General features: G+C 38.9%; 1 protein-coding gene across 1 annotated transcript; it reads right to left on the bottom strand.

Annotated features, from left to right (window-relative positions):
- Positions 1 to 14,043: 14,043 nt before the first annotated feature.
- HEPH (hephaestin) lies at positions 14,044 to 108,953 on the bottom strand. Its single transcript, XM_060137419.1, has 21 exons — positions 108,828 to 108,953; positions 101,861 to 102,063; positions 99,781 to 100,025; positions 98,600 to 98,812; positions 90,469 to 90,651; positions 89,132 to 89,386; positions 86,763 to 86,931; positions 85,459 to 85,595; positions 72,481 to 72,612; positions 69,854 to 70,065; positions 68,704 to 68,854; positions 66,117 to 66,329; positions 59,361 to 59,574; positions 57,666 to 57,805; positions 56,758 to 56,889; positions 25,150 to 25,256; positions 23,829 to 24,054; positions 21,254 to 21,393; positions 20,237 to 20,399; positions 17,328 to 17,372; positions 14,044 to 14,978 (listed from the first exon to the last, which is right to left on the bottom strand). Exons 1-21 carry the CDS (start codon positions 108,855 to 108,857, stop codon positions 14,746 to 14,748), a joined length of 3,543 nt encoding a protein of 1,180 aa, XP_059993402.1. The 5' UTR covers positions 108,858 to 108,953; the 3' UTR covers positions 14,044 to 14,745.
- Positions 108,954 to 144,179: the final 35,226 nt, after the last annotated feature.

Below are 144,179 nucleotides of genomic sequence, written 5' to 3' on the forward strand. Positions count from 1 at the left end.
CATTATGTAGTGTCCTTCTTCTTGTAATAGTGTTTATTTTAAAGTCTATTTTGTCTGATATGAGAATTGGTACTCCAGCTTTCTTTTGGTTTCCATTTGCATGGAATATCATTTTCCATCCCCTTACCTTCAGTCTGTATGTGTCTCTAGGTCTGAAGTGGGTCTCTTGTAGACAGCATATATATGGGTCTTGTTTTTGTATCCATTCAGCCAATCTGTGTCTTTTGGTGGGAGCATTTAGTCCATTTACATTTAAGGTAATTATCGATATGTATGTTCCTATTCCTATTTTCTAAATTGTTTTGGGTTCGTTATTATAGGTCGTTTCCTTCTCTTGTGTTTCTTGTCTAGAGAAGTTCCTTTAGCATTTGTTGTAAAGCTGGTTTTGTGGTGCTGAACTCTCTCAGCTTTTGCTTGCCTGTAAAGGTTTTAATTTCTCCATCAAATCTGAATGATATCCTTGCTGGGTAGAGTAGTCTTGGCTGCAGGTTTTTCTCCTTCATCACTTTCAGTATGTCCTGCCACTCCCTTCTGGCTTGCAGAGTTTCTGCTGAGAAATCAGCTGTTAACCTTATGGGGATTCCCTTGTGTGTTATTTTTCCCTTGCTGCTTTTAATATGCTTTCTTTGTATTTAATTTTTGACAGTTTGATTAAAATGTGTCTTGGCATATTTCTACTTTGATTTATCCTGTATGGGACTCTCTGTGCTTGCTGTACTTGATTAACTATTTCCTTTCCCATATTAGGGAAGTTTTCAACTATAATTTCTTCAAATATTTTCTCAGTCCCTTTCTTTTTCTCTTCTTCTTCTGAAACCCCTATAATTTGAATGTTGGTGCGTTTAGTGTTGTTCCAGCGGTCTCTGAGACTGTCCTCAGTTCTTTTCATTCTTTTTTCTTTATTCTGCTCTGCACTAGTTATTTCCACTATTTTATATTCCAGGTCACTTATCCGTTCTTCTGCTTCAGTTATTCTGCTATTGATCCCATCTAGAGTATTGTTAATTTCATTTATTGTGTTGTTCATCGTTGCTTGTTTCATCTTTATTTCTTCTAGGCCCTTGTTAAATGTTTCTTGCATTTTATCCATTCTATTTCCAAGATTTTGGATCGTCTGTACTATCATTATTCTGAATTCTTTTTCAGCTAGACTGCCTATTTCCTCTTCCTTTGTTAGGTCTGGTGCATTTTTATCTTGCTCCTTCATCTGCTGTGTGTTTTTCTGTCTTCGCATTTTGCTTTTCTTACTGTGTTTGGGGTCTCCTTTTTGCAGGCTGCAGGTTCATAGTTCCCGTTGTTTTTGATGTCTGTCTCTAGTGGCTAAGGTTGGTTCAGTGGGTTGTGTAGGCTTCCTCGTTGAGGGGACTAGTGCCTGTGTTCTGGTGGATGAGGCTGGATCTTGTCTTTCTGGTGGGCAGGTCCACGTCTGGTGGTGTGTTTTGGGGTGTCTGTGGACTTTTTATGATTTTAGGCAGCCTCTCTGTTAATGGGTGTGGTTTTGTTCTTGTTTCGCTAGTTGTTTGGAAAATGTTGTCCTGCACTGTAGCTTGCTGGTCGTTGAGTGAAGCTGGGTGCTGGTGTTAAGATGCAGGTCTCTGGGAGATTTTCGCCATTTGATATTATGTGGAGCTGGGAGGTCTCTTGTTGACCAGTGTCCTGAAGTTGGCTCTCCCACCTCAGAGGCAGAGCACTGACTCCTGGCTGGAACACCAAGAGCATTTCATCCTCACAGCTCAGAATAAAAGGGAGAAATAGTAGAGAGAATTACTAGAAGTAGGAAGAAAGAAAGAAAGGAAGGAGGGAAGGAAGGAAGGAAGAGGAGAGAAAGAAAGAAAGAAAGAAAGAAAGAAAGAAGAAAAGAAGGAAAGAAGGCAAGAAGGAAAGAAAGGAGGGAGGGAGGGAGGGAGGAAGGAAGGAAGAATGGAAGGAGGGAAGGAAGGAAAAAAGACAAAGAAAGAAGATACAGTAAAATAAAATAAAGTATAATAAATTTATTGAATTAAAAAATAAAGAGGTAAAGGGGTAAAAATCATAAATCTTGCTCTCAAATTCCACCTCCTCAGTTTGGGATGATTCATTGTCTAAAGGAGGGAAGGAAGGAAGGAAAGAAAGAAAAAAAGAAAGAAAGAAAGAAAGAAACAAAGAAACAAAGAAAGTATAATAAAGTTAATAAAATTAAAATTAATTATTAAGAAAAAAATTAAAAAAAAAACAACAATGGACGGATAGAACCTTAGGACAAATGGTGGAAGCAAAGCTATACAGACAAGATCGTACACAGAAGCATACACATATACATTCCCAAAAAGAGGAAAAGGGGAAAAAATCATAGATCTTGCTCTCAAAGTCCACCTCCTCAATTTGGGATGATTCGTTGTCTATTCATGTATTCCAAAGATGCAGGGTACATCAAGTTGACTGTGGAGCTTTAATCCGCTGTTTCTGAGGCTGCTGGGAGAGATTTCCCTTTCTCTTCCTTGTTCTCACAGCTCACAGGGGCTCAGCTTTGGATTTGGCCCTGCCTCTGCATGTAGGTCGCTGGAGGGCGTCTGTTTTTTGCTCAGACAGGATGGGGTTAAAGGAACCGCTGATTCAGGGGCTCTGGCGCACTCAGCCCGGGGGGGAGGGAGGGGCATGATGTGCGGGGCGGGCCTCGGGGGCAGAGGCTGGCGTGACATTGCACCAGCCTGAGGCCTGCCGTGCGTTGTTCCGGGGAAGTTGTCCCTGGATCCCGGGAACCTGGCAGTGGCGGGCTGCACAGGCTCCCCAGAAGAGTGGTGTGGATAGTGACCTGTGCTCGCACACAGGCCCCTTGGTGGCGGCAGCAGCAGCCTTAGCATCTCCCGCCCGTCTCTGGGGTCCGCGCTTTTAGCCGCGGCTCGTGCCCGTCTCTGGGGGTTCGCGCTTTTAGCCGCGGCTCGCGCCCGTCTCTGGAGTTCCTTTTAGCACCACTCTTAAACCCCTCTCCTCGCGCACCAGGAAAAAAAGAGGGAAGAAAAAGTCTCTTGCCTCTTTGGCAGGTGTAGACTTTTCCCCGAACTCCCTCCCGGCTAGCTGTGGTGCACTAACCCCTTCAGGCTGTGTTCAAGCTGCCAACCCCAGTCCTCTCCCTGTGCTCCGACCAAAGCTCAAGCCTCAGCTCCCAGTCCTGCCCGCCTCGGCGGGTGAGCAGACAAGCATCTCGGCCTGGTGAGTGCCGGTCGGCACCGATCCTCTGTGCAGGAATCTCCCCGCTTTGCCCTCCGCATCCCTGTTGCTGTGCTCTCCTCTGTGGCTCCGAAGCTCCCCCCTCCACCTCCCGCAGTCTCTGCCCGCAAAGGGGCTTCCTAGTGTGTGGAAACCTTTCCTGCTTCACAGCTCCCTCCCACTGGTGCAGGTGCCATCCCTATTCTTTTGTCTCTGTTTTTTCTTTGTTTTCTTTTGCCCTACCCAGGTACGTGGGGAGTTTCTTGCCTTTTGGGAGGTCTGAGGTCTTCTGCCGGCATTCAATAGGTGTTCTGTAGGAGTTGTTCCACGTGTAGATGTATTTCTGTTGTATCTTGGGGAGGAAGGTGATCTCCACGTCTTACTCTTCCGCCATCTTCCCAGCACCCCAGTGAGGGTTTTATTGTTATTATTATTTGTTATTTTATTTTTCAGTTCTTTATTTGCCATGTGGACCTTTTTAATAATGATTATTTCTTTGCCATATTTTCTAGTTTGAAAATTTGATTCAGATATTTTGAAGTGGTTTGTTGAAGCACTGTTGTGATGGCTGCTGTAAAATATGTGTCAGACAGTCCCAGTTCTGATTCTTCTCAGTGTTAGCATCTGTTGTCTTTTCTCATTCATGTTGTGATTTTCCTGGTTCCTGGTATGATGAGTGATTTTCTGTTGTATCCTGCATATTTTGGATATTGTATTATTACACTTAGAAACCTATTTCATTCTGTTTTTTAGTAAGACATCCTTTTTTTGAGGTAGTATGAGATCTGGGTTGGTTTGTATGGTTAGCTTCCTGCTTGACCTTACTGACACCAACCCAGAAAACGTGGGGTGCTGATTTACACTATGTCTTTGCAGATGGGTAGAGTGGATGCTCAGTTACTCATGTAACCCTGATGACATTTTCTTGCTGAAAGTGGGGCTCCATCTAACAGTTTCTCATTGCCTCCATGTGGAGGTGTAAGATCAGCTTCTTGTTAGGCAACACTGCCAGCAGGGAAAGGGGAAGTTGAGGACTGATTCATACTGCTTTGTTGCTACAGGACAGATGTGGAAACTCAGCTCCTTACTGGACTCTGATGATATAAGAATAGGCAAGAATGCCTCACCATGCACCTCCAGGTTTATTCATATTGCTTCCAGCTGAGCTCCATCCTCAGCTCCCCACTGGGCCCCACTGACATGGAGATGGGCATGAAGTCTAGCGGTAATTAGCTTTGACTCATATTACCTCATTAATTCATATTACTGTTGGATGGGGATACAGATCCAGCTTTCTGCTGGATCCAACTGACTCTACCTTGGCAAGGGAAACAGAACATCACCTGATTTTTCTGGGTGAGGGTAGATCAGCTCCCCACTCAGCTTCACTGACACTACCCTGGTTCAAGAATTGGAGCACTGTCTAATTCTGGTGGGAGGGAGATATAAAATCAATTGCCTGCTCCATCCCCAAAACCACCCAATGAGGGACTCAGTGTACTACTGACTTCTGCAGGTGAGGGGTTTAGAAGATCAATTTCTCGCCTGTCTCTACTGAAACTGTGGAGGTGGTGGGCATGTAATTTTCCATAGGTGTTTGGCTGGAGTAGGATGAGTATTGCTCAAAACAGTTTCTGTTGTTAGGCCACATTTTCCCCTGTCCTTTCTAGGAGAAATAATCTCTTTCTGGAGTTTTCTGTCTGTGACTGTTAGCAGTTCCAGGTTGGATTTTTCTGCAGCACCATGTCTGGTATATATAAGAGACAACAAGGGAACTCACTAACATGTTGTTCTTCAAATCTCAAATTCTCTAGGCAGCCAGGCTTTATCTTTCCACCTTTAAGAGATTTTCTATGCTTGATTTTTGGATTATATCCAGGGTATTTTAGTTGTAAGGGGTAAACCTGAGGGGAATGAGGCTCTTGCATCTTGGCAGAACTGTAAATCTCTGCAGTTATTTTTAATTCAGGTATTCATTTACTAATTCAAAAACATTTATTGGGCTTCCCTGGTGGCGCAGTGGTTGAGAGTCCATCTGCCGATGCAGGGGACACAGGTTTGTGCCCCGGTCCGGGAAGATCCCACATGCCACAGAGCGGCTGGGCCCATGAGCCATGGCTGCTGGGCCTGCACGTCCGGAGCCTGTGCTCCACAACAGGACAGGCCACAACAGTGAGAGGCCTGCATACCACAAAAAAAAAATTATTATTTACTATCTACTACACAAACTGTTAGATACTGGGGACTGGTATCGTTTCTGCTGTCATGAATAAAACATCTTAATGGGGAAGAGAAAGACAATAAATACATAAACAAATACATTAAAAATAGTATTTCAAATAGTTTTATGTGCTATGAATAAATTAAGAGAAGGTATAGGGATAGTAATTTCATTGGGGATGTGTGAATGCATATGTGGCCTTGCTAGACAAGACTTCTATGAGAATATAACATTTTAGTTTGGGTTTGAGTAACAGGAAGCTATGCCAGCTATGCCAATATCTGGAATAAGGGTGTTTCAGGCAGAGCAAACATCACCTACAAAGACCTTGAGAAGAAAATAAGCTTACCAAGTGTGAAGAATAGAAAGAAGGTCAGTGGGGTTGTAAGACTGTTGGGAAATAAGTCAATGTGATAGGCAGGAGCCAGTTGATATACAGTTTTAGAGGGCAGTGTAAGAAGTTTCAATTTTATTATAACTATGATGAGGAGTTTTAAGAATGGGAGTGATATTACCCACTCTATCTATCTTTCTATCTATCTATCTATCTATCTATCTATCTATCATCTAGCTATCTGTATATGTATTTTAACATCATTATTGGAGTATAATTGCTTTAAAATGGTGTGTTAGTTTCTGCTTTATAACAAAGTGAATCAGTTATACATATACATATGTCCCCATATCTCTTCCCACTTGCGTCTCCCTCCTTCCCACCCTCCCTTTCCCACCCCTCTAGGCGGCCACAAATCACCGAGCTGATCACCCTGTGCTATGCGGCTGCTCCCCACTAGCTATTTTATGTTTGGTAGTGTATATATGTCCATGCCACTCTCTGACTTGGTCCCAGCTTACCCTTAGCCTTCCCCGTATCCTCAAGTCCATTCTCTAGAAGTTCTGAGTCTTTTTTCCCGTCTTGCCCCTAGGCTCTTCATGACCATATATATATATATATATATATATATATATATATATATATATATATATATATATATATATATATGGTCTACAATCTACAGATTCAGTGCAATCCCTATCAAATTACCACTGGCATTTTTCTCATTTTATTTATCCTCTATGGGACTCTGTACTTCCTGGACTTTATTACTTATTTCCTTTCCCATATTAGGCAAATTTTTAAATATAATCTCTTCAAATATTTCTCAGTTCCTTTCTTTTTCTCTTCTTCTTCTGGAAGCCCTATAGTTCAAATGTTGGTGCATTTAATGTTGTCCCTGGAGGTCTCTGAGACTGTCCTCAATTCTGTTCTTTCTTTTTTCTTTATTCTGCTCTGCAGTAGTTATTTCCACTATTTTATCTTCCAGGTCACTCATCCGTTCTGCTGCCTTATTTATTCTGCTATTTACCCTTTCTAGAGAATTTTTAATTTCAGTTGTTGTGTTTTTCGTCACTGTTTGTTTGCTCTTTAGTTCTTCTAGGTCCGTGTTAAACGTTTCTTGTATTTTCTCTATTCTATTTCCAAGATTTTTGATCATCTTTACTATCATTATGCTGAATTGCTTTTCAGGTAGACTGCCTACTTCCTCTTCATTTGTTAGGTCTGGATGGTTTTTGCCTTGCTCCTTCATCTGTTGTGTGTTTCTCTGTCTTCTCATTTTGCTTAACTTACTGGGTTTGGTGTCTCCTTTTCGCAGGCTGCATGTTCGTAGTTCCCATTTTTTTTTGTTGTCTGTCCCCAGTGCCTAAGGTTGGTTCAGTGGGTTCTGTAGGATCCCTGGTGGAGGGGACTAGTGCCTGTTTTCTGGTGGTGGAGGCTGGATCTTGTCTTTCTTGTGGGCAGGTCCACTTCTGGTGTTGTGTTTTGTGGTGTCTGTTGCCTTATTATAATTTTAGGCAGCCTCACTTCTAATGGATGGTGTTGTGTTCCTGTCTTGCTAGTTGTTTGGCCTAGGGTGTCCAGCACTGTAGCTTGCTGGTCGTTGAGTGGAACTGGGTCTTGATGTTGAGATTGAGATCTCTGGGAGATTTTTGCCGTTTGAAAATCCATGCAGCTGGGATGTCTGTTGTGGACCAGTGTTCTGAAGTTGGCTCTCCCACCTCAGAGGCACAGCCCTGATGCCTGGTTGGAGCACCAAGAGCCTGTCATCCACACAGCTCACAATAAAAGGGACAAGAACAATAAAGAAAGGAATAAGACAATAAAATAAAATAAAAGAATGTTATTAAAATAATAATTAAAAAATGTTTAAGTAATAAAAAGAGAAAGAAAGAAGAGAGCAACAAAACCAAAAGACAAATTCACCGATGATAACAAGTGCAAAAAACTATACTAAAAAAAAAACGGAGAGACAGAACCCTATGACAAATGGTAAAAGCAAAGCTATACAGACAAATTCATACACAGAAGTGTACACATACACACTCACAAAAAGAGAGAAAAGGAAAAATTATATATATATATATATATATATATATATATCATTGCTCCCAAAGTCCACCTCCTCAATTTGGGATGATTCATTGTCTATTCAGGTATTCCACAGATTCAGGGTACATCAAGTTGATTGTGGCGATTTAATCTGCTGCTCCTGTGGTTGCTGGGTGGGATTTCCCTTTCTCTCCTTTGTTTGCATAGCTCCTGGGGTTCAGCATTGGATTTGGCCCCTCCTCTGCATGTATGTCCCCTGAGGGCGTCTTTTCTTTGCTCAGACAGGTTGGGGTTAAACGATCAGCTGATTCAGGGACTCTGGCTCACTCAGGCTGGGGGTGAGGGAGTTGCACACAACGCAGGGCGAACCTGCGGCGGCAGAGGCCAGTGTGAAATTGCACCAGCCTGAAGCACGCCGTGTGTTCTCCCTGGGAAGTTGTCCCTGGATAATGGGACCTTGGCTCTGGCGGGCTACACAGGCTCTTGGGAGCGGAGGTGTGGAGAGTGACCTGTGCTTGCAGACAGGCTTCTTGGTGGCTGCAGCAGCAGCCTTAGCATCTCATTCCCGTCTCTGGGGTCCGCACTGATAGCCGCGGCTCGCACCCGTCCCTGGACCTCCTTTAAGCGGCACTCTTAATCCCCTCCCCTCATGCACCAGGAAACAAAGAGGAAAGAAAAAGTCTCTTGCCACTGTGGCAGCTCCAGACTTTTTCCCGGACTCCCTCCCAGCTAGCCGTGGCGCACTAACCCCCTTCAGGCTGTGTTCAGGTAACCAACCCTAGTCCTCTCCCTGGGATCCAACCTCCGAAGCCCGGGCCTCAACTCCCAGCCCCCGCCTGCCCCGGCGGGTGATCAGAGAAGCCTCTCTGGCTGGTGAGTGCTGGTCAGCACCGATCCGCTGTGCAGGAATCTCTCCGCTTTGCCCTCCACACCCCTGTTGCTGCACTCTCCTCCATGGCTCTGAAGCTTCCCCCCTCTGCCACACAGTCTGCACCCACAAAGGGGCTTCTCATGTGTGGAAACATTTCCTCCTTCACAGCTCTCTCCCGCTGGTGCAGGTCCTATCCCTATTCCTTTGTCTCTGTTTTTTCTTTTTTCTCTTTTGCCCTACCCAGGTACGGGGGAGTTTCTTGCCTTTTGGGAGGTCTGAGGTCTTCTGCCAGCGTTCAGTATGTATTCTATAAGAGTTGTTCCACATGTAGATGTATTTCTGATGTATTTTTGGGGAAGAAGGTGATCTCCACGTCTTACTATTCTGCCATCTTGAAGCTCCTCTCCCAATCTATGTTTTTAAAAGTTCTCACAATTTGCAGTGGAAAGGATGTGTAGTGGGAAGGCAAGGGTAAAAGTATGAACAGGGAGGAGGTTATTGCTTTTGTTGAGTTGAAAGTTGATAGTGGCCTGTACTTGGCTGGGGGTGTACAAATGTTAAAAATAGATTGATTTTGGATACATTTTGAATATACTACTGGTAGAAATTATGGTTGAATTGGAAGTTAGGGGTGAGGGAAAGGGAGGGCTGAAGGATGACTCTTACGTTTCCATCTTGAATAGCTTAACAGATGGTGATACCATTTGCTGAAATGGGCTAGAATGGAGGAGCAGCACATTTAGTGGGAAAAAGCAATATTTCTCCATTAGACATATTAAAATATGAATTTCCTTTTCTACATCCTAAAGACACAATACATTCTCAAGCTCCCTGCTGTCATATATGCTGTTAGTCTGGCATAGAATGTTTTTTCACCTATCTACCAAGTTTCTCCTCATCCTTCAAGGTTCAGCTGAAGTATACTCTCTTTGTTATTCCTCCTGATCCCTCCCAGTTATCTGGTTCTTCCATCTGCTTTCAGAGCACTTTACTTATAACTGTCTTCTGTACTGGAAAATGAGCTTGAACAGTTTATCCCTGTATCCTTAGTGTCTAACATAATGTCTGAATTTTATTTTTTAATTGTAACATGAGACTGGATGTAGGTATGGACAAGACGGCTGACTAGGTAGACCCTGAACTCACCTCCTCCCATGGGCACAATGAAACTGCAACTATTCAAAGAGCAACTATCCATGACAGCAACCTGAAGACTAGCAGAAATGACATGCTACAGCTAAAGATATAAATAAGGAATCACAAGATGAGTAGGAGAGACAGAGCTTCCGTATAGTTGAGACCCATATTCCCTGGTATATGACCACAAAGGGAGAATAATCCCAATTGCACTGGTTCTTCCCACATTGGGCTCTCCAGCCATGTGGTCCTGCACCAGTAAGATGAGCCTCCAGAACATTTGACATTGAAGGCCAATGGGGCTTTTTGGAGAGACAGAAGACTGTGGGAAACAGAGACTCCACCCTTAAAAGGCACACACAAAATTTAACATGCTCTGAGACTCAGAGCAGAATCAGTAATTTAAAAGAAACCTGGGTCAGACCTGCTTACTGATTTTGGAGAACCTCCTGGAGAGGCAGGAGGCAATTGAAACTCACCCTGGGGACACAGACACTGGCCGTAGCCATTTGTGGGAGCTCATCCCACCAAAAGTACACTGGTGCTGGTAAGCACCATTGTTGCTTATTAGTGCTGGAACCTGGCCCCACCCATCAGCCATTTGGCACCAGTTCTGGGATGCTCCATGTCAGTCAGCTAGCAGAGCAGGGACACAGCCCTACTCACCAGCAGGCCAGCTTCTGTAGGACCCCCCACCCCGAGACCCAAGCCCTCCCGGGATTGGACCCGCCCACCAGAGGATCCAGAAACCAACCCCACCCACTAGTGGATCGTTACTAACCCTGGAACCCAGCATCGCCCACCAGGGCATGGGCAAGAGCCCCAGGATCCCCTGAGCCTAGTTCCTACCCACCCTTGTACTGACAACATCTCTGGGACCACCAAGGTCATGCAGCCAAAGATGCTGGGACCCAGCTCCACCCACCAGTGGGCTCTCATTAGCCCCAGGACTTCCTGGGCCCTGGCACCACCCACCAGTAGGACAACTTCAGATCCAGAAACTCTGGGTCCCATAGCCAGAGACCCTAAGACCTGGCTTTGCCATCCTGTTGGCTGGCACTAGCTCTGGCACCAGGCCTCACCCACCAGCAGGCAGACTCCAGCCCCAGGATCATCAAGGCCCTGTAGGCAGCTGTGTCAACACACAGTGTAAACACCAGCAGCCTGGCACCAGCCCCAGGATTCCCTTGTCCCTTGCCCTATCCACCTACCTATACCAACTCTAGGGTACCCAGGGTCCTGCAGAGACCCACCAGTGTGTTGGCATTAGCCCTGGGTCATCCTTGGCCCTGGAGCTGGACACCAGTGGGCCAACACCAGCTCTGGGAACCCGTGCCCCACAGCCAGGTACCCCAGGACCTAACTCTTCAAGTCAGTTGACACCCAGGACTGAGCTTCAGCTGCTTCTGTGTGAGCACCAGCCCTGGGACCACGGCAGCCTTGCATCCAGCTGTGGCAAGAACCAGCCTGTCCTCTAGCAGGCCAACACCACCCCAGGACGTCCTGGGGCCCCACCCAACAGCAGGTCGACACTTGCTCTGAGATCCCTGGCACCAGAGCCAGCCACCATGGGACCTGGCTATACGCACTGGTGGACCAGCACTAGCCCTGAGATCCCTCTGGGCTCAGTAGCCAGTCAACCTATGACATGGCCACAACCATCTGTGGCTTGGCACCAGGACCTGGAATCCCCTGACTGTGAAAGCAGCCATACCAGGACATGGTCTTGATCACCTGTGGCTCACAGCCTCTGCACAAGGCAGTGTCTGGCAACCAACTGGACAGGGGTACAGTCCCACCTACCAGTGTCCTCACAGTAATCAGCCCACCACAACAGAAGGACTCACACAGCCCACATAGAGGGAACCCAGAAAGTATACTGTCTTTTCTCATTCAAGTTGTGATTTTACTGATTCTTGGTATGATGGAACTCTGAATCATATTAAAACAATCTATTTTAGGAGGCAGTAACCCTGTTTATGTTTAGCATAAGTCCTGGCATAACTTTGTGTTCCAATGGCAATGTAACTTTCAGAGACTTTGCTGTGCTCTTCAGTTTTGCTTGGTCTCTCTGGTGTCACTGAGGTTCCTGTTGACCTCTGCCAGAACCATTATTGTCTCTGGGTAGGAAAAGGGATTCTCCAGCTTACAGGCACAAAGAGTGCTTCTTGGGCTGCAGCTTACTATGTTGGGATTCTCCTTGCAGTTGCTTCCTAATGTCTAACTGGGGGAGGAGAGTCTCTGGTCAACAGAGATGAAGAGCAGCTTCCATGGTTACTTGATGTAAGCAAGGCTCCTCCCCAGTCCCTCGTTCCAGAGTCCCAGGCCCACCTGGGCTGTCCCTAGGACTCCTTTTTGACTTTGGGCTGCATTCTTCTAGGTTAGGTGTTAGGAAGATGATTTGTTGCTATGTTTCTCTATTCTTCTTCAGGCTGCCTTCCTCTTCTCTATCTTTTTGAGCCCTTCTATTGTTGTCTTTTTTTTATTATTTCCAAGGTTTATTTATCTCCAGAGAGAGGTGAACCTATGGCATCTCATCTAAACTGGAAGTCCAATTTATGTTTTTCAAACATCACTTTTCTGCATGGAGAATCAATTGTCGGAGGCTGGAGTGAATGTAAGGTTATAAGCAGGAGGCTACCACACAAATCCTGGTAACAGATGGTTGTGCTTTAGTCTGGGGTGGTAGCAATGAAGATAGAAACAGATGAATAAATTAAAGATATTTTGGAGGAAAAGCAAACAAGGCTTACTTTGCGATTTCTGACTTGAGCAATTGAATGGATGGAAGTGCCACTTAATTGTCAAAAACATCTCCTACATCCCCACAGGGAGAACACCCACTACAAAAATGCATACTTTTCTGTAATACATGGGCTTGAGCTTACATTCCCCAATCAGGAGCAGAGTTACACATTCAGAAAAAACGTATCCCCATCCCACCTACTTCTCCTTGTCTCAGATTCGTGACTGAGACCACCTTCCATTTGCATACAGATTACAATAATTGAGTAGAGTCCCCAGAGTGCACTGAGTTTTCAATAACCTTCACATTAACAATACACCAACAGAGTTCTGCTGTTAAGTGCATTGATTATGCAATGGTTTAAATACTCTCATTTGATTTTATCACTAAAAATCCAAATCTTCTCCCTACTCCACACCCTGTTATGTTTCTGAGACTTCCAGTAAAGCTCTCCACAGAGCCATTGACCACAGTAAACCAAGATGAATGATGGGCTCTGGCCTGTGTTTTACCCTCCAACTTTCAACATTATTTAGCACCTGAACACCAGCTTTGTGGGTTTCTACAGTTAATCTGCAAAGTGTTGCTAACTAGGCAGACAGTTTTGCTGGAAAGACAGGAAAAGGAAAGTTGGATTCAATATGGGTAACAAATGATGGAGATTAGTGGAGTTTCCATGATATAGAAGGATGAAGCAGGTATTTGGAGTCGAATAGAGGAAGGCTTGAATCCCTACTCAATTTTTAGCTGAATGACCTGGGGTAAAATCACTTACTCTCTATAATAATTTGTTTACTAAAAGGTAAAACAAAGTATCACCCTGATAGAACTAAGGGAAGTAAAATGCAATCAGGTATTAGATGCTTTGTAAAGTGTAAAGCACTATGCATTTCAGTTATTATTTTAACTGTCCCTGATGCCTCTTCCATTTTCCACTTGCCATGTAAAATGGTATTATGGATACTATAGTAAGAATGGGCCATCTTATCCCATCCCTAATCTGTGTCTTGTCTGTGCTCTCTGACCAAGGTTTTAGAGAGGCTTGAACTTGTAAGTGACAAAGGAATATTGCTTTAAATTACCAGAGGAAGGACCCTACCCTATAAAGAGGCCCCCAAAATTGCAAGTAGACCTCTCATACCCCCAACTACCAAAAGAGCCCATTAGATCTGTGCCCACCTCTCCTTGCCCAGTGTAAAGGTTTGAGCTTAGTTTCAGCCCTTTATTTCCCTCTGGCAACTTTTCTTTGCATTCAGAATACTTTTGGCACTTATGGGTCAAAAGATGGTACCTACCACTCTGATTCTGAGGCTTCCTCTTGGGCAGCTTCTTCACTTCCAAAACACAAACCTGCAGGGTCCACAAAGGATAGGCAGACCCATTCTATGACCAACACTAGTCACCCCCACCAGTCTCGCTGAGTGCTCTCTTTTTCAATAACAGTCACAACTTCTCAGAGGCCACAGAGACAATCAGATTCACCAAGTTCACTCTTATGGTGTTCTAACAAGCACTTTAATGTGTAGGATTTTCTGACTAAAACATGGAGAGGACACTCAACATTCCCTTCAGTGCAAATGCACCAAGAACTTGGAGTACTGCCTTCCTGAGGAGCTTTTGCCTCCAAAGGTTGTAGTTGCTCATGACAACAATATTCCATCTACCCACTTAACCAAAACAGTCCACTGCCAAGAAGAATCAAAACACAAGTTGGATCTTAAAATCCCACCCCACCCATTCCCCATCAAGACTATGTTCTTAGTCCTAGTTTAGATTTGGATTATCATCACAGCTCACTTAGCCTCAGTTCAAACTGAACTTGCCTAAGTTCTGGAAAGCAGTAGAAACCTAATCAGTGAACCTTACTCTTGGTATCTACTTTGTGAGAGGAGTCAGTTTTTAGAAAGTTCCAGACCTTCCAAGTGTCAGTGGGTGATATAATATAGCTGTTGAAATTTGTGATATTAGATACTAGGGGACTCAGCCCCAGGTACCCAAGTGGAGTAAAGAAACTAAAGAAAAAGAAAGCATATCATTTCCATGTAAATAAATTAGTGAAGAAATACTCTTTTGAGTTTGATTCCCTCCTCTGCCTCTCTAAAACCCATTCCCCTTTGACAATGACAATGAGGTCAGCTGCTAGTCCATGACCTGCTGGGAGTGTGTCCCAGATGTGCAGTTCCAGGATCCAGCTGTTATTGCTTGAGAGACAGAAGCTTGAAGCTGTCATCCAGGATGGACCTCCTGTTGCGCCGTAGCTTTCTCTGCCGATGCTGGTACCACACCACACCACCAAGAGCCAGAGCAATGAGCAGGAGAGTGACACCCATGGCAATCAAGACAGAAGTCAGTATCTCGATATCTTTTACAGGGATCTGCATGCCCAGCATCCTCACATTGCTTTCTCCAATGTCTCTGGGAATTGCTACTGAAATGGAACAAGAGGCAAGTGGGAACCCTGTGATGGAGAATATTCTAAAATGTCTTATTTTATAGTCAACTCTGGGAGAGGAGAAATAAGGTCATCCAAATAGGACAGAGGAACTATCCTTAGCCCTCAAAAGATCAGCCAATGATGACAGATACGGAGGTTACAGAGAAACAGCGTAACAAAATGTCATAGCTGAGAAAATTATTAGGAAGCATTGAGGCACCAGTCCCCCCATGGAAAGAGCTAACACTCAGAGTGAGAAGGGCCTTGACATATTTCTTTAAATATATAAAAACCTGTGATGTAGAAAAAAAAAAGAATTGAATTTGGTTTGCGTGGTTCCAGAGGGTAGAACTGGGAGCAGTAAGGAGAAACTCCTGAGAAGCAGTTTGACTCAATTATCTAGCTTATCAATACTCACTTTGACCATTAGACCATGACAAGAGCCTGTCTCTGTGCTGTCTGGTCTCTCACATCTTTGCATCATTATAACACTGATGTCACATTGATCTTTCTAGGTGAAATATCTAATTTTCTTAGTTCCTGGCATACAAACTTTTGATGATCTCCAATCAGCCTATGGAATAAAGCTCAGACTCAAGTCAGACATTGCAACTCTCACGATCAGGTTCTAACTTAGCCTACTCTTATTTACTATCTTCAGGGATAGCAACTCATTCTTTGTTCTACAGAATGGGTGAGCCTCTTCAGGCTTCCAAGACTTTCTCATGCTGCTCCCATTGCCTGAACACCCTTTCTTCTTCCTCACCATTCTATCCCTAGCTTAAACATTATATGTCTCAGCAAAGCTTTCTTCAATTCAGCTGTATAACTAACAATGGTCTTTCTTTTGTGTGCCCAAAGTACCTGTACAGTTTGTACTCCCACAATTTACTTCCTTGGGCCAAGTGACCTAATCCACCCTCACTTCTGGATTTCAGTCTCCTCTTTTATAAAATGGGGATAATAACCATACTTAATTCAGTGGTTTATTGTGAGGCTTGAGTGAGTTGATATTTATAAAATATTTAACATAGCTCCTGGAAGACATCAAATGCACAATAATTGATCCGTTGTTATTATTGTTTCCCCACTTTAAAAAAATAACATAGTATCCAGCACTGCAATTATTGTCTCTGTGTCTCATTCCACTTTTAGACATGAATCTCTTGGAAAATAGTGACTATGTCTTACTTTTTTGGTGTCTCTGGCAGTTAGTATGTGTTTGATGAATGTATAACTGGATGAATCAATATTCTTACAGAACTGAGAGAAGATGAAATATAATGAGTTCAAATGGAAGCTGGGAAACATTCTGGTTTTGAGTTTACATTCTACCACTTACTTCCCTCGTGACCTTGGAAAAATCACTTTCCATCTCTCAGAAAATATTGGGCTTTAGTAGACCACCAGTTTTGAGGGGTTTTCCTCACTGTTTAACGTTTTTAACAAACAAGAGCTTATGAGGATGTATGTATGTATGCACACACTGATATGTAAAAATGCATATACAAATGTATGCACAAAATATGTATATATAAAAATATATGTGTGTATATATATATATATGTATATATATATACAAATACATATACATATATGTATGTCACTCTGCTCTCTCTGCTTCACCTTACCTCTCCCTAATCCTCCAGGACATACCCTAGTCCCCTGGTTGACTGTTTATAAGATACTTAGATCATTAGGACCTTTCCAAACAGAGCTGAAAAACCTCCAGACTAAACTGAAAATCTCTAACATCTATTCTAGCCTCTCACAACTTTATGAATCTTTCTCAGTTCAGGTACAAATGAGGTAGAGAGTGAAAGCATTATTTGAACCCAGCCTGGATAGAACAAGAAGCTCTATTTTCTGGAAGTACAGAAATGGATGGTTCTAAAGTGTCAACTATTTAGTATTCTATAGATGAAAGATTAATTACCCGGTGCAGACTGAATGGCATTTGTCCTAGTTTCACACTGTCCTTGTGGGGAATTCATATCTGTACTATAGCACCTTCATTCACAACTCAGCAAGACCTTGAATTTTATTTCCCCTCATACATTAGTAAGAGGATAAGATAGCAGCCTTCACTGAGGATGAGGCAATTTTCCTCAACTCAGGAGGTTGGGCATGGGGGTCAGAGAGAATAAACCTGCTGAGGGAAGCTTAACTGGAAGCTTAACCTTAGATTCCTGGCTTCTGAAATCTTAAATAAATCTCAGGATGTTTTCTGCTAGTATTGAGGTCCACATTTCAGCCATATGAAACTCATCTTCTAGAGGCACTGAACTTTTCCCCAAATGCACAACATATATAACTACCCAATCTGTGTATCCTTCTCCCTACCTTTTCCAGTCTCTTCAGAGATGATGGTGGTAGTGCTTAAGTGTTCTGGAGGAAAAAGAGAAAAGAAGTTAGTCCTATTATTCTTCCTACTTATCCACAGGCTTGTTGTAGGAGGTTAGCAATGGTTGGAGGACTCTCTGTGATATAGTAAGCAAAATGGAGGTGACTGGAATTAACTGTCTTGTGATCAAAGTCAGTATTGGTATGTGGATTTGATTTTGAGCAGTGACACAAAATATAAGCAAGAGCATAGTCTTAGGAGTCCAAAAGGTAAGTCACCCCTCTGCCAAAATTTACATGTTTATTGACACTTTATCCTCATTATTGCTCTTTTTGCCACCTTTTCCCAGCCTTCCTTCAGGAAGCCCCTGTTCTTTGTCAAACCTGCATCCCTACATATTCAACCTTTTTAGAATACTTCTTCCTCTTCTTGCTTTAATGAGGCTGAGCTCTTTTCTGAGAACTATACTTCCTTTATATCTTCTCAATACTGTTTTGAGATTATTTATTATTCCTCCCCTTTTTGCAAAGATCCATCTCTTTTGAGGCTTATATTACTTGGCTAAAAAATCACAACCACTTCTTGTCACTGTTACCTAGCAGTTTTCATTCATGGAAGTCTCTGGTATGTGGCTCAGTCTTTCTTGTCTTCAATTCCCATCATAAGTGTCGACCTATCCAACACTTAAGCCTCACAGTTTTTAGACCTCTTAACTCTAACAAATTTCAAATATACTCCAACTCTATCAACCACTCTTATGGTTACATTGGGCTAATTATGCAGACTTGCTCCATCTCATAAGTCTAAAATCTAACAACAGCCTCCTATTCTCTCCATGTTCTAATGCTATTTATTCTATTTCACCTGTTATTTTCTCCTCTCATGAAGACCTCTAGCTCCTGGACACTTCCATTTTTCTCACCTCACCAGTTTCATCCTGTTTTTTTCTTCCATTCCTGGCCAGGCTGGACTCCATTGTCTATCACTTCAACTACTAACTTACCAGGAATATTATAATCATTTGCTGAAACCCCAGTAACTATACTTTCATTGTATTTTTTTCTGGTATTATGATGAATGCTGGTGGAGAAACATCACACAATTGTAAAGATCAGTATTCTTTGGGTCCAACTTCAACTAAGTCCTCAGTGCTGCTTGGCAATAATTAATTTATTTCCCATCACTCAGAGTAACTTTTCCCCCACCACCCAGAGTGGTTATTTCATAACCACTTTGCCCACTCTTCTAAAGCCCCTTACACTACCATCTATCTTTCATTCTTAGTAGATGACTCTGTCTCCTCCATCACAGATGAAACACAGACCATCAGACAGAAATATCTACCTTTTTGTCAAGCCTCTCACCCAAACCTACACATTGGTCTTTTCTGTTTTCTTTCTTCTTTTAGTAGAAAAAAATGACCTTACCCCACTCTAATATTTTTTTGTAGCTCTGACTTTCATCCCCTGCTTCTTCCCTGGGAAGCCCTTTCCAACAATTAGTCTTTTATTCCCTATCTGTCTTCAACTCTTCCCTCTGGTTGGCCTGTTAGCTTATATGTGATTGGAACAATATCAAATTAGACCATAGTCTGTCAAACAAACAAAAGGTAAATAGGTAAAATTTATGGACTGGCTCATTATTATAGAGAGAGGTAAGTTATTCTTATTCATGGAAGTTCCTTGATGATATGTATTGATGCAGTCTCTTATCTATTAGATGGTCCATATTTGACATGACCCGTTACTACACATGGAGAAAATCTATTGCTTTGGATCTATAGCATCTTGATGATATATCAATTCACCACTAGAGTTTGATTCTAAGGACTGACAGGATACAACAAAGAATTATGTGTGCCTGTCTGGGTGGTAGGGAATAGTACCACAGTAGTAACTGGAAGACACATTCTAGCAGTATGTGTTACCAGAGAACAAAGTTTTCCAAAGATATAGGAAATCATAATGTACAATTATTCATCTTCCTCCCTGGGGGTAAATAGCAGAGTTGTATTTTCTACCCTGGCTTGCTAGCCCTGTTTAAATGTCTAAAGACATTTTCCCACTTTCTATTCCTGCTGACAGAATGTCAATGGCTGGGAATCCCAGAATACCTACCTCAATATAACCAGTTTTCAAAACAGCATGACTTAAAAAAAAAAAAAGAACAGGAGAAAAAATACCTCTCTGGATTCATGTGGGTCCCTAGAGTTTCTATTGAGCCTCTTGCAAGGGGGATAATGATGAGTACTGGATTCAGGTTAAGAGACTTAAGAAATGAGACTCAATGCTTTGATGACCCAAGGACACAAAATTCAACACAGCCTACTCTTCTATGTTATTGGTGGTGAACAAAGATTTATTGGTAAAGAAAATACCTTGGCTATTACGTCTCCATATAACAAATACAAGGAAAAAGTTTTTTCCATCCTTGTTAGCATCTGTCTGGGATTAGTTGTAATTGAAGGCTAATATCTCTTTCCAGCCTTAGACAATCCCCACAAAACAAACTAATTAAGGGGTGACTGTTGGAATTATATTTTTCCTTTTTATAAAAAAAGAACTCATTAATAAGATTCCTTTGAAATAGTTAATACCTCTAATAAACTCTAAAATAATAAATTTACATACAAATTAAATGTATTCAAAGGAAGCAAATCTACACTAAGCATCAATGCATACAGCCCAGCCAGGCTGAGTCAATTCATGTGAGCTCAACAAGTATCAAAGAAATTAGGAGGGGGCATGAGCAGGGGAGCAACAGGGAATGAGAAATATTGGTTGGGAGAACACTAGAAGGGGTCTGTTCTGTCTTCTTGGGATCAGAAGATGGATGCAAGTCACTTCTTGGATTATCTGGTTCTTACAGGCTAGATACAGTGCCAGAAGATATCCTAATTAGGCTTTACCTCTTTGGGACAAAACCATAAAGACAGTCTCCATGCCAGCATGGACATGGTCTGTAACATGACAGTGAAGCAGCCATGTCCCAGGGTTGCTGGTCACCATCTCCACAACCTCAAAGGTCCCTGGGAACAGATCCACCACGTCTGCCCGGTAACTCTCTCCACTCTGCAAGAGAGATTGTGGGTGAGAGAGAGAAAGTGAAGGGTAGAGATAGTCTCAGAACTTATAGGAATTAAAAGGCTTGGGTATCCACACCAGAGACATGGAATTTCAAGATTCACAGACCAGAGAACAGCTTAAAGATTCCATCTTATCCATCTCTTCTGTGAACCCACCCATACAAACTGACTCAACAGAGGAGACTCTCTTTCCTCCTACTTTTTCTTAAAGTGTCCCAAAGTAAAGTTCATTTAGTCTTTCATCAGGGGGATAAAAACTAGTATATCCATACATTTTAGCAGGCTTAAGCCTTGACCCCTAGGAAGGATCCACATATTTACTTTAGAAATGAAACTCAATTTAGTTTCTCCTCTATGCCACCACCTTTATCAGGACTTCTAAGTCTTTAAGTCCACATTAATGCCTACAACTCTGACCCCTTTTCCTAAGACAAAATTTCTTCTTCAAAACCCACATGTAGTCCCATGTAGGTCCTGAATTGAAGTTCAGGAATGGATTAAGGACTTTCAGAGATTGTGAGACACTACTCTGAAATTTCTTACTCAGGATGACTGCTTACTGGACCTCAAGTCCCTGACTGAGACCCAATTACATTTATTCCTTCAATCTCCTTATCACATAAATGAGCCATTCATTTCTTCTATATCATAGGGGAAAGCTAAGGCCTGGAGGGCAATGACTGACCTTGGGATACAAAGCCAAACTAGAATTCCCTGATCAATACTCCATGTACAAGACCTTTCTTCTTTTAACTGATTATTATCATGTTTCTTTTTATTCTCTTCTTTCTTAATGGATATCAAAGCACTCTGAGGGACTCAGCCTCTTTTCCAGCTCACCCGATAGAGAAAGCTTTCTGCATGGAAATGGACAGTGTGTAGGTCAATATCTTGTCCCATGGCCAGCATGTACCAAGCCACTCGTTCTCCTTGGTACATGGTAAGGCCCCTGAGGTTGGCATAGAGTTTTCCATTAATGGCTGTAAGAGAAGAAAACTATTTTATATCTCTCATTTTGACTTACCACTGCCACTACCCTAGAGCTAATCCCTATCATCTCTGATGATAGCAATACCCTCCTAAATTCTCTCATTTTTATTCCATTTGTCCCTCTCCAGTCTATCTTCCACATTGGTGTTACAAGAGTGGTCTTTCTAAATAACTAATATGATCATGTTATTCTGCTGCTTAAAATACTTTAATAGCTCCCTCCTGCCAAAAATATCAAGTCCATACCTCCTTAGCTCAGCCAACAAGGTCCTTCAAAATACAGCCCCAAACTACCTTCCCAAACTCATCTACCATTATCTAACATATTTATTTCAATTAAGGTGATTTTTTCACCATCCCCCCATATGGTCCCATATTCATGTTCTCTGTGTTCTTGCTTATGTTTCTGATCTTCCCTCCCAGAAATTTTCCCTACTTTTATCCATCTTTTCAAAGCCCAGTCATACCTTCACCTCTTCTAATAATACTTCCCTGATCTAGCGCCTCTCAGCACCTCTCATTGCCTGCATTCCTTTCCACAACTGAACTCCTCCAGTACTGTCTGTACCACCCTTTGGAACTCACTAGAAACTGCCTTATACATTTACCTATCTTTTAATTTGTGGAATTTTATATCCCCAACTAGGTTGTAGGTTTCTATTAGGCAGGACATAAATGTATATACTATATTCCTTGTATTCTTCAGAACACCCAGCAGACACCTGAGCCTACAATAAATGTTTAAAAAAATACCTGTCACATTCTTGGAATTTATAATGATATTAACACATGGGACTCATCATCTGCCTCTTCCCAGGCCACATCCTATGCTTTAAAAACAACAAACCACTCATCACCATGTTAATTCACACTGTCAAGACTATGCCCAGGATACACACCCCCACTTTTCATGTTCTCACAGAGGGAAGATGATTTATACTCTACATCCCAAGAGAGGAAATAATGGAAGGAACATTTATAGCCTATTTACTCTGGCCAAATTTTGTATTTGAGAGAAGGGACTAAATACGCTTAACTCAGTCTGACCATAGAAAGTGGTGCAGATGGATTTGTTATTCCATCATGGGGAAGATTTTATCCCTGTGAAGGAGGAGGGTATTGTTGTCCCTCTACGTCAATGACAGGATGAAAAATCTATCCATTGTTGGGGTAGTATTAGTAAGCCCATTTTGTTGCAGAACTAAATTCAGTTTGCAAATTAGCTTTCTCAGTAAGTTCACATTTGATCTTAAGCATCTCTGCCTCTTGCTCAATTGGTTCAGGAATCTGGAAGTGAGAGAAAGGGTATTATTCGTTTGCCCTCAGACACCAACATTATTTTTTTTCTCTAGTGTCAGCACTCAGAGAGTTTTCAACAAATATTTGACAGGTAGATAGATTGATACCTGAAGAGTTTGGATGAATAAACACATAAACAAAAAGATGGAAATGAGCATTATCTAAACCCCTGCACTAGCAAGATCTGTGTCCTCTTTCCATTTTGGTTTTGGGCAATTTATTTCTCTGATTTGAAAGGAGCTAAAAAAATTCATTTTGTAAAGTTTGTGAATCACTGGATTCAATGTGAATCACTCATATTTCCATCAAGGGGAAATAGCTAGAATCTGTGTGACTATGAGATACTACTTTTGAGTTCCAGTAGAGTCACTATAAAAGCTGCAACTTATCCTCAAATCAAAGAAATACTACACTAGAAGAGATAGTGAGAAATCACTTCATACATTCTGCTGCACTTAAATTCTCCCTCTTCTTTGAGATTTTCTCTATTTTTTTTAAAGATACACAAATCTCTAGAACAAAGGAAGGCTTGAGTGCACAATTTACCTCCAAAATCCATTTGAGCATCAAGAAGCTCTTATTTGTATGTAATATAACCCAGTATGCTGCTCTCTGAAGCTCTCTCTCCAATCCTTCCATCTGTAAATTGAACCTTTGTTTTAAAAATAGATTAAAAGATAAGCTGTCCTTCATTTGACTGTATTAGAATATATTGAGAAAACAGATCTCAGATCCAGAGTGGTAAGGAAATAAGATAATATTGAGAAACTAAACTCAGAATTTTTAAGTAGAGAGGCCCTAATCAGCCAGTGCACCAGGTACATTGAGGGTCATAAATGTCCATCTTGCCTTCTCTAATATGTTAAAATGTGCTAGTGTCACCACAGCAACTTTACAGAGTCAGCTTCCTGCTTTCTGGGCACTTGAACTAATGTAGACCACATTACCTATTTTATGTATGAAATATATAATACTGTAGTAGGAGACATTTCTTCTAATTTGTCCCCATTCCACTTTCCTATCCTTTCAGAAAATATGCTCCCTTGGGTTGTGATGGGCCTATCAGATACCCCCATGCAGCCAGTAGGGACTTCTTTGGAAGAGGGTTAGGTTCTTTTCTACAGACCATGCATTTTATTGCTCTCCAAGAAAGTCTCATCCTGTAGGTTAACATGGCCTGGATCCTGGGGCCCATAAGTTTCCACATTCTCTTCCAGATACCAAGACTGGTTCTCATCAAAAATCAAGAATAACAAGGCAAATTCTCGGTCCATGTCATGCCGTCCTCCATTGGGCTCTAGGATGCCCTTTCGGCAGATAGCCAAGGGTCCCACCAGGCCACTGTACATGTCCTAAGGATAGGAGGAAGAGGGAGAGAGTGAACTAGATGGAGTTGTTTCTGGGTGGTAGTGCTCTACAGAGAGACAGGCTAACATCCAAGCCCATTGTGCCCTCAGCACTTCATCATAATGTCTTGTATTTATAAGTACCTCATCTATATTATCTGAATTCATCCTCACAACAATCTTGGGACATAGGAAAGATATGCTATCTCACTTATGATTTACCTCTGCTGGACTATTCGTTGATCTCCAAACTCACCAATCATTTTCACAACACAATGCCTTTTCTCAGGCTGTTTCTTCTTCCCGTAATGCCCCCCCACCACCATATCCCTATCTTTTATCATACTGCTATTCAGCTTTCAAGGCTCAATGTATGTCTACCTATCATTATGTTGCCTTCTCCAGTTTCCCCCTCATTCATCCTCTCCTCCAAGCAGAAGTAATCACTCTCTCATGGACCCCCACAGCAGTTTCTATTAAATGGTTTTATAGAGCTGCTAATACTATGCTATATTTAAATTTTATTCTGTGTATATATATATATATAGTTATATTTTATATATTTAATGTCAACGTTATGTTTATATTCATCTGTCTCCCACAACTAGATCATACTCTTTGAAAATGGGAACTGTATCTTACATTTGTATCATCCAAAGCACCAGGTAAAATGTAGTAGGCTCTCAATAAATGATAGCTGACATCTGCCTGTGGATAGGTGGCTACATAGATAAGCCCATTTTCCAGGAAACAGAGGCAGAATGACTTGCCTAAAGTCACTTCAAAAGCAAGACAGAACAAAATTTGGGCTAGAAACCCAATCTCTTGACAACAAATTCTAGGCTTCTTGAATGATAACATACTGCCTTATATTATCCAAGAAGAAGAAATAAGGAAGAAAATCCTCAGAACTAACATGTGATGCTACCTATTCCTTTCATCCCTCCTCCTAACTACTAGAATAAGCCCAGCATTTGAGGAATTTCACCTGAACCCTGGACTTTAGTGCTGGGCTTCTTACTACATTTGTTTAATAACTTCTTTTTACTAGGCAGCCTGCCCAATTCTGAGACAACTCCAGGAAGCCAATATTGTCTTTACCTTGATGGGATCCACTGCAGAATAATAGATCCAGGAAACACAAGTAGAATCATTGGGCCCAGGGCCAGATCTCTCTGGGATGTTCCACTGGTAAGTGAGAACCTCACCTAGAAGTGGTAACAGGAGTCTCCAGTTAGACCAGATCAGAAATTTCTCCCAGTTCCCGGGTATCCCTAAGAGGCTGTGGCAGGTGAGTCCCAGGACCTTTAAGATATTTCTCCATCATTTCCATATCAGTCTTCATTTTATTTTTGTGACTTTATTCTTATCCCTCCTGGGACACCCTCAACATCTCTTCTACTGTCCGTATCTTTAAATATTCAGGTCCAATACTCTAGTAAGGCAGTTCTGCTACTATTCTCCCTTCTTATAATGACCTTCCTTCTTTGGCTCTGTTTTGGTCTCCCTATCCTGCTGCTGCCTCCTAAATGCAGCTGTTTCTTCAAGGCTCTGTCTCTAGTCCTCTTCTCCTCTTTTTCCATACTGTCTCCATGGAAGATTTAAGCCATCTTTCTGATGTCAATTAATCTGCGTGTATTGATGCCTCAAATACTTAGCCAGACTTTCCTTGTCATTAAGCTCCAATCCAAAATGGGCATAGAGAGAACGTACCTCAACATAATAAAGGCTATATATGACAAATCCACAGTAGGCATCACACTCAATGGTGAAAACCTAAAGCATTTCCTCTAAGATCAGGAACAAGACAAGGATGTCCACTCTCACCACTATTATTCATCATAGTTTTGGAAGTTCTAGCCATGGCAATCAGAGAATAAAAAGAAATAAAAGGAATACAAGTTGGAAAAGAAGAAGTAAAACTGTCACTCTTTGCAGATGACATGATACTATACATAGAGAATCCTAAAAATGCTACCAGAAAACTACTAGATCTAATCAATGAATTTGGGAAAGTTGCAGGATACAAAATTAATGCACAGAAATCTCTTGCATTCCTATACATTAATGATGAAAAATCTGAAAGAGAAATTAAGGAAACACTGCCATTTACCATTGCAACAAAAAGAATAAAATACCTAGGAATAAACCTACCTCAGGACACAAAAGAATTGTATGCAGAAAACTATAAGACACTGATGAAAGAAATTTAAGATGATAACAACAGATGGAGAGATATACCATGTTTTTTTTTGGAAGAGTCAATATTGTGCAAATGACTCTATTACCCAAAGCAATCTACAGGTTCAATGCAATCCCTATCAAATTACCAATGGCATTTTTTACAGAACTAGAACAAACAATCTTAAAATTTGTACTGAGACACAAAAGACCCCGAATAGCCAAAGCAGTCTTGAGGGAAAAAAACGGAGCTGGAGGAATCAGACTCCCTGACTTCAGACTATTTATTTGTTTGTTTGTTTGTTTGTTTGATGGGATTAACAGAAACAAACTACTTTATATAAAATAGATATGCAAAGAGGATATACTGTATAGTACAGGGAATTATAGCAATTATCTTAAAATATCTTATAATGGAGTGTAATCTGCAAAAATATTGAATCATGATGCTGTATAACTAAAATTAACATAATATTGTAAATCAACGACTGAACATTGGGGACAGAGTCAAGATGGCAGAATAGGAGGATGTGGAGTTTGCATCTCCTCACAAATACATCAAGAATACATTGGAACAATTCTCAGAGAGCACCTACTGAACACTAGTGGAGGACCTCGGACACCTAAGGGGACAAAAAAATCCCCGAGCAACCAGGTAGGATGAAGGAAAGAGGGAAGAAAAGTGGAAACAGGATGAGACCAGTGCCCCTGAGGGGTAGCTAAAGGAGAGCAGAGGTTCCTACACTCAGAAAAGCTCACTTACAGCAAGGGGAACAGTGGTGACAGAGAGGGACTTTCAGGGGATTGGGAGATTGGAGGGGAATGCAGCAACCAGTATGTGTAAGGCAGGACAGAGTAATACCTATTCACATAGTCTGTGCCACAGCCCTGCACACCCCAGCCTGAGTTGTGTGTAGGAGGGCTGGGTGCTGGAGAGTGAGGTTTGGAGAGTGGACCCAGGGAGGGGGTAGCTGTTGGTTGTGAGGAGACAGCCTGAGGCAGCAGGAGGGAAGGGCTCCATGGCCAGAAAAGTTTGCAGAGGAAGCCCAGGCCACTATGGAGATGAGATGCAATTGTTGAGTGGTGTGCAAAGAGCAGGACTGCCATTGGAATGCCCTTTCCCACCCGTTTGGCTGGCCTCCTTGGGCAACGTAAGTTGTGCATGCCTGAGCAGGCTCACCCACCCTGAAAACCAGGGTTCCCCTCACCTGCTCAGGCCTTGGCAAGCCTGCTAGGGACCCAGGCCTGAGCCCTACCCCTGCCAAAACCTCCTCTGGCCACATGGGTTCAGGTGGACCTGAGCACAACTCCCCCAAAGCATCCATGGGCTGTGTGGGTCTTGGCAGCCTGCCACCACCCCTGACAAATCTTCCTTTGTCCACGGAGGTCCTGGCAGGCTGAGCGCCACCTTTCTCCAAAGCCTCCTCCATCTGTGCCAGCCCCTGAAGCCATGCCCATGGAAGTCTGCACCCTGGCTGCAAGCATGTGTGCTCCAGGCCAGCTTCAGGAGCAGATGCTGGTGAGAGGAACACAAGCAGAGGTGGGGATGACACAGCTGGTCCAGAGACCTACCAAGAGGTCTTGGAGGAACTCCTGGGGAGGTGGGGGTTGGCTGTAGCTCACCGTGGGTGCAGGGACATTGATAGTGGAGGCATCACAGAAGTTTCCATTTTTAAATTTTTTATATTTTTATCTTTAACTTTATTTTTTAAACTTTTAAAATTATTTTATTTTATTTTATCTTTTTGCTGTTGTTCTATTTTGCTTTGTTATTTCATTTTTATTTTTTCTAAAATATTTTTTATTTTTCTAATTTTATTTTTCTTTTTATTCTTTGTTACTGTCCTGCTCTTTGTTATTTGTTGTCCCTTTCTTCCTGTTGGTTTGTTATTTTGATATTTTTGTTTAGTTTTGTTTTGCTTTGTTTATTATTTTCTTTTGTTTTTATCCTTTTTTTCTAGTTTTGATTTTTTGTGTGTGTGTCATTTTTGTGTGTTTGTCTTTTGTTCACTCAGCTTTTCTTTTAGTTTGTTTTTTGATTTTCTTTTGTTTTCAGTTTTCTGTTTGGGTTAGTTTTGTTTTTATTATTGGTTTTGGTTTGGGGGCTCTCTTGTTCATTTTGGTGTCTTCTTGTTTTTTTGCTTTCCTTGGGTTTTTTTTCGTTGTTGTTGTTTGTTTGTTGTTTTGTCTTTTGTTTATTTTGATTTTTTTTGTTGTCTTTGGTTTTATTTGTCTGTTTGTTTTCTTTTGTTTGTGTGATTGTTACTTCTTATTTTTGTTGGTTCGGTTTTGTTTTTATTATTTGCCTTGGGCTTTGTTTGTCTGCTTTTTGTTTGTTTATTTGTTTTTGTCACATTGTGCAACTTGCAGGATCTTGTTTCCCAGGCCAGGGGTTAGGCCTGAGCCCCTGTGGTGGGAGCACCAAATTCAAACTGCTGGGCTATCAGAGAACTACAGGTCCCAGGAAATATTCATCACTGTGAGGTCTCGAAGAAGTCCTCATCTCAGCACCAAGACCTGGCTCCACCTAACTGCCTGCAAGCTCCAGTGCTGGACGCCTCAGGCCAAACAACCAGCAAGAGAGGAAAACAGCTCCACACATCAACAAAAATGAGATGACAGAGAAATATGTTACAGATGAAGGAGCAAGGTAAAAACCTACAAGACCAAATAAATGAAGAGGAAATAGGCAACCTACCTGAAAAAGAATTCAGAGTAATGATAGTAAATATGATCCAAAATCTCGGAAATAGAATGGAGACAGAGAACAAGACAAGGATACCCACTCTCACCATTTCTGTTCAGCACAGTATTGGAAATCCTAGCCACAGAAATCAGGTAAGAAAAAGAAACAAAATGTATCCAAGTTAGAAGAGAAGAGGTAAAATTCTCACTATTTCTAGTTGACATAATACTCTATATAGAGAACTCTATAGTCTCCACACAAAAACTATTAGAACTAATAAAGAAATTCAGCAAGGTTGCATGGTACAAGGTTAATATACAGAAATTTGTTGCATTTCTTTACACTAACAATGAAATATCAGAAAGAGAAAGTAAAAAGTAATCCTGTTTAAAATGGTGTCAAAAAATACCTAGGAATAAACTTAACCAAGGAAGCGAAAGACCTATACACTAAAAGTTATAAAACATTGAAAACAGTAATTGGAGATAATTCAAGGAAATTGAAAGATATCCCATGCTTTTAGATTGGAAGAATTAATATTGTTAAAATGGCCATACTACCCAAAGCAATCTACAGATTTAATGCAATCCCTATCAAAACACCCATGATATTTTTCACAGAACTAGAACAAATAATCTTAAAATTTATATGGAACGAAAAAAGACCCAAAAATTGAAAAACAATCCTAATAAAAAAGAACAAAGCTATACTTCCAGACTTCAGACAATACTACAAAGCTACAGTTATCAAAACAGCATGGTATTGGCACAAAAACAGACATATGGATCGATGGAACAGAATAGAGAGTCAAGAAATAAACCCACACACCTACAGTCAATTAATCTTTAACAAAGGAATCAAGACTGTACAATGGAAAGAAAGAAGTCTCTTCAACTAGTGGTGTTGGGAAAGCCAGATGGCCACATGTAAATCAATGAAAATAGAACACTCGAACACTTCCTCATACCATATTCAAAAATTACTCAAACTGGTTTAAAGACTTAGATCTAAGACATGAAAGCATAAAACTCCTAGAAGAGAACAGAGACAAAACATTCTCTGACATAAATCATAGCAATATTTTCTTAGTTCGGTCTCCCAAGGCAAAAGTAATAAAAGCAAAAATAAACAAATGGTACCTAATAAAATCTAAAAGCTTTTGCACAGCAAAGGAAACCATCAATAAAACAATAAGACAACCTGTGGAATGGGAGGAAATATTTGCAAACAATGGAACAAACAAGAGATTAATATCCAAAATATATAAACAGTTCATACAATGCAATATTGAAAAAAGAAAGAACACAATCAAAAAATGGGCAGAAGACCCAAATAGACATTTCTCCAAAGTAGACATACAGATGGCCAACAGTCACATGAAAAGATGCTCAACATCGTTAATCATTACTGAAGTGCAAATCAAAATCACAATGAGGTATCACCACACACTGGTCAGAATGGCTACCATCAAAAAGTCTACAAACAACCAATGCTGGAGAGGGTGCAGAGAAAAGGGAACCCTTGTACACTGTTGGTGGCAATGTAAATTGGTTCTCTCTCTATGGAAAACAGTAGTTTCCTTAGAAAACTAAAAATGGAGCTACAACATGATGCTGGGCATATATTCAGAAAAGGTGAAAATTCTACTTCAAAAGATATGTTCACCCCAACGTTCATAGTAGCATTATTTATAGTAGCCAAGACATAGAAAACAGCAAATTGCCCATCACAGATGATTGGTTTAAGAAGATGTGGTATAGATATACAATGGAATATTACTCAGCCATAAAAAAGAATGAAATATTGTCATTTGGAAAAACATGGATGGACTAGAGAATATTACACTCAGTGAAGTAAGTCAGACAGAGAAAGACAAATACTATATGATGTCATTTATATGTGGAATCTAAAATATAATACAAATGAATCTATATACAAAACAGAAATAGACTCACAGATATAGAAAACAAACTTATGGTTACCAAAGGGGAAAGGGAGAGGGGAAGTGATAAATTTGGAGTATGGTATTAACAGATGCAAGCTACTGTACATAAAATAGATTATGAACAAGGGTTTACTGTATAGCACAGGGAAATATATCTATAGCTATCTATCTATATATAACTGAATCACTTTTCTGTACAATATTGTAAATCAATTATACTTCAATAAAAAAATCAGAAATAAAAAAACTAAAATCACAAGTGAATGTAGGGATATTTTACCAACCTCACAGAAATAAAAAGGATTATAAGAAAACACCAAAACAATTATATATCCACCAATTATATAACCTAGATGAAATACACAAATTCCTAGAAATATACAAATTACGTTTCAATACTATCAGTTTTTGATTTCATGTATGTTGGAGTTCTGTTGTTCAATGTGTGCATATTTAGGACAGTTTTTATTTTATTTTTGAGAATTGATCTCTTTATTATATTGTAATATCTTTCTTATCCTTGGTAGATTCCTTAGTCTAAAGTGTACTTTCCCTGACAGTAGTATTAGCCATGTTAGAGTTTACATGGTACATCTTTGTCCATTCTTTCACTTTTATCCTATTTTTGCCTTTACGTTTACAGTGAATTTATTTTATATAACATATAGTTGGGTAATCTTCTAAAATCCAGTATCACAATATACATCTGTTTTTATTGGTGTATTTATATTTGTTTAAATTTAAAATTATTATTGCTATTGTTGAAATAAAATCTATCATATTGGTAGATTTTTTTTCTATTTTTCTATTTCTTTTTGTTTTTTCCTTCTTTCTTGCTTTCTTTTGCATTAATTGAGCATTTTATGTGATTCCATTTTTTCTCTATTATTAATTCACTCTACCCCTTTAAAAATGATTTTACTTATTGCTCTAGAATTTATAACATATATTAGAATCTATCTTCAAATAATATTATATTGGTTACTATCTAGAAAGAGATCTTTGCAACTGTATATTCCCAATACATCACTTCCAATCATTGTGGCATTTTTTGTCATATATTTTATATTTGCATATACAAAAATACACTACATTGATAAAGTTTTCTTTTAGACAGTCTTTTGAGCACTAAAAATGAAAAAAAATTATCTTTATTTATTCTATTTCCAGCACTCTTTATTTCACTGTATAGTTACCACTTGCTTTCTGGTGTCATGTCAGTTCTTCCTGAAGTGCTTTCTTTAAAATTTCTTGTGATATAGATATACTAGCAATGAATTCTTATAGCCTTTTTTTCTGAGAATGTTTTTATTTTTCCTTATTAGTTTCACAGAATATATAATTCTTTATTGACAGCATTTTTATTTCAGCACTTTAAAAATGTTTCATTACTCTTTCTTGCTTTTATAGTTTCTGATGAGAAATCTGCCATAAGTTTTATCTTTGTTCCTTTGTATGTAATGTGCTTTTGTTCTATTTTTCTGGCTGTTTTCAAGATTTTTCTGATTGTCTTTGGTTTTAGTAGACTTTACATGGCATGACTAAGGGTGTTTGCAAGTGTGTGTGTGTGCATGTGTGTGTATGTGTGTGTATTTATTTGTTTGCTTTTGGTAATTATCCCCGTTGGTCTTCTCAGAGCTTCTTGATTCTGTAGTTCTATGTCTATGGTTGATTTTGGAAAAGTTTCAGCTATTATTTCTTTAAATCTTTTGCTTGTCCTATCTCTCTTTCTTCTCTTATGATTTCAATTTCATTTATGTTAGAGTGTCTGATATTATCACGCAGATCTTACATGCTTCATTCTGTTTCTTTTTCCTCTTTTTTGTCTCCTAGTGTTTCAGTTTTGGTAATTTTTACTGACCTATCTTCAAGATCAGTAGTCATTTTTGCAGTTGTGTGAAGTCTACTGAAGAGACCAGAGAAGCCTCTCTCTCTCTCTATTTTTCATTTCTAGCATTTTCATTTGATTCTCTCTTATAGTTTTTAATTTCTCCACTGAAATTATCATCCCATTTTGCATGTTTGTCACCTTTTCCATTAGGGCCTTTAACATATTAATTGTAGATATTTAAAAATTCCTGTCAGGCAGTTCCAACATCTATGTTATATTTGAATTTGGTTTGTTGTTTTCTTTGTTTCTTAGAAGTATGGGCTGTCAAGGAACAGGAAGCTGGTGTTCCCTAATCTGCAAATTTTGCTATCCTCCAAATTCTTTTTTTAAGTGAAAAGAATCTAGAAGTCAAAAGCTAAACTGTATGATTCAACTTTTATGACATTGTACAACGGAAAACCATAGGGATGTAGAACATAAGGAAAGTGGTTGACAAAAGTGGTGGGATTGGGGGAAAGGCTTGACTACAAAGAGGCAGCCTGAAGAAGTTGTTTTGGGGTAATGGAACTTTTCTGTATCTCGGTTATGGTGGTGAATACACAACTGTATGCATTTTCAAAATCCATGAAATTCTACAGTATGAGTGAATTTTGCTAAATATAAAGTTATTTTTAATTAAAAAAATTCTAAAACAGAAGTATTAGTCCTTCCCTCTGTTAGAACCATGGGTCTTGATTAGGCCATGATCTGTGTGGTCAGGCCTTAAACTCTGATGGGTAACATATTTTTCTTTGGCTGAGAGTCATGCAAATTATCAGATGATGAAGTACAACACATGTATGGCTGAACAATTAAAATATCTGGGGCCCCTAAAATATTTATATTTGAAATGATTGTCACTTATACACAGAATTCTGCTCCAAGTATGGACAAGATCCTTAGTTATTTAAAAACATGGATTAATGGACCTCATCTACAATCATGATTGCTGAATTCTGAAAGTCAGGATTTTGGTGCATCATGGAAATTTGATAAATGCCTTGATTTCCATTTTAGGCTTTTTAAAAGAGTATGATTTCAATTTAATTTCACTGTAAAATATATTCATTAATGTATAATATATACTTTCTTTAAAAAGCTAAAAAAATTCTTATAGCATGGAAAACAGATCACTTCAGTCACTGTTGAAGAAGCAATTTTTTCCCTGAGCTACTGAAGCTTTTTAATGCTGATGGGAGTGACAGTGAAGGATACAGAAGTAGCCTAAGAGTTGAACATTGGCCAAAAGAAAATGGATTGCCCGAAAAGAATTCTCAACAACTAGATCGCTTATATCTGCTGTTGGAAAACTGCTTGCAAACATCTGGCTATTAAAGCAGACACAAAAAGCGACCCTCTTTACCAGAGGGTAAAGAAGCCTCATCATCACAGGGTTCTCAGGAGGCAGTCTAAGACACAATGTAGGAATATTCTGAACACAGTTCCTTTCAGGAAAACACCAAATCTAAATCTACTTATGGGAAAATTTCCTCTGAAAAGAGACCTGAAAACTGGCTGAGTGGTTCCTTCATATTGGCAAATGAGAAAAGGATCACATCGAGGCAGTAGGAGGGGCTGAGACATGGTCTTACCATAAATCCCGCCCCAGCTCAACAATCCAGAATTAGGAGGGAACTCACACAACCGAAGCTTCTCCCTGAGGAGCAAAGTGCTCATACCTCATATCAGCACCCTCCCCCTTTAATACCTGAACCTGAAATATGAAGCTGTAAAATATCTGGCTTTTTAAACCAATGGGGCTCATGTTCATGAGATCCAAAGCGATGTAGTGAACTAAGAAATACCTTCTAAATGGCTCATATGCAGACTCACTCGCCCCAGGGCCCAGCACAGACGTAACCATTCGAAAAGCACTCAGACTTTATGTCAAAGCAATTCATTGCTAATCTTAAAGCACTGACCTGAGGAGCAGGGGCATGTTTGGATAATCTCCATGGATGAAGATGCTGGTGGACACCATTTTCACACTCTTGCTCTAAAATGCTAAAGCTGACAAGAGCTATTTTTTCTCAATGGGCGCCACCTTTACCCACCAATTGGTGGGCACCATCTCTGTGCTCCCTCTCTCTCTCTCTCTCTCTGCCTTGATAAAGCTGGCAGGCACTAAGTCTTTTTTCCCTCAGTAAGTGCCACCTTCACTGTTGCCCTCTGCTACTGTCCAGAATGCCAGTATCTCCCAGAGGGAAGCTTTTATACATGTCTGGTGCCCCAGTTTTTATATCTGGTGCCATGGTTTATGTGGCTACAGCCCAGGAGTTTCCTCTTAAATGCCTGGCTCTGGTGACTAGGGGGGGCTTGTGTTCCTGGGTCACATGGGATTGTCACAATTGGAGAGACAGTTCCTGGAAGGCTACCATCCCTGGGGTACTGCACACAGAGCAGACTGAAACAAACCCCCAGTCTTTCCTTGAAAGAGGCCTCTTTGTTTGTCCTGGAGTTTTAGCTTTGTGTGTGGAGGGGAGGGCTGTCTTCAGGTAAGATAAAGAGTTTTCCAGACAAGCAAAAATCTTAAGAAGTTCATCAGTACTAAACAAGAAAACTAGTATGGTGGATAAAAGACAAAAGTAGTTAAAATAACAATAACTACAATAATTAGTTAAGGGATATGCAAAATAAAAAGATATAAAATGTGACATCAAAAACATATAATTTGGGGGGGAAGAGTAAAAATGTAGAGTTTGAGAATGCATTCAAACATAAGTTGTTATCAACTTAAAATAGATGGTTATAAATAGAGGTTGTTATATGTGTCGTAGTAACTACAAAGGAAGACCTATAGTAAACACACAAAAGATAATGAGAAAGGAATCCAAGCATATCACTAAAGAAAGTCACCAAACCACAAAAGTGAGCATGAGAAGAAGAAACAGAGGAACTACAAAACAGCCAGAAAATAAACAAAATGGCAATAAGTACATGATAAACATAGGTTTATCATGAACACAGATGCAAAAATCCTCAACAAAATATTAGCAAACCAACATCAACAATACATTAAAAGGATCATACACCATGATAAAGTGAGATTTATTCCAGGGATGCAAGAATGGTTCAGTATCCACAAATCAGTCAACATAATTATACACCACATTAACACAATGAAAGATAAAAATCATATAATCATCTCAATAAATGCAGAAAAAGCGTTTGCAAAATTCAACATCCATTCCTGATAAAAAAAAGCTCAACAAACTGAGAAGAGATGGAATATAAGTCAACATAATAAAGGCCATATATGACAAGCCCACATATAACATCATATTCAACGATGAAAAGCTGAAAGTTTTTCCTTTATGATCAGGAACAAAACAAGGATGCCCACTCTCACAATTTTTATTCAACATAGCATTGAGTCCTACCCAGGGCAATTAGGCAAGAAGAAAAAATAAAAGGTACTCAAACTATAAAGGAAAAAGTAAAACGGCCACTATTTGAGGATAACATGATCTTATATATAGAATACTCTAAAGACGCCACCAAAAAACTTTTAGAACTAATAAACAAACTCAGCAAAGTTGCAGGACACAAAATCAACATAAAGAAATCCGTTGTGTTTCCATACACTAATAACAAACTGTCAGAAAGAAAAATTAATAAAATAATTCCCAGTTATAATTCCATCAATAAGAATAAAATACTTAGGAATAAAATTAACCAAGGAGATGAACGACCTGAAAAATAAAAACCATAAGACAGTGAGGAAAAAAATTGAAGAATACACAAATAAATGGAAAGGTCTTCACAGATTGGGAAGAATTAATATTGTTATAATGCTCATACTACCCAAAGCAATATGCAGATTTAATGCAATTGCTATAAAAATTTCAATGGCATTTTTCACAGAAATAGAACAATTCTAAAATTTGTTCAGAATCACAAAAGAATCTGAATAGCCAAAGCAATCTTAAGAAAGAAAAACAAAGCTGGAGGCATCATGCTCCCTGGTTTCAAATTATATTACACAACTACAGTAATCAAAACATTATGGTACTGGCATAAAAACAGATACATAGATCAATGAAATAGAATAGACAGCCCAGAAATAAATCCACACTTATATGGGCAATTGATCTACAACAAAGGAGACAAGAATATACAATGGTGAAAAGACAGCCTCTTCAATAAACGGTGTTGGGAGAACTGGACAGCTACATGTAAAAGAATCTAACTAAACTACTTTTCACACCATATACAAAAATAAACTCAAAATGGATATAGACTTAAATGTAAGACCTGAAACCATAAAAATCCTAGAAGAAAACATAGGTACTACACTCTTTGATGTTGGTCTTAACATTTTTTGGATCTGTTTCATCAGGCAAAAGCAACAACAAAAAAATAAGCAAATGGGACTACATAAAACTAAAAAGCTTTTGAATAAAAAACCCATTTTTTGAAAAGGCCACCTACTGAATAGGTGAATATATTTGCAAACAGTAGATCCAATAAGGGATTAATATACAACATATACAAAGAACTCATACAACTCAACATTCAGAAAAATGCACAACCTGACTAAAAAATGGGCAGAGGATCTGAATAGTCATTTTTCCAAAGAAGACATCAAAATGGCCAACAGGTACCTGAAAAGATGCTCAACATCATTAATTATTAGGGAAATGCAAATCAAAACCATGTTAGCAACTCATATCCATTAGAATGGCTATTATCAAAAAGGCAAGAAATAAGTGTTGGCAAGGATGTGGGAAAAAGGGAACCCTTGTGCATTGTTGATGGAAATGTAAATTGGTGCAGCCATATGGAAAATAGTATGGCAGTTCCTCAAAAAATTAAAAATAGAACTACCATATGATCAAGCAATTCCAATTCTGGGTGTTTATCCAGAGAAAACAAAACCCCTAATTCAAAAAGATATATGCACTCCCACATTTATTTCAGCATTATTTACAATATCCAAGACATGGGAACAACCTGAGTGTCCTTCAGTGGATAAAGTTGATGTGATATATACATGTGTGTGTATACACACACACACACACACACACACACACACACACACAATGGAATTCTATTCAGCCATAAAAAAATAAAATCCTTCCATTTGTGACAAATGAATGGACCGTTAGGGCATTATGCTAAGTGAAATAAGTCAGAAAAAGTTCAATACCATATGTTCTCACTTATATCTTAAATTAGAAAAAAACAAGCAAAAAATAAACAACAAAAAACCCAAGGTCATAGATACAGAGAGCAGATTGGTGGTTGCCAGAGGCATGGGTTAGGAGTTGGGCAAAATGGGTAAAGGCAGTCAAAAGGTACAAACTTCCAGTTGTAAAATAAATGTCATGGGGATGCAATGTAAAACATGGTGACTATAGTTTATAATACTGTATTGCATATTTGAAAGTTGTTATGAGAGTAGACGTTCAAAGTTCTCATCACAAGAAAAAAATTGTAACTATGCATGGTGACGGATATTAACTACACTTATTACGGTGATCATTTCATAATGTATACAATTATTGAATTATTATATTGTACATCTGAAATGAATATAATGTCAAATGGCAATTATACTTCAATAAAAAAGAAGCCTCATCATGCAAATCCAAGATTGCTGTTGTCATTACCGTAGATGAACAGTGTCTCTGGGAAATCTGTTGTCTGGGGCTTCAAAACAGACTTGAGGTTCTGTAATACAGTGATGGGTACCTTTCAGGAGCCTGGTGAAGCAGACCTGATGGTTGTTTTTTTCTCAAAATCCTAACTTGTGTGCATATTCAATAAGAAGTCTCGATCATATCCAGATATATCCAGTTGACCAATCTGTTACAGAGTTTTACTGAAGACAGTTTTTATGATGTTTTGTGATCAACTTTGTAAAGTGTTCTGGTTTTAACTTGCAATCTTTTTGTAATGAATTGTTCATAATATGTTGTAGCTGTACTTAACTCAGCCCATCTTTCACTTAAGATAGTTGTTTACAGACATACGTATGTGAGCATTGTTGATTTGGAGTTGACCACCTGTTAATATGTGGAAGAGATAGATGATAGTTCTTGATTCTTGTGATGAATGTCTCTATATGTTAATGATTTGTTGGTGAGCACTCAAGGTAATAGAATTGATATACATGTAATATAGCATGCTTCTGAAATACAATTTATTATTTAATCTAGATGTTTAACACTATTAGAATATAAGCTTTTCCAAGGGTGTAATTTTTCCATGTATAATTTACAGTCTCTTTAAAAAATATATATGGTGTCTGTAGAATGTGCTATGTGTATTTATAACAACTATTTATATATTGTGGTGTAAGTATTTTTAAATTACATGTTTTACATAGATATGTGGGAAAACATTTTTAAGGTGTGTGTACATTTACAACTCTAACTACATGATACTTGTTTTTATAGTAGTAAAATATTATGCTGCATTATTACTTGCATAATCCTCATTTCACCACAAGTTAACCAACACTCTAACTTATAATACAGACACTAAACTAGGATTTAATAAAGATTTTAGGTTAAAATACAAGTTGTTCATGCCAGTATTCTGAAGTAGTAAGTACAGTTTTTCAACAGTGGTGTGATTGGTCTCATAATTGGGTTAGGTTTTTCCTCTCTACTAAGAAGAAATTTACTGAATACAGGAAAATTTGTACGCCATGTGGGAGTATGTATTATAAAACCTTTAAATTTATTTGGGGAAGAGGGGGAGGTGTACAAATTCCAAGCTTATCAGAACCTATATCATTTAATATGGTTTGGGGATTAGGGCATGTCTGGTATAACCATCTTGGAAAGTGGTTTTAAAATGATCCTTCAAAGTGGTTTTAAAGTGATCCTTCTATTAAAGGTTTTAGTCATTTACATTGACTAAAATTTAAATAAATTTATCATCTTCCTCCAAAAAAGATCCATAGCAAAGGGTGAGAAAAATTAGTTGTATCCCCCTTGAGATTAGGAAAAAGCTAAAGGTTACCACCACTATCACTAATATTAGAGATCCTGGCAAACACATATGTCAAAAAGGAAATAATGAGTAGAAGGATAAAATACTCATTTTTTGCAGAATCAACAAACTACAGAATTAATAAGGAAATTCAGGAAGCCTACCAGATAAAAGATTAAATTATAAAAATCAATAGCATTTAACTACATTAGCAATAATCAATTAGAAATATAATTTAAAATTAGCAACAAAAGCAATAAAACATCTACAGATTAACTTAATTAGGCATATGTAAAACCTTAATGGGGAAAATTTCATAACACTATGAAAAAAGTGTTATGTGTCTTCACAGAGAAGACTATCTGAATAAACGGAAAGTTATTCCAACAAGTGAATAATATAAAAATGCCAATTTTCTCTAAAATAATCTATAAATTCAACACAATACAAATCAAAATCATAGTTGGATTTTGTTGTTGAACTTGATAAACTTACTCTAAAATTTATATGAAAAAATAACACACACTTCAGTCAATCTTGAACAAAGGAGGCCTATCCTCCAAATATGAAGACAAATTTCAAACTTATAATAATAAAAATAGTATGATATTTTTGCAATAACATAATAACATACAAATACAGCAGAATAAAAACTTGGAGTCAGATCTATTTATTTAAAGAAAGTAAACAATGAATGTCCATCAACAGAGGAATGGATAAAGAAGATGTGGTACCTATATACAATGGAATATTACTCAGCCATAGAAAGGAATGAAATTGGGTCATTTGTAGAGATGTGGATGGACCTAGAGAGTGCCATACAGAGTGAAGTAAGTCAGAAAGAGGAAAGCAAATATCATATAATAATATGTGATATATGCTTGCATATATGTGGAATCTAGAAAAATGGTATAGATGATATTATTTGCAAAGCAGAAATAGAGACACAGACATAGAGAACAAATGTATGGATACCAAGGGGGAAAGGGGTGGGGTGGGAGGAATTGGAAGACTGGGACTGACACATATACGTTATTGATATTATGTATAAAAAAGACAACTGATGGGAACATACAATATAGCACAGGGAACTCTATCTAATGCACTGTAGTAACCTAAATGGGAGGGAAGGCTAAAAGGGAGCGGATATCTGTATGTGTATGGCTGATTCATTTTGTTGTGCAGTGGAGGCTAACACAACGTTGTAAAGCAACCATACTCCAATAAAAATTCATAAAAAAAGAAAGTAAACTATAAAGGTGGCAAAAACAAGTAAAATGGGGAAGAGCTGAGTTGTTTAAGACATGGTATTGAGAAAACTTGCTCACTATATGGAGAAAAAAATTAAATGGATCCCTAGCTAATGGCACATAGAAAGGTAGATTCTGGCATTATTAAATATCTGAATGTGACAAAATTATAAATAGAAGATAATATAGCCCAATATCCTTGTGACCAGAGGTGGAAAGGACTTTATAAACAAAACTTAAAAAGCACAAATCATGAGGCCAAAATTTGATTACAAATGATGTTCTGTTCAACAAACAACACCATGAACAAAATGAACAGATGAATGACAAATTGGGAAAAGATACCTGCAATGTATAAAACAGACAAGGAACTAATAAGTAAAATATAGAAACTCTTGAAAATCAAAAAGAAAAATCTATCTAGAAACCCCAATCTATCTAGAAACCCCAGAATCAGAACACTTCTTACTCCTTTCACTGTATTTGGCTGGCCTGAGCTGCCATCATTTCATACCTGGATTAATCTAATTATCTCGGTCACTCTTTATTGTCTAACTCACTCCCTAAGTGATCTCATGCATATTATATCTTTAAATATCATCTACATGCTGATGACTCTTAAATTTCTATCTCGAGTTCACACCTCTTCTCTAATTTGGCTACACGTGTAGCCAAATACCTACTTGATATTTCCACATCTTAAACTTTATTTCAAACTTCTCCATTTCATTGAGTGACAACTATTTCCATTGGTCCAGACCAAAAACCTTGAAATCATCTTTTTCTGCTTTCCCCCTCCCATCTCACATCTAGACCATCAAAATATCTCATTGGATCTACCTTAAAAACCCATCCTAAATATGACCACTGCTCATCACTTCCAAGCTACCATCATCTCATCATCTCTAAACAGAATTACTGCATTGCTTCCTAGATCATCTCCCTAATTCCTCCGTTGCCTACTTATAATCTCTCCTCAACACAGCAATCGGATTGATCCTGTTAAAATGTAAGTCAGATCATGTCGCTCCTCTGCTTAAAATCTTCCAATGGTTTCCCAATCCACTCAAAGTTCCTATTATGGCCTGTAAGACCCAACATAATCTGCTTCCTGCTCTTCTTCCACTTTTAACTTTCTGACCTTTTCGCCTACCCTTCTCCCTGTGGCCTACTCAATTCCAGAATACTAGCAGTCTTGCTCTTCTTGATCAGAACGAATACACTCTTGCTTCAGGGTCCTTACCCTTGCTGTTCCTTTTTCTTGGAATTTTCTCCCCTTCCTCAAATACTCTTTTCATAGTTGTCTCCCTATCTCCTTATATCCATCAGGTCTCAAATTAAACGTCATGGCCTCAGGAAGATTTATACACTTCTCCCTCCACCCTGTCACATTATCTTCTTCTGCTTCCTTCATAGAACTTACCAAATTTTGTAAATATGTATGTATCTATTGGTTTCTCACTTACTACCTGCTTTCTCCCCTAGACTGTAAAATTTATGAAGGCAGAGGTCACATTGGTTTTACTAACCAATTTGCACTGCAATATTTATTAGTGACCCCCCAATTTTTTTTCATTAGACATTTGTATTTCTTCCTTCATAAATTTCCTGTCTATATACTCATTTTTCTTTTGCTACTCTTTAAAAAAAATAAGTTTCCTACCTGTAGTAACAATATCTTATGTGTTAAACATCTTTTTAGGGTCTCAAACTTAGAAAAATCTATCTCCACCCAGAATTCAGATATATTTTCTTTTAATTCTTTTATTTTTAAACTATTTTACCTTTAATCTGTTTGTAATTTATTTTAGCATATGGTAATAAACAGAGATCTAATTTTGTTTTTGGCAAGAGACAACTTGTCCTAAAGCCATATAGTCCTCTCTCGGTATCCATGGGGGATTGGTTCCAGGAACCACCATAGATACAAAAATCCATGCTTAAGTCTCTTATATAAATGGTACACTATTTGCATATAATCTACACACATCCTCTCATATACATTAAATCATCTCTAGATTACTTTTAATATCTAATACAATGTAAATACTATGTAAATAGTTGTAAATACAATGTAAATGCTATGTAAATAGTTCCTGGCCCATGGCAAATTAAAGTTTTGGTTTTTGAAACTTTCTGGAATTTTTTTCTGAATACAGTTGACCCATGAACAACACAGGGTTAAGGATGCCAACCTTCCACACAACTGAAAATCCACATATAAGGACTTCCCTGGTGGTGCAATGGTTAAGACTCTGTGCTCTCAATGCAGGGGGCCCAGGTTTGATCCGTCGTCAAGGAACTAGATCCCACATGCATGCTGCAAATAAGAGTATGCATGCCACAACTAAGGAGCCCGCAATCCACAACTAAGGAGCCCGCTTGCTGCAACTAAGACCTGGTGCAACCAAATAAATAAATAAATATGTTTTAAAAATTATATAAAAAATGAAAATCCACATATAACTTTATGGTTGGCTCTCCATATTCATGGTTCCTCATCTGTGGATTCAACCAACCACAGACTGGGTAGTACTTTAGTACATATTTATTGAAAAAATCTGTATATAAGAGGACCTGTGCAGTTCAAATCCATGTTGTTCAAGGATCAACTATATTTTCAGTCTGTAGTTGGTTGAATCCATGGATGTAGTTGGTTGAACCAGTGGATATGGAGGGCTGACTGTATTGATCAATTTTTCCTTTCTGCCACTGAAATGCTAGATTTTTCTAATATTAAACTTTTATATACACTCAGCATTAGAGGCAAGAGGCAAGATTTCTATGCGCTTGTGATAATATTAATACAGGACCACAAGAATGTCTGACTTTTATTAATTACTCCTCTCCTTGAGGCTTCTGAAAAACTTTAACTTAAAGTCCTAAACAAAGCTTCCTCATTCCAGCCCCTTGAAACAGATAGCTTGATCTGCAGTGCAGGCATAACACAGAAAACCAGTTATATGAGTCTTAACTCATATAACCAGTTTACCCATTTGCAGGCACAGATCAACTTACCACATGGAAGAGTGAAATAGAGAGTGCTGAGATGAGAGAAAGAGTAACCCTGCCCACTAGTAAGGCATTGTCCAACAAATATCCTGGGTTCTGACTAATCAGGTTAATAACATTTCCTTAGTGAGGAGACCTAAGGAGGGAGGTAGAAAGAAGAAATGTGGGCTAGTATTGGAATAATTGTATTCCCACAGCTGTTGACAAAGGTAGAACTTTGAGTCTGTTTCAGGGATTTTTTTGTCCTATTAATTATTTTTTAACAGTACCATGCTGCTTTAATTATTGTACCTTTATAATATGCTGTAATATTGGGTTGTGCTAGTCTTCTCTCATTAATCTTTTTTATTAAAGAGTAGTTGATTTACAATATTGTGTTAGTTTCAGGTGTACAGCATAATGATTCAGGTTTTTTTCTGATTATATTCCATTATAGGTTATCACAGATATTGAATATAAATCCCTGTGTTATGCAGTATATCTTTGTTGTTTATCTATTTTATGTATAGTAGTTTGTATCTGTTAATTCCATACTCCTAATTTGTCCCTTCTTCCTTTCCTCTCCCCTTTGGTAACCATAAGTTTGTTTTCTATGTCTGTGAGTCTGATTCTGCTTTGTATATAGACTCATTTTATATTATTGTATTATTTTTTTAATTTCCACATATAAGTGTTATCATATAGTATTTGTCTTTCTCTGTCTGACTGACTTCACTATGTATTATATTCTCTAGGTCCATTCATCTCATTCATCTTTTAAAATACTTCTTGGATCTTCTTGTCCAGGCATTCCTTATTCTTCCAAATGAACTTTATATACAATCATTTCATTTAAGTATAAAAATGTCCAATTGTGCTTTTGATTAGAACTGCTTCAAATCTATAAATTATTTAAGGTATATCACCTCCTATTAAATAATGGTATTTGCAAAGTTCCATTTTCAGCTCAATGTTATTGTCGCTTTACACACTATCTCACTAGGTGATCTCACATATGACCATGATTTCAACTATCATTTATTGTAGTTACTGGTGACTGTTAAAGCTCCACATTTTTACAGATATTTCTTCCAAATTACAAACCCATACTTGAATTGAGTACAGCCTCCTATTTTTTTTTTTTTTGCGGTATGCAGGCCTCTCACTGTTGTGGCCTCTCCCATTGTGGAGCACAAGCTCCGGACGCACAGGCTCAGCAGCCATGGCTCACGGGCCCAGCTGCTCCGCGGCATGTGGAATCTTCCCGGACCAGGGCACAAACCTGCATCCCCTGCATCGGCAGGCGGACTCTCAACCACTGCACCACCAGGGAAGCCCAACCTCCTATTCTTTTCAGTGCTCTCTTTTCCACCTGGATGTCTTACAGGTACCTTATATTCAAGACAATCAAAAAAAAAACTTAATGGGTTTCTCTGGTGACACAGTAGTTGAGAGTCCGCCTGCTGATGCAGGGGACACACGTTCGTGCCCCAGTCCAGGAAGATCCCACATGCTGTTGAGCGGCTGGGCCCGTGAGCCATGGCCGCTGAATCTACGCATCCAGAGCCTGTGCTCCACAACAGGAGAGGCCACAACAGTGAGAGGTCTGTGTACTGCAAAAAAATAATAATAAAATAAATAAATAAACTTAATATCTTCCCCCTCTAAATAAACAAACAAAAACACCCCATACTTCGTGCTTTTTTATCTTCTTTTGTGAGTGGTACCACCATCTAGGTGCTTAATCCAAAAAATCAGTTTGTAATCCTTAACTCTCTCTTATCCCCTAACACCTGTACAATCATCGTGTCCTATTGATTATCCATTAACATCCCTCAAACCCAACTAATTCTCTCAATCCTCATTTCCTACCATTTTTGTTAAAGTCATCATCATCACTTGTATGTACAACAACCTTCTAAATGTTTTCCCTGCTTCCAATGTATCTCCTTTCTCCTTTTACTCATTTATTGATGATTTTAGTACCTGGATCACCATCTTCCTTTCCACCCCAATCTCTACCACTCTTCTGAGTAACTTTGAAGTCTATATGTATGACTCATCCAACACTCTAGCCTTTCAGTCCCTTGATCTCAATTCCATTAACTTTCACTTCCACTTTACTTTAGCCCCTGGTCAAACCCCAGACCATCTCGTCACCTGAAATTGCTCTTCTTAAGTCTTAAAATCAATCCACACTCACTGTTTCTACTCCCAACTCTCCCAATTACTCTTTATTCCATTATAATCTGGCTTCTTTTCCCACCAATTTATGAAAAGCACCAGCCATTCCTCTGTTGCTATATCCAATGGGAAATTTTATGTTATCTCATTTAACCCCTCTGAGGAAGCTGAAACTGTTGACCTCTTCATTTTTGAAATGATCTTTTAAACATTTTCGATACAATCTTATCATGGTTTTTCTTCTAACATCTTGCTCACTTTTTCTCACGCTTACCTTTCAATTAGTACCTCCCTTAAAAGTTGGTTTTCCTCAGGGTATCATTCTAGGATTCCTACTGTCCCAATGAATATACTCTTCCAGGGTGACTGTGCTTATTTCTTTGCCTTCAATTACTACTTAAATGTTGATGTCTTTCACACCTATTCCTTCAGATCCTACATTTCTTTTGAGCTTTGGACCTTTATGTCTATTAGATATCTCTATTTCGTTGTCTTACAGACATCACAAATTCAAGAAATTCCAATGTGAACTCACCATCATCCATTCCTCCCCATCCCAAATCAGTTTCTGCCCATGTTCCCTATAGTGGTGAATGACATTACCATATATCTGGTTGTCCAGGCCAAAAATGTGGGAATCATTCCAGGATTTTCCTCCAAATATCTGGCTGTCATTCAAGAATCCTCCTTCTCACCTTCCATATCCAATTAATCAAATCCTGTTGATTCTACTTACTTGATCTTTTTAGAACCCATTCCTCAACATCAAATTTCTTCTTTTCTTCCACACTATCAATTTACCAATTTACCTGTATACTTACTTCTCATTTTTTAGATTAGTGGTTCTTAAGGTGTAGATCCTGATCCAGCAACATCAGAATCACCTAGGAAATTGTTTGAATAAGAAAATTCTTGAACCCTATCCCAGACCTACTGAATCAGAGGATCTGGGGATATTCCCAGAAATCTATGATTTAACAGAATTTCCAGGTGATTCTGATGCATGCTAAAGTTTGAGAACTACTGATTTAGATCTCAGCTATCACCTACTCTGGGAAACAATCCTTGACCATCCAAACTTTAGATTAGGTACCCTATTCTACACTTCCATGGCACATTTTTAAAGCCCCGATTTAACAGTTAAAACTGGGATTATAATTACTGGTTTACTTATCTATCCTATTAGCCCAAGTTTTTTTTTAGGGTATGAAAAAGTATTATTCCCCACTCTTTCTATAATTTCTAAAATTTCTCCTGCACCCAGTAAGGCTCCAGTAAGTGTTAATTTAATGAATGAATGCATGGAAGATAATGTGGTCAGGAATATGGTAACACTACATTTAGTATTAGAAGTTTAGTATATGACTGAAGTTAGGATTTAGTCTGTACTAAGAGGACAAGAACTTTATCTATGGCTGGGTTTAAGGATCAGTTTGTGGTCTGGTACAGGTCACTCTCTAGTCATGATTAGGAGCTCAGACTATAGCCAAGTTCAACTTCAGATCTAGAGAGGGTTAGAAGCTCAATCTGTACTCAGTGCTAATGACAGTATAAGGCTCCATGTGTGGCAAGTGTTGAGCATGTCTTTGATTAAACAAAAGACCTAAGGTGGTGGAAGATGGCAGAAGAGTAAGATGCGGAGATCACATTCCTGCCCACAGATATATCAGAAAAACATCTACACGTGGAACTGCTCCTATAGAACACCCACTGAATGCTATCAAAAGACTTCAGACCTCCCAAAAGGCAAGAAACTCCCCACGTACCTGGGTAGGACAAAAGAAAAAAGAAAAAACAGAGACAAAAGAATAGGGATGGTACCTGCACCAGTGGGAGGGAGCTGTGAAGGAGGAAAGGTTTCCACACACTAGGAAGCCCCATCGTGGCCAGAGACGGTGGGTGGCGGAGGGGGGAAGCTTCAGATACATGCAGGAGAGCACAGCAACAGCGGTGCAGAGGGCAAAGTGGAGAGATTCCTGCACAGAGGATTGGTGCCAACCAGCACCAGCCCGAGAGGCTTGTCTGCTCACCCGCCAGGGCAGGTGGGGGCTGGGAGCTGAGGCTCAGGCTTTGGTTGGATCGCAGGGAGAGGATGAGGGTTGGCGGTGTGAACACAGCCTGAAGAGGTTAGTGCACCACAGCTAGCCAGGAGGGAGTCCAGGAAAATGTCTGGACCTGCCAAAGAGGCAAGAGACTTTTTCTTCCCTCTTTGTTTCCTGGTGCATGAGGAGAGGGGATTAAGAGCACTGCTTAAAGGAGCTCCAGAGACGGGCGCAATCCGCGGCTAACAGTGCAGACCACAGAGACGGAGATGAGATGCTAAGGCTGCTGCTGTCACCATCAAGAAGCCTGTGAGCGAGCACAGGTCACTATCCACACCACTCCTCCCGGGAGCCTGTGTAGCACGCTACTGCCAGGGTCCCGTGATCCAGGGACAACTTCCCCAGGAGAACACACAGCACGCCTCAGGCTGTTGCAACATCATGCCAGCCTCTGCGGCCACAGGTTCGCCCCGCATCTGTACCCCTCCTTTCCACCGACCTCAGTGAGCCAGAGCCCACAAATCAGTTGCTCCTTTAACCCCTTCCTGTCTGAGGGAAGAACAGACGCCCTCAGGTGACCTACATGGAGAGGCAGGGCCAAATCCAAAGTTGAAACCCGAGAGCTGTACGAAAAAAGAAGAGAAAGGGAAATTTATCCCAGCAGCCTCAGGAGCAGCGGATTAAATCTCCACAATCAACTTGATGTACCCTGCAACTGTGGAAAACCTGATTAGACAACGAATCATCCCAAATTGAGGAGATGGACTTTGAGAGCAAGATATATTATTTTTTCCCTTTTTCCACTTTTTGTAAGGGTGTACATGTATGCTTCTCTGTGAGATTTTGTCTGCAAAACTTTGCTTTCACCATTTGTCTGAGGGTTCTGTCCATCCATTTTATTTATTCATTTTTTATTTTTTTTTAAAAATTTCTTAATAATTACTTTTTATTTTAATAACTTTATTTTATTCTATTTTATCCTCTTTCTTTCTTTCTTTCTTTCTTTCTTTCTTTCTTTCTTTCTTTCTTTCTTTCTTTCTTTCTTTCTTTCTTTCTTCTTTCTTTCTATTTTTTCTCCCTTTTCTTCTGAGCCATGTGGATGAAAGGATCTTGGTGCTCCAGCCAGGAGTCAGTGCTGTGCCTCTGAGGTGGGAGAGCCAACTTTAGGACACTGATCCACAAGAGACCTCCCAGTTTCACATAATATCAAATGGTGATAATCTCCCAGAGATCTCCATCTCAAGACCAAGACGCAGCTTCACTCAACGACCAGCAAGCTACGGTGCTGGACACCCTATGCAAAACAACTAGAAAGAAAGGAACACAACCCCACCCATAGCAGAGAGGCTGCATAAAATCATAATAAGGCCACAGATACCACAAAATACACCACCAGACGTGGACCTGCCCACCAGAAAGACAAGATCTTACCTCAGCCAAGAGAACACAGGCACTAGTCCCCTCCAACAGAAAGTCTACACAACACATTGAACAAACCTTAGCCACTGGGGACAGACACCAAAAACAATGGGAACTACGAACCTGCAGAATGAAAACAGGAGACCCCAAACACAGTGGGATAAGCAAAATGAGAGGACAGAAAAATACACAGCAGATGAAGGAGTAAGGTAAAAACCCACCAGATGTAACAAATGAAGAGGAAATAGGCAGTCTACCTGAAAAAGAATTCAGAATAATGATAGTAAAGATGATCCAAAATCTTGCAAACAGAGGTGAGAAAATGCAAGAAACATTTAACAAGGACCTAGAAGAACTAAAGAGGAAACAAGCAACGATGAACAACACAATAAATGAAATTAAAAATACTCTAGAAGGGATCAATAGCAGAATAAATGAGGCAAAAGAACAGATAAGTAACCTGGAAGATAAAATAGTAGAAATAATTACTGCAGAGGAGAATAAATGAAAAAGACTGTAAAGAACTGAGGACAGACTCAGAGACCACTAGGACAACATTAAACACACCAACATTCAAATTATAAGGTTGCCAGAAAAAGAAGAGAAAAAGAAAGGGACTGAGAAAATATTTGAAGAGATTATAGTTGAAAACTTCCCTAATATGGGAAAGGAAATAATCAAGTCCAGAAAGCACAGAGAGACCCATACAGGATAAATCCAAGGAGAAACACGCCAAGACACATACTAAGCAAATTAACAAAAATTAAATACAAAGAAAACATATTAAAAGCAGCAAAGCAAAAACAACAAATAACACACAAGGGAATCCCCATAAGGGTAACAGCTGATCTTTCAGCAGAAACTCTGCAAGCCAGAAGGGAGTGGCAGAACATACTTAAAGTGATGAAGGAGAAAAACCTACAACCAAGAATACTCTACCCAGCAATGATCTCATTCAGATTTGATGGAGAAATTAAAACACTTACAGACAAGCAAAAGCTGAGAGAGTTCAGCACCAACAAATCAGCTTTACAACAAACGCTAAAGGAACTTCTCTAGGCAAGAAACACAAGAGAAGGGAAAGGCCTACAATTACAAACACAAAACAATAATAAAATGGGAATAGGAACATATATATCAATTATTACCTTAAAGGTAAATGGATTAAATACTCACACCAAAAGACAGAGACTGGGTGAAAGGATACAAAAACAAGACCCACATATATGCTGTCTACAAGAGACCGACTTCAGACTTAGGGACACATAGAGACAGAAAGTGAGGGGATGGAAAATGATATTCCATGCAAATGGAAATCAAAAGAAAGCTGGAATAGCAATTCTCATATCAGACAAAATAGACTTTAAAAAAAGACTATTAAAAGAGATAAAGAAGGACACTACATAATGATTACGGGATCGATCCAAGGAGAAGATATAACAATTGTAAATATTAATGCACCCAACATAGGAGCACCTCAATACATAAGGCAAATACTAACAGCCATAAAAGACATTAGCATAATCATAGTAGGGGACATTAACACACCACTTTCACCAATGGACAGATCATCCAAAATGAAAATAAATAAGTAAACAAAAGCTTTAAATGATACATTAAACAAGATGGACTTAATTGATATTTACAGTACATTCCATCCAAAAACAACAGAATACATATTTTTCTCAAGTGCTCATGGAACATTCTCCAGGATAGATCATATCTTGGGTCACAAATCAAGCCTTGGTAAATTTAAGAAAATTGAAATTGTATCAATTATCTTTTCTGACTACAACACTATGAGATTAGATATATATTACAGGAAAAAATCTGTAAAAAATACAAACACAAGGAGGCTAAAAAATACACTACTTAATAACAAAGTGATCACTGAAGAAATCAAAGAGGCAATCAAAAAATACCTAGAAGCAAATAACAATGGAGACCCAACGACCCAAAACCTATGGGATGCAGCAAAAGTAGTTCTAAGAGTGAAGATTATAGCAATACAGTCCTACCTTAAGAAACAGGAAACATCTCAAATAAACAACCTAACCTTGCACCTAAAGCAATTAGAGAAAGAAGAACAGAAAAAACCAAAAGTTAGCAGAAGGAAAGAAATCATAAAGATCAGATCAGAAATAAATGAGAAAGAAATGAAGGAAACGATATCAAAAATCAATAAAACTAAAAACTGGTTCTTTGTGAAGATAAACAAAATTGATAAACCATTAGCCAGACTCATCAAGAAAAACAGGGAGAAGACTCAAAACAATAGAATTAGAAATGAAAAGGAGAAGGAACAACTGACGCTGCAGAAATACAAAGGATCATGAGAGATTACTACTAGCAACTCTATGACAATAAAATGGACAACCTGGAAGAAATGGACAAATTCTTAGATATGCACAACATGCTGAGACTGAACCCGGAAGAAATAGAAAATATGAACAGACCAATCACAAGCCCTGAAATTGAAACTGTGATTAAAAATCTTCCAACAAACAAAAGCCCAGGATCAGAGGGCTTCACAGGCGAATACTAACAAACATTTAGAGAAGAGCTAACACCTATCCTTCTCAAACTCTTCCAAAATATAGCAGAGGGAGGAACACTCCCAAACACATTCTACGAGACTACCATCACCCTGATACCAAAACCACACAAGGATGTCACAAAGAAAGAAAACTACAGGTCAATATCACTGATGAATATGGATGCAAAAATCCTCAACAAAATACTAGCAAACAGAATCCAGCAGCACATTAAAAGGATCATACAGCATGGTCAAGTGGGGTTTATTCCAGGAATGCAAGGATTCTTCAATATACACAAATCAATCAATGTGATACACCATATTAACAAAAAGAGGAGAAAAACCATATGATCATCTCAATAGATGCAGAGAAAGCTTTTGACAAAATTCAACCCCCATTTATGATAAAAGCCCTGCTTTCCTCAGGGAAAGCAGGGAAAATTTCCTCAACATAATAAAGGCCATATATGACAAACCCACAGCCAACTTCGTCCTCAATGGTGAAAAACTGAAACCATTTTCACTAAGTTCAGGAACAAGACAAGGTTGCCCACTCTCACCACTATTATTCAACATAGTTTTGGAAGTTTTAGCCACAGCTCTCAGAGGAGAAAAAGAAATAAAAGGAATTCAAAACGGAAAAGAAGAAGTAAAGCTGTCACTGTTTGAATATCACATGATAGTATACATAGAGTATCCTAAAGATGCTAGCAGAAAACTAGTAGAGCTAATCAATGAATTTGGTAAAGTAGCAGGATACAAAATTAATGCACAGAAATCTCTTGCATTCCTATACACTAATGATGAAAAATCTGAAAGTGAAATTAAGAAATCAATCCCATTTACCAATGCAACAAAAAGAATAAAATATCTAGGAATAAACCTACGTAAGGAGTCAAAATACCTGTACACAGAAAATTATAACACACTGAATAAAGAAATTAAAGATGATACAAACAGATGGAGAGATATACAATGTTCTTGGATTAGAAGAATCAATATTGTGGAAATGACTCTACTACCCAAAGCAATCTACAGATTTAATGCAATCTCTATCAAACTACCACTGGCATTTTTCACAGAACTAGAACAAAAAATTTCACAATTTACATGGGAACACAAAGAACCTGAATACCAAAGCAATCTTGAGAAAGAAAAAAAAATGGAGCTGGAGGAATCAGCCTCCCTGTCTTCAGACTATACTACAAATCTACATTCATCAAGACAGTATGGTACTGGCACAAAAACAGAAATATAGACAAATGGAACAGGGTAGAAAGCCCAGAGATAAACCCACGCACATATAGCCTCCTTATCTTTGATAAAGGATGCAAGAATATATAGTGGAGAAAAGACAGCCTCTTCAATAAGTGGTGCTGGGAAAACTGGACAGGTACATGTAAAAGTATGAAATTAGAACACTCCCTAACACCTTACACAAAAATATACTCAAAATGGATTAAAGACCTAAATGTAAGACCAGGCACTATCATAATCTTAGAGGAAAACATAGGCAGAATACTCTATGACATAAATCACAGCAAGATCCTTTTGACCCACCTCCTAGAGAAAAGAAAATAAAAACAAATATAAACAAATGAGACCTAATGCAACTTAAAACTTTTACACAGCAAAGGAAACCATAAAGAAGACCAAAAGACAACCCTCAGAATGGGATAAATATTTGCAAATGCAGTCCCTGACAAAGGATTCATCTCCAAAATGTACAAGCCGCTCATGCAGCTCAATATCAAAAATACAAACAACCCAATCCACAAATGGGCAAAAGACCTAAATAGACATTTCTCCAAAGAAGATATACAGATTGCCAACAAACACATGAAAGAATCCTCACCATCTTTAATCATTAGAGAAATGCAAATCAAAACTACAATGAGATATCATCTCACACTGGTCAGAATGGCCATCAACAAAAAAATCTAGAAACAATTAATTCTGGAGAGGGTGTGGAGAAATGGGAACACTCTTGCACTGCTGGTGGGAATGTGAATTGGTTCAGCCACTATGGAGAACAGTATGGAAGTTCCTTAAAAAACTACAAATAGAACTACCATATGACCCAGCAATCCCACTACTGGGCATATACCCTGAGAAAACCATAATTCTAAAAGAGTCATGTACCAAAATGTTCATTCCAGCTCTATTTACAATAGCCCAGAGATGGAAACAACCTAAGTGTCCATCATCAGATGAATGGATAAAGAAGATGTGGCACATATATACAATGGAATATTAGTCAGCCATGAAAAGAAACGAAATTGAGCTATTTGTAATGAGGTGGATAGACCTCGAGTCTGTCATACAGAGTGAAGTAAGTCAGAAAGAGAAAGACAAATATTGTATGCTAACATATATATATATATATGGAATTTAAGAAAAAAATATGTCATGAAGAACCTATGGGTAAGACAGGAATAAAGACACAGACCTACTAGAGAATGGACTTGAGGATATAGGGAGGGGGAAGTGTAAGCTGTGACAAAGCGAGAGAGAGGCATGGACATATATACACTACCAAACGTAAGGTATATAGCTAGTGGGAAGCAGCCGCATAGCACAGGGAGATCAGGTCGGCGCTTTGTCACCGCATGGAGGGGTGGGATAGGGAGGGTGGGAGGGAGGGAGACGCAAGAGGGAAGAGGTATGGGAACATATGTATATGTATAACTAATTCACTTTATTATAAAGCAGAAACTAACACACATTGTAAAGCAATTATACTCCAATAAAGATGTAAAAAAAAAAACAACTAAAAATAGAATTACCATACGACCCAGCAATCCCACTACTGGGCATATACCCTTAGAAAACCGTAATTCAAAAAGATTCATGGGGCTTCCCTGGTGGCGCAGTGGTTGAGAGTCCGCCTGCCGATGCAGGGTCCACGGGTTCGTGCCTCGGTCCGGGAGGATCCCGCATGTAGCGGAGCGGCTGGGCCCGTGAGCCATGGCCGCTGGCCCTGCGCGTCCGGAGCCTGTGCTCCGCAGCGGGAGGGGCCGCAGCGGTGAGAGGCCCGCGTACCGAAAAAAAAAAAAGATTCATGTACCAAAATGTTCATTGCAGCTCTATTTACAATAGCCAAGACATGGAAGCAACCTGTGTCCATCATCAGATGAATGGATAAAGAAGTTGTGGCACATATATACAATGGAATAATACTCAGCCATAAAAAGAAATGAAACTGAGCTTTTTGTAGTGAGGTAGATGGACCTCCAATCTGTCATACAGAGTGAAGTACGTTAGAAAGAGAAAAAAAATACCGTATGCTAACACATATATATGCAATCTAAGAAAAAAAATAAATAAAAAGGCCATGAAGTACCTATGGGTAAGCTGGGAATAAAGACACAGACCTACTACAGCATGTAGTTGAGGATATGGGGAGGGGGATGGTAAGCTGTGACAAAGTGAGAGCGTGGCATGGACATATATACACTACCAAACGTAAAATAGATAGCTAGTGGGAAGCAGCTGTATAGCCCAGGGAGATCAGCTCGGTGGTTTGTGACCACCTAGAGGGGTGGGATAGGGAGTATGGGGGGAGCGAGACACAAGAGGAAGAGGTATGGGAACATATGTATATGTATAACTGATTCACTTTGTTTTAAAGCAGAAACTAACACACCATTGTAAAGCAATTATACTCCAATAAAGATGTTAAAAAAAAGAATAAAAAAATAAAATTTACATACCTTAAAAAACAATGTTTTGTGTATATATATATATATATATATATACACACATATATATGTGGGGTATATATATAGTGTAATATTATTCAGCCTTAAAATGGAAGGAAACCCTGTCACAAAATACAACATGGATGAACCATGAGAACATTATGCCAAGTGAAGTTATCTAGTCAGAAAAGGTCAAGTACTGTATGATTTTACTTACATGAGCTACCTAGGTCAAATCCATAAAGACAAGAAAGTAGAATGTTGGTTGCCATGAGCTGGGGAAGGAGGAATGGCAAGTTACTATTTAATGGGTATAGAGTTTCAGTTTTGCAAGATGAAAACAGTTCTATGGCTGGATGACAGTGATGGCTGCACAACAATGTGAATGTACTTAATGCCACTGAACTGTACACTTAAAATGGTTATGATAGCAAATTTTATGTTTGTTTTGCCACAAATATTTTAAATGGAAAAAGCAGGCAGAAAATCAGTGTTATAGTGACACAATGTGAAAAAGATTCATCCCACTGCTGCTGGCTTGAAGCTGGGGGAATCGGGTGTGAGCCAAGGAATGTGGGTGACCTCTAGAAGCTGGAAAGGACAAGGAAATGGATTCTCCCCTAGATCCTCTAGAAAAAACACAGGCCCTGCCAAAACCTTGATTCTAGTCCAGGAAGACCCATGTCAGACCTCTGACCTACAGAACCAGAAGATAATAAATTTGTATTATTTTAAGCCACACACACACACACACAAGACCTTAGGTGAACAGTCTGTTCTGAGATTGAAAAAATGAGTGTTTCATAGGGACAGATTCAGATTGGGGCTTAGTTCTGGTTAATATTCCTGTTTCTGTTTGCTAAGGACATATATATATATATATATATAGTTTTTAAAGGAACAAGCCAGAGAGCTGAAACAGAGATGCTTCACGTGTTCCTTCACTAAGTGTTCCCACTCACCAGGCTCAGCAGCCAGTGGCCAGCCGGTGCTAGATTCTAGCACTCCATGGGCATGCACAGAGTAGGGCCGGCTGGCATTGTTCTTGAATACCACAGTTAGAATATCACCAACCTCTCCTCTGATAAGTGGACCTAGTATACACAAAAGAAGAAAAAGTCTCATTAGTAGAATAGTGGAACAGGGACATTAAAGACATTAAAAAAGGGATATACATAGGAGCTCCCTAGATTTAGGAGTTTGCCCGGAGAAAGGGTCCCCAAACTGAAAGTCATGACTGACTCCATTTTTAAATTCAGAAGTCCTTGAGTTGATACTGCTACCCACAGGATAAAGGTACTTCAACAAGATGATGCCTCCAATTATCCCTACTTTTCCCACTCCAACTCTGTATAACAGCCCAAGTTTCTAGATATTCAGGGCTCTGTGGAATCATTGTTGGTAAGGAGTGAGAGTTTGACACAGAGTACAGAATTGCTGGGTTCCCTTCAAGGACCAGTGGGTCCCTTCTGTGTGAAGATAAGAATGATGAAACTCATTGGCTCCTATGAAAGTGAAAAAACTACAGCAATAATTGCAAGGGTGTAAGTGTCATACTAGTTCCCTGTACCATTTTTCCTACTCTTCGATGTTCCTAAGTTCCCTTGCTTTTAGCATTGAAAAAAAAAATCATCACCCTTACAGATCCCTAGATATAGAGGCCTGGAAATACCTGGTTTAGGTTGCAGCAGAATTCATGAATTACCCCCATATGATTGCTTATTTTCATGGATGATTTATAAAATATGACCATAGTTCCACTATAAGGAAAACTGACAATGGGGAATGGAGAGGCCTTCCTGATATGACATGACCTCCCTAAGAGCATAACAGGTTTCTAGACACTAGGAGGGAAGTGGAATTCCCTTACCTAAGATTCCCAAGTGTTCCTCTGATCCAGTCCTTGGCCGTCGGACCCTGAATGTACCATCAGTGTATTCCCTGAATACAGCTTTCTTGTATCTGGAACCCAGGAGTCCATCTTTGTTGCTCAGGAAGATGTGACCATAACTAGAGGAATCCAAAGAGTGGCATCAGCACCTTGCCCTTAACCCCTCATTTTCAAGTATGGGAAATCTATGTCAGACCCAACCTCATGTCACAGGTATAAGAAGGTGAGGCCTATTCATTCTAATATCAGATTACACACTTTGGATGCATATCTGCAGTTAAAGATGGCATATTTCAATATTTATTTATATTTCCTTGTTTGCCATCATCCAGTTATGAATTTATAGTAAAATTAATCTGGTAAGAATCAGAGCCCTGAACTCTAGCTCAAGCCTTAATGATGTATTAGATGGAATTAGTCTGACAAAGAACAAGGTACAGGTGGTAGGAGAATGGAGAATACTAACTGCTTCTGTTGTTGGTGGATAAGGGGTAGGGAGAGGTAGGAAGAAAATGAAATCTTACAGATTTCTCATTATGGGATGTTTTCCTGTTTACAGAGAACTTTACTATTCATTTTATCATTTGATCGTCCCAATAGGCTGATGAGGTATGTATGTCCTAGAGGTGGAATCCAGTGATCTAGAGGTGACAGGGCTTATCTTCATTGATACTATCAGCCAGAAAGGGAGCCAGGGCTTGGATTAAAGGCTGCTCAAGTTCTTTCAACTATACCACATCACTTTAAAGATGAGTAAGCCAGAGTCCAGAAAAGGGACTTAATTTTTTCTAGCTTGCAGTACAAGTTAGCAAGAAGGCTTCAACCTTCAAAAACCAACAGAAAGATTGGCAAAGGGTAGTGAGAACACCAAAAATAAACTATAGTTGAAATTGCTAAACTGTACCATAATTTCCATTCTCCACTCCTTCCTTTTTAGTAATAGAATCACCTAGGTTTTAGCTGAGCACATGGCTGCCTAACCAGAGATTACACTTCCTGGACTTTCTTGCAGCTAGGTATGGCCATATGAATAAGTTCAGGATAATGGTGTTTCAGAGAAAGTAATGTATTACAACTTCAGGTCATTGCCTCACAGACAATGCTGCTTGCCATGGATTTAGTGTCCATTTCTTGATAGCTGGGAGTGACTACAACTGGAAGAGATGTCTTAGTTCCAGAGATGAAAGCAAGTGTTATGGGTAACTAGTTAACCTATTGGTCCCGAACTGCTCATATTTGTACTTAAGCAAGAAATAAAATTCTAACATATTTAAGCCACTCTATTTTGGCCTTTTTCTTCTATACAGCTTAGCCTCTATCTTAATGACATTTTGTCAAGGGACATCTGAGCTTGGGGACATTCAGTCCCTTGAGTAAATTCCCTATAAAGTTTAAGTCCCAATATCAGTGCTTCTGGCTAACCAGAGGAAAGGATGCCAAGACTGAGAGCATGAGGATGTGGGCAAGGTTTTACTTCAGCTCTACAGTATAACAACATAGACAAAGCACTGAGTACCAGCTTACCTGTGTTCTAGTCCTTCCTCTAGATTTGTTGGTATCTTATTAGTTGACTTCAGATAAGTGCCTCCACAGCTCAGAATTTCAGTATCCTCCATTTCAGTAAAATGGTCCAGAGTCTTTGAAAGTGTGATCACTTCTTTTCTGAAGCCTTACCTGTCCTTCTCAGACTGGTTGTGCCATTCTAGTTCCCAGCTCCTGTCAGGGCAATAGTCCCACTCCATCTCTTCTGCCATGATGTAGTAGATCCTTGCAGCTTGGTAATGTTGACGAGAGTTGGCTTGGTGGCCAGGACACTGGGAGACATTATAGATTGCCCTCATTCCTGCTTCTCTATGGCTGCCTGCCTGGCAGTAAATTTCAAATGTCCCTGAGGTAGGAACAGAGAGAAAAACCTGAATCAAAACACCCCTGTATAGTGTCTGAGGGAGTTCCTACTTCTCTCTAGGCATATTGCAGAGAGTGGGTAGTTTTAGATAAGGTTTTTCCATGCATTAGATAAAAGATTATTACAAGTTTATTGAGAGCAATGAGCACAGAGTTTAAGAGCTCTGGTGCCAAAGCTACATTGTCTGGGTTTAAAACTAAACCTGCCACTAGGATGACCAGCTCCTCCCTGTTTACCAAGGGCTTCTCTAGTTTTAGCACTGAAAGTCCCATGCCCCTGGAAACTCCTCAGTTCTGAGCAAACCGGGATGGTCAGTCACCCTATTTGACACTTATTTTCTATATAACCTTCAGGAAAATTTTAAGCCTCTGTATGTTTCAGTTTCCTCATGGTAAAGTGGGGAGCATTTTACTTAATAGGATTTTTAAAGAATTAAACACAATAATATGTAGATATTGCTTGGCACATTATAGAGTAAATGTTCAATAAGTGAAACTATAAGTAAGTAAATAAAGCCGTAATTATTATTTAAAGGAAGAAATTGACCAATTTTCTCCCTTCCTACCAAGTCTCAAAGAAATAAATGTGGGCTTATATATATATATGAATTTCTTGATCACAAGAATTCTTACATCAGAGAGCTTTGGAATGGCTTCCCCTAGGTTTTTTACAATGAAATATTTGGATATCAGTCTTAAATGTCTGAATTGTAGAGCTGCCTGGATCTAATCTCAAGATCCAGATTTCTATGTCAAGGACACATAGGCTCATAGACTATTGATCAGGAGAAACTAACTTTTTTACATTTTCCCCAGTATTACTTCCTTTACTGCTGACTGCCTATACCACCACTACAAATTCCTCCTAGCTTTTAAAGGCCTCTATGAGCTAGCTGAAAACTATTGATGCAATCCCACTTACCACTCTGTCCCAAACTCATCAGTGCTTTAACTAAATCTGTCCCTGATTGCCCCTCTCACATATCTCATTCTTATCTTGGAATTTTCACTCATGTTATTTTTACTTTTCTGGAATAGACCTGCCCATCCCCTTCCCCATAAATATCTATAAGTGTTCACTCATTCTCCAAGACCCAATTCATGCTTCATCTCTTCCAGAAAGTCCTCGCTGACTACTCTGGCCCACATTGGACTTTATCTTCTTGACCTCTCTACTCTTAAAACACTTTACATATAAATCACATGGTTAAGGACTAAGTGCTCCTCTCTTTAAAAAACAGTCCTTTCCACTAGTTTATAGACTTCTTGAAAAAATCTAATATTTTCTTTCCATATCTACTTTCTGACTTTTCAATTTCCCTTATACCCCAAATCTATTCCATCAATAAATCCTATCATCTCTTCCCTCACAGTCATCCTTCTGTTTCCACTCTCACTTCCTTAGTCAAAGCCACTATCGTCTCTCACCTGGAAAACTTCAATGGTCTCACAACTGTCTTCTCTGTTTCTCCCTCCCACCTCAAACATTCTCCAAACAAGATACAGGGTCCTCTTTAACAAATATTATCCAGAGCACATTGCTGCCTTGTTTAAATGCTCCATTCATACTCAGAATACAATTCAAGTTCCTGACTGTGGTCTATAAGGCCCTATATAATATGACTCTTGCCAACCTTTATGATTTCATATGATGTCAGGCTTCTCCTTGCTCACTACACTCCAACCATACTGGCCTTCTTTCTGACCCTTGAACAAACCACGTTTATTCCCACCTTGAGACATTTACACTTGCTTGTCCCTCTGCTCGGAATATTCTGCTCAGAGATCTTCATATAGCTCCTTCCTCCCCATTACTTAGATCTTAAATGTCACAATCTCAGAGTGGTCTTCCCTAAATAACTTCTCTAAAGCTCCAATTAGTTCATCACACCATTGTATTTTATTTCCTTCATGACATATATCATGATCTGAAATTATCTTATTATTTTATGTGTGTGTGTTTGTTGTAGATCTCCCCTGGGAGTAAGTATCATGTCTATCTTTTCACCTCTCTATCCCAGTCTTAGCACATGGAATGTGTGCAATAAATATGTGTTGAGTGAATGAATTTCTGTGCAAATGAATGACTGCATACACTGTCCAAACATCATAGCTTAGGGGTTGGTATGGAGAAGAAAGTCTGATGATCACTGGAGGGAATGGGAAAAGATAGAAGCCTTTTTGGGAGAATCATATGACCTAGGACTATCACATCATCTCATATGGACATTGTTGTCCAAGGTGATTCTTTTTTTAAAAAAAATTTATTTATTAATTTGGCTTCACCAGGTCTTAGTTGTAGCACATGGGATCTTTAGTTGCACCATGTGGGTTCTAGTTCCCTGACCAGGGATTGAACCCGGGCCCCCTGCATTGAGAGTGTTGAGTCTTAGTCACTGGACCGTGAGGGAAGTCCCCAAGTTGCTTCTTTTTCAACGCTTTTCTGCCTTTGGCATATGAGTCTCCTCCTACCTCTGTGACCAATTTTTTTCTGTCTCCTTAACCTGGTTTGTCTTCTCCCTTCTACCACTTAAATGTTGATTTTTGCTTTAAGTTTTATTTCCTATAACTTTACATGCTAAAGGACTTCAACTATGAAAATACTCAAATCTCTCTCTCTAGCCTGGACTTTTCCTCCAATGTTTATATTTCTACCCACAGCTATCTGCTGTAAAGTCCACACCACTTGGACTTCACAAGAAATGTGAAGTAATAATGTGAAGTAATAAATGTTCTCTTTGCTGCTGAGAAATCTAACATGAAGTTGGTGGAAAATAGCACATTACAAGCTCTAGCCTCTTTTTCTGCCACTTTCCCTGGATATCAAAGCTCTAGTATCAGTGGTTCTTTCGGAAAAGCTGAGGTGTATTATTCGGGACATTTTTAAGTGCAAAATCATCATTTCTATTAAAGGTAATTAATATTTGAAATTAAAATATTATTAGAATTTAAAGCAAAGCAAAAACAGGATTAAAAATGTCACCGATAAACCCACAACACTCACACTCCTAGCATTTTGCTGCATTTTTTTCTGGGAATTTATTCTTCTGTTTTGTTAAACATAATTGTAAGCATCCAGCAAACAACATGTTGAATCTCCATGGTAATGCTTTAAGTCATCTGCAAAGCTGCTTAATTGCATATTTATATTTACCAATCTTCATTGCTACTCCTTTTTCTAGAATTCCAAAGCCAGATTCTGGTTCTGGCTTTTCCATTAACTTGGAAATTTTGTCCTGTCTTTGGGGAACTACTTACAATGGCCTCTCTCAGTCTTAATCAGAGACTAAACTCTCAAGGTAGAATGAAGGAGACTTCAGATTAAAGAGATTACCTAGGAGTAAGAATCAACAGGGGTTGATGAAGAAGGGGCAAGAGGAAAAAAATTTAGAGCTGACGTTCCTAACATGAGAAAATCATTTTCCCCCCTCCAGATCTCTGTCTCTTCCACCCATTAGCAAAATAAGTGAAAGATGATCTCGAAGGGGCTGTACCAGTTCAAACATTCTATGACTCGAGGATTGTTCAGAAAGAGGAGAGTTTGAAAGGACTGGAAAATGCAAAGGTAAAAAGAGCCTGGGCTTTTTCTAATAAGAAAACTCAGAAATCTTGACCAAGATTAACCTTTTAAGCCTTTACTGTTATAAACCCATTCACTGCCTCTCTTCCCATGTTTTTAAGCCATCTACAGTCACTCTCCTTGGGCCTTAGTGTGGCACAAAAATAATTTCACTCATCCAGAGTAAGAATGAGCCCCACAGAGGCATATAAACCTGGCTGGGTAGCCTGGCTAATTTCATAGGAAGGATATTAAACCTAGGATTTGACTTTGGGACCAAGGCTAGAGAGATGGGTCTTTCTTTCTCAGAAGTTCCCCACCCTAGCACTCACTACAAGCACTTAATTCTATTGTCCCTTTCAGCCCCATTAATGGTTATTTCTAATTTGCTAACAACAACTCTTCTTGACCAAGAAAGTATCCTAGGTAGATGGGGAGAAATGAGGACCCAAGTGATGTTTTTTGTCAAGTTTTTTTCAAACCCAGTGCCAGGCTGAAATTGTTAATTTGTCAAGGAAACTTCCTTTGTTTAAGGATTTTTTTCTCAAATATGAATGGAATTTACAGAACTAAAATAAAACTTTCGTGGGAACTGCATTTAACTGACAGATTTTTCTTACCAACACTATTGCCACCTACTGCCTGGACAAAAGAATATACCTCAGGCATTGCAAAGAGAAATTACTATATTTCTGTTTTTAGTATAGATCAATGAGACAGGATAGAAACCCCAGAGATAAACCCATGCACATATGGTCACCTTATCTTTGATAAAGGAGGCAAGAATATACAATGGAGAAAAGAGAGCCTCTTCAATAAGTGGTGCTGGGAAAACTGGACAGCCACATGTAAAAGAATGAAATTAGAACACTTCCTAACACCATACACAAAAATAAACTCAAAATGGGTTAAAGACCTAAATGTAAGACTAGACACTATAAAACTCTTAGAAGAAAACAGGCAGAACACTCTATGACATAAATCACAGCAAGATCCTTTTTGACCAACCTCCTAGAGAAATGGAAATAAAAACAAAACAAAATTTAAAAAATGGGACCTAATAAACTTAAAAGCTTTTTCACAGCAAAGGAAACCATAAACAAGATGAAAAGACAACCCTCAGAATGGAAGAAAATATTTGCAAATGAAGCAACTGACAAGGGTTAATCTCCAAAATATACAAGCAGCTTATGCAGCTCAATAGCAAAAGAACAACAACCCAATCCAAAAATGGGCAGAAGACCTAAATATACATTTCTCCAAAGATATATAGATTGCCAAGAAACACATGAAAAGATGTTCAACATCACTAATTATTAGAGAAATGCAAATCAAAACTACAATGAGGTATCACCTCACACTGGTCAGATGGCCATCATCAAAAAATCTAGAAACAATAAATGCTGGAGAGGGTATGGAGTAAAGGGAACACTCTTGAACTGTTGGTGGGAATGTAAATTGATACTACCACTATGGATAACGGTATGGAGGTTTCTTAAAAAACTAAAAATAGAACTACCATACGACCCAGCAATCCCACTACTGGGTATATACCGCGTGAAAACCGTAATTCAAAAATAATCGTGTACCACAATGTTCACTGCAGCACTATTTACAATAGCCAGGACATGGAAGCAAACTAAGTGTCCATCGACAGATGAATTGATAAAGAAGATGTGGCACATATATACAATGGAATATTACTCAGCCATAAAACGAAACGAAATTGGGTTATTTGTAGTGAGGTGCATGGACCTAGATTTTGTCATACAGAGTGAAGTAAGTCATAAAGAGAAAAAAATTACCACATGCTAACGCATATATATGGAATCTAAAAAGAAAAAAAAAAGGTTCTGATTATCCTAGGGACAGGACAGGAATAAAGACACAGACGTTGAGAATCGACTTGAGGACACGGGGAGGGGGGAAGGTTAAGCTGGGACGAAGTGAGAGAGTAGCATTGACATATCTACACTACCGAGTGTAAAACAGATAGCTAGTGGGAAGCAGCTGCATAGTACAGGGAGATCAGCTCGGTGTTTTGTGACCACGTAGAGGCGTGGGAGAGAGTCTCAAGAGGGAGGGATTTTGGGGATATGTGTACACATATAGCTGACTCACTTTGTTACACAGAAGAAACTAACAGAATATTGTAACCCAATTAAACTCCAATAAAGATGCTAAAAACATAATCAAAATATACAAAAAAAGAGAAATGACTGCTACGTTATGAAATATCAGACACAGATGGAATCTGGAGAAACATTCTAGTCAAATTTCATCATGAAAGAAGGATAGGGAGAGGGAAAGGGAGGAGGAGAGGGAAGGAAGGAGGGACAGAGGAAGAAAGAGAAGAAAGGAAGAGAGGGAGAGAGGGGGAAGAATGAACAAAAAATAAAAAGAAGGAAGAAATCTAGCCACAGAGAGGGGAAGTAATTAGACAAAAATTGGACAGCAAGTTAATGAAAGAGCCTGGACTAGAAGTTCCTGTGTTCTGATTCCTAGGCTGCAAATGTTACAGCACACTTCGCCCCCCACTCCCACCAGAAGTTTGCAAAACTCCTCACAGAATATCAGAGTTAGAAGCACTTATAGGTACATCTCATGGACCTCTTTTCCAGTGCAAGAGTTAAATCTATAGAATCTCTACATGGCCAAGGGTCTATGCAACCAAGTCTACCCTCTGCCTATACAAGAATTGCCCTGATACTGGGCAGCATCCCTACTTCTCTCCTGTTGTTTCAGAAAAGAGCTTCCTCAGCTCTTTATTCTGCCTGCAACTGAGAAGAGAATCTAAATAACCAAAACATGGAGTACACATTGAGGAAGGAGAAGACACAACTGTTTTGAAAAGTTCACAAGTGCCCTCAACACGACTTTCCTTTTCTCTTCACCAGCCCCCCACCTCACCCAGTCCAATGCCCAATAAAGTTTCTCAGCCTAGGGCCAGCTGCTAAAGCACTTACCAGGGTTGTCAGGCTGCATGATGGCCATAACAAAAGTGTGAGGAAAGAGCATGGCTGCACTCTTTCTCATGCCCTGAAGCTGCACAGTGTTGCCCTGGAACGTGACCCCATGCACATCAGTCTCTGTGCCCAGGCCAACCAGGTGCCAGGCCACTGTGTCACCCTTGCACATGTCCAGCCTGGGCAAGTTAGAGAACAGAAACCCGTTAATGGCTGGAAAACAAAAACACAAGACAGGATGGGGAGGTGAGACCAGACTACTTGGGCACCAGCCAGCAGCATGGCATCAGCTCTGTACTAAGTTTTCCCACAACTTGAAATTTCTGTGTCATTCTCAACTCCTCTGCCTTCTTCCCTAAGCCACTTTAGTTCTACTTATGAAGATCTGCCTCTTGGGACGAGGGCCCTATTGTCCTTTCTGGCTTTACCTGCTGCCCCTCCTCCACCATACTTCACATCCTGGCAAAACTGAACTACTCTCCACTCCCACAACTCTTTCACACACTTACACACACACACACACACACACACACTCACACTCACACACACACACACACGTATTAATCTTTCCTATTCCCACTTTCTTGAAACTCTTCTCCCTTGGATTCTATAGCACCAAATGTCCCTGGTTCTCTTACAACTTTTCTGAATGTTCCTCCTCCATCTTATACTCATTCTCCATGCCTCTGTAAAGTGTTGGAGTTCCCCAAGATTCCTTCCTCAGCTTTCAATCTGTTTCCTCCTTTTCATCTTCACTCCCACTGCCTTATTTCTGGCTCTCAACATCTCTGGTCTGAACTCCCACACGAAAGCCTCCTCCCTGGTACTCCTACCTATATCCTATCCTCTCACTCTCTTTCACACACACATACACACCTTTATCCTGTGAGCTCTATTTGCCTCTGTATTCCCAGGACCTTAAACATGGTAGGCACGTAGAAAATACTTGTTGATTTTTCACAGGCTGTTCCCTTTGCCTGGAATAAACTTTCCCTCTGGTTTCTCTCTACAGCAAATTACTACATATCCATCATGCACTAGCTCAAATATCATCTACCCTGTAAAGCAGTTTTTGCACTCTTTCTGGCTTCCTTGAAACTTTTCTCCCCACAAAATTCTGAAATGTTACTTACCACAGAGTCCAGTGATTTAAGTACAAATTTATCTCCCACACTAGATTGACCTAGCATGAAGCACATCATTTTTTCCAAGCACCTCGCATGTTACCTAGTACTTATCAGTTGTCAAATAAATTCATACTGGAATAAACTTGGTTTGTAGACTGTATTACTTTTTCCAACTGATGTAACTGACTGGTAATGAGAAGCAAGAGATAGAGCCAAAAGACAACACACTCGTTCTTGACCCTCTCCCACCCTGCATACTCCGCTCAAAAATACAGGGAGACCTGCTTGAAGCTGATCCCTTTTCAATGTTCCTACATCCACTGGAACCAGCTTTAATGAGTAACTTTATTTGATAATCCCCTGGGATGCTGATGGAACCATCGCTAACTGCTTGATTCTGCTTCCCCTACCTATAATGTTTGATTGCAAAGTTATTCAGAATTCAAGGCTCAGTCAAGCACTTCCTTCTTCCAGGAATCCTTTAACTGGATTGTTCCTCATTAATATTCTCCTTTTCTGAATGCTATGTCACTTAAAAGCTGTTCCACACAATTTAGCACTTAATTATAGTCTGTCTTGAATATTCTATAATTGTTTCATGGGTGTTAGTTTCATTTCATTGCAAAATGCTGAGAGTTCCTTACAAACTTGGACCATGACTCCCCATTAATTCACTCACCCACCCACCTATTCATTAATTCAGTAGTTCACTAGTTCAATAACTACTTACTATATATTAGACCATGTAAAAGATACACAGATAAACAACAAACAATACTCACCTTTAAGGAGACTACACTCTAGCAGAAGTCAAAAGGCAGGTAACAAATAACTACAATATTTTGGAGTGTATGGAACTTGCTATTGAAAGAGTCTGATAAAAATACAATAGTAGTTAGTAAGAGGGTATCATCATCCTGGGACTTGGTAATAAGAAATGAGGAGGAGGTAGCTTTTGAGTAGGGCCTTAGAAAATGAGAAGAATTTCCACTGGCTAAGAGCAAAAATGTAAGGAGGGGTATTTCAAGTGGAGGACAAATCATTACAAAAGCATGGACTCAGAAGAGTACAAGGTATGTCTATATAGAGAAAATATCCCTATTTGGCTGGAGTATGGGGTTGGGAAGCAAGAATAGCGGGTGATAAGAAAGAAGAAGATAAGACTGGAAAGGTATCATCCCAGCTTACTCTCCTCATTCTCTAGCGGATTCTTTGTGTGCAGTCCTCATTTTACAGTATCTTTTTCTAGTGTCTCCCATACTGTGTAACACAGAACAAAGCACAAGAAAGGACTAAGTATAAGATATGTTGTCTTAGGTTTAATACCTTGATGTAGCTTGTCTCTTGGGAAGAGATGACCGATAGGATCAATGTTTTCAGGAATGGATCATGATTAAATCTAGGCTAGATTTTACTTATAATCTCTCAGTTGTAGCTTAGGGTAAAAGCACTCCCCATACCATGCATCCGATTAGAGTCTTGGAAACCCTTGAAATCCTCTGAGATCAGTCGGGAATCCAACATAGCAGCTGCTTGATTGGCATTGCTGTACCAGCTCTTGTTCTCATCCAACACAGTGAAAAGGAGAAAGAATTCTTTATCCACTCCTTTCTGTAGTCCCAGTGGAAGAAAACAGAGTGGGAATAACCACAGTTTCAGCAGTTGTGGACTGTGCAGCTCCAGAGCCCAATGATCCCTGATTATTTTCCATTTCCTTTTCCAAACAGATCCAAGCCCATATCTCCTGCCTAGAGCTGCAGTTGCTTGCTGTAAAGTTTTTCCTCAGGTAACTTCAAATTGCAGGTGGGTGAAGGGGGTTAGAATAAAGTGATAAGACTGGAGGGGAGGGATGTATGAAAGAGGGCAGGGAAGAGGCACAAGATTGTGCACAAGATTGATGAAGAGGTACAGAGTGTGATAGAAGAGAGCCTGGAATCAATTAAGGGAAGGAGTGGGGAAAGACGGCTGGGAGATCGGGGAGGGGGTGGCAGAGGATTCTATGGGAATGGAGAAGCTAGAAAATAAAAGAAAAAATAATTATACTAATTACTAACTTACTATTATTTTATTATTAATTTTAGTAATATTATTATTATTACTGCTAACATTTACTGAGTCTTTACTAGGTATCAGACACTGTGCCAAGCACTTTATATGGATTATTTTAATTAGTGTTCAAAGAAACTCAAGATACCTTCTTCTATTGTTAACCCTTTACTGTAGATGAGGAAACTGAGACAAAGAGAGGTTAAGTAATTTGCTCAAGGTTAAACAGCTAAGATTTATGGGCTGGTTATGAAAGAAGGCAAGAAAATAGTAGGGCAGAGTTAGGAATTAGGAGCAAGGTTTAAGGGCCACTGAGGTTAAAACAATGAGGAGATGTTGGGAGAATATAAAATAGAAAGGAATAGAGACTAAGGAAGATATGCGTTTGTGAATAAAAGAATAGCATGCAAGATAGCATGAAGTCACCAACTATTAATTTCTGATTCAATAACTTTTGTTTTTATTCCTTCACTACTAGAACCCAGTTCCATGCTTAACTCCTATTCAGCAACCCAACCTCATCATCTTCCCAGCAGGCTTTCCAGCCAGAAACCATGGCAATACCTGCTTGCCATCTGCACCCAAGGCACCAGCCTTGCACACAAGCAGGGGGCCCACCAGACCAGAATTTGTATCTCTTATGGGATCAGCAGCAGAGAAGTACATCCAGGTGAGACAGGCAGGATCCTGAGCAGTGGGGCCAGCATTGGGAGGGACTGTCCAGCGGTATGTTACTTTCTCAAAGGGCTTAGCCACCAAGCCAGGGTGGGATGAGCCTATAGGAAAAGACATAGAATTCATTACTCACATTGGCTAGAGTGAGTATCATCATCTCCAAACAGTGAAGTAAAGATCATAATCTACAAATGCATTTTGGAGTAGCAGTAGGAGAAGCAGCAACATAAAATATAGAATATTAAAAAAGGTTCTGAGTAGGAGTCAAGAGACTAGAGTTTGGTTTCTGGTTCTGCCACTACTTGTGATATGAACTGGGGAAATTTAAATTTCCCTAGGTTTCAGTTTTCCAAACTCATAGGACCCAAGGATTGAAAGAACTTTTAAAACTTATTTGGAATATCCCTCACTTAAAAACATACATTCATCTCCTCTTGTAGTCCTACCTCTGCTTAAAAGTATCCAGAGATAGAAGACTCACTACCTACCATCATAGCCTGTTTAATCTTTGAATGGTTCTAACTGTTGAACATATTTTCCTCTCTATGTGTATTCATGTATGTATGGATGTGTATATGTTTTGTATGTATGTGTGTGCGTGTGTGTGTATATATGATACTAAGGCTGTAATTCCTTAAATAGACACAAGTCATGGTCAGGCAATTCACAGAAATTTTATTTTATATGTTCAAACCTATTAGTAATCAAATTAGTACAAGTGAAAATATAATTTTTTTGCCTGTCAAATTAACAAAATTTTACAAATTATAATAATCAGTTCTGGTGATAAGTGGTTCAAATGGCACTTACTCCTCTCACTCACCTATTAAAAGGGTAAGTGTAAATAAAAATAACCATTTTAGAAAAAATGTTGACAGAATGTATCAAAAGCCTTAAAAAGTATGTCCACAAAAAAAGTAAGATACAAAATAAATACTGAAAAGAATGTTCAACCTAATGCAAATAGAAATAACAGTGAGTTTTGTTGTTTGCTTACAAGACTGACATTTTGACAATGATTAAAATGGCTGCCCTCTGCTGGTGAGGTTGTAAGAAAATGTGTCCTCCCTCTTGGTAACTGTTGATGGAATTCCAAATTGATGTGACTGCAAATTTTTCCAGAGAGCAATTTGGACATAGGTATCAGAAATTTTCATGTGTGCACCCTCTGATATTATTCCACATCTTAAATATATATTCTGATGAAATAATCATAAAAGTAGGCAAAGAAGCATGCATAAGGATATTTGTAGTATAATTTATCATATGGTGGTATAATTTAGGATAGCTTTAACTTATTTTTTCTTATTCATTCATTGTTCCTAACTCTTTAAATTTTTAAACATACAAAAAACTTTAAAAGATAGTAGGATAATTACCCTACCACTTGGAGTTGATTATTAACATTTGGCCACCTTTTTTCTCTTTGTATTTTTTAAAATTTATTTATTTATTTATTTATTTTTACAGTAGGTCCTTGTTGGTTATCTATTTTATCACAGACTTGGCCATCTTTAATTTATCTAAATCTATGTGTATGCTTACTTTTTCTAAATCATTTGGAAGTGAAATGCAAACATAATGACATTTTACTTCTAAATACATCAGTAAGTATCTGCTATATTACCATAATAACATTACCAGACCTAAGAAAATACCCTAATATCATCTAACATCCAGACAAGGTTTGCACATTGCCCTTGGTGTTGTCTCTTTAATTCTTTTCCCTATGGCATTGATTTCTTGAAGATACTAGACCAGATGCATTGTAGAATGTTCTTTTATTCCAGATTTGTCTGTAAGTTTGCCCTTTATGCTTTCAGTATTTTTTGGTATTTTTGGCTTGAGGTTAGCAGGTGTTAATATTATTCTCAGGGAAAACAAGAAATTAACTACCCAATAATCCCACTTCTTGGATTTTTTCCTAAGCTAGTAGTCCAAAGCAAATATATATATTCATTCATTGCAACATGATTTACAATATTAAAAAATAATGAAAGCAACCTACATGTCCAAATAATAGAAGATAAGGTAAAATCTATGTGTTAGAGTATTATATAGTCATTAAAATGTTTGTAAGATTATAATGACATAGAAAATGGACACAATATAATGGTAAGTGAAAATAGTAAGACACCAAACTATACAAAATATATCATCATAAATTTTTAAATATATAAATTTGTATAAACACAGAAAAATGTTAAAAGGTATATAAAATATATTGGCAATTTACTTATGAATGAACTTTATTTATTTTATAATTTTCCATGTTTATCAAAATTCCATAATACATGTACTTTCATAATCAGAATATATTTAAATATATTTAAAAGTAGTTGCCTCTTATTGATCCCAGCTCTGTCTCACTAAAATATCATACATTCATTCAACAACATCCGTCCATGGCAGTTAATTCTGCCTTCTTTTCTCTCTTTCACTCCTTTATTTATTTGTACTCTATAGGTACTTGTTATTATCTGTAGCCCACATTACTTGAAACCCTGCCTGCTCACCATCATTGTACACAGTTCCCTCGGAGTCTTTCTCATAAAAGACCCCATGAGGCTGTATGCTGAATGGCTGGGAGGCACGGTTGTAGAAGATCACCTGGATGGTGTCACCCACCTCAGCCCGGATCACTGGCCCTGGAAAATGGGAAGGAGAGACAATGGTAATGTAAACAGGATGATCAGGTAGGATGGAAGTAGGAGAGGGAAGAAAAGTAAAAAAGAAGTGAAAAAGATAGAGAAGTTTTTCCTCTGCAATAAGAAGAATAATCTTTTTCAAGTATATTGCAATTTACAGTTATAAAAAGCACTTTAAAGTCCACCACCTCATTTTGATCTTCAATCACCATTCAAAGGTATAAAAGGCAGATGATATCATCATTTTTCAGATGAGGAAACTGCAGCTCAGAGAGTTGGAACTGATCTGCCCAAATTCAAATGACTGATTAGGAAGAGAACCAGGTCCTGAAGTCAGGGTTTTCTCCTACTCCACTGTCAGGTCCAATCCCATTTCCCCAGTTCCCACAACTGCATTTCCTGGTAGAACTCAACTAAAAATCTGAGCTTGCCTCAATCCTAAACTGAATTGAAACAGATGAAATTATTATAACTTCTAGTCAGGTCCTGGACTAGGTAGTCTAGCCATCACTTCTACACTTACCTTTCTTCCATTACCTACCACATCTAACCTAGCCTGGAACAACTTTGAGATCAACAAGAAATACCAAGACAATACCTTGAGTACTTATGGTGGCTCTAACCCTAGTTCAGGGTTTCTGGCTTAGTTTTTACTCAATTGCTACTCCTAATGTTGCACTTCTGTTCAAAGACTAGGAACCTATACCCCACTTACAATAATTGAAAAAACAACTATACAAAAGATAAGCAATGAAATGAAGACAAAACACACGATAGACCAACTAGATATAATATATACAGAACACTCTACCCAACAAGAACAGAATACACATTCTTCTCAAGTGCACAGAGGACACATTCCAAGATAAACCATAAGTTAGGCCACAGATTAATCTCAATAGACTTAAAAATATATCATACAAAGTATTGTCTCCATCCACAATGGGATAAAGTAAGAAAACAATAACAGAAGGAAAACTGGAAAATTCACAAAGTTGTGGAAATTAAGCAACACACTTTTAAACAACCATAATATCAGAAAAGAGATCATAAGGGAAATTACAAAACATGTAGAGGAAAATGAAAATGAAAATGACCACACAACATACCAAAAGATGAGAGGTAGTAAAAGCAGTGCTAAGCTGGAAACTTATACCTATAAACACATTTAAGAAACAAGAAAGTTCACAAACCAACAACCCAACTTTACAACTTAAGGAACTAGGAAAATAAAAGCTAACAAAACCCAAAGCTAGCAGAAGAAAGGAAATTATAAAGATTAGAGCAGAAATAAATAAAATAGAGAATAGAAAAACAATTTTAAAAGTCAATGAAAATGAATATCGAGAACATTCAAGATGGTGAAGGAGTAAGACGTGGAGCTCACCTTCCTTCCCACAAAACATCAAAAATACATCTACATGTAGAACAACTCCTACAGAACACCTACTGAATGCTGGCAGAAGACCTCAGACCTCCCAAAAGGCAAGAAACTACCCATGTGCCTGGGTAGGGCAAAAGAGAAAAGTGGAAAAAAAGACAAAAGAATAGGGATGGGACTTGCACTTCTGGGAGGGAGCTGTGAAGGAGGGAAAGCTTCCACACACTAGGAAGCCCCTTCACTGGCAGAGATGGTGGGTGGACGGTGGGGAAAATTTGGATCCATGGAGGAGAGCACAACAACAGGGGCACAGAGGACAAAGCAGAGAAATTCCCACACAAGGATCAGTGCTGACCAGCACTCACCAGCCAGAGAGGCTTGTCTGCTCACCCACTGGAGCAGGAGGGGGCTGGGAGCTGAGGCTCTGGCTTTGGAGATCAGATCCCAGGGAGAGGACTGAGGTTGGCTGCATGAACACAGCCTGAAGGAGGCTAGTGCACCACAGATAGCCAGAAAGGAGTTGGGAAAAAGTCTGGAACTGCCTAAGAGGCAAGAGACCATTGATTCGGGGTGTGCGAGGATAGGAGATTCAGAGCACTGCCTAGACGAACTCCAGAGATGGGCGCGAGCTGCAGTTATCAGTGTGGACAGCAGAGGCGGGTATGAAACACTAAGGTTGCTGCTACAGGAGATCAGCTCGGTGCTTTGTGACCACCTGGAGGGGTGGGATAGGGAGGGTGGGAGGGAGGGAGACACAAGAGGGAAGAGATATGGGAGCATATGTATATGTATAACTGATTCACTTTGTTATAAAACAGAAACTAACACACCATTGTAAAGCAATTATACCCCAATAAAAATGTTAAAAAAAAGAAGCATGTGTGCAAGCACAGGTCACTATCCACACACACACACCTCTCCCCCCAGGAGCCTGTGCAACCCGCCACTTCCAGAGTCCCGAGATCCAGGGACAACTTCCCTGGGAGAACAAACAGTGTGCCTCAGGCTGTTGCAACATCACACCAACCTCTGCCGCCTCAGGCTCACCCTGCATTCCAGACCCCTCCCTCCCCCTGGCCTGAGTGAGCCAGAGCCCCCTAATCAGCCACTCCTTTAACCCCATTCTGTCTGGGTGGGGAACAGATGGCCACAGGAGACCTACATACAGAGACAAGGCCAAAACGAAAGCTGGAGCTGTGCGAACAAATAAGAGAAAGGGAAATCTTTCCCAGCAGCTTCATGAGCAGTGGATTAAATCTCCATAATCACCTTAATGTACCCTGCATCTGCAGAATACCTGAATAGACAATTAATCATGCCAAAACTGAGGTAGTGGACTTTGGGAGCAACTGTAGACTTGGGGTTTGCTTTCTGCATCTAATTTTTTTCTGGTTTTATGCTTATTTTAGTTTAGTATTTAGAGCTTATTATCATTGGTAGATTTGTTTATTGATTTGGTTGCTCTCTTCCTTTTTTTAACATATATATTTTTTCCCTTTTCTCTTTCTGTGAGTGTGTATGTGTATGCTTTTTTGTGTGTGTTTGTCTGTATAGCTTTGCTTTTACCATGTGTCCTAAGGTTCTTCTCTCTGTCCGTTTCTCTTTTTCTTTTTGTATAGTTTTTAGCGGTTGTTATCATTGGTGGATTAGTTTTTGGGTTTGGTTGCTCTCTTCTTTCCCTCTTTTTAAAAAATATTTTTTACTTTTTATTTTTAATATTATTTTCTTTTAAATATTTTATTTTTCTTTATTTTATTTTTTTCTCCCTTTTTTTGAGCTGACTGGCTGAGAGGGTCTTGGAGTTCCAGCGTGAGCCTCTGAGGCAGAAGAGCTGAGTTCAGGATATGAGTCTACCAGAGACTTCCCGGCCGCACCTAATATCAAAAGGCGAAAGCTCTCACATAGATCTCCACCTCAATGTTAAGACCCAGCTCCACTCAAAAAAACAGCAAGCTGCAGTGCTGGAAACCATAGGCCAAATAATTAACAGGACAGAAACAAAACCCCACCCATTAGCAGAGAGGTCACCTAAAATCATAATAAGTTCACAGACACCCCAAAACACACCACTGGACGTGGTCTTGCCCAGCAGAAAGACAAGATCCTGTCTCATCCACCAGAACACAGGCACCAGTGCCCTCCACCAGGAATCCTACACAACCCACTGAAACAACCTTACCCACTGAAGGCAGACACCAAAAACAATGGGAACTACGAACCTGCAGCCAGTGAAATGGAGACCCCAAACACAGTAAGTTAAGCAAAATGAGAAGACAGAGAAATACACAGCACATGAAAGAGCAAGATAGAAACCAATCATCAGACCAAACAAATGAAGAGGAAATAAGCACTCAGCCTGAAAAACAACTCACAGTAATGATAGTAGATGATCCAAAATCTTGGAAATACAATGGAGAAAATACAACAAACGTTTAACAAGGACCTAGAATACTAAAGAGCAAACAAACAATGATTAACAGCACAATAAATGAAATTAAAAGTTCTGTAGAAGGAATCAATAGCAGAATAACTGAGACAGAAGAATAGATAAGTGGCCTGCAAGATAAAATAGTGGAAATAACTACCATAGAGCAGAATAAAGAAAAAAGAACAAAAAGAATTAAGGACAGTCTCAGAGACTTCTGGGACAATATTAAACACATCAACATTCAAATGATAGGGGTCCCAGAAGAACAAGAGAAAAAGAAAGGCACTGAGAAAATATTTGAAGAATTATAGTTGAAAACTTTCCTAATATGGAAAAGAAAAGAGTCAATAAATTCCAGGAAGTACAGAGAGTCCCATACAGGATAAATCCAAGGAGAAACACGCCAAAACATATATTAATCAAACTATCGAAAATTAAATACACAGAAAAAATATTAAAAGCAGCAAGGGAAAAGCAACAAAAAACATACAATAAAATCCCCATAAGGTTAACAACTGATCTTTCAGCAACAACTCTGCAGGCCTGAAGGGAGTGACAGGATATATTAAAAGTGATGAAAGGGAAAATACTACAACCAAGATTCCTCTACCCAGAAAGGATCTTATTCAGGTTCGATGGAGAAATTAAAAGCTTTACAGACAATAAAAAGTTAAGAGAATCCAGCACCACCTACCAGCTTTACAACAAATGCTACAGAAACTTCTCTAGGCTGGAAACACAGGAAAAGGAAGAAACTTGCAAAAACAAACCCAACAAAATTAAGAAAATCATAATAGGGACATACATATCAATAATTACATTAAATGTAGATGGATTAAATGCTCCAACCAAAAGACTGGCTACATGAATACAAAAACAAGACCCATATACATGCTGTTTACAAGAAACCCACTTCAGACCTAGGCACACATACAGACTAAAAGCGAGGGGATGGAAAAATATATTACATGAAAATGGAAATCAAAAGGAAGTTGGAGTACTGATAGTCATATCAGACAAAATACACTCTAAAATAAAGACTACTACAAGAGACAAGGAAGGACACTATATAATGATCAAGGGATCAATCCAAGAAGAAGATATAACAATTGGAAATATTTATACACCCAACATAGGAACAGCTCAATACATAAGGGAAATGCTAATAACCATAAAAGGGGAAATTGACAGTAACCCAATAATAGTAGGGGACTTTAACACCCCACTTTCACCAATGGACAGATCAACCAAAATGAAAATAAATAAGGAATCACAAGCTTTAAATGATACATTTAACAAGATGGACTTCATTGATATTTATAGGACATTTCATCCAAAAACAACAGAATACACTTTCTTCTCAACTGCTCATTGAACGTTCTCCAGGATGGATCATATCTTGGGACACAAATCAAGCTTTGTCAAATTTCAGAAAACTGAACACATATTAAGTATCTTTTATGACCACAACTCTATGAGGCTAGATATAAATTACAGGAAAAATGGCTAAAAATTAAAAACACATGGAGGTTAAACAATACACTACTTAATAACAAAGAGATCACTGAAAAAATCAAAGAGGAAATCAAAAAATACCTAGAAGCAAATGACAATGAAAACAAACCGACCCAAAACCTATGGTATGCAGCACAAGCAGTTCTAAGAGGGAAGTTTATAGCAATACAATGCTACCTTAAGAAACAAGAAAAATAAACTACCTAACCTTACACCTAAAGCAATTAGAGAAAGGAGAACAAAAAAAACCCCCCCAAAATTAGCAGAAGGAAAGAAATCATAAAGATCAGATCAGAAATAAATGAAAAATAAATGAGGGAAACAATAGCAAAGATCAATAAAACTAAAAGCTGGTTCTTTGGGAAGATAAACAAAATTGATAAACCATTAGCCAGACTCATCAAGAAAAAAAGGGAGAGGACTCAAATCAATAGAAGTAGAAAAGAAAAAGGACAAGAAAAAACTGACACTGCAGAAATACAAAGGATCATGAGAGATTACAAAAAGCAACTATATGCCAATAGAATGGACAATCTGGAAGAAATGGAGAAATTCTGAGAAAAGCACAACCTTCCGAGACTAAACCAGAAAGAAATAGAAAATATAAACAGACCAGTCACAAGCACTGAAATTGAAACCATGATTTAAAATCTTCCAACAAAGTCCAAGACCAGATAGCTTCAAAGGCGAATTCTATCAAATATTTAGAGAAGAACTAACCTATCCTTCTCAAATTCTTCCAAGATATAGCAGAGGGAGGAACACTCCCAAACTAATTCTACAAAGCCACCATCACCCTGATACAAAACCTGACAAAGATGCCACACACACACACACACAAACAAAAACTACAGGCCAATATTGCTGATGAACATAGATGCAAAAATCCTCAACAAAATACTAGCAAACAGAATCCAACAGCACATTAAAGGGATCACACACCATGATCAAGTGGGGTTTATCCTGGAAATGCAGGATTCTTCAATATATGCAAATCAATCAATGAGATACACCATATTAACAAATTGAAGGATAAAAATCATATCATCATCACCATAGATGCAGAAAAATCTTTGACTAAGATCAACATGCATTTATGATAAAAACCCTCTGGAAAGTAGGCATACAGGGAACTTACCTCACCAAAATAAAGGCCATATATAACATACGCACAGCCAACATTATTCACAATGGTGAAAAACTGAAACAATTTTGACTAAGATCAGGAACGAGACAAGTTTGCCCACTCTCACCACTATTATTTAACATAGTTTTCAAAGTTTTAGCTACAGCAATCAGAGAGGAAAAAGAAATAAAACGAATCCAAATCGGAAAAGAAGAGGTAAAACTGTCACTGTTTGCAGATGACATAATACTGTACATAGAGTATCCTAAAAATGCCACCAGAAAACTACTAGAGCTGATCAATGATTTGGTAAAGTAGTAGGATGTAAAATGGAGAGATATACCACATTCTTGGATTGGAAGAATCAACACTGTGAAAATGACTCTACTGCCCAAAGCAATCTACAGATTCAATGTAATCCCTATCAAACTACCAATGGCATTTTTCACAGAAGTAGAACTTTTTTTTCACAATTTGTATGGAAACACACAAGACCACGAATAGCCAAAGCAATATTGAGAAAGAAAAACCAAGCTGGAGGAATCTGACTCCCTGACTTCAGACTATATTACAAAGCTACAGTAATCAAGACAGTATGGTACGGGCATAAAAGCAGAAATATAGATAAATGGAAGAGGATAGAAAGCCCAGAGATAAACCAATGGACTATGGTTACCTTATCTTTGACAAAGGAGGCAAGAATACACAGTGGACAAAAGACAGCCTCTTCAATAAGTGGTGCTGGGAAAACTGGACAGCTACATGTAAAAGAATCAAATTAGAACACTCCTTATCACCATACACAAAAATAAACTCAAAATGGATTAAAGACCTCAATGTAAGGCCAGACACTATAAAAGCCTCAGAGGAAAACACAGGCATAACACTCTGTGACATACATTGCAGCAGATCCTTTTTGATCCACTTCCTAGAGAAATGGAAATAAAAATAAATATAAACAAATGGGACCTAATGAAACTTAAAAGCTTTTGCACAGTAAAGGAAACTATAAACAAGATGAAAAGACAACCCTCAGAATGGGAGAAAATATTTGCAAATGAAGCAACTGACAAAGGATGAATCTCCAAAATATACAAGCAACTCATGCAGCTCAACAGCAAAAAAAAAAGAAGCAATCCAATATAAAAATGTGTAGAAGACCTAAATAGACATTTCTCCAAAGAAGAGATACAGATTGCCAACAAACACATGAAAGGATGCTCAACATCACTAATCATTAGAGAAATGCAAATCAAAACTACAGTGAGATATCACCTCACAACAGTCAGAAAGGCCATCATCAAAAATCTACAAACAATAAATGCTGAAGAGGGTGTGGAGAAAAGGGAACCCTCTTGCACTGTTGGGGGGAATGTAAGTTGATACAGCCACTATGGTGAACAGTATGGAGGTTCCTTAAAGAAACTAAAACTAGAACTATCATATGACCCAGCCATCCCACTACTGAGCATATACCCTGAGAAAACCATAATTCAAAAATTGTCATATACCACAATGTTCATTGCAGCACTATTTACAAAAGCCAGGACATGGTATCAACCTAAATATCCATTGATAGATAAATAGATAAAGACGATGTGGCACATATATACAATAGAATAATGCTCAGCCATAAAAATAATTGAAATTGAGATATTTGCAGTGAGGTGGATGGACATAGAGACTGTCATACAGTGTGAAATAAGTCAGAAAGAGAAAAACAAATACCGTATGCTAACAAATATATATGTAATTAACGAAAATGGTTCTGAACAACTTAGGGGCAGGAGAGGAATAAAGACACAGACCTAGATAATTGGCTTGAGGACATGGGGAGGTGGATGGGTAAGCTGGGTGAAGTGAGAGAGTAGCATGGACATCTATACACTATCAAATGTAAAATATATAGCTAGTGGGAAGCAGCTGCAGAGCACAGGGATATCAGCTCTGTGCTTTGTGTCACTGTAGAGCGGTTGGATAGGGAGGGTGGGAGGGAGATGCAATAGCGAATGGATATGGGGATGTATGTATACGTATAGCTGATTCAATTTGTTATACAGCAGCAACTAACACAACATTGTAAAGCAATTATACTCCAATAAACATATTTAAAAAAAATCAATGAAACCACAAGTGGTTCTTCAAAATGGTCAACAAAATTGAAAAATCTTTAGTTAGATGGAGTAAGAAAAAAGTATAGGAGATTCAAATTACTAAAATCAGAAATGAAATTAGGGACATTACTACTGATTCTACAGAAGTAAAGAAAAAAATGTTTATAAGAGATTATATAAAAAGATTATAAGAAATATTATTTAAAAGATTATAAAAAGATTATAATTTGTTTGTAAACCAACAAATTGGAAAACCTAGATAAAATAGACAATTCCTAAAACAGAAAACCAACCAAGAATTAATCATAATGTAATAGAAAATCTGAAAGACCTATAAAGAGATTGAATCTGCCATCAAAAATCTGGGAATTAAGAAAAGCCCTGGACCTGATGGCTTTACTCGTGAATTCTACTAAACATTTAAAGAAGTAATACCAATTCTCAAATATTCCCAAAAAAATTGTAGAGGAGGGAATACTTCCTAAATCATTCTATGAGGTCAGCATTACACTGATATCAAAGCCAGGCAAAGATATTACAAGAACACCACGCACCAATATTACTTATGAACACTGATGCAAAAATCCTCAATGAAATACTAGCAAAACAAACTCAGCCACATATTAAAAATATTACACTGTAAAGCAATTATACTGCAGTAAAGATGTTAAAAAAATAAAAATACATTCAATTCTAAAAAAAGCAAAAAAAAAAAAAAAACATTACACACCATGACTAAGTTGGTTTTATTCCTGGAATGCAGGAATGTTTCAACTTACAAAAATTAATCAATGTAATATATTATGTTAAAAATGAAGGGAAATAATGATCATGTTAATTGATGCAGAAAAAACACTTGACAAAATTCAACACCTTTTAATAATTAAAAAAAAATCCAGAAACTAGGAATAGAAGGAGTCTACTTCTATATAATAAAAGCCATATATGAAAAACCCACAGCAAACATCATACTCAATGTTGAAAGACTGAAAAGTTTTCCTCTGAGATCAGGAAAGAACAAGGATGCCTGCTTTTACCACTTGTATTCAACATATTACTGGGGCTTCTAGCCAGATCAATTAGTCAAGAAAAAGAAATAAAAGATATCCAAATTGGAAATGAAGAAGTAAAATTATCTGTTTGCAGATGATAAGATCTTTATCATACTTATTTAGAAAATCCTAAAGTGCCCACAAAAAACTGTTAGAATCAATGAATTAGGCAAAGTAGTGAGATACAAAATCAACACACAAAAGTCAGTTGCACTAACATTGAAAAATCTGAAAAAGAAATTACAAAAGGAATTCCATTTATAATAACATGAAAAGAATAAAATACTTAGAATTTATTTAACCAAGGTTGTGAAAAACTTGTAGAATGAAAACTACAAAACATTGCTGAAATAAAATAGATATAAAAAATGGAAACAGGGCTTCCCTGGTGGCACAGTGGTTGAGAGTCCGCCTGCCGATGCAGGGGACGCGGGTTCGTGCACTGGTCTGGGAAGATCCCACGTGCCATGGAGTGGCTAGGCCTGTGAGCCATGGCCGCTAAGCCTGCGCATCCAGAGCCTGTGCTCCGCAACGGGAGAGGCCACAACAGTGAGAGGCTCGCATACCACACACACAAAAAAAGGAAACACATTGCATGTTCATAGATCAAAAGACTTAATATTGTTAAAATGTCAATACTACCTATAGATTCAGTGAAATTTCTATCAAAATCTCAATGATGATTTTGAAGAAGTGGAAAAACCCTTTCTAAAATTCATATGTAATCTCAAGGGACTCCAAATAGCAAAATAATCTTGGGGAAAAAAGAACAAACTAGAAGACATCACATTTTCTGATTTTAAAACTTACTACAGAGCTATGGTAATCAAAACAGTGTGATATTAGCATAAAGACAGACATAGAGACCAAAGGAATAGTATAGAGAGCCCAGAAATAAACCCTTGCACATATGAGGATAGTCTTTTAAACAAATGGTGCTGGGAAAACTGGATTTCGATATGCAAAAGAATGAAGTTGAACCCTTACCTAACACCATATGCAAAAATTAAATAAAAGTAGATCAAAGATCTAAATGTACCTAAAACAATAAAACTCTTGGCAGTAAACATAGGGCAAAATATTCAGGATACTGGATTGGGCAATGATTTCTTGGCTATGACACCAAAAACACAGGTAACTAAAAAAATAAACATATTGTATTTCATGAAAAAAAAATTTAAGTGTGCATCAAAAGACACTACCAGCAGAGTGAAAAGGCAGCCCACAGAATGGGAGAAAATATTTGCAAATCATACATCTGACAGGAGATTAATATCCAGAATATATAGAGAACTCCTAAAACTCAACAACAAAAAAATAATCCAACTAAAGTTGCGCAAAGGACTTGAATAGACATTTTTCCAAAGCAGATATACAAACGGCCAATGGGCACATGGAAAGATGCTCAACGTCACTAATCATCAGGGAAATGCAAATCAAAACTACAATAAGCCAACTCCTCACACCCATTAGGATGGATACTATGAAAAAAATCAGAAAATAAGTGTTGCCAAGGATGTGTAGAAATTGGAACACTTATGCACTGTTGGTGGGATTGTAAAATGGTGCAGTCACTGTGGAAAACAGCATGGTGGTTCCTCAAAAAATTAAAACTAGAATTACCATAAGACCCAGAAATTCCACTTCTGTGTATATACCCAAAGTAATTGAAAGCATGTCTCAAAGAGACATTTGTACACCCATATTCATAGCAACATTATTCTAAACAGCTAAAACGTGGAAGCAAACCAAGTGTCCATTAATAGATGAGTGGATAAGCAAAACTACAATGGAAATTCTGCAATATACTACAACATGGATGGACCTTGAGGACATTATTCTAAGTGAAATGTTAGTCACAAAAAGACAAATATTGTAAAATTCCACTTATATGAGGTGCTTAAGGTAGTCAAAATCATAGAGACAGAAAGTAGAATGGTGGTTGCCAAGCGCTGGGGGGAGGGAAGAATGGGTAGTTATTTTTTAATGAGTATAGTGATTCAGTTTTACAAGATGAAAAGAGTTATGGAGATGGATGGTGGTGATGGCTGTGCAATGCTATGAATGCATTTACTACCATTGAACAGTGTACTTTAAAATGGTTAAGATGGTAAATTTTATGTTATGCATATTTTACCACAATAAAATATTGAAGAAAAACAAGGACTGGGGACCAACACTGAATACCAGCTAATGATAGCTCCTTACTACTCGCCACCCACCCTCTTTCCCAAACCCAGGTGGGTTTCTTCTCCTTATATCTCCCTATCCAGCTAACGAAACAGCAATTGTCCATGTTCAGGTCTCCTAAAATCAACTGGCACAAACCTATCCCCAGAATATGGTCCATTACTTTATTTCATTTTCAAAGTTTTTTCCCATCTGATCTACCTTATTTCCTGCTCTACCAAGTGACTAAGCCACACCAAACCTTCCTATAGTAATTCAGTGCTATACTGTGATTTAGGCCTTCTAGATACCTTCTCTAAGGTCAGGCCCTAAGCTTTGTTCCACATCCCTCACCATAGCAAGCATGTCTGCATGTCATGCCAATCTGCTCCTGGTCCCGTATTGCCAAGAACATGAACAGTCTTACTGCCTTATATAGCCCTTCAGAAATACACCTAGAGAATAACGTTTAAAAGTGTGATATGGGGCTTCCCTGGTGGCGCAGTGGTTGAGAGTCTGCCTGCCGATGCAGGGGACACGTGTTCGTGCCCCCGTCCAGGAAGATCCCACATGCCGCGGAGTGGCTGGGCCCGTGAGCCATGGCCGCTGAGCCTGCGCGTCCGGAGCCTGTGCTCCGCAACGGGAGGGGCCACAGTAGTGAGAGGCCCGCGTACCGCAAAATAAAAAAAAATAAAAATAAAAAGCGTGATATGTACAACACTGCTATCAGAAGATGTTCAATGAAAAAAGGTTTCAGTAGCAAAGCAAATATAGAAATGCTATATACTCTACTCCCATCTTGGAGATTCATGATGAACAAAAATAAATCCAAGGCTCTGGGAAGCCCTGCATCAAAGAACACTATTTGACTGTTTAACTTAGTGTTTTGCAGACAAATTCAGACCTATAACACTTTCTCACAAAACACTCATCTCTTGGGACTCACTTTGGGAAATGTTGGTCTAGAGTGTGTTTCTGAGCTGTCATCAGCCTCCAGTTTCTAAGCCCTTCCCAATTCTCTGGCTCTAGTCAATTAAATTCACAAGTTAAGGATTCCTCACCCAGGATTCCAAGATGCTTATCTTCCTCCAGCTGCACCTTTTCCTGGAATGTCTCATCTTGGAAGGCTTCATATCGAACTTTCCAGTAAGTACCCCCGATTCGGCTGGAGCTCTTCTGGAAGAATTTATCTGAGCCACTGGCATATAAGGAGGCAAATTTCAAATTATTTAGCCATGTGTCAAATAGGTTTCCATCTCACCCTTTTTCTCATCAAGTTATGGATCTTTGTGATTAGGAAGGACCTCAGAGATCATCCAGGTTAACTTCCACCCACTGAAGGTATTTCCTCTGGTGACAACACAAATTAACAATACACAGCTTCTGCTTGAGCCTTTCCAAGATCAGGGAACTTATTTTCAGAGAAAGCAATTCCTTTTACTGTTGTATAGAAATAGGCTGAAATCTTCTTGCTTGTAAGTTCTAGACACTGGGATCAGTTTTGTTCTCCAGAGTTAAGTAGTCTTACATCTGTCCTTAATCATCCTCAGGTACTCAAGATCCTTTCTTCCCTTAATCAATAATATCTTTCTTTCAAAAATGAAAACCCACTAACTTAACAAGACGAGCTGCAGATTCTTAGAAGCCATGCTGACACCCAAGTGCCTACTTTCCTATGTTTTCTGCAGATTCATTCCATTATGTCCTACTGGAAGAATAAACATGATTGGGTGTCCTAGGATATTTCTCCATAAACTCTCTTAGTCATCTATCAAGTGCCTCTTTTGAAAAACCTTGAATCACTGATAGACCAGTGAGTAAGTATAACTTAAAGCTTAGCAACTGATTAGGGCACTAACCTTCTACTCTATCTTGCCCACATCTGAGTCATGGATGAGGCATGAGAATTTGGAGAAATTCCTCCAAAAGGATGAGCATGGAATGGCCACAGGCAGGTTGCTTCCCCTCTTCCTACACTTCTCAGAGTGCATTTTACACTTCAGCTTAAATGTCTCCTTCAGACTATGGTAAAGAAAGGAAGGAGCAAAGACATAAATAATTAGTAAATTATTTTAAATGATCCGGTCCCACCTGGACCTTCTTTTCTGCTTGGACTCTTTGCTGGGAATATGACTCTTTGCTTGGACTCTTTGCTGGGAATATGACATAACCATACAAAAAGTTTTATAGCTCCCCAAGAGCAAGCACTTCTGGGGGCTACAAGAATTTGGCTATCAGTTGTGCCATGTAACTTCAGACAAACAATGACTGTGATCCCCAAGTGAAGTGAGAGATTTCTGAGAGGGAATAATAGGTGTGTGTTGTTGGGCCCAGGAGTAGGGAGAGGGAATACACTACCTCTTACCTGCCTGGCTCCCTCAAATTCTTCCCCGTACTCCCATCATGCCCCATTGGGCCGTAGTCCCATTGAATCTCATGGGCCTCAATGAAGTACTGCCGGACTTTGCCTGTGAGTAGGTTCATGGGAGGTGCCATGGAGCAAGACTTGATCTTGTAGAGTGCTTGCATGCCATCTGCAGGAAGAACATCATGGCTAGCTCCATTCCACCCAAAACATCTTCTACCCAGGTGACTCAGCTTTCTCCTTCTCCTAATGTTTCCCCCTTCCACCTTCCACTAGGCTCTTTACCCCTGCCTCCAAATGGGCTACTTTCTCTCACTCCTAAAGAGCCTAGCTGGGAGAGAGAAAGCCTATGTGGGAATTCAAATATCTCCACCTGCTCACCACCATTGACTCATTTACCAGACCCTTGCTCTTGCCTCTGCAAAATGCTTACATTGTAGCAACATCACAGAGCTTGAAGTCAAAATACCTGAGTTCAAGTCCAAGACTTATCCTTATCTATAGGACCTTAGGCAAGTCACTTCCTAGACCTGAGCTTAACCCCTGATTTGTAAATGGGGAGAATAGGGAAATCTACCACACTAGGCCCATGGGAGCATCAAATTTTAAAAAGAGGAGTAAGTTATTTGTAAAGTGGGAAGCTCCCAAAGTAATGGAACATCATCTACACATGAAGATGAAGCTTCACACTTGGGACTGTCAGGAAAATTCAGATTCTAAGTAGTGTTTCCAAATGTGGAAGATGTTACATTGAGGCATAATGGTAATGGATGATGCTGTGTTATATTTGCTTGGCTAATTATAGAGGTCATTCAGGTACATTATCTCATCTGAGTCTCACAACATCCCAAGGAGATTTGAAATTTGAAATCAGAAATCAGAGGTATGAAGAAGGAGGAGGTAAGGATATTCATTTTTGTTGAATGTGCACTATATGCCAGGCCCTGTGTCAGGTGATTTACATATGTTATCTCCTTCAGTCCTCATAACTAGCCTATGAAGCAGACTTTTAATGTCCCTTTTTGAAGATTAAGAAAATTAAGGATCAGAGAGGTTAAGTAAATTGCCCAAGATTACATAGCTAGTCAGAGGTACAGTTGAGATTTAAGTGCCTATCTTTTAACTGCAAATTTGAGTACTCATTTTCTTCTCTTGTATCCAGGATCTTGGTCTCATCATTCCCCCATCTCTAAGATTCAAAATCCCATTATCTCTCTGAAACCTCATTACAACTTTATATGGTAGGAATCATTATTGCAATCCTCATGAGGAAACATAGACTCAAAAAAGTGATATGTCTTATCAAAGGTAACTAACTGGTGGAACCAGGTTTTGAATCCAGGCTTGTCTGGCTCTAAGGCTTATGTTTGTTTCACTATTGCACTGCATCCCTAACCTCCATCCACATTCATATTCTCTTATCCAGGTACATCTGGTACTGAGGGCAGACCCTGGACAATGGAACATGAATACCTGGCTCCTATTGGGTCAAACTTACCATTCCAGAATCAATATCCCACCAGTCTATAATTCCTCACCTACTCAAATCAACTTTCACATACTCACATATCATTTTCATGACTTTCACTTGATTTACCATACTTCAAATAATTCTAGAAAGTGAGAGCTGAAGATCTTAGAAACTATTTAAACCCAATCCCGCATTATATATATATATATATATATATATATATATATATATATATATATATATATAGCAAATGAAGCATAGACGTGGGAAGGGATTTTTCCAAAATCACATAGAGATTTCTTCAGTTTTCCACAGAGCTGAGACAACTTGAACCTTCTAATCACCTACCTAATGCTCTTTCCATTGTCTCATAGGTTCCTCTGGTCCTCTGATGTTTCTCACTGCACAGGGCCATTACCTCAACCATTCTTCTTCTAAAAACCAAACCTTCTAAACCTATTGCTGTTGGATTCTAACTAGAGTGTCACTACTCGCCCACAATACTCCATGATCTCCTGAAAAAGCCTTACTCTTCTTTAACTAATTACTCCTTCACTCCCTGTTCAATCAGCAGCAAATACTATCAGGTCTTAATTCCTTAGAATTCTGAGCAAAAAAAAGGCAGCTTAAAAGTTCACTCATCCATTCCTATACCACCTTATGTTAGAGATGGGGAAGATGAAACTCAGAGAGTAATGCCCCAGGTCAACTTGCAATTTAATGGCTGAGCCAGGAAAGAACCTGGAATCCCAGAATTCTAGTCTAATGTTTCATCATTTATCCAACTATCTCACCTGAAAGACCAATTTTATGTCTCCAGGTCAGAAACCCAGCCTCCTGATAATCATCACTGCCACCTATGTCCTGTATCTGAAAGATCAGAGATGTTGGATCTCACCTTGCAAGTGACTATTCACTTGACAGCTAATTAACCAGGTGCCAGGTTCCCGGGGTACCATCTCAGCAGTCACAAAAGTGGCTGGAAAGATATGAGCCACATCAGTACGGTGGCCTCGGATGGTCAGCATCTGTCCATGGAAGAAAGCTGTGTGGACATCTACCTCGTTGCCCATGCCAAACAAGTGCCAGGCCACACGCTTCTGTGCACACATGCTCAGATCTGGTAAGTTTCCAAAGACAAAGCCATTGATTGCTGCAAAAGAAAATATCAGAGTTAGGAAAGGACAGCCCAATGAGAGAGGCCTTACCATCAGACAATAATAATAGATAACATTTAGATGAGGATTCAAAGAGCACACTGTGCTGACCATATGTATTATCTTATATAAATCTCACAAACATCCCTGGGAAAGAGGCAGAATTCACTGTTATTATGTAAAAAAATGTGAAAATCAAAGCTCAGAGAGCTAAAGTTACTTCTCTCCCAAGACCACAAATCTATTATGTGGTAGAGCCAGGATTCCAACCCAGAAATCTGAGGAAGCTTTCTAAGAAATGGAGTTTATTTTACAAACTTTCTGTCCATCTAAACCAATTTCCTTCTGAAATTTCCACAGGACAGTTGTCAAGTTAGCTAACTAATTATCATAGTTATTACAAGCAATTGGTTTAAAACTAAGGGAAATTTGAGCTGTCCAAGCCATACTTTGCATCTTCCCTCTGAGTTTTCACCTCCCCTTGGGACTCTCTCATTTTGCGCCCACCTCTGTCACCAAGTAAATCACTCCCAAAAATAAATGAAAGCAAAATCACTTACTTTCATTTCTAAACTCAGTTCTCTGTCCATGCCCCAGGCTTTCGTGCCTTTAGTTTGTTTTAAATTTAATTAAGATGGTCAACTCCCTTATGGGAAATCATTTATTTTCTCTACAAAATGTGTAATTTTAACAGTTTGCATCCTTTTTAGAACAAAGAAATGTTCACTAATTATATCAGTAGGCAATCCTCACCAAAGTGACCTGAGCATATAGTATATGACTTTGGAGTCCACAACTTGGGCTATTCCACTTTAGAAAGCAGGGTACCTAATGGCAAGAGCATAGCCTACGCAGTCAGACATATCAGGGTTGGAATTTTAGCTGTGCCATTTATTTTCTGTGTAATCCTAGAGCCTCGGTTTCCTCATGAGTGAAATGGGAAAACCATCTACTACTCACGGTCTTTGTGAGAATTAAAAGGAACAAGGTATGTGAAAACATCCACCAAATGTTAGGCCCAGTGGAGACCCTCCATCAATGTTCACTGTCATAGTGTGGCCACATACTCCCACCTTACCATGCATCCTATTGCTCTCCTGAAAGGTCTCATCTTCTATGTCAACTGAGGCAGGGTCTGAGCAATAAGTGGCAATGTTCTCATTGATATGCCAGCTAAGGTTCTCATCTATCACACTAAAGAGGAGGAAGAAATCATTGTCCACGTCCTGCCGCTGAGGAGGGAAATTCCCATCCAGGGTTCCTAGGGAAAGTAAGAAAAGAGCCTTTAAGAACCTTCTTTCTTGGAAGCAGAGGAAGATGGCAGAAGAGTAAAACGCGGAGATCACCTTCCTCTCCACAGATAAGTCAGAAATACATCTACACGTGGAACTGCTCCTATAGACCACCCACTGAACGCTGGCAGAAGACCTCAGACCTACCAAATGGCAAGAAACTCCCCATGTACCTAGGTGGGTTTAAAAAAAAGAAAAAACAGAAACAAAAGAATAGGGACGGGACCTGCACCAGTGTGAGGGAGCTGTGAAGGAGGAAAGGTTTCCACACACTAGGAAGCCCCTTTGTGGGCAGAGACTGTGGGTGGCTGAGGGGGAAAGCTTTGGAGCCACGGAGGAGAGCACAGCAACAGTGGTGTGAAGGGCAAAGTGGAGAGATTCACGCAGAGAGAATCGTTGCCAACCGGCACTCACCAGCCCCAGAGGTTTGTCTGCTCACACGCCGGGGAGGGCGGAGGCTGGGAGCTGAGGATCGGGCTTCGGTCAGATCACAGGGACAGGACTGGGGTTGGCGGCGTGAACACAGCCTGGAGGGGTTAGTGCACAACGGCTAGCCGGGAGGGAGTCCGGGAAAAAGTCTGGATCTGCCGAAGAGGCAAGAGACTTTCTCTTCCCTCTTTGTTTCCTGGTATGCGAGGAGAGGGGATTAAGAACGCTGCTTAAAGGAGCTCCAGAGACAGGCGTGAGCCGCGGCTATCGACGCTGACCCCAGAGACGGGCATGAGACGCTAGGGCTGCTGCTACCACCACCGAGAAGCCTGTGTGCAAGCACAGGTCACTAACTACACCTCCCCTCCTGGGAGCCTGTGAAGCCCGTCACTGCCAGGGTCCGGTGATCCAGGGACAAGTTCCCCAGGAGAATGCACGGAGTGCCTCAGGCTGCTGCAACGTCATGCTGGCCTCTGCCGCCGCAGGCTCACGCCACAGCCGTACCCCTCCCTTGCCCCGGCCTGAGTGAGCCAGAGCCCCCGTATCAGCTGCTCCCTTAACCCCATCCTGTCTAAGCACAGAACAGATGCCCTCAGGTGACCTACACGCAGAGGCGGGACCAAATCCAAAGCTGAACCCCAGGAGCTGTGCGAACAAAGAAGAGAAAGGGAAATCCCTCCCAGCAGCCTCAGGAGCAGCGGATTAAACTGCCACAATCAACTTCATGTACCCTGCATCTGAGGAATATGTGAATAGACAACGAATCATCCCATATTGAGAAAGTGGACTTTCAGAGCAAGTTACATTATGTTTTCGCCTTTTCCTCTTTTTGTGAGTGTGTATGCGTATGCTTCAGTGTGAGATTTTGTCTGTATAGTTTTGCTTTCACCATTTATCCTAGGATTCTGTCCTTCCGTATGATATTTTTTTTTCTTTTTTAAAAAAATATTTCCCTTAATAATTAGTTTTTTTAAATAAATTTACTTTATTTTATCTTATTTTATTTTATCCTCCTTCTTTCTTTCTACTTTTTCTCTTTTATTCTGAGCCATGTGGATGAAGGGCTCTTGGTGCTCCAGCCAGGAGTCAGTGCTGTGCCTCTGAGGTGGGAGAGCCAGCTTCAGGACACTGGTCCACAAGACACCTCCCATCTCCATGTAATCTCAAATGGCGAAAATCTCCCAGAGATCTCCATCTCAACACCAAGACCAAGCTTCCCTCAAGGACCAGCGAATTACAGAGCTAGACATCCTATGCCAAACAACTAGAAAGACAGGAACGCTACCCCATCCATTAGCGGAGAGGCTGCCTAAAATCATAATAAGGCCACAGACATCCCCAAACACACTACCAGACACGGACATGCCCAACAGAAAGAAAAGATCCAGCCTCATCCACCAGAACACAGGCACTATTCCCCTCCATCAGGAAGCCTACACAACCCACTGAACCAACCTTAGCCATGGGGGACAGACACCAAAAACAACAGGAACTACGAACCTTCAGCCTGTGAAAAGGAGACCCCAAACACAGTAAGATAAGCAAAATGAGAAGACAGAAAAACACACAGCAGATGAAGGAGCAAGGTAAAAGCCCACCAGACATAAAAATTGAAGAGGAAATAAGCAGTCTACCTGAAAAAAATTCAGAATATTGATAGTAAACATGATCCAAAATCTTGGAAATAGAATAGACAAAATGCAAGAAACATTTAACAGGACCTAGAAGAACTAAAGAGGAAAAAAGCAACGATGAACAACGGAATAAATGAAATTAAAAATACTCTACAAGGGATCAATAGCAGAATAACTGAGGCAGAAGAACGGATAAGTGACCTGGAAGATAAAATAGTGGAAATGACTACTGCAGAGCAGAATAAAGAAAAAAGAATGAAAAGAACTGAGGACAGTCTCAGAGACCGCTGGAACAACACTAAACGCACCAACATTCAAATTATAGGGGTTTCAGAAGAAGAAGAGAAAAAGAAAGGGACTGAGAAAATATTTGAAGAGATTATAGTTGAAAATTTCCATAACATGGGAAAGGAAATAGTTAATCAAGTCCAGGAAGCACAGAGAGTCCCATACAGGAAAAATCCAAGGAGAAACCCCCCAACACACATATTAATTAAACTATCAAAAATTAAATACACAGAAAAAATATTAAAATCAGCAAGGGAAAAACAACAAATAACACACAAGGGAATCCCCATAAGGTTAACAGCTGATCTTTCAGCAGAAACACTGCAAGCCAGAAGGGAATGGCAGGACATATTTACAGTGATGAAGGAGAAAACCTGCAACCAAGATTACTCTACCAAGAAAGGATCTCATTCAGATTTGATGGAGAAATTAAAAGCTTTACAAGCAAGCAAAAGCTGAGAGAGTGCAGCACCAACAAACCAGCTTTAGAACAAATGCTAAAGGAACTTCTCTAGGCAAGAAACACAAGACAAGGAAAAGACCTACAATAACAAACCCAAAACAATTAAGAAAATGGGAATAGGAACATACATATTGATAATTACCTTAAATGTAAATGGACTAAATGCTCCCACTAAAAGACACAGACTGGCTGAATGGATACAGAAACATGACCCATATATATGCTGTCTACAAGAGACCCACTTCAGACCTAGGGACACATACATACTGAAAGTGAGGGGATGGAAAAAGATATTCCATGCAAATGGAAATCAAAAGAAAGCTGGAGTAGCAATTCTCATATCAGACAAAATAGAGTTTAAAATAAAGACTATTACAAGAGACAAAGAAAGATAGTACATAATGATCAAGGGATTGATCCAAGAAGAAGATATAACAATTGTAAATATTTATGCACCCAACATGGGTGGACCTCAATACATAATGCAAATACTAACAGCCATAAAAGAGGAAATCGACAGTTAACAATCATAGTAGGGGACTTTAACACCCCACTGTCACCAATGGATAGATCATCCAAACTGAAAATAAATAAGGAAACACAAGCTTTAAATGATATATTAAAAAGATGGACTTAAGCGATATTTATAGGACATTCATTCAAAAAGCAACTGAATACACACTTTTCTCAAGTGCTCATGGAACATTCTCCAGGAGAGATCATATCTTGGGTCACAAATCAAGCCTTGGTAAATTTAAGAAATTTGAAATCGTATGAAGAATCTTTTCTGATCCCAATGCTATGAGACTAGATATAAATTACTGAAAAAGATCTGTAAAAAATACAAGTACGTGGAGGCTAAATGAAACACTACTTAATAACCAAGAGATCACTGAAGAAATCAAAGAGGAAATCAAAAACAATTGACAATGCAGACACAACGACCCAAAACCTATGTGATGCAGCAAAAGCAGTTCTAATAGGGAAGTTTATAGCAATACATTCTTACCTTAAGAAACAGGAAGCATCTCAAAGAAACAACCTAACCTTACACCTAAAGAAATTAGAGAAAGAAGAAGAACAACAACAACAAAAAAAAAAATTAGCAGAGGGAAAGAAATCATAAAGATCAGATCAGAAATAAATGAAAAAGAAATGAAGGAAATGATAGCAAAGATCAATAAAACTAAAAGCTGGGTCTTTGAGAAGATAAACAAAATTGATAAACCATTAGCAGACTCATCAAGAAAAACAGTGGGAAGACACAGAGAAATAGAAATGAAAAAGGAGTAGTAACAACTGACACTGCAGAAATACAAAGGATCATGAGAGATTACTACAAGCAACTGTATGCCAATGAACTGGACGACCTGGAAGAAATGGACAAATTCTTAGAAACGCACAACCTACTGAGAGTGAACCAGGAAGAAATATACAATATGAACATATCAATCACAAGCACTGAAATTGAAACTGTGATTAAAAATCTTCCAACAAACAAAAGCCCAGTACCAGATGGCTTCATAGACGAATTCTATCAAACATTTATAGAAGAGCTAACACCTATCCTTCTCAAATTCTTCTAAAATATTGCAGATGGAGGAACAATCCCAAACCCATTCTATGAGGCCACCATCACACTGATACCAAAACCAGACAAAGATGTCACAAACAAAAAAATCTACAGGCCAGTATCACTGATGAACATAGATGCAAAAATCCTCAACAAAATACTAGCAAACAGAATCCAACAGCACATTAAAATGATCATACACCATGATCAAGTGGGATTTATTCCAGGAATGCAAGGAGTTTTCAACATACACATAACAATCAACGTGATACACCATATTAACAAGTGAAGGAAAACAACCATATGATCATCTCAATAGATGCAGAGAAAGCTTTTGAGAAAATTCAACACCAATTTATGATAAAAACCCTGCAAAAGTAGGAACAGAGAGAACTTTCCTCAACATAATAAAGGCCAAATATGACAAACCCACAGCCAACTTCGTCCTCAATGTTGAAAAACTGAAACCATTTCCACTAAGATCAGGAACAAGACAAGACTGCTCACCCTCACCACTCTTATTCAACATAGTTTTGGAAATTTTAGCCACAGCAATCAGAGAAGAAAAAGAAATACAATGAATCCAAATCAGGATAGAAGAAGTAAAGCTGTCACTGTTTGCAGCTGACATGATACTCTACATAGAGAATCCTAAAGATGCTACTAGAAAACTACTAGAGCTAATCAATGAATTTGGTAAAGTAGCAGGATAAAAAATTAATGCACAGAAATCTCTTGCATTCCTATACACTAATGATGATATATCTGAAAGTGAAATTAAGAAAACACTCCTATTTTCCACTGCAACAAATAGAATAAAATATCTAGGAATAAACCTACCTAAGGAGACAAAAGACCTTTATGCAGAAAATTATAAGACACTGATGAAAGAAATTAAAGATGATACAAAGATATGGAGAGATATACCATGTTCTTGGATTGGAAGAATCGACATTGTGAAAATGACTCTACTACCCAAAGCAATCTACAGATTCAATGCAATCCATATCAAACTACCACTGGCATTTGTCACAGAACTAGAACAAAAAATTTCACAGTTTGTAGGGAAACAGAAAAGACCCCATATAGCCAAAGCAATCTTGAGAATGAAAAATGCTGGAATCAGGCTCCCTGACTTCATACTATACTACAAAGCTACAGTAATCAAGACAGTATGGTACTGTCACATAAACAGAAATACAGATCAATGGAACAGGATAGAAAACCCAGAGATAAACCCATGCACATATGGTCACCTTATCTTTGATAAAGGAAGCAAGAATATGCAGTGGATAATAGACAGCCTCTTCCCGTGAGCCATGGCCGCTGAGCCTGCGTGTCCGGAGCCTGTTCTCCACAGCAGGAGAAGCCACAACGGTGAGAGGCCCGCATACAGAAAAAAAAAAAAAAAAAAAGACAGCCTCTTCAATAAGTGGTGCTGGGAAAACTGGATAGGTACATGTAAAAGTATGAAATTAGAACACTCCCTAACACCATACACAAAAATTAACTAAAAATGGATTCAAGACCTAAATGTAAGGCCAGAAGCTATCAAACTCTTAGAGGAAAACATAGGCAGAATACTCTATGACATAAATCACAGCAAGATCCTTTTTGACCCACCTCCTAGAGAAATGGAAATAAAAACAAAAATAAAAAAATGGGATATAATGAAACTTACAAGCTTTTGCACAGCAAAGGAAACGGTAAACAAGACCAAAAGACAACCCTCAGAATGGAAGAAAATATTTGCTAATGAAGCAACTGACAAAGGATTAATCTCCACAATTTACAAGCAGCTCATGCAGCTCAATAACAACAACAAAAAAAAACCCAATACAAAAATGGGCAGAAGATCTAAATAGACATTTCTTCAAAGAAGATATACAGATTGCCAACAAACACATGAAAGAATGCTCAACATCATTAATCATTAGAGAAATGCAAATCAAAACTACAATGAGATATCATCTCACACCAGTCAGAATGGCCATCATCAAAAAATCTAGAAACAATAAATGCTGGAGAGGGTGTGGAGAAAAGGGAACACTCTTGCACTGCTTGTGGGAATTTGAATTGGTTTAGCCACTATGGAGAACAGTATGGAGGTTCCTTATAAAACTACAAATAGCACTACCATATGACCCAGCAATCCCACTACTGGGCATATACCCTGAGAAAACCAAAATTCAAAAAGAGTGATGTACCAAAATGTTCATTGCAGCTCTATTTACAACAGCCCAGAGATGGAAACAACCTAAGTGCTCATCAACAGATGAATGGATAAAGAAGATGTGTCACATATATACAATGGAATATTACTCAGCCATAAAAAGAAATGAAATTGAGCTATTTGTAATGAGGTGGATAGACCTAGAGTCTGTCATACAGAGTGAAGTAAGTCAGAAAGAGAAATACAAATACTGTATGCTAACACATATATATGGAATCTAAGAAAAAAAAAAGTCATGAAGAACCTAGATGTAAGTTGGGAATAAAGACCCAGACCTACTAGAGAATGGACTTGAGGATATGGGGAAGGGGAAGTGTAAGCTGTGACAAAGTAAGAGAATGGCATGGACATATATACACTACGGGACATAAAATAGATAGCTAGTGGGAAGCCGCCACATAGCTCAGGGAGATCAGCTCGGTCGTTTGTGACAACCTAGAGGGGTAGGATAGGGAGGGTGGGAGGGAGGGAGTTGCAAGAGGGAAGAGATATGTGAACATATATATATGTGAACATATATATATGTATAACTGATTAACTTTGTTATGAAGCAGAAACTAACACACCACTGTAAAGCAGTTATACTAGAATAAAGATGTTAAAAAAACCTTTATTTAGCAACAGTTAGCTGTAAGGGGTACTCATAAGTAAAGGATAGAAAGAGAGGGGCCTTAAGAGTCTATTAGCAACAGAAAAGTAGGTAGAGACTTCTGCTGCTAATTTGTATTTCTGAATTCTTCACATGAAACCACCAATTCAGTTGAGCCTGTGACTTGAAGATGAGGTACATAGGATCTAGAATAATTCCTTCCCACCATCCCTGCCTATGTCTTCAACTCAGGGCCTTGATCTAACCACACTCCTGTAACACACAGGTCTTCAGGCCTGACTACACCTTAAACATACCATATTTCAAACGAAACCCACAATCCTCCCCAAATTCTGATGACTACACTTTCAATCCTATCCAACAGGCTATTAACACATACCTTAGTCTTATGTAACTTGACATCCATCATTACTAATTCGAGTTTTTTAAGTAAAATAAGAAAAAAAGAAAGTAGCAAAGTGTTTTTAAGTATTTTGTTTCTGTTTTTTGTTTGTTTTTAGACAAAAAGTAGTGAAATAGAAAAAACAGTGAAAAAGGGAGTTTGGCAGGATTTATTCCTGTTAATAAACTAGGGTGCTAAATTAACACTCCCCAGCCTGCTGCTTAATATATAGGTGAGTCAACAATATCACTGCTTCCCCTAGATATCCCAAACTGTATCTCACAGCTCACATTTGGGGCTTATACCTCTTTTACAGGTTATAAGGGGTCCAATAAGGCCAGTAGCAATGTCTCGTGGAGCATCTACGTGAGAATGATAGATCCAGGTGAGGCACGCTGGGTCAGCATCAGTGGGTGCATGGCCTTCTGGAATGGTCCAGTTGTAGATGTGGCTGCCTCCCGGGGGAACAGAGTCATCAGCTTTCAGCCAACCAGAGGAACCATCTGGATATAAGGATCCTAGAAAATGAAATTGCATATGTTTAGTCCCAGGGTGAGTGAGAAGGAGCCTGGCAGATGTAGAAGCCAGGAGAGGGACGTATGGAATACCTAGTTCCAGTCTTGTGGAAGGTAGAGTTCTAAAGTTCAGCACAGTGTTCCTCACAACCTAAGGAAGGCACAGATTCAGGTAATATCTAGCCAAGAAACCTAGACCTCAAATCAACAGTGGGTAGAATGCTAGCAGCCCTTGGGGAAGGAGCTATGACCATAGAAAGTGCTATACAGCCTAACCTAGTAAGGCTCTAGTGCAAAGCCAATGGAGGCAAGAGAAGAAAATATTCCCTTCCTTCAAGCACTCACTTTGAAAAACAGAAAGCAGACAATCACAGAATTTCCATTTAAAAGCAACTTAGTGATCAATTGATCTATTCCCAAGTTATGAAAGAGAAAACAGAGGAAAAATAACTTGTCCACAGGGAGTTAATGGTCAAGTCAAGACCTTCTGAGTTTGCTCTCTATTCCCCTCACTCACCGTTGTGTCAGTACTATAGGCCATTGGGCCTGGGATAGTAGGAGATACAGATGAGTAAACTGATCTCCCTCTTAAGAAAAACAATGGGCCTTTTGGAAGACTGTGGCACAAGAATAATGCTCCCTTACATTCACAGAACACCCCTCTCTTTTCAAAACACAGTCAAATATTTTACGGAAATGCCATTCAAGTAATTCTTTGTGATAAAAGGTAAATTGAATCTCTACATTCTTAATGAAGAATTTGAGGTTCAGAGAGGGACAGTGACTTGCCCAAAGTGACAGTGTGTGAATAGCAGAACTGATAACAGTACCCAGCCATATTTTCTCTGAGGAGAGTCCCTGCCACTTCAGATCAAAAAGGAACACTATCTTCATTCCCAGCTCCTCTCCCATGGCAGTAAAGAAAAAGCGATATTTGTTGTAGGTAGGAGAAAAAGGATGGGCTGATTTACCTTCTGAGTCTTTCTCATAGAAAACACCATGGGGGTGGATTGTGTAGGGACGAGTGGCAAAATTCTTCAGGTGGATAAGAATAATATCTCCCACCTCAGCCTTCAACACTGGCCCCAGGAAGCCCAGCCAGGCTGGCTGAACCATTTCATCCATGTATGAACCATCCCTGTATTCCTTGTAGATGGTCTTCTTGTAGCTGCTCCCTATTCGGTTCTTGTCAGACTTCAGGAAGTTGGAAGCTACTCTGGGAAGGAAGGAAAGGGAAAGTCACAATTTTGCCTTTTTCCAGAGGTGGCTGACCAAAATGTGTCCATCTTTGTTTAGGGCAAAACAAGAGGAAATGGGATTGTACTGATCAAAACATGAAATCTTTACGTTAGAATCTAATTGTTAGACAATGAGAAGTATTAAGTTAAACCATATGAATTTGCTGATATTTGAGCAATTTTAACCTACAAAATAGACAATTTCACTCAGTAAATCCTAATATATAATAATGTGGAGGCAACCAACTATGGACAGACTCTTTTTAAGTGATCAACTCCCTATCCAGGTGGCCTAACTTAGTGCTGCCCTTCTGTATATGGGAAGTCTTATAACATAGTGGTTAAGTTCACAAACTCTGGAGCCAGGGAGTTTCAATTAAATGCCAATATTGCCATTTCCAAATCTGTAGGACTTTGAGCAGGTTACTTAACTTCTCTATGCATATTTTCTCCATCTGTAAAAGGAGATAACCATGGTACCACTTATTACTGGTGACTAAAATAATTAAAATACATAAAGAATTTAGAAAAGTACCTGGAAAATAGTAAAATCTTAATAAATGTTAACTATTACTTCAAGGTATTGGAGAAGGGGATAACAAAGTTATCCCTCAAAGATACTTTTAATACAGACTCTGTGACGCCAAAACTAGATGAGTAGAAAAATGGTTTGTTAAAAAAGAGAGCTGTTTTTCTTACTCTAATTCTTCCTAGAGAGCTCTGAGATGTTACAGTCAACTTTGGAAAACTTTGAGGCTTTGGAGAGACAAATCAATTCATGATCACAAAAGATTTTTTAATACATAAATTCGATTTTTTTCAATGGGCATTTGTGGAACACCTGCAAAGCTCTAAAATCAAGAAAGGTTAATCCTGGGCTTCCCTGGTGGCTCAGTGGTTGAGAGTCTGCCTGCCGATGCAGGGGATACCGGTTTGTGCCCCAGTCCGGGAAGATCCCACATGCTGTGGAGCGGCTGGGCCCGTGAGCCATGGCCGCTGAGCCTGCGCGTCCAGAGCCTGTGCTCTGCAACGGGAGAGGCCACAACAGTGAGAGGCCCGCGTACCGCAAAAAAAAAAAAAAAAAAGAAAGAGTAATCCTGTAGGATCTGTGAGAGGCAGAATGGTGAGAAGAGTACCAGCTTTGCATCCACATTACCCAGGTTCAAATCCTAGCTGTCCGTTTACTAGCTCTTGGACTTGAGCAAGTCATTTGATCTCCCTGAGCCTCAGTTTTTTCATCTATAAGATGAGAATATTCATACTCACCTCCTAAAGTTTCTGTAAGAATTAGGTGGGACAAAGTATATAAATTTCTAGTACAGTACCTGTCACAAAGTGTTACATAAGTGATAGCTATTGCTGTTATTTCCTTGATTGTAAGGCTGATCTTATTTTTTCTCATTTTTACATATCTTAAATCAGTATAGTTCCACTGAACTATGGCAGCATACATACACTACACACATCTTACAAACACTGTATATATATCATGTTTTTTCTTGCTTAAAAGCTAAATACCTATTATTAAAAGAGCATTGTGGATATCACCTTAGAATCAAGGCAATGTGGAATGACCTTTAGGACCCTAAAAATACTTAGGCATCTCACTGTGGAAAAGCGAACTCCATATGGGATACTGGCTCCTGAGTCAACTAGTTGTCTTCTCAGGAAATGTATCACTGGGCTTATGGCCCAGAGAGATCAGGAGCTGGCTGCAACCACACCCTGGGGAAAGGTCTTCAAGAGCTACCTATTGACCTCAAGAGTGCCCCTCCCTAACTCCATCTTTAATTCCACAAGAGATTAAACCTACGTGTCACTGTCCAGAGGCTGGTTCGTGATGACATTCCTTCCCTTAGGAGCATAGTTCCACTGCACGTCCTGGATGCCCAGATAGTAGACTCTAGTGGCCCCATCAGTCAGTCGGGGCCACAAGGGTTGCACGAACAGCAGAGCCCATAGAAGATGGCCTGGCTCCATGGCCCACATTACTCTGGGAAACAGGCAAATGAATAGCTGTCGGTATAGAAGAAAGAGAACAAAGGGGCTTTGCATGTGTCTCGAAAAGTAAAGAGGCAAGAGCCAGACTGAGTGACTGAGAAAACAAAAACCGATTAGCCTAGAATCTCTGCCTTACCTTTTTCCTTTCAACAAGTGTTCAAGGATCTCTACACATTGGACTTTGGAGGGCAAAGTTAAAAATCACTTGTACTGACAATTGTGTATCACTTTCTTCAGAAGAGAAATCTGGATCCATTTTCTTCAGCAATGTAGAAAGAAGAATATACTCTAGCCCAAAAATTAGGAAACAGGCATCAGTAGCCCGAATGAGCCACTGACTCACTCGGTACCCAAATCAGGTCACTAATTCTCCCTGTGTCTCTGTTTTCACCATTGTCACTTTCCATCCTCTATGAACTGTGTTTAAAAACAAATGAGAATTCACCAAAATACATTTATTAGGATGTTCATAGACCCAAACTGGAAACAGTCAATATGTCCATGAACACTATAATGGATGAGTAGATGATATTTTATTCATATAATGGAATTCTATATAAATGGTAATGAGCAAACTAACACTATACATGAAAATATGGATGCCTCTCACAAATACAATGGTGCAGAAAGAAACGAGACACAAAGGGTACATATTGTATGATTTCATTTATATAAAGTACAAAATCAGGCAAAACTAATCTATGCTGTTAGAAGCCAGGATAATGTTTTCTCTTAAGGTAGGGATCAGTGACTAGTAAGGCAGAGGAGGAAGGCTTCTAGGAAATGTTCTGTTTCTTGATTTACTTACTGGTTACATGGGTACGTTCAGTTTGTGAAAATACACTGAGCTGTGAACTTAGCACATTTATCAGAAGAAATGTTCTCTGCTGGTTCTCTGCCATGCACAAATCCATTTAATGTGTCCAATCTTGAGTCAGAGTTAGAACTAAGCTTCTAACCTTTCATTCTGATACATCAGCCAGGCAGTTAGACTTTTGGGGGCTGATATGAAGCACTCAGTCATACTATACACAGCCACAGTCAATCCCAGAAACACAGGCAACATAACATAAACACAAATATACATACACTTGCATGCATATACATAGACACATGCAGTCTTATCTAAAAGCAGAGATGCAGACACTTTCATCCACACTAGAACCACAGTGTCACACAGAACCTTAGTCACTTTCAAAATAATAATAACCTACAATGGAAAAGAATCTGAAAACGTATATATATATATATATATATATATATATAAAACTGAATCTCTTTACTGTACACCAGAAACACAACATTGTAAATCAACTATGCTTCAATTAAAAAATAATAAAAATAAATATTTATAGTGTGTGCATGACATGTCAGACATTGTTCTAAGTGCTTTACAGATTAAATCATTCAATCTTCACAGCAACACTATGAAGCAGATGCCATTATTATCCCCATATTATAGAAGGAGAAACCGCAGAACAGCAGTATAAGATAATTTGTCCAAGTTTACCTGTTAACAATCAGTAGAGTTGGGTTGTGAGCTCAGGGAAGTATAGGTCCAGTGTCTATGCTTTTTTTTTTAAATTGAAGTATAGGTGACTTACTATATTATGTTAGTTTCAGGTATACATGTTCGTAATTACCATACTATACTACTTTTCACAAAATATACTTGCACACACAGAAAACATGTACAGACATATCTTGCTTTATTGTGCTTCACTTTATTTCACTTCACAGACATTGTGTTTTTTACAAATTGAAGGTTTGTGGCAATTCTGTATTGTCAGATGATGTTTAGCATGTTTTAGCAGTAAAATATTTTAAAATTCAGGTATGTACATTTTTAAAGATGTAATACTATTACACACTTAATAGGCTACATTATAATATAAAGATAACTTTTACATGCACTAGGAAACCAAATAATTGTGTGAAGATTTATTATGATATTAACTTTATTGCTGTAGTTTGGAACCAAACCCACAATATCTCCAAGATATGCTTGTATATGCCTATAGCTATAGTTATATCTGAGAAAACCCCATACATTCTGAAACATGCAATCATATGTAGTTGTGATCACTTCCAGAAACAGACACATATATTCATATGGGCAGAGATACATCTAATCAATATAATTCATGATGATGATAATAATGATGGTAACTATCATTCATGCAGAAATTACTACACACTAAATGTGATGCTCACTTTTTTATATATAAATTATTTCACTAAATCCTCAACCTAAGCACATGATATTAGGGACAATTAATCAAAAATAGAAAATCAAAAATATGCACAGACTCACACGTGGATAGGAAATCTCCAGATATTTACCCTGATTGATAAACAGAACTACAGATTTCCCTACATATTCTCAGACCCCTCCACACAAAGTAGTGGCCCAAGTGTGTAATCCCCAGTCTTCATATGACATTTGGAAGAAAGCCCTTGATATGTGGGAGGACCTGTTTTTGGATTCCTCTTCCTAAAACCTGGCTTTCCTACTGACCAATTGTGTAGCCTTGGATGATATTTAGCCACTCTGGACCTGTTTTCTTATCTATAAAATATATCTAATAATATAAGCCTTGGAGAAGTAAATTAGAAAATTACATGTAAATTCCCCAGTACAATTAGTGCTTAGAACATAACAGACAGTAAATGTTGGTTTTCTTCCTCTTCCTTCTCCATCCTGGTGACAGTTTGTTAATTTATCCTTACTGTCTCCCACACATCTTATGTTCTATATTTCAACTCTAAGGGCTAACTTAAATCCTAACTGCTCCAGAAGACCCACTCTAGCCTCTCCATATCACTGTTCTCTGAAGAACTATTTACTCTCTATAACACCCAAATACATGAAGTGAAACTTTGTATTATTATTTTCTTTGTCTCATAAGCTGCCTCATGAACTGCCTTTATTTACCAGATTGGACTATAAACTCCTTGAGCGTGGATGTCACATCTTAGAGGTCTTTGTGTAACTACTGGCAGATATGGTGATGGGGGCCCTGTAGGTGTAACATAAACAGCTACTGCTAAAGTGACATAAAACAGCGATAAAGAGGCATGGACATATATACACTACCAAAAGTAAGGTAGTTAGCTAGTGGGAAGCAGCCGCATAGCACAGGGAGATCAGCTCGGTGCTTTGTGACCGCCTGGAGGGGTGGGATAGGGAGGGTGGGAGGGAGGGAGATGCAAGCGGGAAGAGATATGGGAATATATGTATATACATAACTGATTCATTTTGTTGTGAAGCTGAAACTAACATACAATTGTAAAGCAATTATACTCCAATAAAGATGTTAAAAAAAAAAAAACAACATAGACATACATTTTCCCACCAGTTGACTTTAGTCAAGTTCGCCACTGGTTCAAAGAGTAACCTTAGTGAGCCCCAGTTTTCTCATCTATAATATAATAGAGCTGGACTATAACTTACTTTTGGGGGGTCATGGATCTTCGGGAATATAATGAAATGCAAAAACACAGAACTACAAAAATGTTTTATATAAAGAGCTCTCAAAGAGTCTTTCTAGCTCTCACATTCACTGATGAAATACAGGTGCATTCACATGCACCAACATATAGTACCACATATGGATACACAAATATCATGTCCTCAGCAAGGAGGGAGTGTCCTTGATTCAATGAGAATCTGAATGCAACATGCACCTCTTTCAAGCTTCCTTATCAAAGAGGTGTCAGCAAGGCTGTTGTGCCTTAAACTAACGTAGAGAGAAAACTGTCCCAGGTAAGAGTTCCACAATTGAAGAAGCACATTGTTAACTTGGAAATATTCCCAGAAAAGACTGGTATAGAACTTCAGCAATAAATGAAAAATCATTCAAAGGGTGACTAATGACCAAAAGGACTAGATAATAGAACCTGGGAAAAAAATGCATCTTAGCATTTGCCTAGCACTTTCCACTGTACAGTATGTTTTTCATATCTTCCATATTATTTAATTCTCACATTCTTGTGAGATAAGGATTTTCTTCCCCATTTTGCATTGAGGACACAGGCTTTGGAATCAGATTGCCTAAACAAATCCTGGCTTCGCTTTTCCTAGCTCTGTGACTTGATAAACTGCTTCACTTCTCAAGCCATAGTGTCTTGATCTTTGAAATAGAATTTATATTATTTGCTACATCTCAGAGTAGTTGTGAGGATTAAATGAATTAAGATCTGTAAATGAATAGAACACAAATAAGTACTCAAGTGCACAAGAGATCAAGAAGTATTAGTGGCTATGATTATTACAGACAAGGAAATAGCTTTAGAAATGAAAATTGCCAGATTCACAAAGCTTTAACATTTTATGGATAGCCATAGCACATACACACTCATAAGTTCCTATATACAATAGCACATTGTAAGCATATAGGCACATGTATATGGCTGAGATTAATTTCTTTGGAAGGAAAATGATATATGAAAAGAACCAGAACTTTTGAGTCAGATAAACTTAGGTTTGAGTGCTGTTTTCAGCTGCGTTTGAAAGAAATAGCACCAAGGACTTAGTAGGTATCTGATAAGTATAAGTTTTCACTTCTTCTAGTCACTAACTTCCCTTTTTATTCCCAAAGCTGCATTTGTTGTTGCTACTTTTATTGTTGTTTTTTTAAACTTTGTTTATCATTATAAAACAGAAGAAAGGGAAAGCCCATAACATTCTTTTAGAATCACTTGGATATTTCATGGTAAAATTGAAAGCCTTTAGACTCTAGGAAAATAGATTCTAGTTATGAATTCATCATTTATTAGTTGTATGACATGGAAAAAGTCACCTAGTTTCTTGAGCCTTGATTTCATCATCTCTTAAATGGAAATAATCTCTGCTTCAGACTCCCTATTAGTTTGCTATGAAGATAAAATGAGATGAAGGATTTGAAAGCCCTATATAAACTTTTCACTTGGACAGGGCTATTTTTTTTCAGCTGAGCCCACAGGAGGAGGTCTTATAGAAAGGCCAGACTGAGGAGGAAAAATAAAAGGGAAAGGTAAAAGGAGAAATGAAATAAAGTGAGCAAGAATCCTGGAGGAAAGTGAAAAAAGAGGGCAAAAGGAGGAGGTGCTCAAAGGAGGAGAGAGAAAGAGAGAGAGAGAGAGAGAGAGAGAGAGAGAGAGAGAGAGAGAGAGAGAGAGAGAGAGAGAAGGGATTTCTGGGATACTTCTAATTAGACATAGTTTAGTCAGTGTACACTGAGACTAGTCAAAACTTCCTTTCCTGGCATCCCAATGTTACCTGGGCCTGGTCTCCATCATCCATGATAGTTTTCATCACTGTTTTCCCTAGAATTTGCAAGTTGATCCTTTAATGAGACAATGCTCTTCACTCTGAGTTTGAATAGACTGGTCTGGACACTCTCATCCTAGACAAAGGATCACTCAGCTGGACACAGAAATGCTGAGCTATCCTTGAGGTTTCATCTCCAATTTCAGAAGTCTTACTAATAGAACCCTCCATCAAGATTGACCTTTTGGTCCTCCACTTTCTTAATGCTGTGTGGTTTTTTATTTACCTTGTGACTCAAAATAGGGGATTTTCTCACCTTCAGAGGGTATGGGACTTTACTGGAAGGGAAAATGGGGAGAGTGTTTAAAGTCTCAAAAGAGTAGTACAAGTACAATTTGTATTATTTTTTAATCATTGTCACTGTATCTTAGTATGTCAGAGATGGGAAAATCGAGGCCCACAGAGGAAGAGACTCACCTGAAATCCTGAGAGCTAGTACTAGAACCTAAGATCCTCTAGCCTGGCAATCATGTCCAGTATATTATCACCATACTGTTCCTGGGACAATATGATTTCACTACATATTTGCATTTGTATTAAGGAGGTTTCTTTATTTCCTCACACCCCAGTTGTGGTATAATAGAAAGTATACTGATTTGAAACTAGAAAGGCTGGATTCAAATTCTCTTTCTTGCCTGTGATAGCTATGTGACCTTTCAACAAGTCACTTTCACCTATTTGAGCCTCAGTTTTCTCATCCAGTTGGGGGTAATATTTATTTCACAAGATTGTTTTGAGGCTCAAACAAAATAATGGATATATGAGCCCCTAGCAAAGGGCTTAGAATACAGTAGATGCTCAGTAAAAAACTGAATGTATTTTAGATACATACATCCACAAAGACCTTTAGAAACTATATTTTTTCAATCCCTGATGTGACATATAGAAAACTGAGACCAGAGAGATGAAGGGGCTTGCTCAAAGTCAAGCAGCCAGTTACTGGCAAAGCCAGAATTTGAACCCATATTTTCTAAAATATTTCTTCTACTTAGGCACTAAGTGTGAGAAATAATTCAGATTTTAAGCTGATAGCTTAGTTCAGCTATAATTTACTGCCTTACTTTGTGCCAATCTGGATCTCAAAGTATGAAACTAAATGATCATTTTTAAGTGCTTGAGCTTCCCATTTATGTAGTCCTCAGATCCATTACTTCAATAAACCCCACAAACTGTGAGACAGAAAATGAGCACACTATTTCAACAGGAAAATTAACTACTCTCTACAACTCCAGGATCGTCTCTGAAACAGCTGAGCCAGTGTGGTCCTGGCCATTTTGGTGAGAGGAACAAAGAGAGCGTATTGTCCACTTTAACTTTCCTGCACACCAAGCCATGCTTCCTCCAACTTCTCAGCCACTGACTTTCTCTTCTAGTGGCCCAGGATTCCCCTAAACCAAGCTGAATAAAGGTTTTCTTCAAAGAAAGGGAGGCAAGGTAGGGTTTGGAAAGAGAGGGGAAAAAAGCTTACCTTTGCTGCAGAAAACACTTCCATATTCATGTCAGTGGCCTAGTGATGCTAAGCTGCAGACCCCAGCATGAGTCTGCCAGCCCTGCTCAGCCTGTATCCTGGGTTACAGAGCCTTTCTCATAAATAAAGTCCGGGGCTCCAATTTGGCTGGTATTACTGGAGAGGGGTGAATGGAGGCTGGGGCAGTTCTAGGTGACCTCTTTTCCAGAAACTAAACTGCTGGAATGTCTTGTTCTGGGCCTGGTTTGGTACAAAACCCGGGACGGTTCTTTGACCATATCCGGTGTTTTCCAAATCCCGGTTAGGATCTCCAGAGGAATTACAAGAGGGTGGGCTGCACTTCTCTTATCTCAGCTTGCTAGTTGGTATTTGCTGAGAGAGGGAAGGAAATGCACTGTCACTGTAGCCAGTCAAAACTCACAGGATTCCAACAGCCTCATTTAAGGAATAGGGCCCTCTGCAAGGGTTACAAGATGTGAAAAGAGCCCCCAACCCCATCAACATTTTCCCTTGTTGTGAAGTACAGTTATCAGCCCTCCTAATATTCTGAGGCCATGGTTGCTTGGTAATAGAGAAAAATAAAACTGGTAATAAAACAAAGAGCTTTCTACATGCCAGTCCCTATGTTAACCACTTTTCATGCATTCTCTCATTTAAGTTTCACAATTATTCTGTGAAATGAATATGCTAATTCTCCTTATTTTACAGCTGAAGGAAAGCAGGCTCCGAGAGAGAAAGTAACAGTTCAAAGTCAAACAATTAAGAAGTAAAAGGCGGGGTGGGGTGGGGTGGGGGATGGGGGGTGGGGGGGTGGGGGGTGAATTTTACTGGGTCTGTCTAGACTCTTAGCCACCACACGACCACACTGTGCTACTTCAGGGAGAATCACAGAGAGCCCTTTTGCAAGGAAGGAAGTGACTTCACAGTTATTGAGTGCCTGCAGTCCACCAGTCACTGCTCGATTTTTTAAAATGTACATTAACTCTGCCTCTGCCGTTTTTATCAGCTGCTAGGGTGAAACCCCAGGGCTGTATTACTCACATTTTCCATCGAGGAGACCGGATGTAGCTACAAGATAGCCTGGATTAACATAAGTCAACATCCTAAAAACTAAGAAGACCCAGAAGAATTGGAAATATTAAATTTAATAAAAAAGGAACTAATAAAAATAGCAAAACGGGGCCCAAAATTTCTGGGTGAAGCTGGAGTCTGGATTTGTTTAAAACCAGAGTCCATCTTTGTTCCTGTTAGAAAGAGACAGTAATGAAAAATCACTGGTCTGAGTCAAGCGACCTAGGTTCCAACCCCCGCTTGCTCTTGCAGTAATCAGATATGTGGCATTGGCTCAGGCCCTTCTCTTCTTTGGGCCTCAGTCTTTCCATTTGTACAACGAGTACCTTAAACTAGGTAAGGACCCTCTCAGCTCTATAAATTTACATATCTAGGATTCCATGAAGAAGGCACATTCTTTTTTTTTTTTTTTTTTTGCGGTACGCGGGCCTCTCACTGTTGTGGCCTCTCCCGTTGTGGAGCACAGGCTCCGGACGCGCAGGCTCAGCGGCCATGGCTCACGGGCCCAGCCGCTCCGCGGCACGTGGGATCTTCCCGGACCGGGGCATGAACCCGTGTCCCCTGCATCGGCAGGCGGACTCTCAGCCACTGCGCCACCAGGGAAGCCCAGAAGGCACATTCTTGATATTAAGAGTAGAAGGAAAAGAGATTTTAAAGATGCAAAGTGTAAGAAAAGAATGGGTGCAGAGTAATTCGTGGAGAAAAGGTAGAGAACTCCATGCCTCTTTAGAAAGGACTGCATCTACCCACCAGAACCAGGTATAGGAAGGAGAAAGGTATGATGGCAGTTCCACCACCTAGTATCCTTACTTTGTGATGGGGTAATCTTGGCTAGGAGCAGATGTTGTTCCTCAGGCAGTCTCAACATATTTTTCTCTCCTGGATTTAAAGTGTCTGGAGCAGGGTCCAGGGAGGAGGAGTTTCAAAGACTGAGCCAGTGGGGCAAAGTCTGGGTCATAAACCAATGAAGGTGCTTAAAGGTGCCTAGACATTTAGGAGCTGCCCCCACAGACTGCACCCCAGGCTAACCCAAGTAGAAGCACCAATAGGGAGAAGGCAGGAAGCACATTTCTTCAGCTCCTTCAGAAGTTATCAGTGATCAAGGGAAGCTGGATCAGGCCACAGCAGCCCTGGGACGATCTGTCTCTCCCCCAACTTAGCACAGATGTAGACCTTGAAGCTAGAGTGGGAATGTGGAGACCAAACCCATTAAGCTGGGATCCAAGTCCAGGCTTAAAGGCATTTATGACAGGGAGGGGTAGGGATAAGGCCTGTGTTCTGACTCACAAAAGACAACAATAAACAGGTCTTATGGACACACTTGAGTCAACATAGTGAAGACTGCAGGAGGCCAGCTAGGCTAGGTTTCTGAGCCTGTATTATTCATTCAGCAATTCACTGAAAGGGCACAGAGTACCTACTTCTGCAAATCCTGGGCATATTTCTAGTGCCTTTCCTCAAGGATCACCTAAAAATGGTTTAAGTTGATACCTATAGACTAGGATGGTAAACTATTTCTGTCAAAGGCCAGTTAGTAAATATCTTATGTGCAGAACATACAGTCTCTGTCTGTCATAACTATTAAAATAGGCCATTGTAGCATGCGGGGTATATCTATATTCCAATAAAAGCTAATTTACAAAAACAAGCAGCAGACCAGATTTGGCCCATGAGTTGTAGTTTGAAAACCACTGTAATATAGACATTTACAATAAGACAACATTATTAAGAGTGTGGAAACTAGAATCAGACATCCTAGATTGAAATCCCAATTCTGACACTTCCTGATTCTGTGACCTTGGAAAAGTCATCTAATTCTTCTAAACTTCAGTTTTACATCTGTAAAATAGGGATAATAGTACCTATTTTATAGGGCTGTTATAAGGACTGAAATAAAAGTTTACATGTGAACTATTTAACAGAGTGACTGGTACATAGTAAATGCTCTAAAATGAGTTATCATTTTAAAATGTTTAATAAAGAAATCTAAATTCTTCTGTCCTGATTCTTAGAAAATAAGTTGTATTAATTCAGGGAGAAAAGGAAGAGTGTTCCAAGAATCCTAGTTTTAAGTTTTAGTTATGCTACAAAAGAAAACACAGTGATCTTGGATAAGTCACTTTGCCTTTATGGGACTCAGTTCCATCACCTGTAAAATGGAGAAGATAGTCTTGACTTGTCATTTTTCAAAATTATTTTTGGTGGCAAAACTATTTCCCCAAAGAGAATCTTATAGTAAACCTCCACTATCTATGGAAGTCTCATCTTTCCTGTGGAGCACTACAGGCAAGTTAGGAGGGAGAAAGGAAATGGGCAGGGATGAGGATACCCAGAGACCTACTCATTTGTATGCCTGCCCATGCAGACAATGTGGTTAACCCTGGAGCACAAGTAAGGACCTTCATTAACACTAAAAGCATGTTTGAGTAGCACAAGACCAGAATGTGCTTAAGCATTCTTCAAGTCTTAAATTCTGTCACTAACCCATCCCTTCATTTTTTCATTTACTCAGTCAATATTTCCATGTTATCTGTGTATGGACAATCACAAGGGCATGGCCCTGGGATGTCTACAAAGATGAGAAGATCACAGGGAACTTCATGCTAGGGAAAGGCTATCCAGTGTGAGAAGCATGGGGTTTGGAGTCAAAAACACCAGGATTGGTATCCTGGCTGGCTCCTTCTGAGTTGTGTGACATTGGGCAAGTCACTTAACCTTTCCGGCTCTCTGGTACCTCATCTGTAAAACTGGAACAATAACACTTCCATGACTGAAACATTGTGAGGATTAAATAAGCTGCAATTTGCATGAACCCTTGGAACAGTGCTCAATAACTTAGGGACTGTCAATAGATATTCCTTTTCTTCCCATCTTCCCCACAGTGAAATTTAGTGGCAGCATTAGTTGCCTTGTGAAAATAAAAAGCCCTGAGCAGTGCCCTGGCATAGCCAGTCTACCATTTTATCTCAGGACTCTGATGAACTTGCCCTTAGCAGTTTTTAAAAAGAGGGACTCTGGGAAAAGACTGAGGGATGCAGGGAGGAAGAGAGGAAGGGGTTTTCCCCTAGAGACCACACCTCTGAAGACACCATTCTCCCTTTTCATTACCCACCACCACTTCTCACCAGCAGGCTCTATCATGCTTTGAAAGGATTGATCTACACTGCTGTGATGTGTTTCCTTGGCTCCCTCAGGGCACACTGTCTAGTTCTTGAGCTGTGGTTCTTGAATTCGACTTGTTGCTTTCTTAAGTCTTCTAAGGCAGTGGATCTCACACTTGGGCATGCACCAGAATCCCTTGGAGTGTTTGTTAAGAAACTGAATTTCTGCTTCAGTAAATCTGGGGTGAGGACCAATAATTTGCATTTCTAACAAGTTCCCAGGTGATTCTGATGCTGTTCATCTGAAGACCACACTTTAAGAACCACTGCTCAGGGCTAAGGGACTCTGGCTCTGAAGCTTACCCCCCTGCCAGCTAACTTGCACTTGTAGACTGATTTCGACAGCTCTCAACAGCCTTGGTACTCAGGTATCCAATATTTGGCTCTAGGTCAAAAAGTATATTTCCTTTAGCTTTCTGGTACCTCATTCATCTGCAGTCTCCCTGAGTGTCCTTCAACACCTATTTGCCCACTCCCTTTACCTCAGACCCTTCTTGCCTGCCTGAGTAAACTTCCCTTTCTCCTCCACACTCAGTTAATATGTCTTGTTTTCTGGCTGCCATCTTTGAACAGCTCTATAAATGGCCTCAGCTTCTCCTTCCACCTCTCCTCTATATTCTCATGTGGCTTCCTGATTGTGGGCTATGGGCACAGACAGTGAATCTGTGAATCTTGGCTCTGCCTCTCCCTGAAGTATGTGATCGTGGGAAGGTACCTGAGTTCCACAAGCCTCAGTTTGTCATCTGTAAAATCAGGCTGTGAAAATATAATATAAAAATGTCTATAAAAAGGCCTAGTGCAACACCTGTCACATAGTAAGATATCAGTAAATGTTAGTCTCTTTTTCCTTACTTTCTCTACTTTTCTCACTCCAGTCTACCACCTCTGCTACTAAGGAGCTGGCAACAAGTAAGAAGGATAAAACAATGAAGGAATAAAAAGCCTTTAATTAGTATAAAATAACATAGTAAGTGAGAGAAGGGGGGCCTATACAAAGTGTTACAACAATTAAGAGAAGGAGGAAGTCATTTTTTTTTCTTTTTTTTTTTGTGGTACACGGACCTCTCACTGTTGCGGCCTCTCCCGTTGCGGAGCACAGGCCCCGGACACGCAGGCTCAGCGGCCATGGCTCATGGGCCCAGCCGCTCAGCGGCATGTGGGATCTTCCTGGACCGGGACACAAACCCGTGTCCCCTGCATCGGCAGGTGGACTCTCAACCACTGCGCCACCAGGGAATCTCAGGAAGAAGTCATTTTCAATAGGTGTGTGTCAGGATAAGCTTCATAAATGACTGAATGATATCATTTTCCCTCCCACTCCCATTTCTCAAGCCAGAAATCTGAATGTCATCCAAGATTCCTGCCTTCTCCATCACTATCCACACCCATTTCATTGACAAATCTTGACATATTTATATTTTAAATATCTTTTGAATCCACCCACTTTTCTCCATCTCCACTGCCATAGCCGTGATCTGAGCCATGCTCATCTCTTAATTGAATCACTGTAATGACCTCCTCATTGTTCTTTTTGTCTTCATTCTTGCCTCCCAAAATCTGCTCTTCAAATAACAACCAAAGCTATTTTGTCCAAAACACAAATGTATATTTTCCCCTTACTTAAAATCCTCCAAAGTGCTTGCCTTATTGATTGAAGTTAGAGTAATATGGAGATTAACAGGGCTCTCGGGTAAGGATAACATTTAAACTGGTGAAATGTTCCTCGCGCGCGCGTGTGTGTGTGTGTGTGTGTGTGTGTGTATGCGCACATATGGAAATATCTCCAAGATATATCATTAAGTAAAAGATAAGGTACAGAACAATGAGCATTTTGTGTTTCCTTCATTCACACACACACATACTTCTATGTATATACTAATATAGGAGAATAAGGAATTTTTCTTCTGGAAATCATCACAAAAATATTTTTAACAGTGGTTTTCCTTCAGGGAGAGTGACCTAGTTGGGGAGGAGCATGAATTTCATTTTTTACTTTGAACTGTTTGAATTTTCAAACCTCATACATTAATTGTTTTTTTAAAGATTATCTAGAAAGTGAATATATACTGACTTTTGTTTCTTTCTTTGTATTCCTATGTATAAGAAAATTATAACTGTTATATTGAGAAAATTAATGACTTCTCATTTTCTCTAGGATAAAGGTCAAACTCTTTAGCATGGCTTATATGGCCCTTTGTAATTTAGCTCCTCCTACCTAATCTTTCTAGCTCACTGTTTGTCGTTCCTCACCTCATACTCTGTGTTCCACCCATACTGGAGTTCTATCAGTTTGTCCGTTTTCCAAGGTACTACATGCTTTCTCTTACCTCCAGACTTTATATGTTGTTCTATCTGGCTCAAACACTCTTCACTCTATTATTCTTACCACTCATCTTTTGGGTCTCAGTTTAGAATTCCCTTCCTCCAAGTGGTTTTCCCTGACTTCCTGTGTTTCTCAGTTAGGTGGCCCTTCCATGTGCTCCCAAAACACAATGTGTATTTAACCAGAGTTTATTGAAATTCCTTGTTTAACTGCCTGTCTTCACAGCTTATAATAGAAACCCTCTGAGTTCAGGGATCACATCTTTCTTGCTTCCCATTGTAGCCTCAGAGCCTAGCACAACACTTCATATAGACTTGGTGCTCAATAAACATTTGCTAGATGAATGAATGATGAACAAAGTAATCAATAAGACACTCTTTGGGCATGGTCAGCAAAATCTTAAGAGAAAACAGCTGCATTCATAACCTTCATTTGGGAAGATGACTTAGGTGGGACTTTTCCAGTTTTAAGGTTGGCTTAGTTGTACTTGATAGTTTCACTATTTGACCAACAAGTCTGTTACCAAAACGTCCTGTGTGTCTGTCACTGCCAGTCCCTATGCTTTTCGAATTGACCCATTGTAATGAGCCTGGCCCAGTTCCTCTAAGCACCTAACCCCCAAATCCACCTGGGGTACCTCGGGTTAGAAGAATAGTGAGCAAAAAAGGCCTCAGAAGGCATGGATGGTGTTTACTTCCATATTAGGTTGCTTCCCAGGGCTCTTAAAGGAGCTGCATTTACCTGTTTTATATTCTGGGTTAAGCAGTCATGTAGACCTTCATTCAAAGAAACTGTTCTTAGCAAAATAAATCAGAAAACTCCCAATACAACAATCTTTCCTTATGACTATACAAACTCTGTTTGGATGCCTCCAATAATTGAGAGCTCACGATCTCCCAAGACAACTCATTCAACTTCCCAGTTATTTTCCTTATATTAAATAGCTAAATATTTGCCTTCTTCTACCTTCTGTTTATTGGTTCATTTTTCTACTGAATTTAGGACTCCTGAGCAAAAATTCTAGTCAATGTCATCTGACCTCTTTTTAACAGCAAAAAACTAGCTGTCTTGTGGACAATATTTCCTCTCTTGGGCATGTACAATGCAGTGCTGACTCCCAGGTCTCATCTTTTCTTTGTTCTCATGTCAATATTTTCTTCATTCCCAGAGAATTATGGTAGGAAATGCCACATTCAGGAGACCTTCAAGATGGCGAAGTAGTAAGACATGGAGATCATCTTCCTCCTGACAAATATATCAGAAATACATCTACATGTGGAACAACTCCTACAGAACACATACTGAATGCTGGCAGAAAACCTCAGACTTCCCAAAAGGCAAAAAACTCCCCACATACTTGGGTAGGGAAGAAGAAAAAAGGAAAAACAGAGACATAAGAATAGGGACAGGACCTGCACCTCATGGAGGGAGCTGTGAAAGAGGAAAAGTTTCCACACACTAGGAAGCTCCTTCACTGGCAGAGATGGGGGTGGGGAAGCTTCAGAGCCACAGAGGAGAGCACAAGAGCAGGGGTACATAGGGAAAAGCGGAGACATTCCCGCACAGAGGATCTGTGCCGACCAGCACTCACCAGCCTGAGACGCTTGTCTCTCACCCGCCAGGGCGGGTGGGACTGGAAGCTGAGGCTCAGGCTTCAGAGGTCAGATCCCAAGGAGAGGACTGGGGTTGGCTGCATGAACACAGCCTGAAGGGGGCTAGTGTGCCACAGCTAGCCAGGAGGTTGTCCAGGAAAATGCCTGGAGATTCCTAAGAGGCAAGAGATCATTATTTTGGGGGTGTATGAAGAGAGGGGATTCAGAGAACCGCCTAAACGAGCTCCAGAGACTGGCTTGAGCTGCGGCTATCAGTGAGGAACACAGAGACAGACATTAAATGTTAAGGCTGCTGCTGCAGCCACCAAGAAGCCTGTGTGCAAGCACAGGTCTCTAACCACACTTCCCTGCCCAGGAGCCTGTGCAGTCTGCCACTGCCAGGGTCCTGGGATGCAAGGACAATTTCCCTGGGAGAACACATGGCACGCTTCAGGTTGTTGCAACATCTTGATGGGCTCTGCCGCCGCAGGCTCGCCCTACCTTCTGTACCCCTCCCTCCCCCCGTCCTGAGTGAGCCAGAGCCCCCTAATCAGCTGCTACTTTAACACCGTCCTGTCTGAGCAAAGAACAGATGGTCTCAGGCAACCTACATGCAGAGGTGGGGCCAAATCCAAAGCTGAACCACAGGAGCTGTGCAAACAAAACAGAGAAAGGGAAATATCTCCCAGCAGCCTCAGGAGCAGTGGATTAAGTCTCCACAGTCAACTTGATGTATCCTGCATCTCTGGAATACCTGGAAAGAAAACGAATCATCCCAAAATTGATTCGGTCAATTTTGGGAGCTACTGTAGGCTTAGGGTTTGCTTTCTGCCTCTAATTTTTTTCTGGTTTTAGTTTATCTTAGTTTAGTATTTAGAGTTCATTGTCATTGGTAGATTTGTTTATTGATTTCATTGCTCTCTTCCTTTTTTTTTACACATAGATATGCATATATATTTTTCCTTTTTCTCTTTTTGTGTGTATGTGTATGCTTCTTTGTGTGAGTTTGTCTGTATAGCATTGCTTTTACCATTTGTCCTAGGGTTCCCTCCATCCGTTCTTTTTGTTTGTTTTGTTGGTTTTAGTATAGGTTTTAGTGCTTGTTATCATTGGTGGATTTGTTTTTTGGTTTCATTGCTCTCTTCTTTCTTTCTTTTTTTATTACTTTTAATTTTTTTAAATTTTTTATTTTAATAGTTTTATTTTTCTTCTTCCTTTCTTTCTTTTTTTCTCCCTTTTCTTCTGAGCTATGTGGCTGACAGGGTCCTGGTGCTCCAGCTGTGTGTCAGGCATGTGCCTCTGAAGAGGGAGAGTGAAGTTCAGGAAATTGGTCCACCAGAGAAATCCCAGCTCCAAGTAATATCAAACGGCAAAAGCTCTCACAGAGATCTGCATCTCAATGCTAGGACAAAGCTCCATTCAACAACCATCAAGCTACACTGCTGGAAACCCTATGCCAAACAACTAGCAAGACAGGAACGCAAACACACCCATTAGCAGAGAGGCTGCCTAAAATCATTATAAGGTCACAGACACCCCAAAACACACCACCAGACATGGTCCTGACCACCAGAAAGAAAAGATCCAGCCTCATCCTCCAGAAAGGAGGCAGCAGTGACCGCCACCAGGAAGGCTAGACAACCCACTGAACCAACTATAGCCACTGGGAGCAGACACCAAAAATAATTGGAACTACGAACCTGCAGACTGAAAAATGGAGAACCCAAACACAGTAACTTAAGCAAAATGAGAATACAGACAAACACACAGCAGATTAAGGAGAAAGGCTAAAACCCACCAGACCAAACAAATGAAGAGGAAATAGGCAGTCTACCTGAAAAAAAAATCATAATAATGATAGTAAAGATGATCCAAACTCTTGGAAATAGAATGGAGAAAATACAAAAAGGTTCAACAAGGACCTAGAAGAAATAAGAGCAAAAAAAAATGATGAAGAATACAATAAACGAAATTTAAAATTCTCTAGAAGGAATCAATAGCAGAATAACTGAGGTAGAAGAATGGATAAGTAACCTGGAAGATAAAATAGAGGAAATAACTACTGCAGAGCAGAATAAAGAAAAAAAGAATGAAAAGAATTGAGGACAGTATCAGAGACTTCTAGGACAAAATTAAACAAACCAATATTCGAATTATAGAGGTCCCAGAAGAGAAGAGAAAAGAAAGGGTCTGAGAAAATATTTGAAGATTAAAGATGAAAACTTCCTTAATATGGGCAAGACAATAGTCAGTCAAGTCCAGGAAGCACAGAGAGTCCCATACAAGATAGAAACAAGGAGAAACAAACAAAGACACATATTAATCAAACTATCAAACATTAAATACAAAGAAAAAAATTTAAAAGCAGCAAGGGGAAAGCAAGAAATAGCATACAAGGGAATCCCCATAAAGTTAACAGCTGATCTTTCAGCAGAAATTCTGAAAGCCAGAAGGGAGTGGCAGGACATATTTAAAGTGATGAAAAGGAAAACCCTACAAGATTACTCTAACCAGCAAGGATCTCATTCAGATTCATCAGAGAAATTAAAACCTATACAGACAAGGAAAAGCTAAGAGAATTCAGCACCACCAAACAAGCTTTACAACAAAAGCTAAAGGAACTTCTCTAGGCAGGAAACAGAAGAGAAGGAAAAGACCTACAATAACAAACCCCAAACAACTAAGAATGGTAATAGGAAAATACATATTGATAATTACCTTAAATGTAAATGGATTAACTGCTCCAACCAAAAGACATAGACTGGCTGAATGGATACAACAACTAAACCCGTATATATATGCAGCTTACAATAGACCCACATCAGACCTAGGGACACATACAGACTGAAAGTCAGGGGATGGAAAAAGATATTCCATGCAAATGGAAATCAAAAGAAAGCTGGAGTAACAATTCTCATACCAGACAAAATAGACTTCAAAATAAAGACTATTAAAAGAGACAAAGAAGGACACTACATAATGATCAAGGGATCAAACCAAGAAGAAGATAGAACAATTGTAAATATTTATACACCCAACATAGGACCACCACAATACAAAGGCAAATGATAACAGCCATAAAAGGGGAACTCGATAGTAACACAATCATAGTAGGGAACTTTAACACCTCACTTTAACCAAAGGGCAGATCATCCAAAATGAAAATAAATAAGGAAACACAAGCTTTATATGATACATTTAACAAGATAGACAATTGATATTTATAGGACATTCCATCCAAAAAAAGCAGAATAAAATTTCTTCTCAAGTGCTCATGGAACATTCTCCAGGAGGGGTCATATCGTGGGTCACAAATCAGGCCTTGGTAAATTTAAGAAAATTGAAATCATATCAAGTATCTTTTCTGACCACAACACTACAAGAGTGGATGTCAATTACAGGAAAATATATATAAAAATTAAAAATACATGGAGGCTAAAATATACACTGCTAAATAACCAACAGATCACTGAAGAAATCAAAGAGGAAATCAAATCATTGTGTAAACACAATGACCCAAAACATATGGGATGCAACAAAAGCGGTTCAAAAAAGGAAGTTTATAGCAATACAATCCTACCTCAATAAACAAGAAACATCTCAAATAAAAAACTTAACCTTGTAACTAAAGCAGTTAGAGAAAGAACAACAAAAAAAGCAAAAGTTAACAGAAGGAAAGAAATCATAATGATCAGAGCAGAGATAAATGAAAATGAAATTAAGGAAGCAATAGCAAAGAGCAATAAAACTAAAAGTTGGTTACTTGAGAAGAAAGACAAAATTGATAAACCATTAGCCAGACTCATCAAGAAAAAAAGGGAGAGGACTCAAATCAATAGAATTCGAAATGAAAAAGGAGAAGTAAAAACTGACACTGAAGAAATACAAAGGATCATGAGAGATTAGTAAAAGCAACTATATGCCAATAAAATGGACAACCTGGAAGAAATGGACAAATTCTTATAAAAGCACAACCTTCTGAGACTGAACCAGGAAGAAAGATAAAATATAAACAGACAAATCACAAGCACTGAAATTGAGACTGTGATTAAAAATCTTCCAACAAACAAAAGCCCAGGACCAGATGGCTTCACAGGTGAATTCTATCAAACATTTAGAGAAGAGCTAACACCAATCCTACTCAAACTCCTACAAAATATAGCAGAGGGAGTAACACTCGCAAACACATTCTACAAGGTCACCATCACCCTGATACCAAAACCAGACAAAGATATCACAAAAAAAGAAAACTACAAGCCAGTATCACTGATGAACATAGATGCAAAATTCCACAACAAAATACTATCAAACAGAATCCGACAGCACAGTAAAAGGATCATACAACATGGTGAAGTGGGGTTTATCCCAGGAATGCAAGGATTCTTCAATATATGCAAATCAATCAATGTGATACACCATATTAACAAACTGAAGGATAAAATCCATATGATCATCTCAATAGATGCAGAAAAAGCTTTCAACAAAATTTAACACCCATTTATGATAAAAACCGTACAGAAAGTAGGCATACGGGGAACAGACCTCATCATGATAAAGGTCATATATAACTAACCCACAGCCAATATCGTTTTCAAAGGTGAAAAACTGAAACCATTTCCACTAAGATAAGGAGCAAGACAAGGTTGCCCACTCTCACCACTCTTATTCAACATAAGTTTTGGAAGTTTTAGCCACAGCAGTCAGAGAAGAAAAAGAAATAAACGGAATCCAAATCCGAAAAGAAGAAATAAATCTGTCACTGTTTACTGATGACATGATACTATACACAGAGAATCCTAAAGATGCTACCAGAAAACTAATAGAGCTAGTCACTGAATTTGGTAAAGTAGCAGGATACAAAATTAATGCACAGAAATCTCTGGCATTCCTATACACTAGTGATGAAAAATCTGAAAGAGAAATTAAGGAAACACTCCCATTTACCACCGCATCAAAAAGAATAAAATACCTAGGAATAAACCTACCTAAGGAGACAAAAGATCTGTATGCTGAGAACTATAAGAAACTGATGAAAGAAATGAAAGATGATACAAATAGATGGAGAGATATACCATGTTCTTGGATTGGAAGAATCAACATTGTGAAAATAACTATACTACACAAAGCAATCTACAGATTCAATGCAAACCTTATCAAAGTATCAATGGCTTTTTTCACAGAACTAGAACAAAATATTTCACAATTTGTATGGAAATAGAAAAGACTCCTATTAGCAATCTTGACAAATCAAAATGGCGTTGGAGGAATCAGGCTCCCTGAGTTCAACTATACAACAAAGCTACAGTAATCAAGAAAGTATGGTATTGGCACAAAAGCAGAACTATAGATCAATGGAACAGGATAGAAAACCCAGAGATAAACCCAGGCACATATGGTCACATTATCTTTGATAAAGGAGGCAAAATATACAATGGAGAAAAGACAGACTCTTCAATATCTGGTGCTGGGAAAACTGGACAGCTACTGTAATAGAATGAAATTAGAACACTCCTTTACACCATACAGAAAAATAAACTCAAAATTGATTAAAGAACTAAATGTAAGGCCAGACACTATAAAACGCTTAGAGGAAAACATAGGCAGAACACTCTATGACATAAATCACAGCAAGATCCTTTTTGACCCATCTCCTAGAAAAATGGAAATAAAAACAAAATAAACAAATGGGACCTAATGAAATCTAAAAGCTTTTGCACAGCAAAGGAGATGATAAACAAGGCAAAAAGAAACCCCTCAGAATGGAAGAAAATATTTGCAAGTGAAGCAACTGACAAAGGATTAATCTCTAAAATTTACAAGTAGCTCATGCAGCTCAATAACAAAAAAACAAACAACCCAATCAAAAATGGGCAGAAGACCTAAATAGACATTTCTCCAAAGAAGGCATACAGATAGCCAGGAAACACATGAAAGGATGCTCAACAGCACTAATCATCAGAGAATTGCAAATCAAAACTACAGTGAGATATCACCTCACACCAGTCAGAATGGCCATCATTAAAATATCTACAAACAATAAACGCTGGAGAGGGTACAGAGAAAATGGATCCCTCTTGTACTGTTGGTGGGACTGTAAATTGGTACAGCCTCTATGGAGAACAGTATGGAGGTTTCTTCAAAACTAAAAATAGAACTACTATACGACCCAGCAATCCCACTCCTGGGATATATCTGAGAAAACCATAATTCAAAAAGAGTCATGTACCACAATGTTCATTGCAGCTCTATTTACAATATCCAGGACATGGAAGCAACCTAAGTGTCCATCGGCAAATGAATGGATAAAGAAGATGTGGCACATATACACAATCTAATATTACTCGGCCATAAAAAAGATGAAATTGAATTATTTTTAGTGAGGTTGATGGACCTAGCATCTGTCACACAGATTGAAGTAAGTCAGAAGATAAAAACAAATACCATATTCTAATACATATATATCAATCTAAAATAAGGTTTTGAAGAACTTAGGTGCAGGACAAGAATAAAGACCCAGACTTAGAAATTGGACTTGAGGATATGGGGAGGGGGAATGATAAGCTGGGACGAAGAGAGTGGCTTCGACATATATATACTACCAAATTTAAAATAGATAGCTAGTCGTAAGCAGCTGCAAAACACAGGGAGATCAGCTCGGTGATTTTTGACCACCTAGAGGGGTGGGATAGGGAGAGTGGCAGGGAGATGCAAGAGGGAGGAGATATTGGGATATATTTATGGCTGATTCACTTCATTAAAAAGCCAAAACTAACACATCATTGTAGAGCAATTATACTCCAATAAAACTGTTAAAAATATATATATGGTAACTTCTGAATGTATTGATTTTAGCAGTATTGCATTAATAATTAATTTCCAATATTTTTTTCTTTTATTTATTATTTATTCAAATTTGAAATACAAAAAAAGAAAAAGAAAAGAAAATGCCACATTGGTGGCTGGCTTAACCACTGACAAGAGGAAGCAGTCATCTCCATGATATCATTTAAGGGACTCAAAAGCACTTGCACTGCCTCTAAACATGACATCTTTGTTCCGAGTAATTGGACCTAGTAGTGAGAAATATATTCTAGTACTCTCTATGCCACAATCTTATGTGTTACCTGGGGTGGCCTATTTTCCTTCTTTGGTCTTAGTCTTGTCACTTGTACAAGGAGAGCCTTGTATTAGCTGGTCTTTGAGGTCCCTTTCAGTTCTCACATCCTATATTTCCATGATTCAGTCTTTTGAATTAGAGCCCACCAGCATCCAGAAAGCTTATGCAAATGTCTGAATACTATTTATACGCCCTCTGTGTTTGCCTGAGTAAGTTTATGGGAAGTTCACCATTTGGGGAAATGAATCATGTACAGTTTCAAAACCTGAATCTTTATTCACATTCATTAAATGCAGACATTCTCACAATCCAGCATCTCTTCCAGGAAATGTGAACACAATCTAATCTCAGGATATAACCCGGGTTATAGTAGATGGGTCCCTTCTCAGCCTTATTTTCAAAAACATTTGATCTATTCCTTTGGCTACCTGTTACTCTTTTGCAGTGTATTAGGGAGTGAGGTAGGCAAAATAATGCCTCTCCCAAAGATGTTCATATCTTAATCCCCAGAACCTATGAATATGTTACATGAACAAGAGGAATTAAGGTTGCAGATGGAATTATGGTTGCTTATCAGCTGACAACCCACCTGCAACTGAATATTTTAATTTCACTTTAATTCTCTGCCACTTCCTTATTGTGAAATTTAGGCAAGTTTCTTAAACCTCATTGTGCTTCAGTTCCCTCATCTATAAGATGGAGATAGTAATACCTCACAAGATTGTTTTGACGAATACCTCACAAGATTGTTTTGATGATTACATGAATAAATACATGGTAAGTATATAAATAGCTCCTAGCACATACAAGATACTCAATAAATATTAGTATTACTCGTGAAATCTTCATAAATTTTACTAATAGCTTTGACTGCTATGTTTTAGTCAAAGGAATCCATAATTTCTGCTTCTCTGATTCACTTAAATTTTATAAGAACTATAAGGAGACTTTTCTTTCTGAGGCAGTGTTTAGATATAAAAATAGTGTGAGGCAAAAAAATTATAGATGCCAAAAGGAAATATCAGTTTATAAACAGAGCCTAATTTTGGAGTGTAAACATGTTCCATCTCTCCCCCCACACCTTACTTGAAATGTTTTTCCTTTCACTAATCCAAATCCTTCCTGTCCTAGAAGGATGAGTTTAAATCCCATCTTCTCCAGAAATTCTTCTCTGACTCTAGTCTTCATGAATTGCTTTCACTTCTTAGGTTCTAGAGCAGTTTTAGTTGGTACCAAGTAACATTGTTTTTAGTTCAATAATGTCTCATATCACGTTCTAGTAACTCAGTGTAGGAATTTTGTCTTATAAAGAGGGTAAGATATCTATCATCTCCCTAATCACCAGGACTGATTCACATGACTCACATGGTTACCTTTTCTTCTTTAGTACACTCCTGGTGATGAAAGGAGTGCAATGGGCACTGCAGACACATAGTAGTCTGACTGCCAATCCCAATGTGAAGGAAAATGTGTAAGCATTGTTTAAAAGCGGGTTTACTGGGTTCATTATTTGGATCTCTTAGAGTCAGGCATACTGTTCTGCACATAATATCTGTTGGATGGATGCACAAAGGAATACAATGCTGGCACATACTAACAAAGTACAAAGTAGATTCACCAAAATCTAATGAGCTAATGAATACTTAGATTAAAATTGTTATTCTGGCAAAAAGTATGGTTTTGGGGAAGGCAAATACTTTCCTTCAATATTTTTAAAAACAAAAACATTTTTAATTGGGGTATAGTTGTTTTACAATGTTGCGTTAGTTTCTACCATACAGTGAAGTGGAATTCCCTGTGCTATAGAGGAGGCTCTATGAGTTATCTGTTTTATACATATTAGTATGTATATGTTAATCCCAATCTCCCAATTCATCTCACCCTGCCTATCAACCCTTGGTGTCCATACTTTTGTTCTCTACATCTGTGTCTCTATTTCTTCCTTGCAAACCAGCTCATCTGTACCATTTTTCTAGATTCCACAAATATGCCTTAATGTACAATATTTGTTTTTCTCTTTCTGACTTACTTCACTCTGTATGACAGTCTCTAGGTCCATCCAGGTCTCTACAAATGACCCAGTTTTGTTCCTTTATATGGCTGAGGAATATTCCATTGTATAAAGTACCACATCTTTATTCATCTGTTGATGGACATTTAGGTTGCTTCCATGACCTGGCTATTGTAAATAGTGTGGCAATGAACATTGGAGTGCATGTGTCTTTTTGAATTATGGTTTCTCTGGATACATTCCCAGTAGTGGGATTGCTGTGTCATATGATAGTTCTATTTTTAGTTTTATAAGGAAGCTCCATACTGTTCTCCATAGTGGCTGTATCAATTTACATTGCCAATAGTGCAAGAAGGTTCCCTGTTCTCAACACCCTCTCGAGAATTTATTGTTTGTAGATTTTCTGATGATGCCCATTCTAACTGTGTGAGGTGATACCTCATTGTAGTTTTGATTTGCATTTACCCAATAATTAGTGATGTTGAGAATCTTTTCATGTGCTGCTTGGATATCTGTATTTTTTCTTTGCAGAAATGCCTATTTAAGTCTTCCACCCATTTTTGCATTGGGCTGTTTGTTTTTTTGATATTGAGCTGCATGAGCAGTTTGTATAATTTGGAGATTAATGCTTTGTCCATTGATACACTTGCAAATATTTTCTCCCATTCTGAGGGTTGTCTTTTCGTCTTGTTTATGTTTTCCTTTCCCGGGCAAAAGCTTTATAAGTTTCATTAGGTCCCATTTATTTTGTTTTTATCCCCATTACACTAGTAGGTGCATCAAAAAGATCTTGTTGTGATTTATGTCCATGAGTGTTCTTCCTATGTTTTCCTCTAAGAGTTTTATAGTGTCCTCTGGTCTTACATTTAGGTCTTTAATCCATTTTGAGTTTATTTTTGTGTATGGTGTTAGGGAATGTCCTAATTTTATTCTTTTACATGTAGCTGTCCAATTTTCCCAGAACCACTTACTGAAGAGACTGTCTTTTCTCCATTGTATATCCTTGCCTAGTTTGTCATAGATTAGTTGACCATAGGTGCTTGGGTTTATCTCTGGGTTTTCTATCCTGTTCCATTGATCTGTATTTCTGTTTTTGTGCCAGTACCACACTGTCTTGATTACTGTAGCTTTGTAGTATACTCTGAAGACAGAGAGCCTGATTCCTCCAGCTCCATTTGTCTTTCTCAAGATTGCTTTAGCTATTCGGGGTCTTTTGTGTTTCCATACAAATTGTGAAATTTTTTTGTTCTAATTCTGTGAAAAATGCCATTGGCAATTTGATAGGGATTGTATTTAATCTGTAGATTGCTTTGGGTAGCACAGTGATTTTCACAATATTGATTTTTCCAATCCAAGAACATGGTATATCTCTATATCCATTTGTGTTGTCTTTGATTTCTTTCATCACTGTCTTATAGTTTTCTGCATACAGGTCTTTTGTCTCCTTAGATAGGTTTATTCCTAGGTATTTTATTCTTTTTGTTGCAATGGTGCATGGGATGGTTTCCTTAATTTCTTTTTCTGATCTTTTGTTGTTAGTGTATAGGAATGCAAGAGATTTCTGTGCATTAATTTTGTATCTTGCAACTTTACCAAATTCACTGATTGGCTCTAGTAGTTTTCTGGTGGCATCCTTAGGATTTTGTATATATAGTATCATGTCATCTGCAAATAGTGACAGTTTTAATTCTTCTTTTCCAGTTTGAATTACTTTTATTTCTTTTTCTTCTCTGAGTGCTGTGGCTAGAACTTCCAAAACTATGTTGAATAATAGTGGCAAGTTCCTGATCTTACAGGAAATGTTTTCAGTTTTTCACCATTGAGAATGATGTTTGCTATGGATTTGTCGTATATGGCCTTTATTATGTTGAGGAAGGTTCCCTCTGTGCCAATTTTCTGGAGTGTTTTTTATCATAAATGGGTGTTGAATTTTGTCAAAATCTTTTTCTGCATCTATTGAGATTATCATATGGTTTTTATTCTTCAATTTTTTAATATGATGTATCACACTGATTGATTTGCATATATTAAAGAATCCTTGAATCCCTGGGATAAATCCCAATTGATCAATCCTTTTAATGTGTTGTTGGATTCTGTTTGCTAGTATTTTGTTGAGGATTTTTGCATGTATATTCATCAGTGATTTTGGTCTGTAATTTTCTTTTTTTGTAATATTTTTGTTTGTTTTTGGTATCAGGGTGATGGTGGCCTTCTAGAATGAGTTTGGGAGTGTTCCTTCCTCTACAATTTTTTAGAAGAGTTTGAGGAAGATGGGTGTTAGCTTTTCTCTTAATATGTAATAGAATTCATGTGTGAAGCCATCTGGTCCTGGGCTTTATATGTTGGAAAATATTTAATCACAATTTCAATTTCATTACTTGTGATTTGTCTGTTCATATTTTCTATTTCTTCCTGGTTCAGCTTTGGAAAGTTATAACTTTCTAAGAATTTGTCCATTTCTTTGAGGTTGTCCATTTTATTGGCATGGAGTTGCTTGTAGTAGTCTCCTATCATGTTTTGTATTTCTGTGGTGTCCATTGTAACTTTTCCTTTTCCATTTCTAATTTTATTGATTTAAGTCCTCTCCCTCATTTTCTTGATGAATCTGGTTAAAAATTATCAATTTTATTTACCTTCTCAGAGAACCAGCTTTTAGTTTTATTGATCTTTGCTATTGTTTTCTTTGTTTCTACTTCATTTATTTCTGGTCTGATTCTTACGATTTCTTTCATTCTATTAACTTTGGGTTTTCTTTGTTCTTCTTTCTCTTGTTTATTTAGGTGTAAGCTTTGACTGTTTATTTGAGATTTTACTTGTTTCTTGAGGTAGGATATTATTGCTATAAACTTCCCTCTCAGAATTTCTTTTGCTGCATCCCATAGGTTTTGGGTTGTTGTGTTTTTGTTGCCATTTGTCTCTAGGTATTTTTTGATTTCCTCTTTGATTTCTTCAGTGTCTTTGGTTATTTAGTATCATATTTTTTAGCCCCTGTGTGTTTCTGTTTTTACAGTTCTCTTTTCCTGTAATTGATTTGTAATCTCATAGCATTGTGCTCGGAAAAGAGGTTTGATATGGTTTCAATTTTCTTAAATTTACTGAGGCTTGAATTGTGACCAAAGATATGATCTATCCTGCAGAGTGTTCTGTTTGCACTTGAGAAGAAAGTGTAGTCTGTTGGTTTCAGTTGGAATGTCCTATAAATATTGATTAAATCTATCTGGTCTCTTGTGTCATTTAAAGCAGCCGTCCCCAACATTTTTGGCACCAGGGACCAGTTTCGTGGAAGACAATTTTTCCACTGATGCAGGGGGGATGATTCATCCGGTAATGCAAGTGATGGGGAGTGATGAGGAATGGTAGATGAAGCTTTGCTCGCTCTCCCACTGCTCACCTCCTGATGTGTGGCCTGGTTCCTAACAGGCCAGGGACTGGCACTGGTCCAGAGCCTGGGTGTTGGGGACCCCTGATTTAAAGCTTGTGTTTCCTTATTAATTTTCTGTCCATTGGTTTAAGTGAGGTGTTGAAGTCCCCCACTATTATTTTGTTACTGTTGATTTCCACTTTTACAGTTGTTAGCAATTGCCTTATGTACTGTGGTGTTCTTATGTTTTGGGTGCATACATATTTATAATTATTATATCTTCTTCTCAGATTTAACACTTGATCATTTTGTAGTGTCCTTCCTTATCTCATGTAACAATCTTTATTTTAAAGTCTATTTTGTCTAATATGTGTATTTCTACTCCAGGTTTCTTTTGATTTCCATTTGCATGAAATATATTTTTCCATCCCCTCACTTTCAGTCTTTATGTGTCCCTAGGTCTGAAATTGGTCTCTTGTAGACAATGTATATATGGATCCTGTTTTTGTATGCATTCAGCAAGTCTGTCTGTTTTAGTTGGCACATTTAATCCATTCACATTTAAGGTAATTATCAATATGAATATTCCTATTACCATTTTCTTAATTGTTTGGATTTGTTTTTGTAGGTCATTTTCTTCTCCTGTGTTTCCCAGTTAGAGAAGTTCCTTTAGCATTTGTTGTAGAGCTAGTTTGGTGCTGCTGAATTCTGTTAACTTTTGCTTGTCCATAAAGCTTTTGATATTTCTGTTCAATGTGAATTAGATCCTTGCTGGGCAGAGTAATCTTGGTTGTAAGTTTTTCCCTTTCATCACTTTAAATATATCCTGCCACTCCCTTCTGGCCTCCAGAATTTCTGCTGAAAAATAATCTGATATCCTTATGGGGATTCCCTTGTGTGTTAATTGTTGTTTTTCTCTTGATGCTTTTTAATATTTTTTCTTTGTATTTAATTTTTGTTAGTTTGATTAATTTTGTCTCAACATGTTTCTCCTTGGGTTTATCCTGTGTGGGACTCCCTGGGCTTCCTGGACTTGATTAGCTATTTCCTTTCCCATGTTAGGGAAGTTTTCAACTATTGTGTCTCCAAATACTTTCTCAGACCCTTTCTCTTTCTCTTCTTCTTCTGGGACCCCAATAATTGGAATGTTGGTGTATTTAATGTTGTCCCAGTAACCTCTGAGACTGTCCTCATATCTTTTCATTCTTGTTTCTTTATTCTGATCCACAGCAGTTATTTCTACCATTCTATCTTCTGGCCCACTTATCCGTTCTTCTGCCTCAGTTATTCTGGTATCTATTTCTTTTAGAGTATTTTTAATTTCACTTATTGTGTTGTTCATCACTGTTTGCCCTTTAATTTTTCTAAGTCCTTGTTAAACATTTCTTGTATTCTCTCTCCTCTATTTATGAGTTTTTAGATCATTTTTACTATCATTACTCTGAATTCTTTTTCAGGTAGACTTCTTATTTTCTCTTCATTTGTTTGGTCTTGTGGATTTTTACCTTGCTCCTTCACCTGCTGCATATTTCTCTGCCTTCTCATTTTGACTTACTGCCTTTGGATTCCCCTTTCCACAGACTGCAGTATCGTAGTTCTTCTTACTTCTGGTGTCTGTCCCCAGTGGATGAGGTTGGTACAGTAGTTTGTGTAGACTTCTTTGTGGGTAGACTGCTACCTGTGTTCTGGTGGTTGGAGCTGGATCTTGTCCCTCTGATGGGGAGGGTCACATCTGGTGGTGTGTTTTGGGGTTTCTGTGAGATTACTATGACTTTAGGCAGCCTGTCTGCTAAGGTGTGGGGTTGTGTTCATTTCTTGTTAGTTGTTTGACATGAGGCGTCCAACACTGGAGCTTGCAAGACTTTGGGTGGAGTCATGTCGTAGTGTTGAGATGGAGACTTCTGGGAGAACTCTCACCATTAATATTCCATGGGATCAAGAGTTCTCAGGTGGTCCAATGTCCTGGATTTAGCTCTCCCACCTCGGAGGCTTAGGCCCAATCCCTGGCTGGAACACCAGGACCCCAGAAGCCACATGGCATGGAAGAAAAGGAAAAAAAAAAAGCAAACAGACAAACAAATATCTGAGAAAAACGGTAAAAGCAAAACTGAACAGACAAAAACAGGAAAAGAAACACACACACACTCACAAAAAGAAGACAAAAAAGAGAGCAAGCAAACCAATAAACAAACCCAAAAATGAAAACAAAGACTAAAAACTAAACTGACAAAACCAAAATATCAAAAATGGATCAAACACAGAAAGCAAGCTAAAATAAGGCAAAGAGAGTTGAGGAAGATGGTGGAAGAGTAAAACACGGAGATCCCCTACTTCCACACAAATACATCAGAAATACATCTACACGTGGAACTGCTCCAATAGAACACCCACTGAACACTGGAAGAAGATCTCAGACCTCCAAAAAGGCAAGAAATTCCCCAAGTACCTGGGTAGGGCAAAGAAAAAAGAAAAAACAGAGACAAAAGAATAGGGATGAGACCTGCACCAGTGGGGGGGAGCTGTGAAGGAGAAAAGGTTTCAACACACTAGGAAGCCACTTCATGGGCAAAGACTGTACGTGGCAGCGAGGGGAAGCTTTGGAGCCACGGAGGAGAGCACATCAACAGGGATGTGGAGGGAAAAGTGGAGAGATTCCCGCACGGAGTATCAGTGCCGACCAGCACTCACCAGCCCGAGAGGCTTGTCTGCTCACCCACTGGGGAGGGTGGAGGCTGGGAGCTGAGGCTCGGGCTTCACTCGGATCGCAGGGAGAGGACTGGGGTTGGTGGCGAGAACACAGCCTGAAGAGGTTAGTGCACCACGGCTAGCTGGGAGGGAATCTGGGAAAAAGTCTGGACCTGGCAAAGAGGCAAGAGAGTTTTTCTTCCCTCTTTGTTTCCTGGTGCATGAGGAGAGGGGATTAAGAGCGCTTCTTAAAGGGGTTCCAGAGACAGGTGCGAGCCACGGTTAAGAGTGCGGATCCCAGAGATGGGCATGAGATGCTAAGGCTGCTGCTGCTGCTACCAAGAAGCCTGTGTGCAAGCACAGGTCACTATCCACACCTTCCTTTCTGGGAGCCTGTGCAGCCCACCACTGCCAGGGTCCCGGGATCCAGGGACAACTTCCCCAGGAGAATGCATGGCATCCCTCAGCCTGCTGCAATGTCACGCCGGCCTCTGCTGCCGCAGCCTAGCCTCACATTCGTACCCCTCCCTGCCCCCGGCCTGAGAGAACCAGAGCCCACGATTCAGGTGCTCATTTAACACTGTCCTGTCTGAGCGAAGAAGAGATGCCGTCAGGCATGCTACAGGCAGAAGCAGGGCTAAATCCAAAGCTGAATCCTGGGAGCAGTGCGAACAAAGAAGAGAAAGGGAAATAACTCTCAGCAGCCTCAGGAGCAGAGGATTAAATCTCCACAATCAACTTGATGTACCCTGCATCTGAGGAAAACCTGAATAGACAACAAATCATCCGAAATTGAGGAGGTGAAGTTTGGGAGCAAGATATATTATTTTTTCCCCTTTTCCACTTTTTGTGAGTCTGTATGTGTACGCTTCTGTGAGATTTTGTCTGTATAGCTTTGATTTCACCATTTGTCCTAGGGTTCTGTATGTCCGTTTTTGTGGTTTTTTTACCTTTGAAAAAAATTTTCTTAAAAATTATTTTTATTTTAATAACTTTATTTTATTTTATCTTCTTTCTCTCTCTCTTTCTTTCTTTCTTTCTTTCTATGTTGTTTCCCTTTATACTGAGCCATGTGGATGAAAGGCTGTTGGTGCTCCAGCAAGGAGTCAGTACTGTGCCTCTGAGGTGAGAGAGCCAACTTCAGGACACTGGTCCACAAGAGACCTCACAGATCCACATGATACCAAATGGCGAAAATCTCCCAAAGATCCCCATCTCAACACCAAGACCCAGGTACACTCAACGACCTGCAAGCTACAGTGCCTGACACCTTATGCCAAACAACTAGCAAGACAAGAACACTGCCCCATTCATTAGCAGAGAGGCTGCCTAAAATCATAATAAGACCACAGACACCCCAAAACACACCACCAGACATGGACCTGCCCACCAGAAAGACAAGATCCATCCTCATCCACCAGAACACAGGCACTAGTCCCCTCCACCAGGAAGCCTACACAACCCACTGAACCAACTTTAGCCACTGGGTACAGACACCAAAAACAACGGGAACTACGAACCTGCAGCCTGCAAAAAGGACACTGCAAACACAGTAAGATAAGCAAAATCAGAAGACAGAAAAACACACAGCAGATGAAGGAGCAAGATAAAAACCCACCAGACCTAACAAATGAAGAGGAAAGAGGCAGTCTACCTGAAAAAGAATTCAGAATAATGATAGTAAAGATGATCCAAAATCTTGGCAATAGAACAGACAAAATGCAAGAAACATTTAACAAGGAACTAGAAGAACTAAAGAGGAAACAAGCAATGATGAACAACAGAATAAATGAAATTAAAAATACTCTAGAAGGGATCAATAGCAGAATAACTGAAGCAGAAGAATGGACAAGTGACTTGGAAGATAAAATAATGGAAATAACTACTGGAGAGCAGAATAAAGAAAAAAGAATGAAAAGAACTGAGGACAGTCTCAGAGACAACTGAGACAACATTAAACACACCAGAATTCGAATTATAGGGGTCCCAGAAGAAGAAGAGAAAAAGAAAGGGACTGAGAAAATATTTGAAGAGATTATAGTTGAAAACTTCCCTAATATGGGAAAGGAAATAGTTAATCAAGTCCAGGAATCACAGAGAGTCCTATGCAGGATAAATCCAAGGAGAAACACACCAAGACACATATTAATCAAACTGTCAAAAATTAAATACAAAGAAAACATATTAAAAGCAGCAAGGGAAAAATAACACAAAAGGGAATCCCCATATGGTTAACAGCTGATCTTTCAGCAGAAACTCTGAAAGCCAGAAAGGAGTGGCAGGACATATTTAAAATGATGAAGGAGCAAAACATACAACCAAGATTACTCTACCCAGCAAGGATCTCATTCAGATTTGATGGAGAAATTAAAATCTTCACAGACAAGCAAAAGCAGACAGGTCAGCACCACCAAACCAGCTTTACAACAAATGCTGAAGGAAGTTTTCTAGGCAAGAAACACAAGAGAAGGAAAAGACCTACAATAACAAACCCAAAACAATTAAGAAAATGGGAATAGGAACATACATGTCGATAATTACTTTAAATATAAAAAGATTAAATGTTCCCACCAAAAAACACAGACTTTCTGAATGGATAAAAAAACAGGACCCATATATATACTGACTACAAGAGACACACTTCTGACCTAGGGATACATACAGACTGAAAGTAAGGGGATGGAAAAAGATATTCCATGCAAATGGAAATCAGAAGAAAGCTGGAATAGCAGTTCTCATATCAGAAAGAATAGACTTTAATGTAAAGACTATTACAAGAGATAAAGAAGGATACTACATAATGATCAAGAGATTGATCAAAGAAGAAGATATAACAATTGTAAATATTTATGCACCCAACATAGGAACACCTCAATAATTAAGGCAAAAGCTAACAGCATTTGGGGAAATCGACAGTAACACAGTCATAGTAGGGAACTTTAACACCCCACTTGCACCAATGGGCAGATCATCCAAAATGAAAATAAATAAGGAAACACAAGCTTTAAATGATACATTGAACAAGATGGACTTAATTGATATTTATAGGACTTTCCATCCAAAAACAACAGAGTACACATTTTTCTCAAGTGCTCATGGAACATTCTCCAGGATAGATCATATCTTGGGTCACAAATCAAGCCTTGGTAAATTTAAGAAAATTGAAATTGTATCAAGTATCTTTTCTGATGACAAAGCTATGAGACTAGATATCAATTACAGGAAATGATCTGTAGAAAATACAAACCCATGGAGGCTAAACAATACAGTACTTGATAACCAAGTGATCACTGAAGAAATCAAGGAGGAAATTAAAAAATAAGTACAAAAAATGACAATGGAGACACAACGACCCAAAACCTATTGGATGTACCAAAAGCAATTCTAAGGGGAAGTTTATAGCAATAAAATTCTACGTGAAGGAAAAGGAAACATCTCGAATAAACAACCTAACCTTGCACCTCAAGCAATTAGAGAAAGAAGAAAAAAAGACCCAAAATTAGCAGAAGGAAAAAAATCATAAAGAACAGATCAGATATAAATGAAAATGAAGTGAAGGAACGATAGCAAAAATCAATAAAACTAAAAGCTTGCTCTTTGAGAAGACAGAGAAAATTGAAAAACCATTAGCCATAATCATGAAGAAAAAAGGGAGAAGACTCAAATCAATAGAATTAGAAATGAAAAAGGAAAAGTAACAACTGACACTGCAGAAATAGAAAGGATCATGAGAGATTACTACAAGCAATTATATGTGAATAAAATGGACAACTTGGAAAAAAGGGGCAAATTCTTAGAAATGCACAACCTGCTGAGACTGAACCAGGAAGAAATAGAGTATATTTACAGACCAATCACAAGAACTGAAATTGAAACTGGGATTAAAAATCGTCCAACAAACGAAAGCCCAGGATCAGATGGCTTCGCAGGAGAATTCTATCAAGCATTTAGAGAAGAGCTAACACCTATCTTCTCAAGCTGTTCCAAAATATAGCAGAGGGAGGAACACTCCCAAACTCATTCTACGAGGCCAGCATCACCCTGATACCAATACCAGACAAAGACGTCACAAAGAAAGAAAACTACAGGCCAAGATCACTGATGAACATGGATGCAAAAACCTCGACAAAATACTAAGAAACAGAATACAACGGCAAATAAAAAGGATCATACAACATGATCAAGTGGGGTTTATTCCAGGAATGCAAGAAGTCTTCAATATACGAAAATCAATCAATGTGATACACCATGTTAACAAAGTGAAGGAGAAAAAACACATGATCATCTCAATAGATGCAGAGAAAGCCTTCGACAAAAATCAACAACCATTTATGATAAAAACCCTGCAGAAAGTAGGCATAAAGGGAACGTTCCTCAACATAATAAAGGCCATATATGACAAACCCACAGCCAACATCGTCCTCAATGGTGAAAAACTGAAACCATTTCCACTAAGTTCAGGGACAGGACAAGGTTGCGCACTCTCACTACAATTATTCAACATAGTTTTGGAAGTTTTAGCCACAGCAATCAGAGAAGAAAAAGAAATACAATGAATCCAAATCATGATAGAAGAAGTAAAGCTGTTACTGTTTGCAGATGACATGTTACTCTACATAGAGAATCCTAAAGATGCTACCAGAAAACTAGTAGAGCTAATCAATGAATTTGGTAATGTAGCAGGATACAAAATTAATGCACAGAAATCTCTTGCATTCCTATACACTAATGATGATAAATCTGAAAGTGAAATTAAGCAAACAGTCCCATTTACCACTGCAACAAAAGGAATAAAATATCTAGGAATAAACCTACCTAAGGAGACAAAAGACCTGTATGCCGAAAATTATAACACACTACTGAAAGAAATTAATGATGATACAAAGAGATGGAGAGATATACCATGTTCTTGGATTGGAAAAATCAACATTGTGAAAGTGACTATTCTACCCAAAGCAATCTACAGATTCAATGCAATCCCTATCAAACTACCACTGGCATTTTTCACAGAACTAGAACAAAAAATTTCACAATTTTATGGAAACACAAAAGACCCCGAATAGCCAAACAATCTTGAGAACAAAAAATGCAGCTGGAGGAATCAGGCTCCCTGCCTTCAGACTATACTACAAAGCTAAGTAATCACGACAGCATGGTACTGGCACAAAAACAGAAATATAGATCAATGGAACAGGATAGAAACCGAGAGATAAACCCACGCACATATGGTCACCTTATCTTTGATAAAGGAGTCAAGAATATACAGTGGATAAAGACAGCCTCTTCAATAAGTGGTGCTGGGAAAACTGGACAGGTACATGTAAAAGTATGAAATTAGAACACTCCCTAACACCATACACAAAAATAAGCTCAAAATGGATTAAAGACCTAAATGTAAGGCCAGAAACTATCAAACTCTTAGAGGAAAACATAGGCTGAACACTCTATGGCATAAATCACAGGAAGATCCTTTTTGACCCACCTACTAGAGAAATGGAAATAAAAACAAAAATAAACAAATGGGACCTAATGAAACTTAAATGCTTTTGCACAGCAGAGGCAACCATAAACAAGATGAAAAGACAACCCTCAGAATGGGAGAGAATATTTGCAAATGAAACAACTGACAAAGGTTTAATCTCCAAAATATACAAGCAGCTCATGCAGTTCAATAACAGAAAAAGAAAGAACCTAATCCAAACATGGGCAGAAGACCTAAATAGACATTTCTCCAAAGAAGATATACAGATTGCCAACAAACACATGAAAGAATGCTCAACATCACTAATCATTAGAGAAATGCAATCAAAACTACATTGAGGTATCACCTCACACCAGGCAAAATGACCACCATTAGAAAAGCTGCAAACAATAAATGCTGGCGAGGGTGTGGAGAAAAGGCAAGCCTCTTGCACAGTTGGTTGGAATGTAAATTGATACAGCCACTATGTAGAACAGTATGGGGGTTCCTTAAAAAGTAAAAATAGAACTCCCATTGGAGCCAGCAACACCACTACTGGACATATACCCTGAGAAAACCATAATTTAAAAAGAGAGGCATGGATATATATACACTACCAAATGTAAGGTAGATAGCTATTGCGAAGCAGCCGCATAGCACAGGGAGATCAGCTCGGTGCTCTGTGACCACCTGGAGGGGTGGGATAGGGAGGGTGTGAGGGAGGGAGATGCAAGATGGAAGAGATATGGGAACATATGTGTATGTATAAATGATTTACATTGTTATAAAGCAGAAACTAACACACCATTGTAAAGCAATTATTCTCCAATACAGATGTTAAAAAATTCGTTTATTCATGTTCTAATCTTTACTATTTCTTTCCTTCTGCTAAGTGAAATAAGCCAGACAGAAAAAGAAAAATATTGTATGGTATTAATTATATGTGGAATATGAAAAGGAAGGAAAGGTAAATTTTATAGAAACAGAGAACTAGAATGGTGGTTGTTACCAGGAACTGAGGGAAGAGGGAAATGAGATTATGTAGGTCAAATATTTTCAGTTAAAAGAATAAGTTCTGAGTATCTACGTACAGTACGTTGACTATAGCTAATAATACAGTATTGTATACTTGAAAGCTGTTGAGAGTAGATCTTAAGCATTGTTACCAGCAGAGAAAAAAAAAACGTTAACGATGTTAACTATGTGAGGTGATGAATGGATGTGATAATTATCTCGATCTTGGTAATGTAATTCTCCAATGTATATGTATATCAAATCATATACATTGTAAACTTTATACACTTTAAATATATACAATTATATTTGTCAACTGTTCATTAATAAAGTTTAAAAACAACAATCTGTAAAACAGAGAAATATATATATTTTTATCAATAGAGGGAAGTTTCTGGAACTAAGGCTGAGCCCCTGTTATGTGATAGTTTTGAATAAAAAAAATTTATGGAAAGAAACTCCTGTCCTGTGATCAGAAATAGGAAGAGTTATCAGTGTATAATACAAAATCCAAATTCCCATAAATCACAGAAATGATTTAGTACTAAACAAAACACTTTATTGCATTTGGAAACTTGAGAGAAAAACAGTGATGTAGTATTTAAATACATGTAACTATGAATTGCATTTTAAAACCAGTTTCCTTACAAGAACCCTGTAAGTTCACTTTTTATTTTCAGAGGCTCAGCTGGAAAAGAAAAAGGGAAAGGGTTATAAATTCTGGGTACCCTAAGTGAGTCATTTCTATGAGATATGTGTTTGAGGGGCTTTGTAAATTTTAAAGTGATAAATAAACAAGGGAATTTTGTTAGTATTCCTCCACTGTTCACCACTCCCAGTCACCTATACACCATGATTATGACTATAATTCAGTGCCTGATTACACAGCTCTAAGTCTGAAATGCATTTTAAAAATGAAAATAAAAAAGAGCAAGATGATCTCTCTTCTTATGTCTAATAGATCTCTTACTTTTTTGTTTGTTTGTTGTTTTGTTTTTTGCGGTATGTGGGCCTCTCACTGCTGTGGCCTCTCCCGTTGCGGAGCACAGGCTCTGGATGCACAGGCTCTGGATGCACAGGCTCAGCGGCCATGGCTCACGGGCCCAGCCGCTCCGTGGCATGTGGGATCTTCCCGGACTGGGGTATGAACCCGTGTCCCCTGCATCAGCAGGCGGACTCTCAACCACTGCGTCACCAGTGAAGCCCAGATCTCTTACTTTTAAAAAATATTTTCCTCCTCCTTCTCCATCTTTCCTGTTTCTTACATACTCCTTTTCCCTGTTAGTTCCACTTCCTTGCAACCCTTTCTTCCAACATTTTTGCTCACCATCTCTTTTTCTTCCTCTTCACTCATTCTTATTTTCTCTCTGTTCTTCAGCATTGTTTGCTGTCTTAATTACTCCTTTCTTTGACATATTTCACAACTCTCTGCTTTTTCTGTCCCTAGCTTCTGTATGTGTCTCTGCCTTTGTTTCTCTATATCTCTGTTGGTCTCTCAGTCTCTGTCTCTCTTTATCTTTTGCTGACTTTTTCTTTAATACACCGCAACTGAGCTCAAATCCCTCAAGTGCTAGATTACTAGTTACTAGGAACTGTAATCTAAAATTTTTGATGTGAACTTTTCATCAGTTGGTAGTGTTTCATGGCAATCTCTACCCTCAAAGAATGACTTGCTGTTATTTATAGTAATTTTAAAGGGTATCTTCGTTAAAATATTGACTAGTTTTTTGCAATGTTGATGACACTTCAAATGGATTTGCTCTAGCTCTCACAATAGCAAGACAGGAAATAATTGTCCAGGCTGAACCAAGTCACTCAGAAAGACTGTTTCAGAAGATTAGGTAAACACTAAGAAATTAAGATTCTGGGCATGTCTGCTTCACTTTCTCTCTCTCTCTTTTTTTTTTTTTTTTTTTGCGGGACGTGGGCCTCTCACTATTGTGGCCTCTCCCGTTGCAGAGCACAGGCTCCGGACGCGCAGGCTCAGCGGCCATGGCTCACGGGCCCAGCCGCTCCGCGGCATGTGGGATCTTCCCGGACCGGGGCACGATCCCATGTCCCCTGCATCAGCAGGTGGACTCTCAACCACTGTGCCACCAGGGAAGCCCCACTTTCTCTTTTATATGACATCAAACTACAGTGAAAAGTCAGGTGGCTAAAATTTAGTTCCAGCTTTGACACTAACATTTTTCTCCTCTTTATGACCTCAGAACTTTCACTTAATAGAAATAACCTTACAATCCCCATCTGATATATAAAAAATAAAAGTCCCTCTCCACCAGACTCACATCCAGTCTCTCAAGATCAAGTGAGGTAATGAATATGAAAATATTATGGGAAAGCATAAAGACTTTTATGTAAGAGTTCAAGATTCTTATGATCTCTAAGAAAGGGTCTCATCTCTGATCTCATCTTAGAAAGGGTCTAGAATCCTCACCTAAAAAAATAAAGCTCACCATCATAAAGACTAAATGAAAGGATTCTGAAATGTGGACAGTAGTGAACTCTGAGCTGAACATACACAAGGCTGGAATGCTGGAATCCTCCCTGATGACTTTGGTTTTGATGAATCGCCTGATGATTAGTAAATGGCTTTCTTAAACTGATATTGGAAAGGAAATAAGGCTTTGTACTTCTTTCTTCCTTTCTCCTGAATGTGTCTCTTTCATCATCATCAAAATAACAATGATTATGCACATTCTTCTTCCTGGTGCCATGTCAAGCCTGATTCAAATATAAGTGCCCTCTGATCACTTACAACCTAAGACAAACAACACAAATGAGGGTTTTTTTTTATTGACATTCAAAGGTAATAAGGAACTTAGATGAGAGTGGCAATGTGGCTTAATGAAAAGGGCTTAGATGCCTAGTTTCTACTGTTCTGGTACAATAGTTCTAGTTTCAATAGTTCTGGTACAATTTCTTATTTTCTGTGTGATTTAGAGCCATCCTTATCAACTTTCTGAGCCTTGGTTTTCCCACTGTGAAATGAGACTAGATTATCTAAGAACCCCTTCAGTCCTGGAGTTCTATGAGTTAACAGTCAGATGAGGCATTTTAGTAAAAAAATATTTTCCCCCTTTCTGGTCCTGATGCCTACCAATAGTGAAGTTGTAATTAAATATTTTCTCCTAGAAAATGGAAGAGATAACTTCCTATTCCACCAATATGGAGTCATTCCATTCCCCTAGGTTCTGCCACTTACAACAAAAAGTCCTGAACATAACAACTATAAGCACAAGAAGAGTCTGGGAAGTGTAAAGAAAGCAGGCTTCCTAAGGACCATGAGACTTGAGGAACACCACAGGACATGGTAGTGTATTCCTTGAGTTTGCTGATTGCCCCCCATATATCCTACACAAGACTCTCCAGAATTCTTCAACCTAGAACCAGCAACAATAGAAAAAAAAAGCCTCCATGAAAAGTCTGTTTCTCGTAGCCAAAGGATGTGGAAAAGGGTGGACTAACTTTACTCTAGCTAAACAACAATGGAAAGAAAACACAGCCATATACCCAGCTGATATTCAAACCCACCTCACTCCCTCCACCCTCATCCTAAAAAAGCAAGTGAAACTATCTTGCAGTGGGTGAAGTCAGCAGGGCCAAGCAGGGAGCTAATCTTACATCCTCTAAGCAGAAAGCTAATCTTTCATTTCTCACCAGGCAGAGGTAGAGGGGATGAGATTCTCTCACTTTGTGGTGCCAGTGGGACCCAGCAGGAAACTTAACTTCCACCCCTGCCTGAAGAAATTAAGCAGGCAGTGCTCTGACTCCTCCACGAGGATACTGTCAATGGGTCCATCCAGAAACTGAGTCAGCTAAGCAGAAGCATGCAGACATGAAGTAAACCTCCACCTCTACCCAGCAGCAATAAGGATTAAAGAGGTCATCATTAGCCTTTACCCTCAACCCCACCTCAGAGGTGGAGAGCTGAGCCTCCACACCCACTCAATATCAACAAGGCAGAACAAAGTGTACAAACTAGGGCTAGTAAGCACTCCTCTTTCTTCCTAATCTGATGTCAGTGAAGTCCCATGAAAAGCTGAATCTCCACTGCCACATAGCACCAAGGAGGCAGAATGAGGTGGAGGAAGATTGGGTGGTAATAAACAAGTAGAAAATGAAAATTTAAAATAATTCCATTTATAATATAATCAAAAAGAAAAATACCCAGGAATGAATTTAACAAAAAAAAGCAAAACTTATATTCTGAAACAAAATTTATTGAAAAAAATTAAAAGACTGAAATAAATAGAAAGACACCTCATACTCATTGATCACAATATTTAATATTATAAGATGGCAATACTTGTTCCAAATAGACCTATAGGTTCAACACAATCCCTTTTAAAATCTGAGCTTGCTTCTCTGCAGTAACTGAAAGCTGATTATAAAACTTATATGGAAATTGAAGGGACACAGAAAAAAACAAAACAATCTTGAAAGAAAAGAACAAAGTTGATAAACTTATACTTCACGTTTCAAAATTTACTACAAAGCTACAATAATCAAGAGGTACTGGTCTAAGGATAGACATATAGATCAATAAAATAGAATTAAGAGTCCCACATACCTATGGCCAGTTGATTTTCAACTGGGTGCCAAGAAGATTCAATGGGGAAAGAATTAATTTTTATAATAAAAGCAGAAACAAATGGATATTAAAATGCAAAATAATAAATTTGGACCCCTACCTTGCACCATATACAAAAATTTACCCAAAATGAATCAAAGACTTAAATGTAACAGCTAACATCATTAAACTCTTGGAAGAAAATATGGGCTGAAATCTTGGATTAGTCAATAATTTCTTACATATGACACCAAAAGCACAAGAGCCAAAAGAAAAAATAATAGATAAATTTGACTTTATTGAAATAAAAACATTTTGTGTTTTTCAAAGGACATCATCAAGAAAGTGAAAAGATAACCTATAGAATGAAAGAAAATATTTTTCAGCTTATATATCTGATAAAGAATTTTTATCTAGAATATACAAAGAACTATTACAACTCAATCATAAACATACAAAAAGACAATGCAATAAAATATGGGCAAGAAATATGGATAGACCTTTCTCCAAAGAAGATATACAAATGGCCAATAAGCACATGAAAAACTCTCAGCATTGTTAATCATCAGGGAAATGAAATTTAATGCCTCAGTACACTGAGATACTACTTCACACCTTCTAGAATGACTATAAATTTTAAAAGTCACATAAGTGTTGGCAAGGAGGTGGAGAAATTTGAATACTAATGGTGCAGCCATTGTGGAAAACAGTTTGGGAGTTACCAAATGTTTAGACTGAGTTACCAATAACCCTGAAATTCCATTCCTAGGTATATATCCAAGAGAAAAGAAAACATATGTCCACACAAAAAGTTGTACATAAATGTTTATGGTAGCATTATTATTATTAATAGTAAAAAGTAGAAATAACCTAAATATATATCAACTGATGAATGAGTAAAAAAATGTGGTATATACACAAAATGAAATATTAGTCAGCTATAATGAAGTACTGGTACATGTTACCACATGGATGAACTTTAA

The sequence above is a fragment of the Lagenorhynchus albirostris genome, chromosome X, assembly GCF_949774975.1.
Source record: "Lagenorhynchus albirostris chromosome X, mLagAlb1.1, whole genome shotgun sequence".
Lineage (NCBI taxonomy): Eukaryota > Metazoa > Chordata > Mammalia > Artiodactyla > Delphinidae > Lagenorhynchus > Lagenorhynchus albirostris.

Excerpts from the sequence above, each read along its gene's own strand:
- HEPH (XM_060137419.1), bottom strand. The coding sequence starts at position 108,857 with ATGAATATGGAAGTGTTTTCTGCAGCAAAG. Across the intron at positions 70,066-72,480 it reads GGGAACTGTGTACAATGATG|GCTCATCCCACCCTGGCTTG; the intron begins GTGAGCAGGCAG and ends CTTTTCCTATAG. Across the intron at positions 25,257-56,757 it reads GCCACTGGCTGCTGAGCCTG|GTGAGGTTCTCACTTACCAG; the intron begins GTGAGTGGGAAC and ends TACCACTTCTAG.